Source organism: Neomonachus schauinslandi, chromosome 7 (assembly GCF_002201575.2).
Source record: "Neomonachus schauinslandi chromosome 7, ASM220157v2, whole genome shotgun sequence".
NCBI classification, from domain to species: domain Eukaryota; kingdom Metazoa; phylum Chordata; class Mammalia; order Carnivora; family Phocidae; genus Neomonachus; species Neomonachus schauinslandi.
In genome coordinates, this window is record NC_058409.1 from 122,420,807 (window position 1) to 122,564,985 (window position 144,179).

Below are 144,179 nucleotides of genomic sequence, written 5' to 3' on the forward strand. Positions count from 1 at the left end.
CCTTGAAAAAAAGGATGTACTGATCAAAGAGCGATTTGTAAATTTTTTGGCCAAAAGATCCTTCAGACTACCCTGACTTTTGTGTTAACTTTCCTCTTCCTAGCTGTTTTCCTTTTGCGTGTTTCTCTGAACAATATTTTGGGAATCTGAAAAGTATATAAGTGAATCTAAAGATCAGTTTTGTGAGCATTAACTTCATCATGATATTAAATCTTTCTATCCAGGAATATTGCGTATCTGTCCATTCATTGAGGTCTCTCACAGTCTTGCAATAAAGTTTTATATTTTTTCTCAGTAAAAAAAAAAATCCTTCAGAGAAACAGATGGAAATTAAACGTCAACCCCAGAAAAAAACCAAACACACAAAACCTTCCCCACAATTTCAAGGCAAACTCATTCAAGTCTTCACAAGGATGACGTAAGGGTTTACAGACCCTACTTAAGAACCTCTCCTCTGTTACCTACAGGTAGAGAGAGGGTCAGATTAAAGAGTCTCCAGACACAACTTCAACCTGGGCATTCCATATTATCGTCTGCCAATTCTTTATTAAAAGCCTGAGGGGAAAAGCAGTAGTCCAAAAGTTGTTATGAATAGAAGGCGTTCCCGAGCACAGGGGCTGCTTCTGAAACATCCCTTGAGATCTTATTTGGCTCTTTTCACAAATGGCAGCACAAATCACATAGATAAATCTACCTAATTTGAAGGCCAGGCAGGAAATTACTTTTTTGGAAGAGCCAATGGTGGTGTTACCCTTTTCTAATCCTCACATGGACATGATTCAATTTATCTGAGAAATTTATGTGGACAAGTAAGTGCAGGCCGACACAGCCAAGTGCTTCCTTCACCAACTCTCCTTTCTGGCTCCGGTTCTAGGAGTTGGGCAGGGAGAGAGCATGTGTCCTCACTTATTTTCTGGTGACTGGTTCCCCCAGCTCGTCCTTCCACTATGTTACCTAGTATTGTCTAGAAAAATCTGCGTGGTATTCTTTCCCAGCGTTGCCCTGAGCTCACTACAATACTTCCAGGGATGGAACATGGATTTTCCTTCAGGGAGAAGAATAACAACAAAATACACAATTATAATGTAAAACTAATTTTTTTCTTTATTGAAAATACATCTACAAAGTAATGCTTCTCAGTCCCCACTGGGCGCATGCAGATGCAGAGCCTGTGATGGGCTGGCAAGAGGATCATCCTAGAGGATTTGTTTTCCATAAGAAATGGTTAGTATAAAAAAAGATCACACTGTGTAACAGAATTAATTTGACACGATTAATTTTTTGCTCTACTGGTGTCACGAGATGCCAGCCATGGATATTAACTCTTGTAGTGTATTTCCCAAATAGAGCCTTGGCATTAAATGGTTACTCCACCACAGCCTAACGTTAACTTTTGTACACACATAATGCTCACGATCTATAGAAAAAAATATCTCTAACTGTATATTGGAGGGTGGATGTCTAGATTTTCAGTCTGTTAGCATAATTAAGTCCACTCTTTACCATTTTCGGTTGGAAACTCAAACACAGCTGATATTGTCTGATAGCTCTACTCCAGGTCTTTGAATGAATACTCCTCAGGAGGTAAAAAATGAATCTCCTCTAAACGTGGGAGCTGTCTCGCCTGCAACTGATGCCCCTTCTGGTTTTTTTCTTAGAACCACAGTGGCAGTGTCTTTATACTGATTCATCTTCTACCATTTCTCTCAGGGACACAAAATAAAACCAAGCCCCACTCCTGCTGAAGGGTTTGAATGATTTGGTAAGTGGAATTCCAACACAAAGAGATATCTTGTTTCTCTCATTCTGAGAACTTTTGATTATAGTCAAAAACCTTTTCAAATCAGAGACCACCTACCCAGCTCACGGACCCTCTATTAGAGAGAGAGCTCATTCATTTGACTTCTTTTAAAAATATATGAGAAGTGACCTTCTATGTTGATAGGCAGACTTCCTTGGGGGATGATTTTGAACTGAAGAGAAAAAGCACTTCAGGTTAAAAAAAAAAAAAATGAGTCTCTTTGTTTTAAATTCTTCCTTAAAGATGATCTACAATCTTGGTGTTTTAAAATCCTCTCTATAATGTCAACCATGCTCCATTCTTTCCTACCTGCCTCTTTAGTGTTCCATAGTAAGACTGTGGGCACCCTTCCTAGTTGCTAGTCTTACATCAAGTCTATAGTCAGTTGAGGAGTGGTGGGAGACATCCTTCCCAGAGCAGTCCCTTCCATTTGGGAAGAGTAGGAAAGAAGGGAATATTTCCCCTGTTGGGAAGAACTGAGCAGAGTTTCATGGATTATTCCACTCCTGGAATGGCCTCCAGCCTGGTGACTTGCATAACTGACATTTTGGACACAGGACCTGGTAAACCATACAGCCATCCCTCCCCTACTTAGAAAGGTTCATTCCCAGTTAAGTGTCCTTTCTGAAAGTCCCATGCTCCATGGGATGATACTTGCTATGGGATGTTCCAAGGGGGAATAGAGGGCAGTCTCTTCCATGATGTCACAGGATGTCTGGGCTAGAACAGACCGTAAAGGCGTCCAGGGAACTCACTCATTTTATAGATGAGAACACTGAGGCCTGGAGATGAGATGTAACTTGCCCATGGCCACATGGAAATTTCACTTTATGTGACTCCTCACAGCTGTGCTGGCTGTGTATTCATGCTGCCCTGCTATTAATAAAATCAGGACGCAAATCAGAAGAGAAAGGGGGGAAAAAAAAAACCCTTCTACTCTCCCATTGATAACCGATTGTAGTTTATCAAGTTGTTTTGATACTAAAACTGAATTGTATTCTGAAGGATTTTTAACTTTTGAAAGTTGATTTAAAAGCATGTTTTAGCCCACTATTTGTTTGACTCTTCAGCTTATAAAAAATCACATTTACAGTTTTGTGTGCCACATAAACTTGTAAGATCTGATCTGACTCACAAAATCCTCCCTTGCTTTTGGATGAATACTTCCCAATCCTATCAGAGTACACAGAAAAAGGGAGGTAAGGGGCTTCCTGGACAGAATGAGTTGTAACAGATGGAAACATTTTACAATGGTTTGCAAATCACCCGCTGCTCAAGAAAACATTTTTTGTGTGTGTTAGTCTACATCTTGGTTTCACTGTCAATGTGTTTCTCAGTCTCGCTTTCCTGGGCAATCAGCTGATACGGTTTCTTCATTTCATTCTCTTCGATCACGGAATTACCCATTTCCATGTCTCGGTTCTTCAGTTCGTGTCGCGACAAGTACTCCACAATGCCGGCTCCGAGGGAGTCTCCCAGCACGTTGGTGGTGGTGCGGAGGCGGTCCCTGGGGTGGGGGTGGGGGGGCAGAAAAAACGGGGCTTCTGTGAACATCACGTGATTTCAGCTCATACTTTGAACCAGCTCCTAAATCTTTAGAGGCATCTTTTAAAATTCGGCCTGGTGTATCCACCAACTGCAACATTACATAGTAGACACATAATGTTTATAACAGTAGTTACTGAAAGTCATAAGGACACATAGATGACCAATGTTCAGCTACTATGTATGTATGTCATGTTAGAGCACCAACAGTGGGGCGTGAGCCCTCCCTTTCTCCTTCTATTTAAAATTTCTCTCTGCCTCTCTTTCCTACAATTCACTTTCCTTTATACCAGTCATTCTCAAAGTGTGATCCAGAGACCCCCGAGGGCCCCTGAGGTCAAAACTATTTTCATAATAATGCAAAGATGGTTTTGGCCATTTCATTCTCCTTTTCTGATGAATGCCTAGGTGGGGTTTTGCAAAGACTACAACACAAGAGATGCCACAACAGACTGAATGCAGAATAGTTAACCAGCTGTCTTGAATTAAGCCAGACACTAATGAGATTTCCAAAAATGTAAAATGGTATCGTTCTTGTCCCTAAATTTTTGGTTTGGCAAATGATATCTTTTTCACAAAAAAATGCCATCTATGTTAAGATGTAATGAGTTTATTATTGTAACCTCTAAGTGAATTTAACATTTAAAAAATTTCTGTTTTCCTAATATGATAACTATTGATAGCTATAACCCACATAGATAAAAGCTTTTTGGGTCCTCGATAATTTTTAAGTGTAGAGGGGCCCTGAGGCTAAAAGCTTGGAGAACCACAGCTTTGTACTATAACAGTCCTCATGGCAGGTGAGTGCTGACTGTGGCCCAACAGTGGGCTGAATGCCAGGCATCGCTGCACGTAATCCTCAAGCAGCACGGGGAGGTGGATGGCATTATCATTTCCATGCTACAGAGCAGGAAACTAGGATGGCTGGGGAACCTGCCCAACGTCACACAGGGCTGGGACGCAAACACAGATCCAAGTGACTGTGGGACTCATGCTCTCAACTGATTACCCTCCTCCCACTTATCGTTCCCCGAGCACACCCGTCAACTCTTCATAATCCTTCCAGTGAAGGCAACATACAGTTGACTGCAGCACCTATTGGAGCCTTCTAGGCATTCACTTTGGGCATCACTTTGCAAGTGAAAGGGAATTTATGAGAGAAAAGATGTCAGCTAGAAGGGTGAGGAGCACATGGAAGAGGGATGGGCCCCCGAGACTAGGGTCTGAGGGGATGCAGGGTGCCTTTCTTGGAACATTCCCCAGAGCCCAAAGTCGATTCTACTTAATGACGCGAGTGCTCTTCCCACCGCATGACTGTCCCTCTCCCTGCCGGGTTCAGATGGGAACATCTGTGCTGCATTTACGCCATTGGAACGGGAGGCCCAAGGAGGAGGGCCTGAGCCAGCGTGTGAGGCCTGTCGTTCTGCTCTGGCCACCGTGGGGATGTGTTGTGCAATTCAGAAAACGCTGGCTGATTTATGTTGGCGTTGCAGACGGCCCGTTTCCCAGTCGCTGAATGGCTCTGTGCAGTGAGAAGGGTAGTTGCCAGACGTGCCCCACGGGCTGCTGCGCCTCGTCTCTAGACAAGGGCAGGCACTAGGTGGCGAAGACAATTTAATCACAAGCCACGCTGCCCCTCTTGGTGGGGCCTTCTGGGCAGGTGGGCCGAGCTGCCTGGCACCCTGGAATACCGGGGGGGGGGGGACGCTTGGGACAGCAAGCCGGAAGGCAGTCCGAGCTGACTCACAGGAACCAGTCCACGGCGATGATGAGCGTGATGTCGTCGGTGGGCAGGCCCACAGACGTCAGCACGATGACCATGGTGACCAGGCCCGCCTGAGGGATCCCTGCTGCCCCAATACTGGCAGCTGTGGCTGTGATGCTGTTAAAAGAAGTTCCAAAACATAAAACATTCGTACACGCGCCCCCGACAGAGAGTACGCCGGCGAAGCACGACGGCGGCGCCGGGGTCCGACTTGCCGAGGTAACGGAAGACGATACGCTTCAGAAAAATTTCAAGGAGACTGTGGAAAAACCCCACTGAGCTAACACTAATATGTATCAAGGGCTTATTAGGTGCCATCTGATATGCTAAGCCTGCCTTACCTCCTCTGATCCTCACAACAACCCTTAGGAAGTCGGTCCTATTATTATAGCCATTTTTAAATGAAGACATTGGGGCTAACAGACTTTTTCACATACCTGAAAATATTTTATAGGGTCTAAAATACTGTATTGCTACAATAACAATTTGTTTCCTATAATTCCTCTATGCAAGGAGAGGATTGTAAAGATACTGAACTTGTATGATTAATGTGGTCAGGAAAAAAATTAAATATATTAATTCTAAAGCAAAATGATTTATGAACAGAGTTCTGTACCACTATAAATATTTTTTATGGAGGTAGTGTAGACCCGGTTTGTAAGGCGCACAACCTTGTCTGGGACTCTGTTAAATACCTATTTGATATAGTCTGATGTGAGAATGTGAAAATGTTTTATAAAGAGTAAAATATTACCTAGGTATAAAGTAGAATTAATAAAAGTCTGTAGAAGAGACTATTATGGTTCCCTTATATTGTTCCTCTTCTATGGTACTAGAATGTTTAGCTGGTCCATGGCTGCCCAGAATGAAGACTACATTTCCCAGCCTCCCTTGGAGCTTAGACTAAATTCTGGCCAATGAGATATGGATGAAGGTGATCAAGTGCCTTGCAGACTGTGCCCTCTTCCGCTTCTCAGTGGCTAGGATTTGAAGGTGGTGATAAGCCATCTGGACCTTTTGGATGAGGGTAATACCTCAGGAATATTGGAATCAAAGCCTGGGTCCCTTACACTGTATAAAACACCTACCAGCCTTGAGAGCTTTGAGAAAGAAAGTCACTCTTATTGTTATTATAATATTTTGCTCTGTCACATGCAACTGAGCCTTTTTTATAACTCAGGGCTTTTTAACCCAGTACACCAAGATATGCCCAAGAATAGGTTATGGTCAGCTGAGATATTGATCTCCCAGCCCCAGTGTAGCTAGACTGTGCTCAGGGCTCCCAGAACCCTCAGACCAGTCACGTCTGGCCGTGATCAGCCTCATTTTTTAATATCATAATGCATCCTACAGCTATTATTATTTTCTAATAACTCAAAACATATATACAGAGTCTAACATAACTTATTTCTACATAAACATATAGGTACACATACACACACACACACACACAAAGTGGGGGGATTGACAGAGCTTAAAACTAGACTAAAGTGGCATGAAAACCAAATGCAAGCCAAAAATCTGGATTTTATCTTGGTCTAGAGGAAAGAGTTGTAAAAGGCAATTTTGGGGCAACTGGGGAAATTTGGATATAGATTGGATATTCTGGAAGTATTTTAAAGAATCTTACTATTGTGGTTTTGTAAAAAATGATTCTTATTCTCAGGAGATGCATGTTGGACTATATACACGTAAAATGTAATGAAGGGAGAGAAAGAAAAAAGCAAAAATGGTAAAATGTTATCAATTGTTGGATCTAGGTAGATGTTTGTTGTAATAGTATTTCAACTTTCCCATTTGTAAGATAATTTTTATAATAAAGAGTTGTGAAAAAACCTGACTTATTTTGATATCCAAAATAAATTGGTAATAATAATTAAACACACACACACACACACACACACAGAAGAACAAAGTCTGATCTGGCTTGTGAGGCTTAAAGTCTCCCTTACACTTACTTATTGGCCTATTGTGCATAACTGACTTTCAGTAAGCAAAAACAGGGGATTATAATCGCATATACACATGCATATGCACAGGCTATCTCCAGAAGAATATAAAGGAAATTAGCAAGCAACAGTGGCTGCCTCTGGAGAAGGAAACTAAAAAATTAGGGGAAAGTATGGAAAGGAAAATTACCTTTCACTAGACACCTTTCACTAGACACCTCAAATATAATAGTTAAAAAAGTAGTCCACAGAAATAAAATTCTCAACTTGTTTGTCAATGGGGTCTCTTATCTATTTTATACTGCCTCAAAAATTAACCTAAGAGAAAATGTTAATCCAGTTTTTCAAGTGTATTTTAATTTTTTTTGAAAGATTTTATTTATTTATTTGACAGAGAGCACAAGTAGGGGGAGCAGCAGAGGGAGAGGGAGAAGCAGGCTATCTGCTGAGTGGGGAGCCCCATGTGGGGCTTGAACCCAGGACCCTGGGATCATGACCTGAGCTGAAGGCAGACGCTTAACCAACTGAGCCGCCCAGGCACCCTGTATCTTAATTTTTTAATACTGGCAATAAAAGCTAACATATCTTAATACCTTTTAAAACTGAAGTATAATCTAACATTTTTTTAGAAAGAAATATCCATACTATGTATTCTGTAGATTCTAAAAGGAAAGAGCTAGATGTTTTATCGATGGTATATTGATAAGTCAATCCAGCAACAAGCAGTGCGTATGGCATGATTACATTAATTATACAAAGAGAGTGTGTGTGTCTAGGTGTAGGAAAAGTTCTTTATACCCCAAACATTAACAGTGGTGACCTACAGAAAGATGGGGGGTGATGGTGGCAGGGAAGCACATTTTTTTAACTTCTACATTTCTATATTATTAGAATTTCATTATTAATAAATATATATATCTGTAATTTAAAAAAATGAATAAAAATATCTAAATATCAAAAATAAATCTACTGCCACAAACCCCCAACCTCCTGTTTAGGTTTGATCCCCTTTCCAAACAGTTTCTTCATCCAATCCCCGATCACCATCTCATTTAAAGTCATTCTTAAGAATATGTGTAGAACTTTCTTCATACCTGATTGTAATGATCTGTCCAAAGTTCAGCTCAAAGTTGTTAACTTGAGCAATGAAAATGGCAGCCAAAGCCTCGTAGAGGGCGGTCCCATCCATGTTAATGGTGGCCCCCACTGGGAGCACGAATCTGGTGACACGTTTGTCCACGCCATTGTTTTCCTCCAAGCACTTGAAGGTGATGGGTAGGGTAGCAGAACTGAGAATGGTTAAAAAAGGGCGTGTCAGCTGACTGTCCAGATCTTTCAGACCATGACTACGTGTTTGGTATTTCGGACAGAGTTCCTTCCTCTCCCATGTCCTAATTTAAAGGGAACTAAGTCAGCACTTGTATAAATAGAGGAACAGGGTTAGGAGTGCGTGGGTTGCCTCCCTGGGTTATTTGGCAGCTCTCCTGCTCCTGGGTTCTTCTGTGAGGCATCGTTTGTGATTATTCCCCTCTCCCCACACCTGCGCCGAGGGACTCTGTCATCTTTCCCTCAGGCACAGGTCAGCTGGAAGAGAGAGATGACAGTGGGCAGGAAAGGAATAGCTGATTTCCATTTGTCTCCCCAAAGGGTATACAGCCAACCATTCCCTGAATCCCAACTAGGTCTGATGAGCACCTGCGTGAAAATACCAATTCATATGCAGTGAAGTTTGAAACCCAGAACCATTCCCTCCCCCCAACCCCCGCCCCGCCCCTCACCACCACTACAGGATTCTGGATCAAAGTTAAGTTTGAGATACATTTTCTGATAGGGGTAAACCACACATATGTACATCCCTACCTGGAGGAGGTTCCAAGAGCTGTGATGAGTGCTTGCAGCAACCCTCCGATAAAAACCCAAGGGTTCTTCCGCGTTACCAAGAAGTAGAGGAGGGGCAAGACAATGACGGCGTGAATGAGCAAGCCAACGATGACGGTCACCGTGTACATGGCAAGCTGCCCCCCAATCACTCCCATGTCTTCCATCTCAACAATTTTCCCTGCAATCAGGAAGAGGATGCCCAGAGGGGCGTACCTATGTAGAAGCAACACACGCACGGTTGGAAGTCTGATTTCCAACGAGCTATTCCACAGAAACTACCAAGTGGCAAGAAAACATGAGAGAGAGTTGATTGCCAAACTTTTTGTACCCAGGATGCTATCAGAACTTGCAGAAACTGTGAAGTTCTTTTAAAAATATAAATAGCACATAATAAGGCTTTCCTCTCACTCAGAATTTCTCTAGGTCACAATTTTTTTTTTTTCTCCTGAGCTTAATGAAAAAAGACTGGTACAGACGTTTTTAAACTCACCTCTTTTTCTAGATCACTCTCCTTTCACCCCACCTGGGTCACTTTTGTGGTCCTCAGATGCCACCCAACTCCCCCTGCCTTTTGTTCTCCTTCTAAGTACCCAGAACAGCCAGAATCCACCGAACCAATATCCAGACTTTTAGAAGCATTTCCCACATCAGAGATGATTTTCAAGTTAAAGCAAGATGCACACAATGCCATTTCAGTGTTTTAGATTTGTAGTCATCGTTCTTAATCAAAGTCTGCTTTTATTATTTTTTTCCCACATTACACACCACTTATAATATTACTTAGCATCAGTCTTCAAATCAACTCTTAAATAAATTTACTCTAAGAATAAATTTTATGGGGGGAGCTTGGTGGCTCAATTGGTTAAGCGTCTGCCTTTGGCTCAGGTCATGATCTCAGGGTCCTGTGATCGAGCCCTGAGTTGGGCTCCCTGCTCAAGGGGGAGCCTGCTTCTTTCTCTCCCTCTGCCCTTCTCCCCTGCTCCTTCTCTTTCACTCTCTCTCGCTCACTTAAGAAAAAAAAAAGAATAAATTTTATGATATGGTGCAAATGGAAAACTAGTACCATTTGCCATAGATCGAAGGCAACTGTATAATAAATTCAAAGCTACTAAAATTAATAATGTGCATGTACATACTACCACGATCAGGTTACGGGTGTTCTAATTAAGTAATTATCACCCACAGGCTGCTACTGACATTTGTGATCTTCCACCCCGCAGACTGGCAAGAAGGAACAACTGAGACACAAAATAACTCGTAGGTATGACAACCTTTGTTGCATAAAGGTCCCTCTGCCCTGCTTTCAACTCCCTTTGTCTGACGTGCGCAATAAAGCACAACCAAACTCACGTTACCAAAAACAGAGGGGCCAATCACCCTTAAGGAGAAGGGTCTGCTGCGAACTGTGGAGGTCTTATTTCAAGTTGAAAACACAATGCTTCTTTTTAAAAGTCCTTTCAAAACACAGGCCAGGAAATTATAAGACTACCTGTTTTCAGAAAAGTAATAACTCAATGTTGAATGTGCAGGCGAATGTACAGCTTGAAAAGCTACATGTGAGGTTCATTCAGCAGCCTTGAATGGGTTTCTTTCATAAAAGAGGTGAAAGGTGGAGGCATTTTAATAATATGAAGATAAATGTCCACTTTCAGCTCTGCCAGGATTTCAAAGGAGGGGTCCCAGGATTTCAACCGAGGGCTCCTGTGGAGATCACATTCTGATCAGCCTTCGTGCCCAAGTTCATATCCACCTCGTACAAGCTCCTGAAAAATGGATTTCTCTGGGCTTTGGTGGCCACAAAGACAAAGGATATTTTTAATCATGTTGGTGAGTGCTTTTCCTAGAAATGGATGCCTTCCTCCTTCCAGTGCCAAGAAGGAGTCTGGATTAGAAATAAAGGATAAAGGGAAAGCAACCCCCACATGAGGCCTAAACCAATCAAAGGGTTCTCTCCCAGCTGGCGAGAATTTACTTTCCAAGGTCAATGTTCCTCTGTGAATTTAGTCTTTTCCTTTGTGCTCTCCTCTCAACTTTATTTGAAGGAAGTTTTTTTATGACTTGTGGATTGGCATTCTATAACACTTCCCATGAGTCCCTCAGGCAGGCAGCAGGACTGCCATGATTTTACATTTCTTTCTCAGGGCTAAAAACGGAGGAGAGGAGATCTTTTTCTGATGGTCAAGGGGGCCTCTAGGTCTGCTTTGCCCTCTACTGCGAATGCTCTTCTCTTGGCTCTTTGTGTGGCTAGTTTCTCCTAGTCATTTCAGATCTTAGCAAAAAAAATCACCTCCTCAGAGGCCAAAATCCAAGCAAATTTTGTCCTTCCTCCCTAGTCACTTTTTATCACATCACATAAAATAAAATCTGCTGTTTTATTTATTTTTTTCACAGCACTTGTTACTAAAGCATTTGGTTGATTTGTTTATTTTTCTATATCCCTTAAAAGACTATAAGTTCCAGGACATCCTTGTCTGTTTTCTTCATTGCTATGTCCAGAGGGCATGGCATTGTACTCCTCGTATAGAGTAGACACTTATAACTAAACAGATATAGAATGAAGGAATGAGGAATGGTATCCCACCAGCCCTGGAGTAAAGGAGTAGACACCTTGTAAGAAAAAGGACGCAAACTTACTAAGAACGGCTTGCAGATGGGATCCAAGGCTACTACAGGCCCTGAAAATCATTGATTTTCTTGTGCTTACCCAAGTGAGATTGTTGCCATTGGCTATCCTGCCTGGTGGCATCTTCCTCAGTACGGAACCCATGTTGATGGCAATAAGCGTCTGTATACAGTGTATATAGGCAATGGAAATACGTACCACATTATTACCGCTACCAATCTCATGATGGCTTCGTTAAGAGAATCAAAGAACTCTCTCAGGGCTTGCCCCTGCTCTTTCATGTTGCCAATCACAAATCCAAAGCACATGGAGAAGACAACTAGTCCCAGGGCATTGACCCCATTCACAGACCCTGGAACTGGGACCAACTCCTCTGTGATCCTTGTAAGAGTCTCCATGGCCTCTGACACATTGTTTATCATGGCGCCCACGAGCGTTTCATTGGACTGGATGGGCACTTTAAAGCTCCTCTTCTCATAGTTGGTTTTAAACTTAAAAAAGAAAAGGCACAACAGGGATTAGAGGTGATTTTTGTTTTCTTCTTTTTACTTGCCTGTTGTCCAAATTTTCTCTAATGATATACATTACCTTGCATTCAGAGAATAGTGTTATAGAAGGTATCTAGCATCTATCTAATCTGTGACAAACCTCTACTACTTCCTCAGCACAGACAGACAGACACACACTCAAATACAAGACAAATCATACATAACAGGAAAGAGGTATCTGGTTGAAGAGTCTGCACTAAGAAGAGTCTGAACTAAACATACACATGTGCTTTTGCTTTCTTCTGAAATCCTAATAAAATGGCTAAAATGGGCTTTTAAAAAACTGTAAATCCAAATATTCACATAGTCCCTTTACTATCTATAGGATCATGCTATGGGATCATGGACAAATCACCAAACACCATTTTGGTCTTACATCTGTGAAACAGAAATAACCACAGTCGTTCTACCTCATAGGGTTGTTGTAATGATTAAATTAAGCATAATATATGAGAATACCTTGTAAATTTTAAAGTACTACACTAAGGTTGGTTAATGGTGCTCAGTGACAAAGCCCTTCGGGGACTAGACTTAGCTGGAGATTTCAGTGCATATTAAAAATTTAAAACCCCCCTATGCACCCCTATGTTTATAACAGCATTATCTACAATAGCCAAATTATGGAAGCAACCCAAGTGTCCATCAATAGATGAATGGATAAAGAAGATTCCACACAATGGAATATTATTCAGCCATAAAAAGAATGAAATCTTGCCATTTGCAATAACATGGATGGATCTAGAGAGTATAATGCTAAGCAAAATAAGTCAGAGAAAGACAGATACCATATAATTTCACTCATATGTGGAATTTAAGAAACAAAGGAAAAAAAAAAAGAGACAGAGACAAACCAAGAAACAGACTCTTAGCTATAGAGAACAAACAGATGGTTATCAGAGGAGGGGGTGGGAGGGGATAAGAGATGGGGGCAATAGGTGATGGGAATTAAAGAGTACACTTATCATGATGAGCACTGAATAATGTATAGAACTGTTGAATCACTATATGGTATACCTGAAATTAATATAACACTGTTAACTAGATTTAGTTATTTATATATATATACACATACATATTTATTGTATATGTTATACATATACTAATTCTAGTATATTAGTATTAAAAAAATAGTGAAATTAAAAAAAATTAAAATCCAAAAACAATGGTCTTCAAGGCATTTCTGACAATATCAAGGCATTTCTGATAATATCAATAGATGCTTGATTAATAGTTGAGGACAACAACCCAATTCTCAAGTCTATAAAGGAATTTCTCTTCTTAACTCAAGTTAGTCCTTTCCCAACAGCTTCTGCATAGATGTCCCAGACAGAAGACGCAGAGTATATAACTGTGACCATATAAAACAATTAAGCCCATCCATTTATGATTTTAATGAGAGTAGAATTCCTAGCCTTTATGTTGATAGTAGTAAAGGATCAGAGAGTAATGATGTACGGATGTTGACTGGATCTACAGTCTACGGGAAGAACGCGCAGCTGTACATGAAGTGCTGGGCCATTTCTCTACCAAGAGTGAATGGGAGACCTTTTTGTCCAGTGGGAAACAACCACTCTCAAACAAGGACGTGGCCAGCTGTCAATACTATGGACACATCCCTGAACAATCACTGATACTGCTGGTAATTCTAAATAACAAAGAAACTGGCCCGTTTTGGTCTCCTGTTCCAGTCAACTCTCAAATCTCTATTTCATTGGGATGCTTTAGGCATTTTATGGATTGTCTAGGGTAGATTTCCCATCCTGATTAGCCTTTCCTATGGCTCTAACTCTTTCCCCTTAGACACAGTTTGTAGCCTACAGAAATTGCAACCTCATTTGCATTCTGGTCTAAGACAAATAGATCTGGGAGGATACATTTGCTTCCCTTTCAAAATCCTGTAAATGCAGTCCAAAACCAAATACAATAAATCTGCTCGAGTCAGCACTTTCCCCAGTGCTGCTAGAAATCAGCATTTTTGATGTTGCCCAGTGCCAACTGACTAAGTAGAATAGTCAGCCCCATGGTGCTGGGGTTGGCTGGTTGGATTGAAAGGGGTTTATTATTTATGGTTATTGCAGGTTTTGAATAAAGAAAGTTTGATTTTGGCTTCTTAGACTTTTTTTTTTTTTTAAAGAAAGGATTCTGTTTGAATTTTGCAGTGTGTGCACGGATTACCTATTAAAAATAGTCAATAACATTGGGGAGGGTATGTGCTATGGTGAGCGCTGTGAATTGTGTAAGACTGTTGAATCACAGACCTGTACCTCTGAAACAAATAATACATTATATGTTAAAAAAAAAAAAAGAAGAAGAAGAAGAAGATAGTAGGAAGGGAAAAATGAAGGGGGGGAATCGGAGGGGGAGACGAACCATGAGAGACGATGGACTCTGAGAAACAAACGGAGGGTTCTAGAGGGGAGGGGGGTGGGGGGATGGGTTAGCCTGGTGATGGGTATTAAAGAGGGCACGTTCTGCCTGGAGCACTGGGTGTTATACGCAAACAATGAATCATGGAACACTACATCAAAAACTAACGATGTAATGTATGGTGATTAACATAACATAATAAAAAAATAAAAAACAAAAAACAAAACAAAAAAAATAAAAATAGTCAATAAAAGTTAAAAAAAAAGGTGGGGGAACCATAGGGGTACCTTGAATGTATAAAAGTTAGTCCTCCATGGGGTTGGAGTTTTATTTGGTTTGCTTTAGAGATCTTAAGCAGAAGGGTTAGGGAATTACAACTAGGGCGAAGTGACACCATCTGGAGAAATGTCCGGGAACTATTATTTAACCCAGAATGTCTAATTATTTTCCTTTTAATATTTTGGGCAACAAAGCTTTTTTATTCAGGTGAAGTTAGAATGAACTTTACCCCCTAACAGTAAAGTTGTATCCATAACACAGAGAGCCAAGCATTGCATGTATATGGGCTAAGAGGAACTGGACCTCACTATAGCTTCCAGGCGAGTGTTTCATCCCTTTCCAGGAAGCAGAATGTAGGAGCAGAAAAAGATAGAATTTGGAGTCAACACAATGGTTCTGAATTCTGGATCTACCATTTATTACTTGTGAGATCTTGTGCCTATTAAATACTCCTTCTGAATTATCATAGATGAGTTGCCTCATCAATGAAATGAAGACAATGATACCCATCTCATTCATGCGAGGACCAAATGTAACATTAGTGCTTGGCACACAGCAGGCATTCGAGAAATGATGATGCCATTTCTGATATGGTTCCTCCTTTAGAATCCATAAGGCCCTTAATAGATTTTTAAAAAACAACCCGTTGATTTTTTAAATTAAACCCAGAAACTTGAATAATCTCCGTCATCTTTAAAAGCAAGTTGAAAATGTGTCTTATACTGGAGTTTGTTTACTTGGTGGGCTTTTGTGTGTGGAATGCGGGGGGCGTAGAGAGGGAGGGAGTGTCCTGACTGGCCTTCTTAATAATTAACAGAGACTCAATGAGTTATTTGTATGCAAGACTTAGAGTATCTGGCAACTAATTAGCCTTCAAAACAAGGTAAGACCTCTCCACCCCCGGCAAGTTCCTCAGAAAACCCTAGCGCTTTCCATCTCGTTGGCAAAAGAGTGTTTCTTATTGCAGAGAAATGGAAAAAAAAATAAACAAGAGGGTCCCACTCTGTGTGGTAGGCCAAAGAGGAATTTCAGAAGTGATTTAGTGGCTATAGTGTGTTTACCTGTTTAAAGCAGGCTTCCACCAGATTTGGAGGGAACATATTCCTGCAAAGAAAATAATTGTCATTTGAAAAATTTCTCAAATAATAAGTTTGCTTCTTAAATACTTTTTCATGGTGTCCAAGGTAAAGATTGTATTGAACTAAGCAGCAAATGGATAAAAAGAAAGGTTTTGGTGGATTTTATGACTTGAAGTGGGACATATGGTTATCCCTATGTGGGGCCCCTGTTGTTCATATTTTTCAGGGAAGTCGCAAATTCAACTCATCTGTCCTTTTGTCAGACAATGGGATTTTTTTTTTTAAAAGATTTTATTTATTTATTTGAGAGAGAGAGAGAGCACATGAGAGGGGGGGAGGGTCAGAGGGAGAAGCAGACTCCCTGCCGAGCAGGGAGCCCGATGCGGTACTCGATCCCGGGACTCGATCCCGGGACTCCAGGATCATGACCTGAGCCGAAGGCAGTCGCTTAACCAACTGAGCCACCCAGGCGCCCCAGACAATGGGATTTTTAAATTTGGTCATTATCTCATCAAATCCTGCTCCCGGGAAGAACCAAAGTGAGAATGGAAACACCCTTGGTTATAAACATTCTGGTTAACTGAAGTATTATTTAATAGTGGCCCTTTTGATATTGTGCCATGTGTCCAGGGACCAGATGTTCTGAATCAAATGTCATGGTCAGACTGTGGAATTTTGTTCTCCATAAAGTCCTCCCAAAGGCCAGCTGGGGGATGGGATATCGACTCGGAATTGCTGGAGCTTTTGAGGCTCTTTGGTGACCAATGGAAATATGGTTCACAAAATTTGAACTTGTGGTCCATGTGGCAAGGTTTGTCACTTTCTCAGAGCAGTGTTTTGAGTTCATGGTGGAGTTCAAGGGGCCACAGTCTAGCTGCAGAGTCTCTAACCAGCTGTGTGAACTTGGCCAAGTCACTACACCCATTTAGGTCTCTGCTGATTTCTGTTGAAGAGAAGATTGGAATAAACTATCATTAGGGCTCCAAGGTTGAAGACTTTGGGCCAAGGAGACATGGCCCAGGAAGTTGCAGAGCCTGAGATTCCAGCAGTTGTGGGCTATCAAAGTCATGTTTTAACGTCATCAACTCTTGTCCCTTTTCTTCTTATTGCCTAGACAATCCTGTTTCCTTTTCCTTCCTATCTGTGCTCTCTGGGTCTGTTTATATAAATCTTGATAGAAATGTGAGTTCGGGAGATGTCAGGAAAAATACTCGAGCCAAGTGACTGGTGGGGATAGGCTACTCATACACCTACCACTGGGGCAAGGAGAGGCAGAAACACACAGCACTCTGATGGATCAACCAGACTTGGGATGACAAGATCCCAATTCTTCAAACAAGGAGTAGAAATTATACAGAAAGAGAATATAATAAAATACTCCTAACCTAACCTACCTGATGGTAAAGTTCATGGAAAAAATGGTGAAAAGCCTTAAAGCTTCCTATTGCTGGTGGTGCTTTACCATCCCTTGTAGGTTCCCTTAACCCTGCCTGTACCTTTCCAAACCCCTTTCGCTGATTCTTTTGAATATGCAATATGCTTCCTGCCAGGATCTGACTGACGCAAGGGCAGGTGTGTAGAGAGGGCGAGCAGGAAGGTGCCAGGATCAACCTCTGGTTTACTTCACAGTTCTGTGTGAGATGACTCTACCATCAAGTCTGTTTCAAGTATTAGATAAGACTCATTTGCAATCGGTGTCTGGTTTGTACACAAAACAATGCTAAAGAAGCCATCCTTTAATCCTTTATTGCTGGTCTGCCAAATCCTTTCTTCGTGACTAGTATAAAAGGAAGACCTTAGAATGGGTATGACCAGATGATCCTTAAGGTCCTTTCTGGACAGAAACTGTTGTGCATAATGGATGATGATACAGATGACAAGTTCCGCATTAGAAGAGTCCAATCAACAGGCTATAGTTGAATAAAAACTAGCCTTAAACAGCAAGACAGTAGGGTAAGACTTATTAATATTCCAAGGTAAGCTGCATAGCGGAGAGGAGAACTGAGTGATCAGATTCTGAATCCTAAAAGCAAGGCACTCAAAATCAATATCCCCTCTCTGCCCTTCTCACCTCTTTCCCATTAGATCAGAAAACAAAACCTGTAACTTCTGTTAGAAAGAAGTAAAAATGTGACCTTCATTTCAAGCCCCGCAAGGCTGGTTCAGTTAGACAACTATTCTGCAGTCTGACTAGCTCCCCAAAAAGAGGGGCTGGGTGTCAAAATATATCCAAAGGGGTGGGCTTGCAAGGACATACCTGATCAAGTCCAGGAAGGCGTCTGCAGCAGTCACTTGAACAATTTTGCCTTCTCTGTGCATGTTTTCCTTTGTGCCCTTCCCGGGATGGATGATGATGACAATGATTATGCCAATCACCACAGCAATGATGGTTGTAGTCATGTAATAGACTACCGCTCGCATTCCCATCTTCCCTGATGCCTTACTATCTAGGGCCGCCATTCCTGGTGAAGGCAAACAGAAGGAGATTTTCAGGAAGTCAGTCCAAAGAAGTCTCCAGAGGAAGGTAATGGGGACAGTAATTCCTTCTACACCCCCTTACCCTCATTCCACCCAGCAATGGGATTTTACACAAGTTATGAGAACTTGGCATCAGATTTCATCAGGGCATCATAAAAGGTGAAGGAAAAAAGCCAAAGAATGGCCAGTCATCAGCCGTGGCAGCAAACATCTGATCACCTGTTTCCTGCGTCAAGAGTTGATTTCACGGGGCTCTCTAATGATTTAAAAGGGCAATCAAATCCTTTCCTAGGTTATTACTGGTTGGGGAAGCTATGAGTGTAAATAGTGAGTAGTGTGTGTGTGTGTATCTGTAGATGAAGAGATGCTCAAAAAAAATTTCTGGCAGGATAACCTGAGCATATCTCAATTCACTGTGGTGACTCAGATGGATAAACCGGCATTAAATTATTTTAAAAGACTTATTATTTTATATGTGTACTTGGGAGTCTTTTCTTTGATGTTTTTATGCAAAATATAAGCCTTATTCTGACCACCTAACAACTTATCGTCAATTTGCATTTAAATTAGACATTGGGTTATAAAACCAAAGTTCTCAAATAGTTTCTCTGTGGTTTCCATTTCATCTCATCTCATCAAAATTTAAAAAAAAATTCTCTTTTTTGGTGGGGTTCTTCTCATGTTTCCACCTTCTCCCCTGGGCATGGAGTACCTCATCTCATGTTAAACATCTTCGCCCTCTCGTTTTCAGGACATCTTCAAAGTCTACCTCAGGCGAGGTGTTATATCCTAGGTAAAAAAGGAGGTGTGACTTTCAAGATTTCCCTTCCTGCTCTAGCAAATGGAACATATCTTAATGTCTCTTGGGGTGGTAAAAAATTGGAAATGACACAAACCCCTCAAAAGATTAGATTATACACAGACCTGTACCCCTGAAACAAATAATACATTATATGTTAATTAAAAAAAGATTAGATTATAATAATATGGGCTCTTCTGTTTCATTAGCTATTTCTTCACTTTTCTTCTTTCTTTCCCTTCCCTAATCTCATGGAAACACTAAAATCCAAGTATAGTATAATCCAATCATAACGAAGGGACTATTTTCTTTACTATTTAAAAATTGCATTTTTATAAATGTATTAAAAGGTTATACTGTACTCCAATGATCAGTATCAGATTCTAATAGTGATTTAATCTTTAGGTAGTGACTGTTCATACCAACATATTTAGAGTAAGGTAAAATATTGAAAAAAAAATAGTACCCATGATAGGGCTGGGTTTGCCCCCAAAATGTGATATAATGTTAATTCCCATGAGAATTGAAGCCAGGGCTTTCAGTTTATAATTTCATTTATATTTGAATCATATCATTCATAATTTTCATAATAAGCACTTACTTAGTACCTGATACGTTCTTATTTTTAACAACCCATAGCACAGGTTAAAAACCACTTAAGTGATTAAGGTCTTAGTCAACACCAAGTAAAATGGAGTGGGTACTTGAACTTTGCTCTTATGTCACTAATTTTCATATACTTTCTGCCCTTGAGGAGACCAACTGCAGCTCCCACAAAGGAGGCCAACTTTGGCTTTAATGCATGAACTTAGCTTCTCTTACCCTTGCCCTAGGTTTCTTGAAGCCCAGGGCTAAATATCCATTTACTGGGATGGTGCCACTTCAACACTTTGCCAGCCTTAAAAATGGGCTAATCTGTTCTCAGTCAAATGTCCCATCCCCCCATTTTCATCCCCAGGTCTTAATCACATCTCAAATATCTTGGCTTCCTGCGCTTGCAATAATTTCTCTCAGAAGGGGCCCACTCTTTTTCCCATTATTGCCTGAGCTTGTCACCACTGAAGCCTGAAATTCTTCAGCGGCGAGTGGTGTGGGCACAATAGACCGGATATCTCTGCTAGGGGGTACGAGGCAGCAGTATTTTCTTCCTCCGAGATGCTTTCTTTCCCTCTCGCCTTCTATTCTGTGGTGCTGTTCCGTTCTCACGCCAAGTCTTCTCTGACGCTCCTGCCCACTACTCCCGACCTATAGCTATTCAGAGAGAGCGCTAAGTGGTCAAGGCAGAGCACTGGAAACCAAAGTGGCAAACAAAGGAGGAGGCCTAAATCTCCCTCCCTCCCACTGCGGGGGTAGGGATGGGGGCAGTTATCCCAGAGTCCACAGCTACAAGGCTATCAACTCGAAGAAACAAAGATTCTTACTTACAGGATTTTTTTTTAAATTAAAAAAATGAAAACCAGTATGAAAGTATTTTCTCCACACCTTTAAATTCTGAAATAGCTGAAGACAACCACCAAGGCATTGTTTTTAGCAGTGATCCCAGAAGGAGAACTGATAGTCAAATGAGAGGCCTCACCAACCTCTACATATTGACCCTTTTCCTTTGCAAGAGAATAAAGCAACAGCTGCTATTATTTCAGCCAAGGAAGGAGGGGTGTGTTTGGGGTGGGGTGGAGTATCTTCATGAACCAATTCTCCATGTAGGTCTGTTCCCAAGAGGGGGCCCTGGTGTCCCACACGGACTGCTTGCCTACCTCCGTCCCTGGTCCTCCATCCCCTCTCCCCACCTGCCAACTCTGACCACTCCCCTCTTCTCTGACACAGGCTCGTAAAACTAAAGGACCACCACGAACAAGGTCACACACTGTCGTGAGGGCAAGAGCAGGACGGATGCGGACAATCTGCCAGACACAGGGCCTGAAAGAGAATGGTCCTGATAATGGTGGAACCAGGAAAATGGAGGACGAGCTCCGGAAGACAAAACCTAAGGTGAACAATGTCTCTCTTCCTCTCCCTTACTTCCCTTCCTCTCTTGCTCTCCCTTACTCAAACTCAGTGAGCATCTCTGTGCCCTAGCCTTGAGAAATCCGAGACAAAGCTCTACACCAGAGACTACACACAAATGTCAGAGTGTCTGGGGGCAAGGGCAAAGTACTGAATCACTTTGTTGAAAAGGGAACTTTGGCAGGAAGTGCCCTAAATATTTAGGAAGGGAAGATTTTAATTGAGCCTTGTCACTTTAAAATGGAAGAAAAGGGCACCGGGGCAGGGGAGACAGGTGGTCACTTGGGTGTGTAGGTACTGACGGGAGTGTGTTACAACAACTATGCGTTTGTCTAAACATACATTGGAGAAACACATTCCAGAGCAAGTAGTAAAGATAATGATCTCGGCTGGTCTTTTTTTCTTCATTTGATCTGGGTTTAGCTAAACCAGACCCATTCAAGGCAACCTGACATCTTTATTATGAAAACAATCTGCCATCAGAATTGAGACCCTCTTGAAACCCAAGAAATACTATATGGCAGCATTGCTACAAGTGCTGGGACCGGTCTTCCAATTATAATGACATGTTTGTTCTGTTCATATGTTTGATATATTTTGAGTTAACTTTTGTGCTAGTCCCCTAATTCGCTCACAAAATCCCACCCCCAATCAATGGCACATATTCATCTAATTTCATGACGACTGGAGGTTGTAGATGTCATTGATATCATTTTAAAGGTGAAGATACACAAGAGCAGAGAAGTTAAGTAACTTGCCCAGTGTCGCACAGCTAGCAAATGGCAGTGGCAGAATTCGAACCTGCACTCCCAAGGGATCACCCTTTCCCCTATACCTCTCTTTTAATGGACAGGCTGGAGGAAAATTCCATGGCAGTAGATCACTGAAGAAACTCTAGCACATTACTCAGCATTCCCTACCTTCAGAGGAAGTGCATTACACTGGTCACCCGAAGGCCTAGCTAGAGAACTAATCAATTAGTACAAATTTCTCATTGTTTCTAGAAAAACAGCCAAGAGCATATTCTAATGGAGCATGGAGGATCACGGATACTTGCTGGCTGTGGGTACATGAATCTTATTTTCCTTTCTAAAAACCAACCCATCAAGATCCAGTCATCAAGGAAGCAATCCATCGATCATTTCTGCAAACCTATTACATGTTCACCAATGAGTTAAGCATCTAAAAGGGATTCAACAGACATTTTTTAGAATGTAAAAGATGAAGACTTTGCTTCAGAAACCTGGGTATTTTAGGCAGCAGTCACTTTGAAGAGAGAGGAAGGAAGAGAAGAGAGTTTCTTAATGCAAATAGGTAAATACGCATTTACTTCTTTATTTATAAAAAGTCTTTTGGTAATCAGTTTGGCATTAACAAATATGCACCACATTTGTGGGTTTTTGCTGGGATGGAGTAGGGAGGGAGGGTCTCATAAATACGCAAGTGGAACTCTGTAAGTCTGTATTGTAAATTAGATTTCTTTTGGTATAATATTTGGTATGACTTCTTGGATAAATGAAATATGCATTCAGAGAAGTATAAAAGGATAACATATAAATAATGTCAAGTTCTCTCTTATTTGCATGGATTTTATTCTGCCATCTGCTAAAAATCCATGTCTTATCCATTCATGTGTTTTACTCCACTTCCCCCAATAATTCCTGTCTCTGGTTTTGAAAATTGAAATTTAAGGATGAAGCCTTCTGTGATGAGTTGTCTTTCTACTCATTCTCATGGTGTTTCATTGTTCTTCCAGGGACTGGACCAGGCCCAGAAAGAACAGAAAATCAGCAACTGCTGATTCAAGAATATTGTCTGTTTTGGTTTTTGTTTTATTTTAGAGGCACTCCTTCTCCACAATGGGCTTCTCAAATGCTCATGTAATGAAAGCCGCCTGTTCTCCATCCTCCTAGAATTTCAGGATGGGCAAACTTACAACAAGGAAGTCAAGGAAGAGCTCCAGCATGTCATTTGACTGTAAGGTGCTGATTTTTTTTAAGGAAAGTTAAATTCTAAAAATACAATATACTTCCTATTTACAGATTGAAAAATGAACTCTTGTATCCTAAAGCAACTGCCCACTGCTGGAGGAAAAAGGGCACACTGGAACCCTCAGAAAGGAGAGTGAGCAAGAGGGTCAAAAAGCTCAGAGGAGAGGGAGGGAAGGGGCCGCGGTGGGGGGGGGAGTGGCGGAGGGAGCGAGCATAAAATAAATCATTTTAAATCTGTCTAAAACTATATTACGTTTTTCTTCACTAAACTATTTTCTTCTGGCCCCTTTATAGACTCGATCGTAAAACAAGTAAAGTTCTATGATTCTGTGGCTTGTGGAACAGAAGAATCTTTCAAAGTTAGGTTTGCTAATGATTGTACAACAATTTTGAATCACAATTAATAAGCAAGATGCAGCCTCAGAACTTAATCTCAAAGACAACAGTTAAACTACTTAAGGCCAACCTCAGGCATTTTGTAAGTGTATTCTTTTTTTTTTGCTCAGCGATTAAGAGTTTAGGCTCTGAGGGGCGCCTGGGTGGCTCAGTCGTTAGCGTCTGCCTTTGGCTCGGGTCATGATCTCAGGGTCCTGGGATCGAACCCCGCATTGGGCTCCCTGCTTGGCGGGAAGCCTGCTTCTCCCTCTCCCGCTCCCCCTGCTTATGTTCCCTCTCTCACTGTATCTCTCTCTGTCAAATAAATAAATAAAATCTTCAAAAAAAAAAAAGAGTTTAGGCTCTGAGGTAAGAATACCTGGATTGCACTTTTGGCTCTGGTAGCTTATGACCTCTGTAAGCCTCCGTTTGCTCATCTGCAGTATGGGAATCCTGACAGCCCTCTCACTGGCATTAAAGGGACTTTCGTTCCAAAAGCACTTAGCATAGAGCTTGGCACAGAGTAAGGATTCAACAAATGTTAGCTGTTATTATTAAGTAAGCAGAACAGTAATAAACAAGCTATTCACTAAGTATTATTTGCCTTCTCTAAGCCTCCATTTCGTCTAGACAAGAAGCTAATAATATTTATACTGCAAGCTTAGGGAAAACTTACATGAAGAATCCAGACAAAGCAGGTTCTTGATAAATGCTACTTACTGTATGTCTCTCTCTACTAAAATTTTAGTGCCAAGGGAGCAGAGCCATGTGTTTTATTCACTAATGTAGCCTCAGTGGCCATGGAACGGCGCCTGCACAAGAAGTATTTGTTGAATAGTCATTCTTATCACCGCTGTTGTTGTTACGCTGGGGAGAGGCCACACACACTCTTTTTTTTTTTTAACATTTAGGTTAGGTTACTGTGAATTACAAGTACTAAAGTTGCTTTTGTTTAAAATACTCTGAAATTTGGATTTGTCAGTTTTAGTTGCTCTTCCCCCAATTAATCCCAAATCGGTTCATTCTATCTTGGAGAATGAGAGACAGCCCTGGTGGGGAAAGAGTGACTCAGCATCACCTGGAGCTTCATTTCCAGAGCTGGGGGTGAGGGGTGGGGTGGGGAGGAGGTGTCACTGGCAGCAAGGTGTCCGGGGATGGTCAGGAAGGCAGAAGGCTGGCACACCTCTACCAGTCACCACCAGGAGCACCCTCCCTCTTTCCCTTCCTTCTCTCTCTCCCACTCTGTATTATTTTCCCTCTTTTACTACCATGAGGCAGTCTCGCAGATGAGCCTATAGAAGTAAATGCTGAAGTCCTATCCGTCCACATGTTAACAGAACATTGAGTGAATAAGTGAAAAACACACCGAAGGGAATGGAAGAGCGGGATAGGGGTCTAACACGTGCTTATGATGCAGCTCATGGGTTATGACTAGTATTGTTTTCCATTAGTGAAAGAGAACAGAATAGGAAATACTAAAGGGTATCACCTGTGGTAAAGGTAAGTATCAGTTTGTGAAACTTTTTTCAGCTGTCTGTATGTATTGTGCGTGGCTGGGTCACAATGTAAATACATTTGTGTTTTTTTCCCCCTTTTTTGGAGGGACACCCAGATATGAATACATTTGTATTTTATCTGTAGGTTCTAGTAAAAAAAAGGAGTTTGCAAACACTGGTAGATACCTAGTTAATAGGAGAGGCTTTACAAAGGAACCATGAGCTATGGTCTCTCCTTCCTGTCATCCTCGCTTCTTATGACTTTGGACTATCCCCAGCACCCAAGCATTTATTTCACCAAGCTAGTGGAGACCAAGGAAATAAGGGGGCTGATGTCTAATATCTGGTCAGTTGAGTTGAACAGAAATTCTGTAGACGTTGTAACGAGGGGAGAAGTTTGAGAATAGATTCGCTTCACGCAATTTTGAGCAAAGAGGCATTTACTTTAATCAGTGATTCTTAGTGAAGAAGAGTTAAACCATCTCCATAAGCAGATGAGAAAAATTTTGTGGAATTCACAGTCAATTAAATCACAAGTATCTTCACAGGGGTTTTTGCCCTGGCCAAAATTTCCTTCCCATATAGCTGTTTATAATGTCACAAAACTTGATATTTCATTTGCCTATAATATCACTTAGTTTTATGAGGTTATATTGCATAAGAATGACAAGGAATCTTCTTTACGAATTTATTGCTTGTGATAGCATATAATTTGTCAGGCAAATTGATTTTTTAATTTGACCCTTAAAACTGTCAACAAAAGTCTCCCTTTGAGTTCCACTGTTCACTAGTAAAACGAACTGTGGAAAGGCAAAAGGGAAACATTCTATTTTGAAAGACTGTTAAATAGAAAAATCCCAGGGGAGCAGACAATATTATTAGTGGCATAAAAAGTCACATAAATCACCCTTTATCCTCAGCCTGGTAGGACCAAGCACACAATCCCTTTTCTCTGGTTATTGCTGTCCTCTGAAAATGAACCTTCATATGGGGAAGCAGTGAGGGGAAACCGAGGCCCAACTTTAACTGCTGCTACCTCCAATATCAAAGAGCATCCAGTGGCCTCCTTGACCTTTGGGGTGGAGAATGTTTCTCCTGGGTTACCAGTTGGTGAGGTCCTCTGAGTGGTCAAGTTTGCTTTTCTCTACACTAGTCTTAACCACCCAACAGACTCTCATTACAGCCTCCCACAGCCCTGCAGTCACTCCAGTGATGCGATCTGCCAGAAAACCCACCACGGGGACTTCCTCTCTCTCTCAGCCAAGGTCTCAAGAAAACCTCGGAAGAGCCAGCTCTGAGAGTCACTTCTCAGGCACACAGTTGCCAGCATAAGACCCACCGAGAGGTGATTTAGATACCCATTTACCCTTCACATTAGCCCATCCTTTGCTCACGGTATTGGAATGTGCTGCACAATATGCTTTTCTGAAGAGGAACCAGGGAGTAATTCATCTTCTTTATGTGTGCTAAGCAGAGCAAGAGGGAGAGGAGAGCGGGACCCATGATGGGCTGGGGAGTAGTGATTAGTAACAGCTGACAGCCTCAGACCAAGACCCTTTCTTTGGTTACCTCATTGTAATAGCCGAGCACAAAGGAATGACTGTCCTCTCGCCAAGATTTAGAAACCCAGGACTGCAGAAAATAGCAGCTAAAAGAAAAAGCGTGGGTTGGGCCATGGAGACGAGGGGCTGATCAGACCAACTCTTGGTTTTACCTGTGAAGCCTGGCTTTGAAAAGAGACCTCTATCATGGGCAAAGATGTGCCAACACGCAGTTGGCCATCAACCAGCACCCGCCAGGACCACCGATGTGACTGGGGAAAGTAGGTGACTTCACTCACAGTAGAAAGACCGTGTAGAGAGCAGCAAATTGCTTCAGTTTAAAGAGAGGAAGTTCTTTGAGGGCCGGAGCTCCAGCCCCCTCTGCCCTTTTCCCCAAAGAATCATGATTTACAACCAACCACTGGATGAGTAGTTTGCAGTTTCCAAAGCAGCTCTCTTTACTTTGGATTGAATTACTTGCTGTGGAAAAGACCTCTACGTGCTGGGTCCCATGCGACTTTCTTAGGAAGATGATGGTCAAGACAGCATGTTTCCCGGCTGACAGAATGCTGAGTGGGACTGAATTCCACAACTGGGCCAGACTTGTCCAAAGTTAATCAAAAGGCATCTCAAGCTGACTGCAGAACATGTCAGACTCAAGGGGTTCCCTTTTTTCCCACGGAAGGCCTGTCCCTCACAGGAGAAAAGGAATTGAAAGCCTCATAGACATTGAAAGCAACACATGGACATTAAAAACCAATTCAACCTGGCCCTGACTCCCAGAACAGCTGAGACAGGAGTGTGTCTCCATGTCCTGAAATGAGGCTGGGAAGCAGCAGAGATTCCTGGGGCCAAAGGAGCCTTCCCCGCGGTTGCAACCCAACATCCACTCCATTCCTTGCCATCAAATGATTCTGGAACCATAAGCCAATCTGAGAACTTGGAAATGGACTGAGGTTAAGTCTGTGGCTTGAAACTGAAATTAACATACTTTAAAAAGATATATTTCTTATATAAAAAAAGAAATGATTGAGAATAAAATGCGTTCCCTTCGGCTATTCTCTAAATTAAATCCAGGATATGGGATCTTATATACAATATACAAGAACAATTTTTAAAAAATTTTACTCCATGTTCTGGCCAGTGAAGAGAGCATGCCAATGGAGTCTTTAGGGGACAGAGCTGGGGTTGAGAGAATGACAGAAGGAGAGAGAAGAGGGAAAGCATGGAATGGAGAAAAAGTTCAGTGGGTGCTTTTATCTCAGTCAGCATATTTCTTGGGCTGTGGCCAACACACCCCTTTTCAGTTCTGATTAATTTTCTCAGCATTTAAAACTTCCCATCAGTTGTTCTTATCTAATCTATAAAGGAATAGTCGCACCCAGGGAGTGGGTGATTATGCTCCCAGCTACCTGACCCGAACAATAAAGCAGTATCACTTCACTAAGTGAAAAAGACTGTCGCAAACTCTAGACGTGGTTGGCTTCCCTTACCTCTGCCTGAAGTGTAGTAAGAGAACATTTTCTCCCTGAAACAGGAAAAGCTGCGTTTTTTGCCCCCTGGGCCAAGGGCGACAATGGAACGGAGTTATTCCTGATATAGTCCACCAGGAATGGTGCAAGACTGTTGCAGCTTTTCCCTTCCCCTGAAGGGAGTTGTTTCTGCCTATTCTACCTCAGTTTTGTAACCCCTATGTATGTAGTTTCTATGTGCTTCTCAGTTTCATATTTTGATGCTTTTTTCAAGGGGTATTAGAAATTCCTGTAAGTTCTCCAAAGAAAACTACGGGCAGCCCCTTCTCTCCAACTCCACTTATCCTGAATAGACTTCAGGGATCCAGGAAGGTGGCAGAGACAGAAAGTGAAATGGTGTTTGGTTGAATTGAGACTGATGTTGCATAGGTTGGATTGTAAAAATTATTCTTTAACTTGGAAAATGGGGATAGGGTGGATAACAATGTAATCACCAGTGCTTGGGAAAAAAACAACTACTGGATGGGTCTTGAGTAAAATCTGGTAACATTAGATGGCAAAAAACTCCCCCCAAAACCAAAAAAAAACCCCACAACAACCCCAAAAATCCACCACCAAAAAAACCATCAAAAAACAAAAGAGAGAGAGAGAGGGGAGTGAACTGGGGACATTGTTGTTAAAAAGGGATAGGAGATAAAAGATTTATAAATAAGGTAAATGAAAATAGGGTGCAAAACTGAACTCAAATGAATGATCTTTTTTTAAAAAAAGATTTATTTGTTTGACAGACAGAGAGCACAAGCAGGGAGAATGGGAGAGGGAGAAGCAGACTCCCCACTAAGCAGGGAGCCCAATGCAGGGCTTGATCCCAGGACTCTGGGATCATGACCTGAACCAAAGGCAGATGCTTAACTGACTGAGCCACCCAGGTGCCCCTCAAATGAATGATTTTAAACAGCCAGGGGAACACGACTGTAAAATGTGAGAACTCAGTCCGTAAACTCTACCTCGCTAGGCACACGCTAAGGACTTCATCTCATTAAATCCTCCCAGACAACCTGCAAGGCTGGGATAACAATGGCCAATCCCCATTTACAGATCAGGAAACAGCGAGGTTAAATCACTTGCTCGGGATCACACAGCTAGTAAGTGGCATTGCCGGCATGTGAACTCAAGTCCTTCTGCCCCCAGAACCCCTGTTTAATCCCTACATCGATAGGTCTGGTGATTCTTTGTAAAATAAAGTCTCCTTTGCACTGGACTTAAATCAATTGTTGACTTGCATTTGATTCACCTAATGGGGACTTCTGACAAAAATCTGTCAAATTCATATTTGAAGGGATGGTATACATCCCAGCCAAAAACGATGGTGCAAATATTGAAAAGTAAAACACTGATGATGAGTGGCTACTGTCAAAGCACTGAGTAGCCTGCACTAGAATTAGTCTGACATCTTACTGAACTGCGGAGTTCTAACATGCCGGCTTTATTCAGAAGTTGAATCAAAGAAGAAAGAAAGAACACTCAACCATTGGTAATTCCGCACTGCAAAGGCCTTGGGGTAATTCCTAGAACTCCCATGTCTCTTGGTGAAGCTGCAGATTCCCCCACCCCCACCCCCATTTCCTTCAGAGTATCTGTTATTAAACTTTCTCTGAGCCTAACCACAATGGCGCTCACCATCTCCTCAGAGCCAGCTCTTCACTGTTGGGTAGCTTTGAATTTTAAAACAGAAAGAAGCTCAGAAAGAAGCAAAATCTGGTTCCTTATAAACCCTTTTCTCCTGAGATAAAATCTGGAAGAACAAAAGTGAGTCTGGTTCACATTTACCAGAGGGACCTTGGTCTTCTTTTCTCCAGACTAAAGACTCAACATTTCTCCAACTGATCCTTATGTATCATGACTTCCAGACATTCGCCAACCTGTAATACCTCCCACTGCCTACCAGTCAGTGCCCTCATGCTCTGGTCCAAACCTTCTTTGCCCAGTTTTATTACCTGCTAAGACCTACCCCATTCTTCCAGGCAACTTAGTATACTCATCATTCCCTAGCCGAGCCTTGAGTTTTCCTGTCTCTACATCTTTGCTTTAAGGCTTCCTCTGTCCTCGTCCTCATTTCCTGTGGAAATCCCACCCTTGGTCCAGCCCCTGAATTCCCACAGCCCTTTCCTTGTGCTTCTTGGCTTCCTAGTCTGCTTTGTTTTACAGTCATGTGCGTACCTGTCCGGCTCTCCATTTACATTTTCAACTCCTTGAGGCTATAGACTGGAACATCTCTTCATATCTTTATTCCCCACATCGGTCAGCATGTTGCCTGCCCCAAACAGAAGCCCAATAAACATGTCTTAGATTGGATTCGACACCCTCTCAGTAGCTACTTTGCTTTGTCAAAGTCACTCTTGAATGTGCTCGGAATTAACAAATCACTCCCGATGTAGTGTGTACCAGTGCAGAGGACGGTGAACTATTAATAATTATAACTGACTAGATTCATTCTTTGTTAGCCACGACATCCTATTGTTGGGTCATATTAAGCTTTTAGTCACGTGAACTGGTGCCAAGCTCAGTCTTTCCCCATCCTGTAATGGCACAAGTGCCTTTTGAATCTGAAAGCAGAAATACACATTTACCCCCCGCGCAACTTTATTGTCTTGGTCTCCCCACCCAGCACTGCAGCCAACTGAAGTCATTTTGAATTATGATCTTAGGCATATGCGGTAGGAGCCATTCTTTTGGGGCTTGTATCATCTGAAAACCCAGTGTAGGTGCCTCCTAGGTCTTTAAGTTTTTGGTAAAAATATGAACGGGACAGAGCTTTTAAAGAGTACAACAGTGCCCTTCACTAGGTGTCCTTCCAGCTTGATACGGGGCCTTAAATTTCTTCAGGTGTAAATGTTCAGCCATTTTAAAATTGACTTTGCTATTTTATTAAGTCTTATTTTACTTTCAAAAGTATCATAGGAGACTCAAAACTTTTGAGAATGACCCAAACAAACAGTAACAGGAATTCCACAGCTAAATGTTATAGGAAGGGAGTATTTTCACAATATAAAGATTCCTCATAGTGCCTGGAACAAGCTGTTTTGTGGGAATAAAGTAAGCCCGACTTTGTAACTTTAGGAAACAACTCTCTTTTCCTAAAAGAATCAGTGGTATCAATCTAGAAAGGTATATACTGATAAATATCTTTTTCTGTGAAATGGGAATGTAGTATCATTTGAGTAAAGATATAAACACATCAAGAATTAATGCAAACATAAGTTATTCATATTAGAAAGAAATAACATAATAATTATTTTAAGCTTCACGAAAGTTTATTGGATAGTTCACTGGAAAAAAATTCTGGATGTGCTCTCCTGAGCATCGAAAAGTTCCTTATTTGATTATATGCCTTTAATTCATCTTTGCTTTTACTCCTTCCATGGTAACACGTCAGCTTGTGATTTTCCAGGTTATAGCCCTTCCATTATAAATATACACGAAGGCCCATATTTATTGTTACACTCCCAGTGGCTATCACAGTAGGGATTCAATAGGTATTTGTTGAATGAATGATGACTGACATAGTCTGCAAATTCAGCAGGTAAGACTAAGCAAGTGTAGTCAAACCACAAATCAATGAGTTATTGAAGTAACATCTACTACAACACAAGCTCATCGCTGCAGCCAGCGCTGGGATGCAGGTGTACAAACAGTAGCCCCTATTGCTAATGGAGCAGACAAGCCAGAGTCTCACCAAATAATCCAATGTTCAATCACACATGATGTAAAAAGTTAAGTGCACAAGAAAGGGAAAACTGTGGAAAATATTTAGTTCATGTGGAGAGAAGACTTTACCATAAGCTGTAAAATTAAGGCAATAGACGCACTTTAGTATTATAAATTGATCCAGTACAATCTAGAAGCCACATTACATTAGGGGCTGCGTGGCACTACAGAGAGGGGGTTTGAATGACAAACGGGTGTGAGTTTGAACACAGATTCAGCTCCTTGCTAGCAGGGAAATCTTGGGGATGTTTCCTTGTCTGTAAAATGGAGACAGTAATATTACGATTTTGCAGAAGGGATAACAAATATGTGTGTTCAATGCCTGGCATGTCTTTTATACTCAATAATTGTTAGCCATTATTATGGCAGGTAAAATAAAAAAATGTCGCTGACCAATCAAAGAATAAATAAATCTGCAATCCAGATGATCATTTTATGACTTCAAGGTGAGAGTAAACATGATTTGAATGATGATGCCAATGATCTCATACATTTTCAGCTTCAGATATAAGCTACACATCATGTGGCTAATTATTGAGAAGTTACCATGTGCCAGGCTCTGTCCCAAGCTCAGTAAACCATGGAGCATTGCCTCTAATTTGCACACATCTTAATGCTATGGAAACTTGATTGTAGAGAACACAATCCCACAGGGAATCTGCAAACCACCTTGGAAACCAAGTCTTTTATCAAAAAGCCAAAATTAAATGCCTAAAACTGGGGCTAAGTCATGGCTGAGGACCTCTGGGTTTGGAGAGTGAGGCCAAGAAACCAAGATTTGTCCATGTGATGTATAAAATGACACCTCTGGTTAGTGGTGAGGCTAAAGCAGAATGAAAGCTTCACCAGGCCTTCTCTTAATGCGACACAGTTTAAAGCTTTGCTCTAGCACACCAACACGAAACTAAGTTCATAACAAGCCACATTTTCCCAATCTTGAAGGTTGGGAACTTCTTGGCAAGTGGGTTTTTTATTCTAACGTAGAAAATATAGTGACTTCAGTTGCTTACTCAGGCTCACCCACAAAGCAGTTTTCTCATTCAGAAACGCAGATAAGTGGCAGTGGGCATGATGTAGGAAGCAGCAAGTCTGCTGAAAGGAGATGAGGTTACATGCGACAGGAGCTCTGAAACTGGCTACCACTCAGTGCCGAAGGCGAGGTGGGGTCGATGAGGATGCCTAAGATGGCCTGGGCCACCACTAGGGAAATGATCCTCTCTGGGCAGACCCGCCATGCACAAGCAAGGAAGGGCCTTGAACCTGACACTCACCAGCAAGGAAGCCGAAAGGGCCTTACAAGTTGACGTTCATAGTATGGATGCAGAACCTGAGCGGCGGGATTCGCTCACATTAGCCGAGCGCCTACAATTCACGTGCAGCATGCTTACAGCCACCATCTCAACCGAGCTCTCCTCGGGGTCCCCCGTGTGGCACGGATAGCCAATATTTCGCTTACTATCACCACTACTATTTCCACTCCATAAATGAGTCCTGAGTGCCGAGGTGGCTCCCTCCCCACCCCAGCTCATCAGTACCAGCGCCGTGTACAGAAACTAGTCCTAAGAACCAAATAGAGATCAGCACAAATAAACAGAGCCAGAGCGAGCCTCCTCTTCAACTTTTCAGTGTAAACTTCGCGTCTTTGCGGAGGAGGGGATCCAGGCTCCGGAGGCCGCGTGGGACGGCTCGGTGACTTCCTTCCTCGGCACCTAGCACAGCCCACGGAGGGAGCTCGGCCCTGAGCGAGTTATCAACCTCAACCAGACAAGAGCGGCTGTGCACCCAGGCAGAGCACGGACGCCGGCGGGACCAGGAAGGGAATGAAGCCTGAGAACAGCCGGCAGATGCTGTGAGGACTGCTTTGTGCGGATGCGGCATGACCACGGGAATGAAGGACATGGGTAGTGCGTGCCCCCCCCCCGCGCCGAGGTGTATCAATGGGCTCACGGAGGCGGCCGCACAGGTTCATGCCTCCTGAACACTTGCGGAGTAACTCTCCAATGAGTAAAAAAGTAAAATATTTCAAGTAGGGAGATAAACTCTGCAAAGATGCGAGGAACGTGGGATAAACGGCCCACGGGGAGATCAGTAACCAAGAGAGCCAGACACCCCCTTCAGCCACCACTGAGTGTTCTGAAGCCCGAGGACATTTCCACCGGCTCCTGCGACCCACTGTGGATTTTCTGTACGCACAATTTTCTGTATGCTCCCTAGCGGCCCCTGCAGGGGCACCCGAACCCCCTCAGAGGTGGAGGCTGACCTTAAAGCAGACTGATAAGAAAATATGAACATTTGCCTTTCTCTTGGCTCGCTTGAGAGAAATTTATTGAACCCTTATTGTATGCCAGGCACAGAACTACAGATGGAAACACAACCTCGTGCTTGCTCTCAGCGCTCACAGGGCAGGCAGGGCAGGGGTGCAGGGGGTGGGGAGAGCCTCAGACGGGGTAGGGGGGTGCTGAAAGAAGGGACGGGTGTGTGTGGGGGGAGCCTCAGACGGGGGGGGGGGCTGCTGCAAGAAGGGACGGGTGTGTGGCAGAAGAAGAGAAGGGCCTGGAGAAGGGGATTTAGGGAGTGGTAATGACCTATCACCCGGGGTTCTGGTAACGCTTAACTTTGCTGTCAGGGACAACTTGAAAAACACGTTTAGAGAGAAGCAGCAGTTTCAGTGCCAAATCAGATCTGCCTGTGCACATTTACCAGACTGGACTTTGAGAGCCAAGGATTTAGTAGTGATGTTGTCAGAACCCATAAACGGGTCAGGAGAACTGGTGAGGGGTAAACGTGGAGTCAGAGGTTAGGTATTTATGTGAACACTGGAACACATCTAAGGCATACAGGCTGTTGAAATTCTAATTATGAGACATGAAATAACCCGAATTTTGAAAGCTAGGACCCCTCACAACGCTGCCAAACACCTAGCATCTGTTCAACTCTATTAGGAACCATTTCCTCCGGGAGGGAACGTGAAAGAATTGCAAGCAGCTGCCAAGAAGTGTGCTTGCAGGGGATGCCACGTTCATGCTGTAAATTTACGTGTGACCTTATTCATTAAGTAATACCACTGACCATGGACACGCCGCAAAATGGACGACGCCTTCGTCCCAAACCCATGAGAGGTCAAGGCTTCCAAGAGTTCATAAAACAATTTAAGAAGTACCTCTTAGAAAACGCACTAAAGAGCAAACTAGCACACCAGTCTGACTCGTCACATTTGGTTTCTGAAGCTGAACCTGTATGCTCTGCAGTGGACGCATTACAATTTTCAGGACCCTCACCCTATCCATTTCCAAGCCTGCAATTTACAGTAGCTGTGTCAGTTTCTCTAATTCAGCCTTTAGCGGGTTTAAGTATTTTGGTGGGTTCCTAAGAATTGTTTTTGGTGACATTTTCTTCCACCATGCGTTTCCTCACAGAGTCACTTTGGAAGGAGAATAATCAAGCCATGTAACACAGCTGTGTTAATAACACGTAGCTATATTGGGTTGCTTTCTTTTTACTGAACATTTCAGGCCCAGTTTTGCTCCCTGGGTAACTCTGGGAATTCTCCAGAGGCGGGCAGGAGACGTGAATCTAGCTCTTTGTTATTTGTAACTGTACACCTGTTATTGATGCAGAGGATGAAAAGAAAACACCAAACACACATTGTTCTATTTTTAAGCCGTTGTACTCTGTTCCAGGGGAGGGAAAGATGATGCCCTTTCTCCCCTTGAAAGTTACCAAGAGCCAGCTATTCTGTTGTAGTGAAACTTAATTTCCCAACTTTCAAGATAGATGATCTTAAGGACTGAGGGAGAGAATATGCAGTGTGTGTGTGTGTGTGTGTGTGTGTGTGCGTGCTCGCGTGTGTGTATGTGTGTGAGCATGCGTGTGCATACCAGTTGGAGTTAGGGGTGCCAAAATAAATCTTTCCTCACATCCGGAAATGCCTATCAGGGAAGCGAACTAGCTGGCAACCAGAAACCTCTCATGTAATGCTCCCTGTTTTTTTTTTTTTAAAGATTTTATTTATTTATTTGACAGAGAGAGAGACAGCTAGAGAGGGAACACAAGCAGGGGGAGTGGGAGAGGGAGAAGCAGGCTCCCGCCGAGCAGGGAGCCCGATGCAGGGCTCGATCCCAGGACCCTGGAATCACGACCTGAGCTGAAGGCAGGCGCTTAACGACTGAGCCACCCAGGTGCCCCGTAATGCTCCCTGTTTTAACCGGCACACGCTCTCATGTCCTGGGGCAGAATTGCTTGCATGTCATGCCTTTAGCAGGCACTCCACTAAATGTGAACTGAAAGACTGAATCAGTGAATCTTTCCAGGAATAGCATGGCAAAGCACTCTGCCTGTTTCAAAAGCAAGCAAGCAAGAAAAAAGCCAACCACATAAATTGGCAGTAGGGTGCAATAGTTCTCTGTCAAGAGTCCAAATGTTGGCTTTACTGTTCAGACACTGCTCAAGGAAGCCATGTAATAAGTTTCAGGAACAGCGAGGTCACCTTGGAATTTTGACTCTTCTTCCCCTCCTATGTGCACATCTCCAAAAAACGTTATGTACTGTGTAACCCTGTTTTACACGAAAATGGAGGCTTCCCGGAGACTTTCTAAAGTAACTGAAAACACTCTGGTATCTCAGAAAATGATTGTTGCCAGCCTCTGGGGTTGGAGAACCAAACAAAATGGTTCCTTGCTTTCATCAAACTTACAGTTGGGTGGAGGAAGTGGGGAATGACAATGGGGCCACCTGGTTATACTTCAAGGGTAGGAAAGGTTTCCTGGAGGAAGTGACATCCCAGGGAGGACCTGAGGGTAAGGGGGGTGGGGGTGAAGAGCCTGGAGAAGAGTCAATGCAGGCACAGGCCGTGGAAAATGGATAAGCAGGAGCCATACAGGACACACTCACAAATTTGACCTTCATCCCAAAAGCAATGTGAGGGGTAAGCTCAGAGTTGAGTTTTAGTTAGACTGTACAGTCTTCATGTAAAAAAGCAGGCAGGGGCACTAAGCGGGGGAATTGTTACAAATTAGGATTGAGACTGTTGGACTAGGGTAGGGACGGAGGTCTTGGTCAGAAGTCAGAGTTGAGGGAGTAGAATTGACAAGCCGGGGGGGGGGGGGGGGGGGAGGAGCCGGAGGAGGAGACTAAGCTTCTGGCTTAGCTTCTGGTTTCTACATTTCATTTTGATACAACAACAACAACAACAACAACCCTTTTTAATAGTTTTCCTGCTCTTTCTTTCTAAATTGAAAATTGCTTAATTCCCCCCTCCGTATTTATATTCTTACACCAGGAATAAATTTATTCTATATGAACTCACTATCTTCATAATAATGAATCAGCTCTTTAGAATCTTAGTAACTTGGGATGCTTGGGTGGCTCAGTCGGTTGAATATCTAACTCTTGATTTCCGCTTAGGTCATGATTCCAGGGCTGGGGAATCAAGCCCCACGTTGGGCTCTGTGTTGGGCATGGAACCTGCTTGGGATTCTCTCTCTCCCTCTCCCTCCCCCCGGCCCCACCATGCTTGCTCTCTCTTTCTCTCTCACACACACACAAAAAAATCTTAGTAACTTGGAAGGGACCAGTGGGCCCTTTCAAAGCCAGGAGGAGAGCTTAGAATTATGAAGTCTTTACTGGGCCTTTAAGCTTACTTTGCATACAGTTCTAGTTATGCATATAACTGTTGACTCATTCTGTAACTCTTGTCCATTCTGAGAGGAATGAAAGAATCCCATCCTCAAAGGGTAGCCCTGCCTAACTTGATATTCTCTGGCCAATTGAGTTTTATCAGCTCCTAAAAGCTGTGGTCACTGAGATCCCTTCAAGGCCTCTTTCTGCTACAGACTTTTAGAGCTGGTATCTCTTTGTGAATCTCTGGACCTGAAACCATGGTCTGAGGGACAGAGAAAGATGTCACACAACACTAGAGAGATATTATCAGCAAAATTCAGATTGTGGAAAGTTAATTTTACATGACAAACAATCTGATCTCTTCAACAAACAAATTGCAAAAGAAAAGGATGGGACAGAGAGAGAGAGAGAGAGAGAACCTATAGGTTAAGAGATTTAAAAATACAAAACAAATGCAACCTAAGATGTAGCTTGGTTCAAACCAACACATTGTAAAAAGAGAGGAAGAAAAGAAGGGGGGCAGTATTTGAAAACCCACTGGTTGATATTATTAAGAGATTACTGTTAATTTTTAAACTAATGATAATGGGCAGTATGGCTATGTTTAGGGAAAAGAATTCTCTTTTTAGACATAAATGACTTCAACGGAAACCAGGCTTTCCCTCAAACTACAGAAAGTCCTGAACCTGTATCAAGGAGAGAAAGCTTTCACTCTCATCCCAGAGCTAGCGGTCAAGGTAGAAAGAGTGAACAACTTCACTTCACATTTAATCTTATTTCCCCACCTGCCTCTACACTAAGAGTTGCATTGCCCCAGACAAAAACAGAAAGGTAGACTGATATTCCCAGACTCGACTTTCACGTTTGTCTAGCAGTTTATTCCTGAAGAAACTGAAAGCGAAATCAGTGATCCTAAAAGTTTGAGTTAAATTTTAAATGCACTAAAGCAATCCACGGTGGAGCATTTTATAATTCATTAGTTTTGGAAAATGCACAGTTATTCTCAATTGGGAAGGCACATCTTTCTCAAGGGTTGGGATCGGGGAGGGGAAAATGAGTATCAGGGTATCAGAAAAATCTTTAAGGTCCTTTTAAACTACAAAAGCTTACATAGCTCCTTCTGCTCTCCCCACACCAAAAAAACAAAAACCCAAACCCCGCCAAAACCAGAGAGATTATATTAGTTACTATTAATTATTAAGAAGAGTGATTTTTATCCCTCAGGTATGTTGGAACTGGAAAAGTTTTGAGAACCTTTCATCTGGACTTTCCTTTAGGGTATTTTCTCAAGGTGAACTATACCTTGATCTTTCAACAGTCAGAAATTGTTTTAGAACAAATCTGTTGGAATGAAGTTCTTGAAAGAGATAGGAATATCTTTCTTTTTAACAAATAACGAGAGAGAGCCCTGCTCTTTATGTCACTTTTCAATCTTGGTATTATGAACCAACAAAAGAGATAGGATTGTTTTTTTTTTTTTTTCTTTGAGAATCTCCCAAATAGGAATTTAAGCCAATTGCCCATTTTTTCATGATAGAGATAACAAAATACAGAGCATCCTTTACCCATGAGCTAATCAGATAAACTCATTCAGTTAGGATTGACTTGGTGACTTTTATAATTAAACATACATAAAGACTATAATAACTGAACTGTACAATTAGGGCTGTTCATTATACGTAGCAGAAAAGTATGTATTTGCGGTGCTTCTTTTGAATGGTTTTTGTTTTCATATTTTTTTCTTCTACTGAAATTTTAGTAACCTTTGAGCCACAGGTCATTTATGCAGTTGGAGTCTTGAGAGATCAAATCCGCACTTTTGACATTGAGTCTTTCAACAATGTATGAGGTTGAAAGGAATAAGAGACAGAATCGCCATCTGTAAAGACCAGTAACACGCTGGGCCTGCTCATGCTTCAAGAAGTTCTTTTCAAGTCCCTTTCCCGATGAGGCTGCACTTTTTGAATATGGATTTCAACTATCTGTACATGTGGGAAGCTGGAATCAATAGCTCCGTGTCACAAGGAGAAGGGGCTTATCCTATAAGAACACCGTGATTGTGAACAAAGCCCATAGAAACCATAAATACCCTCCAAGGGTAACCAAAGGTTCTAAAAGCCAAACTTTCAGACTGCACAGAGGGGGAGACAGTATGAAATATGGTACAGAGTACATTTGGAGGGTGTTCAAAGATCTGATTAATTATGGGGACAAAAATGGTAGATTTTGCAGGCTCAAATTAATTTAAGAACCGTGTTCCAAGTTATATTAGTCATCACTAAAAATATCTTATTGACACAAACCTCAAATTCTTTGGAAAGTTTCTAAGTTAAAATTTTGAAACTTAAATTTGTTGCTCAGAGTGGCCTAGTCCTACGTGTAGGTAAAAAAATCAAACATAGAAATCTTTTGAATTTTCATCTCAACATGGAGACAATGCAATAATTTTTAAAAGCTTAGTAATGGGAAGGTATTTAGAAGAATAAAGTACTATTTCTTGCACATCTATGTGCAAAAAAAGGACAAATACAAACCAAATGGTAAGTTTGAAGTTGATTAATGCCTGATTAAAAGAAAATTCTAAGTGATCACACAGAAATGCAGAATAGTTTACATTAATCCTAATTCTATAATGCTGTAAAAAATAATAGTGATTCAGATAACAGGACTCTAAATGCTCACTACTAACTCATAGCTCTCAGAGCCCAGTTTAGCCTCCTCTGTGTAAGGGTTGGGATAAATTAAAAACAAGAAATGAAAAAGCCATGAAAAGAAACTCCTCTCTTTTAAAACATAGAAATGGTTGTCACTGCTGCCTTTTCTCAAAAACTGATTTTAGATGTAAAAATAAAATAAAATGGATGATTGGAATCTGGATGTTTGTTAAGAAAATAGTCTTTCAGGGCACCTGGGTGGCTCAGATGGTTAAGCGTCTGCCTTCGGCTCAGGTCATGATCTCAGGGTCCTGGGATCGAGTTCCGCATCAGGCTCCCTGCTCCTTAGGAGCCTGCTTCTCCCTCTGCCTTTCTCTCTCGCTCTGTCTCTCATGAATTAAAAAAAAAAAAAAAAAGAAAATAGTCTTTCAGTCAAAATTTGACCACAATCTCTGCCTTTTTCTGGTGCTGACAAAAATCTCTTTCCATGAAAGAATTGTTGATTTAACCTTAACTTTTATATGTACTCTTCCATGTTAAGTAGACCAATGGGTAGATTGGCAGGAATAATGTTCCAAAGTAAAATTGATTAAATTCACTCCAATATATTTGATCTCTGTTCCTCTCTCTCACCTTTTCTGAGCAAAGCTGGGAATTTTGAATGCCAAAGAAAATGTTTACTTAACAAAGATACTTTGAATTTGAGTGTATCTTGATTGAATGTCCAGAATGAAAACATTTATTTGGAAGGATCGAGTATGCTCTGCTCCAGAGAAATTCATGGCAGCTAATTTTGCCTTTTGTACATTAAAAATAATTAAATTATTTCATTCAAGTCCTCTTAATAAGTTGCATTATGACCGGCATGTGGCTACAAATAGAAATTGGTTAACAGTGAGTGTTTGTTGAGTACTCACAGGACTCATAAAGTATTTTAAGAGGAAATGATCAACTTAGATTCTTACTTGAAACAACCAAGGAAGAACTACACATTTCCAATAGGGTAATCGAAGAAGACGAATGAAAATTAAAGCTTAGCTGTGCCGAACCATGAAGCTTCCTTTGCATCTCCCATGTGAGTCTGATGTAGGCAGAGTCTAATTCTATTACAACTCTCACAAATATGTATTCTATAACGTGGTGTCATGTGGGATATATATTTTATTAGAATAGATACATTTTGGGCTGTGGACAGAGATGATTTCAGTGAGAAACATCCCACGGGACCAATTCTATCCCTAACTCTTAGATCCCAAAAGCACAATGAACATGGGGTCTCTGCTTCCCCCACAGACACTGTTTGTACTCCACCAAGGCAGGAATTACTTGTACCTGCGGAGTTTCAAGAATCTTTCTTTCCTTCCTCAAAAATTCCTCTCCGAGCATTATTTGTGAGTAATGTAATTTCGATTTCTCGCAATAAGAAATATTGAAATACAAAGTTTTCAAAGACTTAGGAACCACTCAATGGAATTTTCTCCTTAAAGAGACCACAAATATGATGCCACAAATTGTTTTCCTTCTAACATCCAATTCCCTTGTCCCAACAGGAAGGTTAAATTGTCATTGTCAACATGGGCAAACTGCAGCACAGCACGACGCTGGGGGCACCTACTGAGGAGCTTGGCCACAAAGCTTAATCAGAGTGGAGACACGCCGTCTGCCTTCATGCAGCTTGCATTTGGGGAGGACACTCTGGCCCTGAGCCACCAAAAGCAAATCACAGGGCTGAAGAATAAAGCCGACACACATACCAGAGTGTGGTTTTGTCCAACCACAGGGGGCAGACATTACTGAACCATGTCTAACATTTAGATTTCCAAAAAGCTTGGGATGTTTTGTTTATTTTTTTGAGGGCTTTAATCTTATGCCCTTTGTGTGGATTTCAACACAGAAAGGATAATCTGAAACAGCAAAATAAACAGAGGAAACCAATTGTTAGTGAAAAAAATCCAGCCCTTGCTATCAAGGATAGTTCATGTAATACTCTACTGGTGTTCTTTAAAATTCCAGAGTTCCCTTGGTTAGAACAAAAATCCATCCTGTGTCTGGCAGCAGCGCCAACGCTGCCCTCCTGGATAGTGGCTTCAAAAGACCCAACCAGCTTTAGTTTTCCCTTAATAATATACCTTTTTTTTTTTTTTTTTAAGAAGTGTTCAGTGGCTTAAATTTAGCTTATATCAAAGAGTTTTGGGGGGCTTTCTTTAATGGACACAAAGGAATGACTTATAATTAGTCTGTACATTACGTCTACCTCCATAAAAGGATGTCAACATCAACCCAAGAAGTTGCTTGGGCCGGAGTCCTATTGAGGCATAAAAATTAGCAATAATCAGGGGCGCCTGAGTGGCTCAGTCGTTAAGTGTCTGCCTTCGGCTCAGGTCATGATCCCAGGGTCCTGGGATCAAGCCCTGCATGGGGCTCCCTGCTCTGCGGGAAGCCTGCTTCTCCCTCTCCCACTCCCCCTGCTTGTGTTCCCTCTCTCGCTGTGTCTCTCTCTGTCAAATAAAAACAAAATCTTAAAAAAAAAAATTAGCAATAATCAGGATCATGACAAATTAGCTCATCAAGTAAAAGTAAAACTTGCTGCTGGGAATTCAAGAAATGTGATGGAAGCTGAGTGAAACAATCCTCTAACTGAGAACGGTCAGTTCGCAAACATCACTTTGGCTCTCACTGATGGTCAAAGGGCTGTAGAAGTTACTCTTCAAAGATGCAGAGTTAAGGTTTGGATTTGAGGTCTTACTAGTGCTTTAAAAAAGGGAGTGTCTTAAAAACCTAACTTGAGGGGCTCTTGTAATCACCCAAATGCAGACACCTAAGGAAAGCAAACATTTACTTTCTGAATTGAACATAAATGACCCTGGGATTATAGCTCATCATAAAAAGAATGGTAAGAAATATGTAATCCAACAGTATTGTAAAAGATCTGAACGGAATTTTCACCACTGGGGCACGGGACCATTCCATAAATCGAGATGTACCGGGCCACTGAGGCAGCTTATAAAATCTACCCCCACTCCAGTATCAGCACTGCAGTCTTGGCAACCACATTCCTTGAGTTGGGGGGGCTTGACCATGTCATCCAGAGGTTCTTTTGCTTCAGTCTGTGTCTTCCCCAACCTTACCCCCAACCACCTCTTCAAGGCAACCACAGGGGCAGCCGAGGAATATGTCAAGTTAGAGAGATGATCTGATCATGGCCCTCAAGAACGTACATTCTGGCTAACCCAAGTATCTATACTACACATTTCCAAAAGTGAAATCCAGGCATAGGGAGAAAGCTCTATGACTCAAGCAGTGTATGATGTCCATTGAAAAGCTTTGCGTAACCGTGGTAGTTTAGAATGTTGAGCCAACAACCATTTAGAGTGTGCCTTCCAAAAGAATTGACATTAAAATGTTACACCTCCCTTATTAAAAAAATGTTTTTAATTGTGTTAAAAATCATATGACATAAAATTTATTATCTGAACTCTTTTAAAATGTACAATTCAGTAATGTTAAGTATATTCACATTGTTGTGTCACGTGGCTTATTTTTAAAATTAGCTTTATTTTTATTCACTGTAACTCAAGAAATTAACACATTATATTTTAATGTAGCAAAAAGTTATGATTAGTCTACATATATTCTAAAGGATTTCAATAATATTTTAATATAGCTAAAGACTTAACATTTGAATTTTACTCTTTTTGGAATGAAAATGCACAATTATAATGCCCAGACTACCTATCTTATGACTTCAAAAGTTTTAACTAAAACATAGATTTTTACAGGTAAAAGCAAAAGCAAAAAAAAAAAAAAAGCAAGTGCTGACAAGAATGTAGAGTAATTTGAAGCCTCATATACTGCTGGCAGGGATGTAAAATAGTGCAACTACTTTGGGAAAGAGTCTGGTAGTTCTTCAAAAGATTAAGCAGAGTTACCATATGATTCAGCAATTCTGCTTCAAGGCATATACCCAAGAGAAATAAAAACATATGCCCATAAATGTTCATAGCAAAATTATTCATTATAGCCAAAAAAAAAAAGGTGAACAACCCAAATGTCCACCAACTAATAAATGGATAAATACAATGTGGTACATCCATACAATGGAATATTATGTGGCCATAAAAGGGAATGAAATACTAAGACATGTGACAACATGGGTGAACCTTGAAAACATGCCAAATGAGAGAAGCCCATCACAAACGACCATATATTGTAAAATTCCAGGCATATGAAATATCTTGAATAGACAGATCTATAGAGAAAGAAAATAGATTGGTGTTTTCTGGGGCCAGGGAAATGGGGTATTTAGGGAATGATGGCTAAGGAGTGTGGGGTTTCTTTCTGGGGTGATGAAATGTTCTAAAATGGATTGTGGTGATGGTTGCCCAACTCTGAATGCACTAAAAGCCTTTGAATTATGCACATAATTTGGATAAATTGCATGCATGTGAATTATATCTCAATAAAACTATTAAAAAATAAGTGCCTTCTTGAAGGGGGTGCCTGGCTGGCTCAGTTGGTAGAGACTGCGATTCTTGATTTTGGACTCATGAGTTCAACCCCACGTTGGGTATAGAGTTTACTTAAAAACAAAAACAAAAACAAACCAGTAAATCAAAACAAACCATATTTATGGTGCGGCTGGCTGGCTCAGTCAGTAAAGCATGCAACTGTTGATCTTGGGATTGTGAGTTTGAGCCCCACATTGTGTGTACAAATTACTTAAAAATAAAATCTTAAAAAAAAAGTGCTATCTTGAAATAAGATAAGCCTAAATCTATCAATACCAATGAATAATTTTAGAGGCTTCATAGAACTAAAAGAACCTCCCCCTCTATGGTAAAAGGGCTTATAACATTTTGCCTATCTATCTATCTAATCTATCTATCTATCTATCTATCTATCTATCTATCTATCTATCTATCATCTATCATCTATCATACTACATCCAACGTGGGGCTCAAATTCATGACCCCAAGATCAAGAGTCTCACACTCCTCCAACTGAGCCAGCCAGGCACCCCTGGCTTCTATCATTCTAAGGAGCAAGGGGAGGTTAGTGGTGGATGGCAAAGTTTTGCAGCAAGAGTCTCTAGCAGTTGAAAGTCTGATACATGTTGTTATGTAACACTCTTTCACATAAGGAAAGCATGCTTATGTGATGTATGCAGCACTTTTCAGGCACTTGACCTCACTTGGTAGTTGTTAAGTTACTGTTCAGATATTTATTTAATAGGAAGTTATATAGAGACTTCAAGCCATGTTCCCATTGAACATCTGTGTTGTGTTAAGCTAAACCCAAATGTTTTCTGCTAAAAGCAAATGATACTGGGTGCTTAATTCAGAGGGAAAAGTGATGAATAAAGTCGATAGATTGAATTCTCTCCGTTTAAAATTTTTCCACCATAAATTTTTTTTCTTTCTTTCCTTCCTTTTTTTTTTTTTAGAAAGAGAGAGTGCACGCAGGGTCGGGGGAAGGGGAGAAGGAGAGAAAATCTTAAGCAAGCTCCATGCTCGGCATGGAGCCCCACGTGGGGCTTGAACTCATGACCATGAGATCACGGCCTGAGCGGAAATCAAGAGCTGGATGCTTAACTAAGGCACCCAGGTGCCCCCACCATAAATTTTTCTTAAGACTTTCTTAGCTTCTAGTGTTCTGAATGCTAGCAGATAAAAGGGCTTAAAAACTATGAAATACTATGCCTAAACTTAAAATTGCCAATCATGCTTAGGTTAATAGCTTATACATGGAAATGTGTTTATAGCTTGCCCTTATACTGCACGAGAGCCATATTGTCTTATAGTAAATATGCTCCTATATCATACAGAATTTAATATGTAAACATTTTTTAATGTACCCATAAAAGTGTTATGAATTTTCATTTTGTTATTTCTAGATATGATTAAGAACTACTACACTGCCTGGCTCTAAAATTGTGTTTGGGATCCTTGCCAAATAGGAATGCTTGCAGATAGGTCATTAAGTATACGTCCCAAGATACGACTCCCAAACTCAATTCTTTTTTTTTTTTTTTTTTTTATTTATTTATTTGACAGAGAGAGACACAGTGAGAGAGGGAACACAAGCAGGGGGAGTGGTAGAGGGAGAAGCAGACTCCTCCCTGAGTGGTGAGCCTGACACGGGGCTCGATCCCAGGACCCTGGGATCATGACCTGAGCCGAAGGCAGACGCTTAACGACTGAGCCACCCAGGCGCCCCTCCCAAACTCAATTCTAAAATAAAAAAAAACATGGCAAGATTCCAGGATAGAGAAACAATGGGATTATCAGATTCTGATGGTTCAGATTTGCCAAACTCTCCGGGATATTTGTAGATTGCAATAAATCGATAAAAAGAGGTCTTTTTGACAATGCTTATTCTGAAAAGATCTATCAAAGGATGCACAATTTGGGGAACAGAAGTGTGATCACAGAACTGATTTTCTTTTATAATGCTTCCAAATGTAGATCTTCAAGTATATCTTGGAAACAATGATGTATGTAGTCACAAGTCCTTAGAGATCACTAAGATAGTGAATTGGGCAGAGTTACTCTATTTTAGCTACCTGAGTGGGCCCCAGATTTGGGAAAATGCATCTTTAGAAACTCTTGGATTCCTCTTGAAGCCCTTTCATGAGTGAATCATGTCTCATTCCAGGGAGATGGAAGACCACAGAGATCTGGGCTTCTCACATTCTTACAATTTATTGGGCTCAGACCCAAAGAGTGTCAACTAATATCTAGAATCCCAGATAAGCTCCACCTAGTGTGAACCATCTGATTGCCTTAAATTAGGTAAGAAAGTAGATTAAATGCCATATACTGTGTATCCACTATGTATCAGGCACTCTCCATACTTCATCTGTAGAAGACATTTTGTTTTATGGCGACTATAACTGATAATAGTATATGTATAATTGAAATTGTGAAGAGAGTAGAACTTCAGTGTTCTCACTGAAGGAAAAAGGGAAAAAAAAGTAAATATGTAAGGTGGATGGATGTGTTAATTAACTCAGGTGTGGGAATTCTTTCACAATGTATATGTATATCATATCACATTGTACACTTTAAATATATTACAATGCTATTTGTCAATCAGACCTCAATAAAGCTGGGAAAAAAAAAAAAAAGATTCCAGGATAGAAGCACTAATGTTTCCAACTTTTCTTAAATACTTAGTGTGTAGGTTAGGTGTGCTGATATTAAGGATTTTTTTTTCTTGTATGTATCCCTATATTATAATTTGGGAAACTTTTGTGACATACTTTTTGGTAGATAGCTTTAAAATAATGAAACTTTACCTCCTAGCACAAACACCCTTGAAAACATTGCATTCGTATTATAGCTTACCTGGAAATAATCTAATATAGAAACAAATTTTGGAAAAGTTGTAAATGAAAAGAGTTACCAACAGTTGAGGCACCGACAGGCTTTTTTGAGTCAGAAGGACCTTGGAAAAAAGAACAAACATACAAAGCTATGTGTGCACATGCACACACTCATATTATGCTATAATGAAGATTGTGTCCCCAAGTTTCATAGTATAAACATCTATTGCATCATCCCCTTCTAAAGACATATCATGCTCTGGTTGCAGAAGAGTTTGGTAATCGATGTAAAGCACTGGTAGCGGAGTTTGTAAGGTGGAAAGAAAGTAAAGCGCTTGGTTGACAAAACTTTCTTCAAGTGATTGACAGCTCTTGGAGTATGTGTGTATGTGTTGGCGGGGGCATAGGACATTAAAGAAATAGAAAATACGTTAAAATCATCTTAAAATATTATACCTAGCTTATGTTTCCTTTGCTTTTAGAAACGTAATGAAATATCTGGCATTTGCTTCAAAATAATCCGGTAGTGGGACAGAGCGTAGGTCGGGGAGGCAGCCCAGGGATACTACAGGTGAAACAAGACTGTGTGTGTATACATACAGATATTTTTGCTGGAAAGTACTGATAAGTTCTAGCAATATGGATGTTGTCTTAGCAGGTTGGATCTAGGAGACCTATAGTCATCTTGATCTTATGGAATATTTTCTGAAACCTTAGCCAACAGCTCCTTCTGACTTGTTTGCTCGTCTCCAGAAACTCAGACACTGGCCACCTTGCCTCCAACACCCCGTGAAAGGAAACCCCCTTAGTAATTTAGGGGAATTTCCTTCCCTCTGAAGAAAACTTGGATGGAGACTCAAGCAATTGTTGAAAATAAATAAATAAATAAATATACAGATGGCAAAACCTCTTTCCCCACATGAGGAAGTTCAGGAAATGGACATTTGAAGACAGTGTGACACTGGTATTGTAGATATCGATGGGTTCATAAAGCAAGTGTGATCATGGGTCGTGCACTGGCTTGTAGCCTGGGGATCTGACATTATGAGGCAAACACTGTCTTCATGAGGAAACTAAAAAGAAGTTTAAAACCTAAAAACCTAGATTCTGCCCAGATTCAAAACTGGCTGGATTATTCCAGCAGATCAATCCTCCAGCAGAAAGTAATACTACCCCAAAACCTTCTTTCTGCTTATCATGACACGCTCTCTAAACATGAAACAGAGGGATGACGGGGTACTTAGCATGCCTGGAGACATACAATCCATGACGCTGTCACAGAAAGCCTGTCTGGCCCTAGAAACTCTCTCTCTGTGTACATGTATGTGAATGTGCATGCATATGTGTCTTTCTGTTGGTAGACACTCCAGCATCTTTTTTCTTGGCTTTCTGGGACACAGACAAGACTTTTATTGATTGATTGATTTGTTTGTTTATTTAAAATTTTTATTTATTTATTTGAGAGAGAGACAGAGAGAGGAGCAGAGGGAGAGGGACAAGCAGACTCCACGCCCACCGTGGAGCTCCACACAGGGCTCGATTTCACAACCCTGGGATCATGACCTGAGCTGAAATCAAGAGTTGGAAGCTTAACCAACTAAGCCACCCAGGCGTCCCCAGACAAGTGTTTTATAATGGACACAGGTTCCCAAACATTTTCAGGGGAAGTGGTTCTCCTAGAAGAAGTCCATTCAGATCAGAATCAATAGACTGGGTGTCTCTGTGTGCTTGGGAGTACTTTCATGGTTTGCTCTATATATTTCTATATGGGTTTGCTCATACAAATGGTAAGCATTCATTTTACTTAAATGATTTTAACTAAAATCATATGGAATAAATCATGCTATGCCTTTGGGAACATGCATTAGTAGGGGCGAGGGAAAAGCCAGAACGCTTCCTGGAAGACGGGGTATCTGAACTCATAAGGACCTGACATAAGTAGTCATACCCCCAAAGAACGATGCTAGAAAAACTGCAAAGTGGTGGTCCTTAACCCTGGTGCATAGTAAAATCCTCTGGAGAGCTATAGAGAAACATCAATTCCCAAGCCCCATTTCAGACCAATTAATTGAAGAATTTGGGGGTTGGGAGAGGGCAGGTGATGCCTGGGCACTAGGTCCCATGTAGTGCAATTAACCTGAACGGGACAGAACATACTCTCAGACTGTGACCTCCAGAAGTGAGCGGTGCATCAGATGCTGTCTCACTGTAGAAGCATCCCCTGCCCCCAGCCCCGACCCACCACTTCCAGTCCTTGAGCATAAATCTCCAGTCAGAATTCATCAGGTAACTTACTCTCCTGGAAGCCATTATGGCATCAACAGAAGAAAAACATCTATTCCCAACACCACCCCCCGCCCCCAGACCTATAGTTCCAGAGTGGTTTGAAGGAAATTATCAAATTGGTAATATAAGGGGGAAAATTTATTTTTCTTAGAGAGTGATTTAATTTTACAAGAAGCTTTTAAAATTTCTTTCTTTTTAATTTTTTTGAGGAAGCTTTCAAAAATTTCCTACAAACCAGAACTGATAGAAACCACAGACTAACTTGAAGCTTCTGCAATTTACAGATAAGAGTTCCCAACTAATGCAGGCCCAAGCCTTCTGGAAGGTTGCATCTGACAGAGAGCCTTGAGCCTGTGGCCTCTGATCTTTCAACTCAAGAGCTGTTCCATTTTACACCACAAACAAGTTTCCACAAACACTCAGTTCTTAGGTGAGCGCAGGCTGAACTCCTCTGAGCTACACAACAGCTGGCCCAAACCCAGCCAGTGTGAGCAGAGGGTTGGGTCCAGGTCGGTGTCCCTACCCCGACATGTGACATCTGGAGCACTGGGTTCAGTTCTGGGAGTGGGCTACAAGGGAGGGCAGCCAGGGTGGTGAAGGGCTCGGAAGACCTGGGACACTTAGCTTGTGTTTAGGTGTCCTTTGGATCGTTGGAAAAACTGTCATCTTCCACTGCTCCATATAGCACAATTAGGACCACTGCAAGAACCTTACAGGAGACAGACTTCTCAACAGTTTGGACCATCTGAGAGTGGAATGTTCAGGTGGCAGCTGACAGCCCCCTTCCAGGGGTGTGGAGGGGGCGGTTCTCGCTGTGGGTGCCAGGCTGCCCCCTATCACCTCTGTGTGCCTTCCAGCTAGAAGAGCCTCAAGTCTCCAAGCCTCCCTCCTGAAAGGGACAGTTTCTGTGGTCAACACCCTGTCAGGAGACTCTTCTCTCAGACTTCACATCCTTGAGGCCACATTCCCGGGGCGGGGGAGGGGGGGGTGATTTTTGCTGGGAAACTCGCAGGGCCCCACCCCTGGCTCTTACTGCATTTAATGGGGAAAGAGTCAGGTATGAGGAAAACAATGAGGAACAACCACAACAGATGCTGCTTCTCTCCTGCTAACAGAGTTGTGTCCTGCTAGGGAGCACTAGTGTCCTGAACCCTGGAGAGTCCGGAAGAGGGATGGTTGCATTGCTCCTTGTGTCCTTTGTTTCCACTGGGCTCATCCTGCCTAGGTCACCTCTACCCTGTCACACTGCAGTCCCAGGCCTCTCCCCCAACCAGACTTGAAGTCCTTAAGGTCAGGGGCCTTGTCTTCCTCGTTGTGGTATCCTCAGGTCCTAGAAAAGTGGCTGGCACGTGAAAAGTCTCTACAAATGTTTACTGAAAGAAGTTGTCTGTAACAGAAACGTGGACTTTTTCTGAGATAGCTAGACTTACGTGATTTTGTCTACATTCCAACAAAACCCCAAATCCACTAAAATTTTTTAAAATAAAATGTAAAAAATAATTACCCAGATTTCCTTTCAATATGATGCAAAAAAGAAAAGAAAAACAAAAAGCCAGGCGATCTCTACCCCACAGATGGGTCTTCCCATTATATCCTACTCCCTCCTTCTCTAGATGGACATTCCTTGCCTTCCTTTCCATGTTTCTGAGCAGCTCTAGAGAGAAAATAAAGCAGGACCAGCCTATTGGCCTCAAATGAGCTGGGCTGGGGCTTCTTTGGCTTGTTTCCAGGCCACCACGAAGACTGTGTGGGTGCTGGGACAGGACTCAGTTTGTCTCAAGTTTTGGTTTGCGGGAAAGGCTCTGCTCACAGCGTGTGGAACCCGGGGCCCTGTGGATTCCGGGGTACCACACACCGGGCCTGAGTTTCTCAGGAAAGACTGTGGAGTTGTATAACCAATGAAACTATTTGGAATTGTGCAGCTGGGGTAAGGGGATCACATCCCATGCTGGAGGGCAGAAACCAATCCCCTCCAGTGGTGAGGAAAGAATTCTCTCTGGCTCCCATGTTGTTACTTGATTAACTTCACGGTTTCTTAAGTTTACCTTTAATGGGAAAATGATCGTGGCGAGGATCACACACAGGAGACAGTCTGGAGGCTTCGTGCCACGCCTCTGAATGGAAACTGGGTCCTCCTGCTCTAGAACTTGCATTTACACAAAGCGGACCACCAGGACAGCTCTTACTGATGTTACTATGATGGCCAAAAGTTACTGCTAACTGAGCACACGTTTGTGCCAGGCATAAATCCTCACAACGTAGGTATCCACGACATAGTGCTGTTATCACCTTCGTTTTACAGAGAATGAAAGGGAGGCCCAAAGAATCTCCTCCCCACTTATGATAGACACTTTTTTTCTTCTATAAAATGTATGCATGGGGAGAAGTCTACAGTCCCTTTTCTCATACATAAAGCCTGGAGTATTTCAAATAGGCCTTAGCTATAGCCCAGGCCTGTGACAATCAATAGTTTAAAATATTAAATTTTTCTTACGTGATTTTAGCTTTCATTTTTGCAAGCCCTTAATAAGCCCTTCACATGTCCAGGTAATCGATTAGGAATTGTCTAGTTCTTTTTTTTTTTTTTTTTTGCCTTCTCATGTTAAAAGAAATGACAAACCTTTAGATTATTCTTATTGTAACTGCCATTTTTTCTGAAGCCAGAGAGATATACTCTGAGGTACAACACTTATTGTTCTTTTATTTTCTCAGGCAAAAGAGCCCTTGTTGGTGATGGCAGCTTGTTGGCCTTAATGATGGTTAAGTGCTACATTCCACCAACTACACTGGTCAATAGACTGGGGAGGAAGCTGCCTACGGAATACGTGACATGTCTCAGAGCTTGTCACATGGGGGAGGAAGTACAGGCAGGCAGGTAATGTTCTGTTTTTCTGGATTTAAAAATACTTGTTTGTTTGATTTTGGATATAAACAGAATTGTTAGTTTTCCAAGGACAAATGGGTTCCAAAGATCTTTTGTCCTTGGGAATGTTTAGGCAGAAGCTGGACAATGACTTGGAGGAGATACTCCAAGGCTGGTTGGACCAGAGTAGTGTTTCCAAAGTAGAGTAAATACAGTGGTATTTATTTATTCTGGTGGGACAGAAACCTCTCTGTAATTAACATTAAATCACATAGTGAGAAAGTCATTCTTTTCAATTGTCTTTCAGTCCTTGTATTACAGGAAAGGTAAGTCTTATTGTGGTACTCAAATGCATTTAACACCTCATTAACACCACCCTGGCCCTCCCCCACCGCCCCCACCAGGCACCTTTTTAAACAATGAGAGCCCAGGTCTCGGGCTCTCAAAACCTCTGGCAGGCAATAGTAGCAATCCAGAATTTTGTTAGATTGTAATTTATTATCTCCACAAGACAAGTAACAGGAACTTTCTGTAATGATTTAAAGCATTGGAAGAAAAGTATGTTGATTTCAAGAACATTTTAAGGAAATGAGAATAGGGGTGGTAGCCATATACCTTTGGGATGGAGATGCCATGACTCAGAAAGTCAGATTTGGGATCATGTTCCTAAAATCAATCAAATATCTTTCTTGTTGCCCTGGTTGCCCCCCCCTTGTACCCCACTCCCAGAATTTAACCCAGTGCTCCAGATGTCACATGTCGGGGTAGGGACACCGACCTGGACCCAACCCTCTGCTCACACTGGCTGGGTTTGGGCCAGCTGTTGTGTAGCTCAGAGGAGTTCAGCCTGTGCTCACCTAACAAGAGGTCACCTAAAAGAGAGTGAGCCTTACTCCCTCATAGTTGGAATTAGGATTTGCTTAAAATATTGTGTGATTTCAGAGATGCAGGGAAGCTCTCCCTCTTCACCCAACATACATCCTCTTGGGGATCGTATCTTCGTGTTCATGTCTCTCTTGTGCCTAGCTCAGTGTCTGACATAGTAAGAGCTCAAAAAATAGCTGTTAATGAATGAATGAATGTTAAAAGATACACTTCATCCATCTTATAGCCTCAACTCCAGAGTGCCCTACATGGGCCCCAGACACTGCCCTCACTCTATTGCTGTTGGCCTTCCCCTACTACTCCCCTTTTACTTACACTATACCCAACGCCACAGAGATCATTGGTCAAGTGATGCTCCCCGCTTCCAGAAAGCTGGAGATACAGTGTGAGTTAAGTAATTGAGGAGGAATACACATTTAGATGAGAAAAGAAGAAAGTACTAGTTTTCTGAAAAGATGAAGGAGGAGGTGATAGTTGTGTCTACAAAGCACAACCCGAAATGGAGTTTAATTATTATCCAGTAAATTTTATCAGGCTAAACCAGCCAAACCAACTCATATTTCTGGCATGAAATATCTAGTTTGGCTGCCTATGCTGACCAAATCAATAGAAACTGGCGCCAAACCTCTATTTTATTGTGTGGTTTGTTGGCACAGACTTACTCTTCTTGTTCAAAAACACAGGTACTTGAGTACAAATCCAGCCATTAGGCTTGCTCCCAGCTTCTCTCTGGCAGCTCCGGAATGCTAACACACACCAAGGGTATTTGGAAAGATTAGAATTTCGAATTTGGGAAGAGGAGGACATGGCTTATTGGAGCTTTAGAGCTCCAATTCACAAACGTGGATGTTTCAAATACAAAAACCTAACTTAGATTTCTGAGTTTAAATAGGACTTTAATATAATTAAATGTACAGAATCTTTTAAAACAAAATACCTAATCCAACAAATGCAATAAGGGCTTCGTGCATTTCAATTTCTGTCTGTAGAAACTCTGCAAGTTTCGACTTAAAGGCAGTGAGTCTGTCAAATATTTTCCCACCGGGAACTATTTCTAGGGGAGCATGAGCCCTGAGTTCTGATTCTGGTGTTCCCGTCAGGTGCAGGAAAGATCAGCACAGCTCTGACACAATGAGGTTATGCCCAGAAGATGGAGAGAAGTTTTCTAATCGCTCTTTGTTTAGGTGGGAATAAATGTGGTGTTTAGGAATATCATGTCGAGTGGAGCTTTGGCAAGGAACTGTGAATAGTTGAAGAAGGCCATAAGGGAAACCCAGTGATCTATGGGTGCACCCGGGTAGCAGTGCATCTCTTACAATGAGTAGCACCGACATTCAAACCTGAGTTCGTATATTGGTAGCCCAAGAGTTGGTTTGGGTCTGCAAATGAGCTTTGTTTGGCTTGCAGTGTTTTGTTCTGTTAATTGTAACAACACTGAAAAATCTGGAGGTTCTTAAAAATTTTTTAATTTCTGGACTCTCTTGAAAAATCAGCAGATTTGACAGATGGCAAAAATTATGTCCCTTGTCTACACTATTCTGTAGCTGGATCACTTTCCGCTTATCATCACGCTTGTCCCTGTTACTTCTCCTGTCAAAGAAACCTATTTTTCTGTATCCATGCCTCTACCAAAGTAAGAAAACAAAAAGTAGCCTGAAAGGGCAGCTTCATATATAATCATCACCTGCTTGGCCGTGGGAGGCATTTGAGTTTGCTTTTCCATTCTAAAATAACGGCCCTGACTTTGTTCCCTTCCTAGGCAAACACATTGTCCGACACTTTCTCCACATTCTCTAGCATCGCCCAACACACACAGGGGGCCTCCAGGGATGCATGCAATCTGCAGAAGTCCCCCCATTCCGCTCCTCATTCCCATTGGGTCATACCCTCTTGCCCCCCTTTTGGTTTGGAATCACTGTATTTAAAACCCTGAAGGAAAGTCTTATTGAATCAATCATTCATCGTAATTGAGCATAAGTATCCAAAATACCATGTTGCTTGGAAATTACTGCTTTGAGGTTAACACTTTAAAAAGATCTTTGGCAAACTAAATTATGTCCCTTGTCTTAACACAGTCCCGGAAAAGGGCTGAGACTCTTTTCATGGTCCCAAGTGGCAGCGTCCCCAACTTGCAATTAGGTTACATTTTAAAAGAGCATTTAGTATTGGTTGCTTGCAGCTTATAATTCCTTTCAATATTATAAATGTTGCTAGTTTTTCCACGGCTTACCCACAAATTTCTTTTCAACCATGCAAAGGGACTGACTGCATCATAGTGTTTTTTTCCTGCAAAACCATTCAATGAAAATTTGCATTCCTTCAATAAAGTTGGTGTACTAAGTATTAGAAAACATCAGGAAAATCCACTTTGAGGTAACTGTCAAGTAAGATTGCTACTAAGGGGAAGTAATATTTTCTCTAATTATACCAAATGAGGGCTTCCTCTTAGAATGAGTGACACAGTGGGTTTTTAGCACAATTACCAGAAAGCAGAAGCCTCTAAACCCTGGTCCCACCCTCGAAGAGACAGTATAAAGGAATCCAGAACCCCTCAAGTTTGTGTCTAGGAAGACCGCAGTGACTCAAGTCAGATGCCAGCCAGTAGGACTGAGCAAGAGGGATGCCCTGCTCCACTAAATAAAATGGCACATGTGAGTGTGTTCTGTCCTCTTGGTGCTACTGCAAGAACTTGCTTCCCAGAAAAATGTCAATACGTGGATAAGAAAATGAGAATGTAAGCTCACGTCAGCATTTAATCTAGCTTCTGTGATAAGAGCTGGGGCTGCTACGGTTACCCCTGGTCAGCAATGGGCCAGGTCACTTCGGTAACAAGCACCCCCATCATTCTGCCTACATGATTATTTTATGGGCACTTTCTCCTCCAATGGGAGACTTGTGTACAGGCAATCACTTGTTTAAAGACCTGAACAAGTGGAAGCCAGTAGAGATCCGCGAGGCACTGGGGAAAAGCTGACATAGTTCCTGTCCAAGGAAGGCTAGCCCTCCCAGGCATGTAGTAGTCAGAATCTTGCCCCATGACTTTTAAGTTGTGCTATGAAGTTCTTACTACACAGAGATCTTGAAAAGAGATTATAAATATCCTTGAGAACTCCCTGGGAGGGGAAAAGATGCTCAGAGCCAGCTCACATAGAGGGGGAGTGATGTGCCCAAGGAGGGACAGTGAGCCAAGGCTGGAAAAGAGAACAGGGTCAGTAGTACCTGAGTTCTGGGCTTTAGCTACAAACCCAGAAACCATCCTGCTGGGACAGTGTCTATGGACATTCTTTCTTCATGTCAGAGATGTGCTGTGGGGAAAGAGAAGAGTGGGCAGGAAGGACTGTATAGTAACTTTTTTTTGCAACTTCTTGGCTCCGTTGGTATTCACCAGTCACACGTACAAATGACTCCTGAAGCATTTCCCACGCAGGAGTCAACTGCTAGCTCACTGTCACAGAAAATAGCTCCTACCCTGCAGAGCGTCCACTCATTGAAAATCCAAGTGTCAACGGACAAAATATCCAGATGGGGAAATCTCCCGCCCCCTCCCCATTCTCCCAGCAGTGTAAAAGGTAACGGGGGTGGGGGACAACTGGAGAAGGAAATGAAATCATGCGGGTTCACCAGGAAAAGATAAAGTGTTGGTGGCAGCAGAGTTGGTGAGTGTGTTGTGGGTATTACCTCTTGATGAGGCTTCCAAGAAGGCTCCCGCTCAAGTCCTGGTGGCTCTGAGAACAAGCATTCTTGCATCAATAGCTAATAGGCTGTCCAACCAGATGTTATCTGGGTGGGATAAGAGGGTGAGAAAACAGACCTGTTGTACGCTGTTGTCAACTGTATTGCTGTGGTCAGAGAAGGCTGGTGTGTAGTGTTTAGCAAGATGCCTCTTTCGTAGTGAGGCAGACCAGATTACGTGGTTGTTCAAATCCGTTTCCTCTTGTGATTGGTAAAATACGAGAGTTACAATCATTCATGCATTACTAAAGCCTCTTCTCCATCATTTTGAAGGGACTTTTTTTTTTGTTTTTCTAGAACAGAGCATGCATCCAGCAGAAACCTAAAGCATTTGCTTTTCTAAGTGATCTTTTGCAATAAGCACACTTAAAAAAAAAAGGAAAAAAAACCCAAACCACATATGGTACCTGTGACAAGACTGGAGATGATAAGCGGTAACACCAGCATCTGTAACATCCTCATCAGAAGTTCCCCAGGAAAGGAGAAGTACTTGACTTCCCGGTAGCTCATTTTGTAGGGTCGGAGGGTAAATCCAAGGATTGTACCTGAAGGGGGGAAAAACGGAGAAAAATTGAGTCTTTTTTAAAACCGAAGTCATAGTCCTAGGGAAATGAGGAACTATTTGGCTGGTGGTCACTGCTGTCAGACAAGAGTACATTTATTTAAGCAGCAAATATTTGTGCTGCTTTAGGAGCAAGGGGTATTCCTGTCTCTTCGGTTGTAGTCTGGAAGGGTCTGGCTGAATCCAGGGCTTTCAGCAGAACTTAGAGAAAAAATGTTACTGGCTCCAGCAAATGAAAAATTTCTTTGTCTAACTTGAATGCAGTAGAACCCATTTTGACATGGCTCAGTACAGCGTTACAAAGATAGGGCATAACTAGGAGACAAATCATGTATCCATGAACAAGGCAATATAGGGGGAAAAAAAAACCATAATGAATTTCCTTTGTAACAACAGATGTTAGGACTGCCAACATAACCACTTATAAAGGGTAGTGTAATTTTATTTTTTTTCCAATTAAAAAAATTCCTCTTGTTCACATTGTTAATCCATTTTCATCATCTCCCTGTCTGCACACCATGCTTTCTGTCTACATGGTCTTGATATTACCTTGGCAACTGTATTGTACAGACTTGTTAGTTGCTGGCAAAAGAAGACTCCAAAATGAGCAGAGACTTTTTTCCAAAAATTTTCCCTGAAAACTTAGGGGGGAGTAAGAGAAAGAGAAGGCAATTTTCCCCTTAATTTTCCTTCTGCTCCTGGAACTTTAAAATATATTAAAAGAAATAACTTTATCTGTAAATTAAATTATGCACGATAGCTTTTGAAGTGTTCAGAAATCAACAAACACATTGGATAAATTTACTCCCTCCCCCCTTCCCTAATTTACTTTCATTGCCCAAGAAAATGTATTTATTCCAGTATTGTAAATATTTTCAAAATTTCTGTCCTGCTATTACTAAAACATGTGAGCTATAGAGAAATATTGAGTTATCTAGAAGCTAGAGGTTGGGGAAGGGGGAGAGAATACTGGGTAGACATAAGTTTTTCCAAGGGAAGCAAGCAGTTCTTTAAGGAAACTGAATCATCCTAACTTCTTATTAAATGGGCTTCTTCTCTTAGGAAATGAGGCACAAAGTTCATTTCAGCTGTCACAGCAACTCCAATTTCATTTCTTGGGTCTCAGCAACCATGAAGTATCCATTCTTTGATTATATAATGTGATATTCCAAGTAAGAGTCTGAGTCTATGTGGCTAGAAAATCTGGCTGATCCAGTTTTCAGGGCCTTTGGGAAAATATTTATCGCGTTTTCCCAATGCAACAAGAATACGTTCAAGAGAGAAAAGGGGATTTGGAAAACACAGAAAAGAGAGGCAAAAGCCTGCCTCTCTTGGTTCGACCACTTAAACAGCAAATAGCAATGCTCACTGAGCTCCTGCCATACGCCAAGCACTGTCAGTGTTTTACTTGTGTTGGTCTGGATACTTAATCCTCACAAAAACCCTCCGGAGGTAGGTACTATTTTATCACCAAAGCACTGATGGAGAAATCTAATCACAGTGAACTTCGAACTTGCCAGATTCCAATAGCTACTCAATACCAAAGTCAAAAAGCCACTCAAGTGACAGAGCTGGGATTTAAACCCAGGCATTTGGACTCGGAGCTCACATTCTTGACCACCTCCCAGACTGCCTACCTCTCCCGTACAGCTAAACAACCACTGTTAGGGCTTCTGTGAGTTTCTTTTCAGAATGTTCTCATACAGAGCTAAATATACGGAAATCACACGGAATATACTTTTCCATATATGGTCACCATTAAGCATCGCTTTTAGCCTCATGATATCAGATCCAATGACTGTACCAAATTTACTTAATACTTCCTTTGTCGTTGAGCAGTTAGGTTGGTTAGCATTTTTTCCACTTTTATGAAGAACACCATGATGAATGTATGAAGGCTGTTTTAGAACTAGAAATATTTTTTTACGGCAGTTTAGAGAAAGGAAACCTGTGCATTGAAGACTATGATGACCTTGACTGATGTTATCAAATTGTTTTCCCAGTGGGGTGGCCGCTCAGTTCAATGCTTCCTTAGTGAATGACAGGCCTGTAGTATTATCTCTATTGCTAGGAGCTGGGAGAATTATCATAAAAACCTGTTAAACAAAATTTGTGAATGTGATGAGTAAATAGTACATGTTTCTTATTTCCTTTCAATTTACTTAACGTCTAACGAGGTCAACCATTTCTCCTAATTGTATATTCTCCAAGCATTTATTAAATCCTAATAGTTGAAGAGTTTATATGTGTATATGTGTGTATTTGTTTATAAATTCTTTGCATAATAAAGATAACTACCCTTTGCCTATGTGTAAAATATTTGCTCTATTCTTCTAATTGCTGGCCATATACTATTACTCTAAAATACACAGGTATTTTGCATTTTTATAAAATAAAGTCTGCACATCTTTTTTTATTAGGTGATTTCTTCAAGAGTTATACACTTTAATTTCCTTCCTTCCTCCCAAGTTAGATAAATCTTTAATTCATTTTTCCTTCTTTGATTGTTTGCTTGCTTTGTTTTAAAATATTGAAGCTTTAATCTTCCTGGAACTTGGTTTGGGGTAAGGCATTTAATTCTAATTTTCAGTGTGCATTATTCCACACCGCATCATCAACAGCACATAGGAATTCTAAAAGGCGCTGGTAATATCTAGTTTTTTCCTGCCTGTTTAAATAAAGACCAAGTCACACCGAAATAACTGCTTCATCTTATAAGTAAGTAAATAAATAAGTATTCATAAACCTTACTTTACTTCCAATTAAATATAATTTTACTGGAATTGATTGTTTTCTGATCTTTATTTAAATGCATTTAAACACTTGTCATTCAATTATAACATTAAATGTGCACAATAAACACAAGAAGCTCATCTTGGTCACCTAGGATTTGACCATATCAAAGTATTAGGAATTTTAGATATCTGCCAAATAACAATTTAAGACCAGGCTTGGTTTTACAAGTTCATTTCTAAGTTGGCCGTTTCATTAGAAATGTATTTACTCAAATATAACACTGTTTCCGAGGAGGGGTAGGATCCTGGCTAGTCCAGAAGGTATTTATTAGTTAGGTTATTTAAGTTGTTTAAGAAATTTAAATTATTTAAGTTATCATTTAGAATGGGACAGGTTCTAGGAGGAAGAGACAAGCCAATATCGATGAAGGAAGGGGATTAATCTTTCTAAATACTAGGTGCATTAGATCCCGTTTCCCAAAGTCTAACCTTCGCCAACACTGATTGTATTCTTCTCTCTACAGCCATAGCAGCCGTAGCCAGACTCTCTCTCTCTGGGAGCTCTATGTACTTTCTCTCTTCTCCCCCCATCAAATCCCACATTTATCCAGTGCCACCAATTTTCATCTAGGTGCTAGGAGGGGAAGTAGGCCAGCTCAGTGAGTGAGTCCTGGGCAGTGGTGAATGATGTCTCTTAACTCCAGTCCACCAGGTAGATGTCTACCAGAGCAGCAGAAAAACAGCCAGGGGGCAGAGTCTCAAGAGGTGATGATATTTTTCTTCTGTTTTTCCAGTCAACAAGCTTCTTGCTTGGAAGCGTAGTGCTGGCATCAGCTACTCTAGAATGTCTCAGTTTCTTTACATTCTCCAATGTGGAACCCCCGCTTTCTTAAAGCTCTTCTTTATAGTTGGGACAGCAGATAGAAGTCACCATCTATTTCTTCATAAGGGATAGTTTCAGGTCGAAAGCTTTGAAGAGAAGAGTTGTTTAGAGGGATAGCACATGGCAAATACTCTTTGAATCAGTTTTGCCCCTGACTAAGCTTTGATCTGTTTGCTCTCTCTGGGTTTACCAAGTGAGCCATTTCTACTCCTAGGAAAGAGGAGATTTTCTTGGAAAGGGGAATATTTATTGAGCCCTTAATAGGCTCAATGGTGGCCTGATCCTCATCACAACTTTATGAGGTAGATATTATCATGCTTATTTTAAAAAATGAATACACTGATTGATGCTCAGAAGCTAGTTAACTTGCTACAGAATTATTAAGGGCTTGACTTGGGAATTTTAAAGAAAACCCAGAGCTCTTTCTACTACACTCTAATGCCTCTCAAACACAGACCTATCCTTGTAGCCAGGGCCTGAGGACAGGTCTCAAATCAACCCGGCTCCTGGGTCTTTAGCATTTCTAACTCCTGAACTCTGGAAGCACTTGAGTAATAATCTTGGACCTGCTAGCGATGTCCCAGAGGCACGCAGTCCATGCTGAAACCCATCATAGGTCCCGATACGGTTATCATAGTACTAGATCACTGTTTAAAATGATTCCACCAAATCCCTTTTGATGGAATGATTTAACTCAACTTACAAAAAACTTATTAATTAAAATAGCTTGCCTCTTCACCGCACTTCACGCATCGTAATCCTTGGAAACCATCAGTAACAAAGCTGGAAAGGACATGAAGTGAAAACATGCTTCAGGCTCCCATGTTTAATGACAATAGCTTGCAGGCATCGAGTACATGCAAGATGCTGAGCCCTCACGAGCACATTGGAGAACCACAGAGGTCAGGACCAGTATTACCTACACCTCACAGATGAAGAACTGGAGTCATTGAGAGGGTAGGTAAATTGCCAAAACCTCACAGCCAGTGCAGGTTGGGGCCACTGTCAATGCAGAGAGGGGTCAAGCTGCTTCCCCAATGCCAGGTGAATGGCTGAGGTGGGCTTCACACCCAGGCTCCCCAGCTCCAGAGCCTGGACTCTCACCTACTCTGCTGTACTCCTGGCCTCTCAACAGTCATGGTACTAATTTAACGAGCCTAAGTTTAGGACGCAAGTTTATTTCGCCTACCTTTTCGTTCCATTTCAAATTAGTTCAACTAATATAGAGCCTGAGGTGGGCAAAGGTTTTGTTGGTGTTACTTAATGAAGTCAACATCCAGCTTTTTTCACTTCATTTGTTGAATGAATAAACAAAAGATATATATTTTTTTTTTCGGCTTTTGCTCTGCCAGGCAGCATTAGAGGTGAGGCCAGGGTGGTAAGGTCAGGCAGCTGTCAGCGACCAATCAAGAGGAGCAAGTGCTCTGAATGCGAAGACTGCTTTTTTGGGGTAAGCAGTTCAGGTTTCTGATTATGCAGCCCAGCGATGAAACGAGTCTTCCCTGAAACATCCTCACATCCTGATGCACAGATTTCTCAGAGCCCTCTACTCTCTGCCCTTCCGACCAGTTAGAGGCAGCAGGGCGGGGGGTGGCCTTCTTCACTGTGCTAAAGCTGCTCACTCATGGCCTCTGCACGTCCTTGAAGTGCATTGACTGAGGTTCCCAGAGCTAATAAAAACCTTGATGGCCACCAGATCTTTAATGCAAAAGAACAGATCCTTTATTATTGATTACTCTGCAAAAACAACGATAAAAATCAGAATAACCTCCCCGCGGGATTTGTTACAGCTGAAGTACACTTTGTAGTTTGCATCTTGGCGACATTATATAATACACGGATGTTACAGTTCAGTTCGGATTGCTCATTCTCAGTCAACAGTCTTCTATCATTCCTGTTTTGGTATTTTACCGGATTTTTGGAATCTAGGAAATATCTTAACTGGAACGTTGGAGGTGATCGAAATGAACTGTGCTGGCTGAATTCGATAAACAAAGATGCATTTTTGTTTAAAGATGTTCTCCTAATATAAAGAGCTCAAGAAGTGAGTCCTTCAGGGGTTTGCTGTTTCCCCTAGAGAGTCTCTACCACAAACACTTCTTTGGAAGATTAAATATCACTTCGCTTTTCTAAACTAAGATGCAATGTGCACACTAGAGCCTCAGAAAGAACACACCACCACAGGCTTCCTTTTGAAAGCCAGACATGCACAGCAAGTTAAAAGCTAAAGACATCTTTTAAGAATTTGGCCCATATTTAATCTGATGAAATTAATGAAAATATTAAGAAGCCAGAAAATATGTAAGAGTAGAAAAATGAGGCACAATTTGAAGTAAAATTTGGACCGATTCAACTTTTAACTTTTGATAAACATTGGAGTTTGAAATAGTAAAATTTTACCCAAGTTCCCCCGCCCTATCTCCAAACTGTCACGAACAGATTGGCAGACCAAAGCTTTCTAGATTTACTGCTCACCATACAAAATTCTCCAGGAAAAAGACAGGTTGCTCCCAAAGAGCTCAAACACCAAAAGGGAATCTAAAAGTAATAGTGGCACTGACCTTGAGAGGAAGATTTTCCATTTTGAGGCCACCCTATGAAAACTACCAAAATGTCCACCCAGGATGAGCCAATGAGCTCTTCTAACGTCGACCCTGCAAACCAGTCAGCGGACATTCAAACTCCTACCCAGAATAAGCTTGGCCTGCAGATCTTTAGCCAGAAAGAGTACCATGCTGTCCGCTCATATGCAAGATGGCACGAGGAAAATAATGATTTCAAAATTTCTGTTGATAGCACACACTGGTTTTATGTGATAAAACACTACTATTTCCCAGGTAGGATCTTTTCATTTATGTAGCAACAATAACAACAACAAAAGACCAGCACTACTTTGTCTCAAGGCTACAATGATCAATGTATGCAGCAACAAAAGCACAGGAATGAATCCACCACTTTTGCCACGTTCTATTGGTTGGAAGCAAGTCATGGGTCCCACCCCCCCCCACACACACACACAACAAGTGAGCTGCCCTGGGCGGTCAGGGGCTGTCCAGTGCAAAGGTCGTTCGGCCTCTTTATCAAGTGCTTCTCGTGTGGTGTAGACACATGCATAGAGAAGATGCTCTATAGATGTTTGGTGAATGAATGATGTTGCGATTGTAGTCCTAGCCCTGCCTTTAACTCTTAATGTGATCTTTCTTAGGCCTCATTTTTTTTTTTTTCCTAATTTATAAAGGAAGAATGCTCCAAGATTCATACATCACCCTCCTTCTTGCCTGGGCCTATGGCATAGCCTTCCAAATGGTCTCCCTGCTTCTGCTTTGCCGTCCTACAGCCTCCCCCTGACATACTACCCAGAGGTGTTTCAAAACCCAAGCCAGAGCGTTGTTCCTCTCTGACCCTCATGGCTCCCCACATCACGTGGGGTAAAAGCCCAAAGCCTTGTGATGGCTGCACCTGGCCTGCTTCCCCAGCTTCACCATATTCAGAACTCACCCCCCACCCCACCACCCGCCCTGTTTCACCATTTGCCGCCTCGCCGTTGCTCCACCATCAGACAGGATCCCACTTTATGGGCCTGGTGCGGGCTCTGCTTCCTGCCTGGGACACTCTTCGCAGGAGTTCCCATGTTTACTTCCAGACTTCGTTCCAATGTCACCTTCTTATTGCAGCCTACCCTGAACTTTCTTCTCCCTCGGCTGCCTTTGTTTCAGGAGTTCTTATCACCTTCCAAAACGCGATATAATTTTCTAATTTCGTGTGCTTGCTGTTTATTGTTGTCTCTGCCTCCTCAAGTATAAGCTCCAAGAGATCCAGATTTTTCTTTCCTGAGGCATTTGTTTTTGTTCACTGATACATATTAAGCCCCTGAAACAGTGCCTGACACATAGTAGGTGCTCAGTATATTGCTGAATGAATGAACAAGCAGCATGGCTTAGTTCTCTTTCAGATGATCCACACCCAGCATGTCCTGGCCACCTCCCCTCTCCGCCGTGCTGCACACATTTACCAAATGGAGGAATTTGGAGGAATCGCTTTGCTCTGTGCTTCATAGTAAATCCCGTTTCCCACTGTGTTCTGTGAGCTCAGTGACTAACCCTCAGGAACACTCCTTCTTCCAAACTGTGATTTCTCTCTCGTGATCTGTGAAACTGGGTCTCAGCTGAACCTCGATTTCTCATACGGCTTAGGTTTTTAGATTCACAAACCAGGAGTGATAGCTCCTGATTCCTGGTTCTTCCACAAGGCTTGATTTTTTTTGAATATGAAGGAGAGCAGGTGTGAGGCTCTAGAAAGATCATGGACTGAGATTTCAGAGATGAGGTTCTGGGTCTGACGTTGCCAGCAAATGATGCTGGTGGGTACTTGACTTAAAAGATTGAATCTTCATATCAAACGTGCAGGATTTAATATCGCCCTCTTACAGAGGAGGAGACTGAACCCTTGAAAGAAGAAGCCTCTTGTTCTAGGAGACAGGGCCAGTGACTGATGTTGGCAGAATGGGGTTGCAAACTGAGGTCTGCCCATTTCCACAGTTTAGTCTTCAAATCATGTCATCTCTTTGGACCTTTTTTTTTTTTTTTTTTTTTTTTTTTTTTGTGGTCCACAAAATGGGAGGGATAGATCAGAGCAGGCAGTATCTAAAATCTTCTTGAACTTTAATATTCTCGGCAAAAGGTTCTGAGTTTAAAAGAACCATGTAAACCAAAAGCATTATAAATCTTAGCTGCTATATTATGAATGTATCTTGTTTCTTCTCATGAATTCTAAAGTCCTTGATAAGGCGTAGGAAAGCATTTTTTAATAGGTCAAAAAAATGCTTTGTCAACTTGGCCATTATAGTTATTATGGCAGGTAGGCAATAAATAATTATTTGAGAGATCAAATAGAAGTTTCTATTTTAGAACTGGGCTAGCGTGTAGCCCAAGCTGGAGAAGTCATAAGTCTGTCTCAAGCAAGCCTGATGAAGCCGGTGGGCATAAAGTTCCACTGGTTTATTTTTACAAGAAGGGCAAGGGTGTAATGGTGAATTTACCTGCTCCAGGGGTCTGCTGCTCCCTGTCTTTGGTTTCACCCCAAACTTCCAGGCATTTCCTGGAGAGAAGCTACTCTGTGGGAGGCAACCTTTCAACCCTCCCCCACTCCTCTGTTCCCACATCCTACAGAGATTTGGGCCCTGGCTTGGCTCATTCTTTTTGTCTTTCGGTATTTCCTGTTGCTGGAGGTGGGAAATACCTGCTCCAGCCTTGTTCTACCAGTGGTGCCCAGGGGAAACCAGCCCTGGGTAACTGATGCAGACAAATCCACATGGCAAGCAACTCAGAGAAGACAACTCTATCAGAAGAACCCTAGGAGGGGCGCCTGGGTGGCTCAGTCGTTAAGCGTCTGCCTTCGGCTCAGGTTATGATCCCAGGGTCCTGGGATCGAGCCCCGCGTTGGGCTCCCTACTCAACGGGAAGCCTGCTTCTCCCTCTCCCACTCCTCCTGCTTGTGTTCCCTCTCTCACTGTGTCCCTGTCAAATAAATAAATAAAATCTTAAAAAAAAAAAAAAAGAACCCTAGGAGTTCTGAAAAGCCTGTGCTTTCTGCCTAAAACTGCACTAACATAGCCTATGTGAAGTGGCAATTAAATTTGCAAATAATCCTATAGGTCTTTCAAATGTCCCATCCATGGTCATTTAAAAAATATTCTACTAAAATCATTGGCACCTGTTGCATTCCTTTCTGGTAAAAAATAAAATGGTGTTATGACTGAGTAGAAACTGTAAGTGCAGTTTCAATTCTGGGGATGTTTCCCACAGATACACTTTACCTGGGGGAAATAACTTTGGTATAGGATTATTCATTGTACCATTTAACAAATATATCTAAAAGTTGGAAACCATGTAAGTGCCCATTCATCGGGAATTGCTTAAATAGATGATGGTACACCCATCTAATGCACCCCCAAGAGAGAAGGAGGAGGCTTTTTATGTGCGAATAAGGCCCGATATCCAAGGTATATAGTACAGTTAAAAAAGTAAGATGTAAGGCAGGCTATATATATTATGCCAGCATTTGCATACAAAAGGCAAAAAAGGGATAGATACGTACTTATTTTTATACTCATAAAATAATTCTCAAGGCACACAAGAAACTGATAACAAGGGATTTATATCTTTTTGTACTTTTTTATTTTGGGCAGTGTAAATGTATTTCATAAATAAAATAACAAAATAAATAAGCAAAAAAAATTGGCTCACTTTTTTTTTTTTTTTTTTTAATCTGACTGAATTCAGCGCGCCTGGCTGGCTTAGTCCGAGAAGCACATGACTCTTGATCTCTGGGTCATGAGTTTGAGCCCCATGTTGGGTGTAGAGATTAGTTAAATAAATAAAAACGAAACTTAAAAAAAAAAATCTGACTGAATTCCGATCTACGGTATATCTGCTAGATGCTTGGATCTTTCTAAAAAGTCACTTTGGGACTGGGTTAGTTTCTCCTCCATCTTGCTTTAATTTGCTTTAGCAATGGGTTGACTTAATTTGGGCCAGGGAGAGGAAAGTGACTATTTGTGCTCAGATTTCTAGTGAGTGGATCACTTTCTGACCTAATAGTTCTCTTTTTTTCTGGAGACAAGGAAGTGAATCTGAAAAAACTTTGAACTCAATCATTATAGGATCACGTCCGCTTAGCCCTTGGAGTAACGAGTAACGAGTGCACCAAAGCTGCAAAGTCACCCTGTGAACCACTAGGCAAAGGTAACACACTCTTTCATCATCCATCATACTGTGCAAAGCAATGCAATGGCAGAACTGACAAAGCCCTGGGAAGTCTATGGAATCTCAGCTTCTTTTTTTTTTAAAGATTTTATTTATTTATTTGAGAGAGAGAGAATGAGAGAGAGCACATGAGAGGGGGGAGGGTCAGAGGGAGAAGCAGACTCCCTGCTGAGCAGGGAGCCCGATGTGGGACTCGATCCAGGGTCTCCAGGATCATGACCTGAGCCGAAGGCAGTAGCTTAACCAACTGAGCCACCCAGGCGCCCGGAATCTCAGCTTCTTTATATGACTATTTCATTCGCCTTAAAAAAGCAAATGGAAGTCTACGGAATCTCAGCTTCTTTTTTTTTTTTTTTTTTTAAGATTTTACTTATTTATTTGTCAGCAAGAGAGAGAATGAAAGAGAGAGCGAGCACAAGCAGGGGGAGTGGCAGGCAGAGGGAGAAGCAGACCCTGCTGAGCAGGGAACCCGATGCGGGACTTGATCCCGGGACCCTGGGATCCTGACCTGAGTCGAAGGCAGATCCTTACCTGACTGAGCCACCGAGGCGTCCCTGGAATCTCAGCTTTTTTATATGTCTATTTCATTTGCCTTAAAAAAGCAAATCCAAGAGGACAAAAGTAAATAAATAAAAAAAGAAGATGGCTCTGGTCATCGGCAGTCTGTTAAAAGACTCAGAATTTCCTTCTCGATTCATCATTCACATTCAACAAGTTGAAGGCAGCAGCAAGCACACGGATCCCTGGGGTTTTGCCTTACTTGCTTTAAAGATGAAATTTCCAGGGATGCAATGTGTCTAAAAGGATGAGAAGGGCAGCAATTGTCCATCTCTCATTAGGGACAGATGGGCTTCATCTTACAAGATTCTGAATAGAAAGTCTCTTGCTAATAGCCTATTGTTTTCTCTCTGGGAAGCAGAAGCGGGCTGTGGCCTGGAATCATTGTTGGAGAACTGGAGAGTCTCTTTGGGTACAAGAAGAATGGAGGTGCCCTTTCTGGAGACAGAGACTCAGTCTTGAAATTCAAAACTTAAGGGTGCCTTTTAACTCGCTGCTCCTATATTTACCTTTGAATCTTTGAGACGATACACAGCGTGAAAAAAAGAGTGCCTTTCCCCCTCTTGTCTTAATTCATCCAGGGCATATCTTCCTTATCTAGTATGGGGGCTTTTATTCTTCTCTTTTTGGTTTCAAAACCACTCGAGGACCTCTCTTGACTGGGCATAGTGATGGAAATATTCTTGGGTTAGGGAGTAAGCGCTGGGCAACTTTGATAGCCCTGAAGCTTGACCTAAAACTCTTCATTTTTATACTCGGCGCACCCAATGGCTACACTTCGTGCCCTCAAGTGCTCTGTGTGTTTCCTCACCTCACAGCAATGATACAGCTCACCCAGCTGCCAGACCAAATAGTTGATGAATGATAGCACCCCAGTGTTCCATAAATATCAAGCTCTCTAACACCTGGAATGCACAACTTGGACAAGACAGGGCTTAAATTCCAGTTGCCTTTTCCAGAAAATGTAGGCTCTTCCCTGCCTTGTTGGCTCTACAGCAAAAACAGAGACTCGCCACCTTTCTCCTCTGATTTATGAAAGATGGGCAGAAGACTGCAGGGCAGAGGCCTGCCTCATCTGTGGGCTCCAACCTGGTTATGCCACCCAGAGTGCAGGAACATGATGGCCCTCAAGAATTTAGTGGGACAGAAGGGGGCTGCTTATGGATGGGAGAGACTGGCTAGAAGCGGTCGGGAGATCAACGGTATGGAATAGAGGTCCTTGCAATTGTACAGCGTCAAGGAGTGGAATGAAAACACTGGCGTGTTTTACTCCATACATTCTGCTTTAGAGGAAGGCAAAGCAGACGTTAAATGATAGAATTTTGAGGTCGGAAGCAGACATTAGTCGAAACGTGATTTGCTGACGAGGAAATCTGAGGCCCAGAGATTTGTCCTGAATCATAAAGTGAGTGAGTTGATGGTGGAGCTGGGTCTGTAACCAGGACCTTTAGACTCTCAGGGATTTCTCAGCTGCATTCCGGACATGTGCAGATACTGCTCAGGAGGAGGATTGACTGGGCCCTGGACTCGCATTGCAAGAGAGTGCACTGGGCAAACACTTTGTAAACTGGAGCACCGCAACAATGGAAGGTATTATTACTGCAGGTAATGGTTCTGGACACACCTGCTTATTTGATAACCTACTTAAAAGAGAAACAAATTTGAAGTTGCCTGCTCAGTTTTCTCATTACCTGAACGAACAGGAAGAAAACAGCAAAGTAAAATCCAGAGATAATCTTCGAACGACATCAAGCCCTCTACCCCCTACCAACTCTCTTAGGAACCAGCAACACTCCTCCCAGGTTTCCAGAACCCCTCAACTAGCCTGTCCCAACTCTGATAGGGATGGCAGGTAATGGGCAGTAGATCCCAACACGCTGGAGAAAAGGAAGAAGCCAGGGAGGTGGTGAACTAGCAGATTGGTCCCAAGTGGTATGAACAAAAATGCACGATTGAGTAGGTTAAAACATTTATTGAAAACATTTTCTCAGCAGCTCTCCTTGCCTGAGACATCTACTATCAGGCACGCCCTCCATTGAGCAGTCTGTATTGTGATAAGGGCTGGGCCCGGGGATTCCTTTCTGCTTGGGCTCAGGAGGCCAGGTGGGTGAGGGACAGATAATGATAGTATCACTTACTCTAAGCCTTTCATCTCTGCCTCTCAAAGCCCTTTATAACCACTAAATCTCTTCCTACAAGTCTTCTTGGCTCTCTTCTCTAGCCAAGGAAATAGAAGCCACTTATCCTAGACCTCAACCGGGTGGTCATCTTCTCCCCTTCCTGGCCTGTCCTCCCCGCACCCCAGGCTCTCAGGTCTCTAGCAGATAGCGTCATCAAATCAGTGTGTATTTTCACTTGGTGCCCCAGCGAAGACACAAGCAAAAGATGAGGGGTGTACAGTTTCTATGGATATTCTACCTGCCAAGCCCTTAAGGAAATTATTAAAGTTTACATGGTTGTATGTAGCGGAACTGGGATATAAATCTTGGCAGAGAGGTGTTACAATTATTCTATTTTACACATGAAGGAACAGAGGCTCAGTTCCAGAACTGGGGACAGAAACCTAAAAGTGTCGGAATCCAGACTCTATAGCCCTGATCCACTCCCCTCTCCCCTGTACGGTCCTGGACTACATCCCCACGATAGGAGGCAGCTCCCTGGAATGCTTTTCGAGAAAAATTGAGGGCCAGGATCCAAGTGGGCCGTGAGCACATGTCAGGTAGTTATTATTGCTGTCCCTGACAATTTTTCTGTATTTCTGCTCCCTGGGGGTGAAGACAAAGCAGAAGAAAATCACGAGTCCCTACACCCTACCTTTGTGTCCCTTCTCCCGAGCAGGGCATGGTGAATCCACGGCTTCTGAGCTCATGAGGTCTAGCCCCTTTCCTCCCAGCCCTCTGTCCCCAGGAGCCTCTGTGAGGAGCGGAGCTCCACAGCACCAGGGGAGGACCTACCCCAGAAGCCCCCTTTTCTCATAGCTTCCTGAAGCTCCCTCTCCCTCTTCTCGTTTCTAGGAAGTGTTGAAGAAACCATAAATCCCAGCCCGGAAATCTTTCACCATTCTTTGGATTCCTGTTGTTCAACTGTGTGGAGATGCCTGTCTCCTGGTAGGCAGAGAGGCTACCCACATGGTGCCCACGCCGCTAACTCCAGCCGTTGGCCCCTTTGGTCCCATTACCAGTCACTTCAGTGTGGCAGCTGCTGGCTAACCACATCACTAAACATGTTTGACTGAACTAACTGACTCAGCTAGAGACTGTGTATGTGTGCAAGGCACAGAATACCACTACGGCCTTTCTGGGAGATACTCGCTTTATTCATAGAGAAGGGCCCAGGAGTTAACAGTGTTCTGAGAAGAGTCTCACTTACACAATAGCTTATGCAGGAGGACAGCCCGCTTCAGTGATCATTATTCATTTAACCCTCAAAGACAGAACCTGCCCTGGTTCAGTCTCAACATCAAAATACCTTCAGAATCTCCCTGCAGAGTGAGCTTCTTGCACTGTATCTCTGTTGTGGCATTTGCATCTCAAAATCAACACGTCCCAAAAACCGAAGTCCCCCCTCCCATTCCTGCCCCAATCTTCTTCCTGTATTCTACCCTCACTGATAGCACCAGCACCCGCAGTTACCCAAGTCAGAAACCGGAGCGATGGCCTGCAGTCCGGCTCTTCCGCTAATGCTCCCAGGCAAGCAGCTGTCGGGACGCAGGACTGCCTCGGGTACTGGGGTCTCAATTTCACCCCTCCTTTCTGTCACTCCTGTCTTTGGGTCAGTGCACACCCTTAGCTAATTGATGTCATAAAACAAGAAGGGACATGTCCCGAGGGCAGGGACCAGCACTCAGAAGAGTGGATGAGTCTAAACATAAGGCCAGATTGGTGGATTTGAATCCCGGTCAATATGCATCAGCTCTGGGAGAAGTCTCTGAGCTGTTTCCTTATTTGTGAAATGAGAATAAGGATACCTCCCTCCCTGGCTTGTTTTGAGAATTAAATAAAGCTAATGTGTTAACAACATTTACAACAGTGCTTGGCACACAGTGTAAGTGTTTGCAATGTATATAATACGTGTAATGGTAGATGAGGGGACCGAGGCTCAGAGCAGTTAAAAGCATCCTCTAGGATCATACAGCTATTAAATCATACAGTTGGCATATAAATCCATGTCTATCCTTCATCAAAAGCCACACTCTTTCTAGGACCCACATTGTTTTTTTAAAGATTTTATTCATTTATTTGAACTAGAGAGAGGGTGAGAGAGAGCGCATGAGTTGGGGGACAGAGGGAGATGGAGAAGCAGGCTCTCTGCTGAGCAAGGAACCCAACGAAGGGCTCGATCCCAGGACGCTGGGACCAGGACCCAAGCAGAAGGCAGACGCTTAACCGACTGAGCTATCCAGGCGACACCCCCCACCCCCGACAACCCCCACGGGTGTTCATAAGAAAGTAGAACCTCTAAAGTATCAACACAAAAATCATATATAGAACAGCATGGATAATACGATCTCACTTAAAAAATGTTTAGAGATAATTTAAAAACTCCCTGTTACTGCCTCTGAACCTTGTCTATTCCTTTGTCATCTCATTTTATCCATCTCTCCTACCAAATGACCTGAGGGCAGAGACTCCGCATTGCATAGCACAGGCCAGATACCCAACATTCAGTATTTGTTAAATTGCTGAATAGCACTGAATCTTTAAACAAAACCACACATTTATTTAGCAAACAATAGATAATAGTGGATAATATATGAATGTGCATTCAAACCATACAAAAACTTATTTAAAGAAAAGTAATATTCCTTCTATTCTATTATCAGACACCCAGCTCCCATCCCAGAGGCAGCCACAATGACCAGTTTCTTGTATATCCTTCAGAAATACTGCTGAATTGCATTGAATTATAGTGCAGTTTACATTCATTGCTGAAGAGTATTAGGGAATGATGGGAAATGCTTTATACACATTTAGTCAGTACGTTTTCTTTTCTGAAAAGTCACCAATTTTTCTCAAACCCATATAAAGGACAGCCCAAACATAAAAGGGGTGTGTGTATGTGTGTGTGTGTGTGTGTGTGTGTGTGTGTGTAGACAAACAGCAGAGAAAGGTGCTGGTTGCTGTGTTCAGGAATTCCCTCAAGTAAAATCACCCTCCAAGTCTACGCAATGCTACTTAGTTGGCTTCCCCTTGCAGCTGATCTTATGACCCATTTCTTCAAAAATTTTTAGCCTGAGATTTCATTTTTATTGTGCTATTCGTTTCCTGGACACAGAAAGATGGGCATTCTGTGACTTGAACGCAACAAAGGACTTTCCCTTTCTTTCAGCGAGGTGTCTGAGGTCACTCTCATCCCACTTACCACAGTCTGAAACAACAAAGTGCCTCCTGGAGGGAGAAAGATAGTAACCACTCTCCTCAATGTGGTTTTTGTCAGACAGATGTCTGCAACAGCCCTGGGAGACACTTTATCTCATGCTTTAATAATGAACCCTCTTAAAGGGACTTAACACTTGGCAATGCATTCTCTTAGGTTGCTAATTTGCACCCATTACGTCGCTTTGTCAGAGCATGGCACATTCAGACTTTGACATGGCTTAGAAATGACATTAGACATTAGGTTTTTATTAAAAGTGATTAAAACCTAAGAATTTGGTTCTTCTCACCTCCTCTTTGGAGAAAATAACTTCTCTTCTTCCTTACTAGCATCTTCCCAGTTTTTTTCCTATGCCGCAGCAAACGGATTAGAGAGCTGAAGTCCAGACATGTTCTTATTATTCTTTCAGGGCTGATGTAGACATGGTACCCAGTGACAAGCTCAATGGCGCCTTTGTTTCCACTGGGCCCTCAATGGAAGACACACCAAGAGATAACTGAAGGATTCTTCCTTCTTTCCTTAGTCTGTTTGCTACTAAGTTGTCTATTTGCCTTTCCAAGTCTTTGGTGTAGACTCAGCGGTCTGACTGTCAATGAGCTCTTTTTATGTGTTTCTTTGTTAGGGCCTTCTTCTTGTTACTTCTACCTCTTCAGTTTCCATTAGTAAAGCCAACCATGAGGACACCCTGCCAAGTTATCTACCCCAGCTCAGCCAACTCATTGCAGTTCTCACAAATGTTAGGAAAGTCCTCACTGGTCTAGGAAATGATCCCAGAACTCATAGAGAAAATGGACTATTAAATCCTGGCATTATCTTCCTTCTATTGGAGATTTGTCTTTGTAATCACTTAGGAACTTGCTTCTCCATCAGTCTGCCTCCCATGTGCAGGTTTTATTACTTTCCATTCCTCTCTTCTTTAACTGAAACATTTCTGTTCTAGAAATCGAACTCTTCTTGTGTTTAGAACACCGTTTTGATTAAGTGTTTCTGCATCTTTTCCAAACATACTCCAGTATCACTGAGCTCTATTATTAAGGGTGTAAGACTGCTGAATAAATGAGTATTTGTTAAATGAATGAGAGGGATGTGGCTTAATCATTTGTAGGAGAATTGTAAGTTTTCTGCTGATTTAACTGGGTAAGTCATATAGTAAAATGACAATGCGATGTGAATGCATCTAGCATTGTTTGCTACTCGGCCTCTACCAAGTCATAGCGGCATTTCTCTTCCTGGCATTTCTCACAAGACACCAACTAGTTCACAGAGCAGGAAGGCGGGATGGCAAAGTGGTTAAGAGAATGGCCTCTGGCCTGGATAGCCTCAGTCTGACTTTCAGCTCTAGCATTTACTATCTGCATGACTTTGGGCAAGTTGCTTGATCTCTTCATGCTCAATATTTCCATCTATAAAATAAAGCTCATACTAATCATACCTACCCACTCACTCATAGGCTTGTTTGAGGATTAAGTAAGCTAATATAGGCAAAACACCTAGAAAGTAGTTGGAATAGTACTATATAAATGTTCACTATTATTATCTGGCAGCTACTGTTTGGCTTGATGACTATCATTCAGGCATTTTACATCAACTTCTAAGACAATGACACATCACTGAAATACTTCTCCCAGGAATGTATTTAAATCTGGGAATCTGGGGTGCCTGAGTGGCTCAGTCAGTTAAGCATCTGCCTTTGGCTTAGGTCATGATCCCAGGGTCTTGGGATCGAGCCCCTCATCAGGCTCCCTGCTCTGTGGGGAGCCTGCTTCTCCCTCTCCCACTCCCCCTGCTTGTGCTCTCTCTCTCAAATAAGTAAATAAAATCTTTTAAAAGCACAAAACACAAAACCACAACAAACCTGGGAACCTACTAAAGAAAGCCATTGCTTCCCTGAGTCTGTCAGGACCTTTTCTCTTTGAACATCTCTAAAATTAGTTGAACAGTCATTAATCACCAACAATTACTAACAGGAGCAAAAGATGTTGAAATGGAATATATCTAAAGTCTTGTGACAAACTATTCTCCTGCTGTATTCCTATTTGTCTACAATTTAAGACTCCTATTTTTTTAGATTAAGTTCTAATTATATTTCCAAGCTACAAAACTTTCTTGGTTTTTAGTGTCATTATGTAACTCTTTATATTTGACGGAGATCTTGGCAAACTCCAAGGTAGAGATTAAACCTGTACATAAATGCCCCCTCCCCCTTTTGGGCCACATAGTAGAAATTTGAGTTAGACAGTTTTTACAACATGGCCTTGGCTTATATTTTACCAGCCTAAGGATTTCTACACTGGTTCAGTCAAAGATTCCAAGTAAGTAGTTCCTTCAGCTCTATTTTAAAGTAGGATCAATGCCACCCATAAGTAATAAGCGATAATTTCAGATATCAATAAATCAAACAAAAACAATGTTTTATTAGTACAGATTGCTGTTAACAATGCTACATTTGTAAGAGGCTGAAAAGCTACAGGAAAGGGACAGCTATTTATGGGAAGGAATGAATGAAAAAGATCCGTGTCAACACTTTTCTCAATTTACTCTTTCTAGTCACTGGATGGGGGAGTGCAAACACATAAAAGATTCAGCCTCTCCCTCTAGGCATGATACTCAGCTTCAAGTCAGCACCAGTTAGAAGATAATTACTATTAGGAACCTGTACCTCATTTTGGGTGTACTAATTGTATAAATTAGTTTTAAGTGAAAGTGACATCCTATAATGATTACATTTTGGCCAAATCTAGCAGGCATGCTTGTTTTTATTGTTATTTAACTGCTCAGGCCTAATGATTAAATTATCACTCTTTCATCCTTACACGAGATGGGAAAACATTTGATTTGTTTCTCTTCTCCGCACAATCAATTGATTTGCATAATGCCTAATGATGCTTTTTTCAGATTCCCATGTGTTTACCATATATTGCTCCAAACATGCCAACAGACTGTCATTTAATGGGAGAAAAAAAAATCTTCCAGTTCAGACGAAAGCCTGGACGATTATTTTGAATACCTACAATCAGTCCATCTGATAATATGCTCAGGCAGCCAGATGCCCCAGAGAAACAAGATCCTTTTTTTTTTTTTTTTGGTTGTTATCAAATGACTTACCCACAATGACTGCAGTGACAGTGAGCAGCACAAAAGCATTCCGAAATAGGTAACTTTTAACATCCTCCTTTGTGATGTTCTGCACTTTCCTCTTGGCCAAGAGTGTGCGCTTACGAACTCCTCGCTGGAACCTCTCCATCCTGCCCCCCATCCTGGGCTCTTCTTCATTGCTTTTAGTCATATTTTACTTCTCTAGGAGAGGGAGAGTCTCTTCTTTGCACTTCAGTGTCTCGGAATCACCCCCGGAAAGCCAGACCTCTTTGGTGTTAGAGAACACAACTAGAATGAGGAGAGAAGAGACGAGAGTTACAGCCTGCAGGGGTGAGAAATGAGAGCTGCCCCACAGCAGGGCAAGCAGTTGGCACACTGCATAATCTCAGCAGGAATCAAGGGCTAGAGAGCCATGACACCAGTTTTCAAGGCGGGGTGTGCATATTTTACTGGACCACATGTGAGAGATGTGCCTAAATTCAGACTATCTGAGCAATAAATAAATAAAAGAATATACCAGCAGAATTGTGTGTTCTATTTTAAAAAATCTGCCCTTCCCATTCCAAGGAGGCTATAAAAGGGTTCATCAGAGCCCTGAGTGTGACTGAGCAGCCCCCACCCCCACCTCTCTCCCGAACCTAGCCAAGTGCTTTTTGCACAATGTTCACCCTCAATAAATGTCTAATTGAATTGAATGCACAGGAAGCGCTCAATAATTACTTGATGGCTTATGTCGCGTACATGGTGAAGGCATAACCAGGTCAATAAAATGAATTAAGATATTGATATTTCACCGTCAGAGCTTTCTGTTATATATAATAAAGTAACGATTTTCTTCATTTAGGAAAAAACATGATAATATCAGTTAATAAATATGGTCATGAAAAGAATGCAATGAAAAGAATATATGCACAGGACTTCGGAAATATATTTGACTATTTTACAGGGTCACTTTTAATTTTTTTTCCCTGAAATAAGCAAAGATTTCCAAGCCCATCTATACATTATCTGAAATCGTAATTCATTTCCATTTTTATTACAAGTAGAATGTAGTATCTGTCCTTGTGGCAATCATATCGGAGTCTCCTGAGGAAACCATCAGCGACTTCTGGGTATTTCAAAATTTGGGATTTCTAGAACAGAGGAGATGAATCCAATTTTCATTCCAAACATTACAATGTGTGGTTTCTAGTTTCTTTAAAGTGCTCCTAGGTTATTCAAATATATCTAAGTCAATCTCTCCTGGGTGGAAATCAGTTGTCTTGAAGAAATCAAAGGATTCGTCCTGTTTTATAAGATTTGTGATCCATAATCTTTCCCGTGATCAATCCAAGTAGAAATCAGTGGTGCCTGTGGACGTGTGTATATGGCAGCGCAAGCAGCCAGCGTGGGCGGCTGTGGGGGAGGTCACTAGGAAGCAAAAGACTCCTCCGAGGCTTTTGGCAAATCCAAGTGTGGAAAAAAAGACTCATCTGAACAGTTTTGACTTTTAAATAAAATTGCAGGTTGGGGTCAGTGACAATACGACCCACAACTTGCTTAAGACTTCACAACAGATTACAAGTTTAGGGAGAAGGGAAGGAGGGGTGACACGAGAGACCAGATTTTTTTTTTTTTTCTTTTCACTAATCTCTGGTTCCCTTTCCAGCCACTTTTTAAAACAGACCAGCTCAGCCTTGATTCTTTTCTGGCTCTGGAACCACAATCTACCCCCAATCCAGCCCGAATGACTCAAATCCAAGTGAAGAGCGGACACGGCATAAATACCACGCGCTGGTTACATGAAATTACTAACGTGGACTTTATCTACCAAAATGGCTAGCTTTTTACCCTCGCTACTCCTCCGCTAGGCGAAACAAAATACACTGGTGGAGAAGGGCAAGGGGGAGTGAAGCCCAGCAGGAATCCAGGACGTCAGACTTACCTTTTCTGATTTTGTAACGGGTGGCCGGGACCGCAGGCGATGACAAGGTGAATTCCGCCGCAGGTACCGCAGACTAACAAACGCCCGTGAGCGAGGCATACACGCGCTCTCTGAAACTGCAAGTTACTATCAGGGCAACTTAAGAAAAGGGGAGGAGTCTGCGCCCGGGAAACGGGGAGTGGGGAAAAATGAAAACACCGCAGGGAAAGAGGGGGCAAACCCGAGGTTTCTGGAATATTGATTAATCTTGGCTCACCAGAAGCATGCTTGCTGGCTTTGTTTTGCTCCTTAGACCACTTTCACGCTTTGTCAGTTCACTTTCATTAGGAATGCAAAACCGGGACCAGGAAGAATTGCAAAATAAAGCTCACACACACACTCAGAAAGCTGGAAGTCTTGATTAGAACGTTTCAAAGAAGACTTTGCTAAGACTAAATTTAATTATCTCACACTATTGCAGGTTTCCTCCCCTGAAGGAAACTCGAGAGTGTGCTCTTTTGCCTGGTTGTACAACTGTTAAAAAGAGTCCCTCTTTTTAGAATTGGGGGAAATAACTGACATTTCTTGGGAAGACCCAGAATGCAGCAAGTATGGAGAAAAAGAAATGCCCACTACAATTCTGCAAACTTGCCTAAAGTTACTCAAAACACAAGATGAGGCATGCCTCTGTGTTAGCAGTTTAAACTCTTCTTATAACAAATCTAATTTAGCTCAAACTGCCTGCATTACAAAGACTAAAAAGGTAAGAAACACACAGAGACCAGGATCTTTGCTGAGCTATGAAGTAAAAAGTATTTTAAGACCCACGAGTGTAAATGCACACTTGAAGGTTTGTGATTTCAAAAGATAAGTTGCTGTACAGGTAGATGCTTCAATTTTAAAGGATGCTAAATATTTCCCGCCCCCCACAGCCCTCGCGCCATTGTTTTTAGGAATTAGAAAATTCTCATTGCACTTTTAGCCCACTTTTCTTTGAAAGGAAAATAGATAGTGGAAATAGATTTTTAAAAATGAAAAAAAATTTTTTTTTTAAGCCTGACTCAGCTCCGAAACTTAGAACTTGTTTAGCATGAAGAACAAAGTTTGAAACAAAAACCCATACCAAAAATTATAGCCAGAGTTCTGTGTTCCCGTTCATTAAATCTCGTATTCTCCATGCAAAATCTGCTTAGTTCTTGGGTCTGTCATCCGACAGGAAGGTGTGTTTTTTTCCCTCATTAACAAACCGAGGGAAAGTCTAAAGACATGTCTCCTGCCTTGTTCAACCATTTCGTTGTGTGCCCTTCCCAACTGGTTGGAAAGCAATGGTGAATCATGTAAATGATTTAAAATGACAAACGAGCAGCATTTGTTTAACAAATGATAACAACTTTTAAATTTGGCGTAATTTTAAGAGTTTATTGAAAATATATACTCTTGACAGCCCCAGCCCTCAGGAATCTTTTCTCTTCCTGTGATCTCCTAGGTCACTTAGCATCTGGGCCACATTGGTTAACACTTAATTACACGCTGTCTTCCGCTAATCCTGTCTTTTTAAAATCATGTTAAGCTTTGGCTTCTCAAGTGAATTACAAGTTCTTTGAGGGCAAGAACCAGTCCTATGCTTGATATGTAGTAAACATTAAATAGCCCTTATTAATGGATGGCGTAATGTAAAAGTATGAAACAAAATGCTTTTCAACCTTCTGTGTTAAAAGAAAATTCTTTCTTTTTATGTTGGTGTTTCTGGCCTAGGTGCGTGGAGCAGATACCATTTCTTAACGCCGTGAGTACATTTGAAAGCATTTATTTACTGCCCTAAGTCCTATCTGAGCCATGTGTTTAAGACTAATTTGTCCATATTTCTTGTGGAAGTGACTTGTATTTTAAGAGAGCTTAAGAAAGAAATCTTTAAGTGATTTTAAATGGAGTTTCAAGCCAAGTGGCGTTTCCGTTTTTAAATTCTGTTTTTTCATAGGCAAGAAAAAGGACTAGAAAAACCACACTTTGGTTAGCATAGAGATGAGAAGGCCCTATTGCCCTTTCTTTTTGCCTTTTTTCTAATCCCTAAGGCTTGGTTAAAAACCATTTCATTATTTTAGTTTGCGCAGACATTCTGGGAGTCTGGTGTACCCTTGAGAAGGGAAGTAATTCACCACTGAAAGTTTTGTTGGCTGTAATAAAACCTAATGAGAAAATGAGAGGCAAAGAGTCTCAGTTCAGAGTTCATCTGAATTACAAGGTTTTAGTCTGGGGGGAAAGATTGGGAATTACTTCTTTTAAGCACCACTTTCTCTTTGGGAAAGCTATAACAATAATGCCCTTGGGGCAACCTAGGTTTACTCAACACACATCTCTACCTTTTCCCTTACTTCATAAGTAAGACCCTTAAGCGTTAAAACATTTTTTCCTTCATAGAAATACGAAATAAGTGCAAGATCAAGAAATTATGAACAAGCCTCTATAGGCCGATTTCATTTGAAGCTACTCTAGGTAGGAGACACAGAGCCAGGGAATCATATTAATTTTGGTATTCGAGAGTGGGAAAAAAAAAAAATCACATGGGGCAAACACTGCTACTTTTGAAAAATCTTCCAAGAATCCTCTGTGAACATACTATTATAAAGTATGCCGTACGTACATTCTTGTTTATTTTTTGAGAAAAAAAGTCACTGTAACAACCACCAAATCTAATGTATTCTTAAAGGGACTGTTTCCATTCATTAGTCTGAAGTATGAAGGATCATGATTAACGAGTAAGTGCTGTTAACAGAGTATAGAACAATTAAATTTCAGCATTCAAGATAAGGGCATTCTGGAATTAGAAGAAGAAAATGGATTAGAAAATATTTTAACCTTTACCAAATGTTTTCTACTTTTATTTTTAATTTCATGTTTCATGAGAGATTTTGTCATTCTTTATTCAAATAGCTTACATTTTAGGATCATCATACGGAGTGTCAACTCTCCTATAGTTTAGAAATTATACAATGTGAAGACATGAACGGGAACTGATTTAACCTGAATGGAAATGTTAGAGTTGTAGTTACAGTAGAAGTAGAACTTGTGGTAGTTGGTCTTTCATTTTGTCTTGAATTTTTTCTTTCTTAGGCTTGAATGTAAAAAGCAAAACAACAAAAAAATCTGTGGTGAATTCTGGTTAGTTGGATTTTTTAGCTGACTGGGTTTATTTTAAACCCAGATGAAGCCTGAAAAACCCACCTCTAGGGGTGGGTTATGATTAACCTTTATCATATTCATTCATTCATTCATTCATTCAACAAACCTTGAGCAAATATTGTGCTCCAAACGCCAGTCCCTTTCCTCAAGGAGCCCACAAACACACATCTGTAATTATTAGGCAGTGGGCAAGGGGAGAACCCCACAGGGAGTTATGGGAACTCTGTGTTGGGGCCTGTTTACCAGGTCTCTCTACGAGGCTGAAAGCTCCCCGAAGGAGAGCTGGTTTCACATTGTATGTACAGAGGATCCAAAACACTAAATTAAAGAACTTGAACTCTACTCCCAGGCAAGACGGAGGCACAGGATTTAAGCACAGGAGTGATTTTAAATTTGGGGGTGTTGCAAATCCTTTAAGTGAAGAAGACTTGAGTTAGGAAGTGGAGGGGAGGAGAAGCATTTACCAATAGGGAGAGTTCACACCCACATTAAAAGGAATAGTTTCAGTTGAAAAATACAGACAATCTCACAAAATTGAGGCCCTTCCAGGGATAGGTGGTCATTGACTGAGACCTCTTACCTTAGGTGAGGTGTGTACTTCCCACGTCACTGGTCTGCCCGCTTTAGTTTTCGTTTCCTTGAACATACTTGAATGTTTGGACCTTTGAAAGTGGTTTGAGCGGGTGCCTGGGTGGCTCAGTTGGTTAAGCGACTGCCTTCGGCTCAGGTCATGGTCCTGGAGTCCCGGGATCGAGTCCCGCATCGGGCTCCCTGCTCGGCAGGGAGTCTGCTTCTCCCTCTGACCCTCCTCCCTCTCATGCTCTCTGTATCTCATTCTCTCTATCTCAAATAAATAAATAAAATCTTTAAAAAAAAGAAAAAAGAAAGTGGTTTGAGCAAGGGCAGAGGCCTAGAGGATCCCAACATAAGGGGGAAGAAGAACAAGAGGAGCCCTCTAAATAGACTCACTCATGGTGAGAAATTACACCACCCATTTGATCACAAGTTAGCTAAGAACTGGATATAATGGTGGTTTAAAAATTGAACACATTTCTTCATTCTGAAACTAAGATGATCCACTTTTTAGTGAAGATTTCACAATTGCTGTTGCTATTAATCGTGACATATTGTGAAATGACTTTTTTCCCAGTTGCTCCCAGTTGCCAAACCTCTGAAGGACCAGAATCTTGGTTTAGTTGAGAAAAATCATGTAAGTTAATTGGAATTAAAGTCTTTGGCTGAGTGCTAGCAATAATAATAGTGAACATTTATATAGTGCTTCATAGTTTTATAAGGACCCTTATGCATGTTATCTAATTTAATCTTTGTGACAGTGCTTTAAGATACATCCTATTATTACTAGTCCTGTATGTCCAGATGTTGATATGGAGTTTCATAGGGATTAAGCAGTATGCCCAGGATTACAGTCAGCGAGGGACAAGAGCTCACAATTCTGAAAATTTAGTTTCTTGGGGTGCCTAGCTCACTCAGTTGGTAGAGCATGCAACTGTCGATCTTGGAGTTGTGAGTTTGAGCCCCATGTTGGGTGTGGAGCCAACTTTAAAAAAAATAATAAACTATTTTAAAAAAGAAAAAAGAAAGAACTTTAGTTTCTCATCTTTTTCCAAAAGAAGTTCCTTGTAGGTTTTATTAAAGATAAATAGATAAATAGAAAAGGAAGTAAAGACCATTAAAAGGAAGGCCCACCATCTGTTATTTCTTCTGGAAAGTCAATCCTAAACTTCTCCTCACCCTCCTCCCCACCCTCCTCGTCATCCTCCAATCCTTGAAAAGTTGATTGCCTCCTATGTGTTCCCAGGGCTCCCTAGGCTTAACTCTCTAGAGTGATCACCACTCTGTTCCGCAACTTTCCCTTTCTAGACTGTGGGCTCTTTGAGAGCAGAGCCTGTGTATACAACCACTGCATACTCAGTACAGAAGGTCCTCAGTGAAGAGTTGCTGCATGAATAAATGACAACACGGCCACACATATAAGAGATTACATCGATCCATCTCTAATCCTAAAACTTGGAGAAAGGACATCAATTAACATCAAACTTTAAAAGGTAGGGAAAAAAGCCAATGAATTTCTTTTTCAGTCATTACAATGTAAAATAGATCCAAGTGGGGCAACTCTAATTGAATGAGTGGGAGGTGGGTGTCATGGTCTATTTCAGTGTCCCCCTTTTCTCTTCCTCAGGTAGGCCCTGAGGCACGTCATCAATCCATGGATTCCATCCATCGTCCTTGAAAACAAGGATGAATGATGAAGTCAGGTTGACCTCTGCCATTGTTCCTTAGGGCCAGGTCCAGGTTTAGAACTTGGGTCCCCCATTCTTGCTCCCATGTGTTTTCAGTCACTAAGCCACATGTTTCTCCCCTCCCAATTTTGAATGTCATCTGTAGGATGAGGTTGGACTACATTATTTTTCTCAGGTTGCTTTCCCTATTAACATTCTATGATTCTAGATCGTGTCATCCTGAAAATGGGCTTGCCTTATCCACTTCTGCCTATTTAGTTAAAGACACAAATTTTTATATGCTCTCAATGATTAATGGCTTCTCATTAGATTTCTCTGCCACAAATTAAACACAAACACATAAACAGTCACCAAAGGAAGCTCATTGAAGGGCACGGGTTTTATGAAGCACAGCGATGACATGAATCTTTTATAACTGTTTGCTGGTATAGAATCATAATTACAGCAATCAAGAGAGATACACATCTTTTGTAAGGAAAAGAAAGTAATTATAATTTAAAAGCACAGAGCTCAAAGTTGCCATCACAAAAACGACTATTATAGCAACTATTTCGCGTTTGGACATTTTTTTGGCAGGAAGTCTGGGCATTGTTTATTGTGAGTCAGAAACAGGCACTGAGAAAATATGCAAATTTCTTAAGCAAGAGAAAATGCAGCTTTGAGTTGAGAAAACAGGGTGAATGGTGGAAACTGTCTGGGCCTTGAACACAAATCAACCTTAGCTGCTGAAATCACTTTTGGTCATTGGATTCTGTTATAGCAATCTGGGGTAAGGTCAAAATAAAGTTATTTTATGCTTTAAAACATACATTCAAGATTAGTGCTGTGCGCCTGAGTCAAAGTCTATCTTCTGCTAATGCTGTGTCTATGGATTGATTCTGAGTAGAATGACCAGGGAAGAAAGCCACTGGAATGCTCATGGATGCCATTTTCCTCGGCCAGGCAGGGGAACTGTTGTCACCTGGTGAGACAGTTCACCTATGGGTCACAGAAGAGGCGAAGGCAAGCCTCCTTCCTCACCCAGCTGCTTCCTCACACAAGATCACACCTGCTGAAGTGAAATGAACTCAGGGTGACCAGTTCATTCCTGTCAGCTGGTCTCAGTTGTGAAAAGGTGTTTCTATTAGAACTGCATTAAGTCCAGTCAGTTCTTAAAAAAAAAAACAACTCTTAATATCAACAGGTGAAATGAAGGGAGATAATATGGCATTGGAGAAAAATACATTAAAACTGGGTTCGGGGTGTGTAAACCTTGGCAAATATTGTGGCCCTCCCCTCCAAATGAAAGGTGAGACAAGCACTGTGTTTCAAAAATATTTTTAACCCTTTGTTCAAATAAAATCTCTGTGATGAAACCAACAGCAATGTGGCACATCAAGGGTGAGCCATTAGGTTTGCCCTTCCTCTGGCTTCCCCTTCCCCTTCCTTTTCTCCCCTCCACTGCCAGCATCTGGGCCCCGAGTGGGTTCCCAGGGTCAGATATGCAAATGACTGAATCGGGTACCTCAAAGTACTCAAATTCTAAGAATAACGCTCTCATAAGCTGGAATAACCTCCGAGGAAAAAACAAAAGACGTAAACTCTAAGAACCCAAGTTTTAGTGATGCCTCAATTAATAAATCTTAAAGAGGCTGACTCATTCTAGTAAATTCCACGATACGTAAGATGTGTGGGCTTATGTGTTTCAGGTCTCAGGCTTAGGTCGAGGGGGTTGAGTGGTGATGAGACAAACTGGACTAAGGGGCTGGTCACATTTTTTATGGCCTTGTGACCTAGCTAAGCCCCGGGACAGATGTGAGAAATGAAGCACAGCAAAACAAATGGTTTGCCCCAAAACAACCAAGTGAAAATCAGAGTCAAGACTAGAACCCAGTGTTCACTCTCAGTTCCAGTCATTTTCAGAGAAACATGTTGTCCTATAATCCCAATTACATTCAGTGAAAGCTTTGTGTGATTTGATTCATTCATGAGGCCAATGTTGTAAAACCCAATATTATAAATCTGTGTTTTCCAATATGGAAGCCACCAGCTACATATAGCTATTGAGCACTTGAATGCAGCTAGTGCAAACTGAGATGTGCTGTAAGGGTAAACTATACACTGAGTTTTGAAAACTTGATCCAAAAAATAGTAAAGTATCTCATTAATAATTATATCAATTACACACTGTAATGATAATATTTTAGGTATTGGGTTAAATAAAATATATTAAACATACTAAAATCAATTTATCTGTTCTTTTTGTTTCTTTTAATGTGGCTAGTAGAAAATTTTAAGTTACATATGTGACTCACATTCTATTTATATTGGGCAGCACTGTTATAAAATGGTTATTCTTTATAGAGGAGTTTTTGTTCTTTATAGAGGAGTCCTTGGAATTGGCAGAGCTGGCAAAATCTCTTCTCTAGCCCATTATCTCCCAATTTATTTAAATAGATTAATGTAAGGTGAGAATATTCGGTCTCTGCTAGTGGTAATACTACTACTAATAAAAATAGCTACCATTAGTTGAGTCTTTTCTACATGCCAGGCACTGTGCCAAGTGCTTTACATTTGCTTCATTTACTTGTCACAACAACCCTATTGTCGCTAAGTTTTATTATTCCCACTTTACCAATGAAGGAATTGAGGTTCAGAGAGAATTAGCAACTAGCCAAGGTCATAAGCTGGTTAAATGGTTGTACTGGGTTTCCACCCCAGGCCACTCACATCCAAAGCTCGCGCACTTGAAGGCCACACAATTCCTCTTTGCTGGAACTAACATTCCCAATGAAAATACTGCCTTCAGAGTTCTACAAATTCCCACCATGTTTAAAGGCACTAGAGGGAAGGTGGGACACACAGAGAGGGCCAAAATGGTTGCAGTCCTCAAGGTTATTACAATACAGTAGGGGAAAGCGAACGGGCAATGAAATATATGACAAAATAAAACCTGATGAGAGATTTAAAATGAATTTCTTTAGACAGGATGGGGATTAATTCCAGTTGTAGGGAAAAAGAGTTTCATGGAAGAGACAGCATTTCAGAAGGAACTCTGAAGATGAGGTTTCTCCCACAGTTAGGAATAGCTTGGGAGAGTCATTCCAGGTGGAACAAAGACACAGAGTGGTATGAGGGGACCAGCAAGGACTCCAGATGGGCTCTTAACACATGGCTAAAGGGTATAGAAAAGACCAAAGAGATAGAGTATACCATGTTTTGGACAGGCAGAAAGGTGGGATGAAAGAAGAAATAACTTGCATACCTGGAGTTCTTTTTTTTTTTTTTTTTATTTTTTTTTAAAGATTTTATTTATTTATTTGAGAGAGAGAGAATGAGAGACAGAGAGCACGAGAGGGAGGAAGGTCAGAGGGAGAAGCAGGCTCCCCGCCGAGCAGGGAGCCCGATGCGGGACTCGATCCCGGGACTCCAGGATCATGACCTGAGCCGAAGGCAGTCGCTTAACCAACTGAGCCACCCAGGCGCCCCATACCTGGAGTTCTTGACAACGCGGTCGGAGCATTTCTTAGGTTGAAAAAAAGTCTAGGTGTGACTTTCAAAATCAAAGAGAGTTTTACACTAATGCATTTTGTAGAATGCTAAAGTCTTTTTTTCTAGAATCTGGTATAACAAGCAATACCATTACCACCAACAAAATCAGTCCCTAAGACCTTCCAAGAACTACCCAATCTTCACGAGCCAAAAGGAATATATCCATATGTAACAAAGACACCATAGGAGTGACCCCCTGGTGGCCAACACTCTTCCATATTCCAGGATCTCCATCAGCAGAGACAGAATGCCTTCTCATTCCCCAATCTCACCCCAATCCACACTCTGGTCAAAATCTTGGTTCTCTATTCCATTAGTGGAAGATGTGTCTTGGTGGCAACAGATTCACCCAGGAATAAACATTGCTAACATTTACGAAGCAGACAGAAAAGATTAGAAAAATGCAGCTTTCACCAGATGTAGAAGAGAGTGAATAATTTTATCAGGTAATTTGTTGGAGTCCCTTTTTAGATGTCTGCTATGTTTTTCAAATGTAATATATAAGATAGAATTCACTCCTCATGCCCTTGACATAGTGGCTGACGTTTCCCCTTCCTCTAGGGCTGCTTATGCTTGTGTCTTTCCTCCACTAAATCTGACAGGACTCAGAATTTTTTCTGTTGGTTCTGTGTTCAAATTCTTCTGGACAATGGAGCCACCAGGTGAAACCTGTTGTTCTGGAGTAATTTAGTGATTAAAATGTGGTCCCAATCTAATTCCAGCCTTGTGGGTTAAAATGTATGGGGATGGGATTAGAGAAAGGAGGCATGCTGAGGGGTAAATTTACCCCGGGTTAACTACCCTTTGCACTTTTTACTTCGGACTCATCACCATTAGCCCAGCACTGGCAAATCTTACTCTTCCTGGGACTGGCCCTATTCCAGAAGGCATTTATTGTCAATCCTGGAGCTACCCTTCTGACATTCCTTTTATCCACCAGAAATATCTGGTTTTCCCAACTTCTTATCATAGAGAATTCATTGCTTCCTTGCTGGCCTTTTGGAACTGCTGGCCTTTTGGGTCTTCTTGATGAGATTGCAGTCTTTGAGATATTGGGCTTTATGGAAGAAGCTCCTTCCTACAGGCTTGTCTTGAGCTGCTGAGAGCTGTCTAGAGATTTTATTTTTATTTTTTAAGATTTTATTTATTTATTTGACAGAGAGAGAGAGACAGTGAGAAAGGGAACACAAGCAAGGGGAGTGGGAGAAGGAGAAGCAGGCTTCCTGCTGAGCAGGGAGACTGATTTGGGGCTCTATCCCAGGACCCTGTGATCAGGACCTGAGCCGAAGGCAGACGCTTAAGGACTGAGCCACCCAGGTGCCCCTGTCTAGAGATTTTAAAATTCACATTGACTGCCTGATGTGATTTGTGTGATTAGGGTGAGAAAGAGGAAAAGAACAAATGAGAGAGTGGACAAGGGCACAGATAATCTTCAAAAGGGTAGAGACAGGCTATGGCCAAAGCTGGGATTTTGTTTCTCATTACAAAGACTGTGTAGACTGGAAGAAGGCTCCTTCCTGATCTTTCTCTTGAGGTTGATGTAACATTTTCAGATTCCTCGGCTCCACCAGCATGGGCCCTACAGATTTTTTCTCTTATTCTAGTGCCCCTTCAGTCTTGTATTGTGCTTGCTCTTGTTGACACATTTAAATAAATTCTTTTTCTCTTTAAAATGTTTAAAGACTTGGGTCCTCAAAATATCTTCTCTTCACAAAAGAGTAAAATAAATAAAGTTCTTAGTGTTGCCTTTCTACACTGCCTCACATTCTCAGCCTTCTCTCCCATTCAGATGCTTGTTCACTCTTCATGCAACAAACATTAATTGAGTCCCTACTCGGTGTCCAGCACTATAAAGTTGTGAAAAAAGGAGAAGAGTTTTGGCTCTCATGGAGCTTACGTTCTGGTTGGGAGGAGACAGACCCTGTACAAATAATTGCTCATTGCTTCTGGAAAGGGCTTTGGACCTCACGCTGAGTGGGATAGGAAGCCATTATAGGGCTTAGCTCCATGCAGAGGAGTGGAATGCCTTTAAAAAGGCTGACTCTGGCTGCTACATGGAGAGTGGTTAGCAGTATGGAGACTAGTTAGAAAGCTATTGGAAGAGCCCAATGAGAGATGATGGTGGCTTAGATTAAGGTCACTGACCAGAGAGGTGGTGAGACGTGGTCCCATTTGGGGATGTATCTTGAAAGAAGAACTGTCAGGATTTAATGACAAATTGGACAAAGGGTATGAAAGAAAGAGAGTAGTGAAGGATGGAACTAAGGTTTTAGGCTTGAGTAAGCAGGTAATTAGGGTTTAACTGAAACAGGGTGGAGAGCCTAAGGTTCAGGGTAGGTGTAAGTGAACGAAGAGTCCTATTTTGGATCCTCTCAGATCTCCAAATGGAGCTGTCCAGGCGGCAATGGCATCTGAGAGAGAAAGAGAGAGAAAGATGGAACTCCACATTTGGAACTTGTCACACACATGGAATTAAGAGCTTCAGTTCTGTATAAACGTGCCAAGAGAGTGCGTGAGAGTGCATGAAGACAGAGAAGATTCATAACTGAAATGGAATGGAATAACTAAGAATTGAATAGTTGAGGTTATTTTGTTTAACATTATATGTGCTAGTACACCAAACACTACTACAAAGGCTAGAATTATATGTAATGGAATCTCTATTATTCTGCCTCATATGGTTAGCCAAATTTTTACAAGCATTTAGTGCTTCAAAAAGGATGACACCAAGGTTTTTGGCCTGAGAAACTGGAAGACTGTAGTCGTAATTGACTGATTCGGGGAAGATCCAGAATAGATTTCTGTGGGGTGTGGTCAGGGCAAGAAATCAAAACTTGAGATAATCAAATGGAGATGTTGAATAGGCTGTTAGATATAAAAGAAGGAATTCAGGGGAAAGGTCTGGCTTGAGATTAAATTTGGTATAATCAACATCTAGATAGGGCTTAAAGCTATTGTACATTTCAGCAGATGTCATCTCCAGGAGTGTGAATGTAGCTAGAGAAAAGATAATCAAGGACTGGCCCTGTGGGCTCTCCAGTATCTAGAAATGGAAAACATATGGAGAAATCGGAAGAGAGACAGTGAGGTAAGGGAGGAAAAAACAGAAGTGTTGTCTAATATACTAAATTACCTTAAACATTACAAATACTTACAATATCATATAGTCACAAATTTTTTCCAAACTTAACACAAGTAGGGGCACCTGGGTGGCTCAGTCATTTAAGCACCTGCCTTGGGCTCAGGTCATGATCCCAGGGTGGGATCGAGTCCCATATAGGTCTCCCTGCTTCTCCCTCTGCCTGCTCTGCCTGCCTCTCTCCCTGCTTGTGCTCTCTCTCTGACAAATAAAAATCTTTTAAAAAAACCAAAAACTTAACACAGGTATATCAGGGCTCCTGGGTGGCTCAGTCGGTTAAGTGTGCGAATCTTGATTTCAGCTCAGGTCAAGATCTCGGGGTGGTGAGATAGAGCCCCGCATCCAGCCTCTGTGCTGGGTATGGAGTCTGCTTGGGATTCTGTCTCCCTCTCCCGCTGCCCCTCACCCTCCCTCTCTAAAACAACAACAACAACAACAAACCAACTTAACACAAGTGTAGAGTCCAAATAATTTGTCATCCAAATAAGTTCAAGGTTGCTTTCCCAAAGGAATATTTTGGAATTATGTTTGCAGCTATACATTTCAAGCTAATCAGTGTTGCACACTGACCAGAAATCTTGGCAGGGTATGATATTGAAACTGCAGACATCACGGCGTAGTTCTCAACCCTCGACTGCCATGCTGAGGTGCTCTTTAGAGTCTCTCCCTCATGAGTTTAGAGGGTAGAGGGTAGGGTGGTCACATAACTCAACTCCCAGGGGCTGAGTTTCTTTATCTAACACTCAAGTCAGGCTGGAGTCTTTAAGCTACCATAGGGGAGCTAGAGCACTTGATTGGACTCTGCATTTCTTTATCTTTTACAGTTATGTCAAGGTCTTTTCGCTGGAATTCTGAACCTAGGGTTTGAAGAGCCTTCCAAAGGGTCTTCTGGGGATAGAACCCAGGGATCTGTGAACTTGGATGGGAAAAAAAAAATCACATCTTTATTTTCATTAACTTTGAATTGAAATTCAGCAGTTTCTTCAATTATGAACGTAGGCAAGAGATCACATTCGTATCAGTTGTACCCTGACTTTCATACCAAAAGTAAACACAGATATTATCACATTGCCCTACAATGATTTCAGATATCTTAAAATGTTATCTATGCTCCTCACGATTTCAAAATTGCATAGTTATTAGACCAGACACTATGTCTTCTTTTTGTTGGTAAAGAAGCACAAATACATATAATTGTATTTCAATATAATTGGTTCCCTTTGTAATCTTTTGCAGTTTATTTATGTACTTACAATTTTTATTTTATTTTGAGGAGGGACTTTATTATACCACCAATGGGGACAATGGTGCAGAGAGGTGGAGAAACTCTGGTGTCTCTGAATCTGTGTCTTAGCAGTCTTTCCATATACTTCTCACTTCTTGGCATCACATGACTTAGAGATAGTATAATCATCTTCTACTGGGTACCTTGGGAATTTGGTCAATGACATTATCTTTGTTCATAGTATCTTTTCTCCTCTGAGGTTTTAAATTTTAGGTAGTACAGTCTACTATTTTTACTTTTTTCTCTATGGCTTCCAGGTTTTGAGTATTTCTTGGAAAGATCTTCCCCACTCCAAAGTTATAAAAGTACTGTACTATATTCTCCAATGTTTTCTTCCAACATTTTAATATGGTTTTTGTTTTGTTTTTTATCTAGCACTTTAATCCCACTGGAATTTGTTTTTATGTCTGGTATGATGTGTGAAACAGAATAAAGGAAACCTCACTGAAAACGGAGTTGGGAGGCCCAGAGAGCGAGCTCTCATGCCCTACCACTTGTTGTCAGTTGCAGACCCCAACAGGAAGAGGCCTCCTTTCTTTCCAACTCCAGCAGAAGGAAAAAAAATTTCTCTTCACCCAGCAACAAGCTCAGCCAATGAGAAACTGTCGCCACCCTGGACTTTGGCTTTCCTCTAATGGACTTCCATTCAAAACAGCACCTCCCAACCTTCGCTTTTTCTCTGTAAAGTAACTTTCTTCTCCTTTTACCTCGGACTTGCCTATGGTTTGCCATGGCTTACATGTTCTTCCCAAATAAATCCATTTTGGTGGTAAAATAACTGGCTGTTTTACCTTTAAGGTCAATAACTCTAATTTGTTCTCCTAAAATGATAACGAATATTCCAAAACCATTTATTGAATAGTCAATCTTGTCCTCATGTACCATTTTTTAGAAGCTTTGCTGAATTACAATTGATACACAATAAACTCTACATATTAAAAAGATACAATTGGATACATTTTGACATATGTATACACCCATGAAACCATTACCACAACCAAGATAGTGAACTACTCTTATTTCTTAATATCTTCAATTTTACTTATTTATCTTTTGAATAGTCAACATATTCACATGGTTGAAAATGTAAAGACATAAAATGTTTTATTATAAAATGTTTCATTACTCATACCCAATCCCAGCCTTGATTGTTCATTTCCTTCTCTAGAGGCAATCAATGTCTTTAGTTTCCTTTATATCCTTATAGAGATGTTTATTTATACACATATTTATTTTTTAAATTAAATTAAATAAATTTTTTGGGTAAACCCAACATGGGGCTTAAACTCACCACCCTGAGATCAAGAGAGGCCTGCTCTACTGATTGAGCAATTATATATATAGCAATTATACCTCAGAAAAGTTGCTGAAAATATGGTAAATGAGGAAAAGATTGACTACCCAAAAATAGAAATATTTGTGCACATATAAGCAAATACATATACTATACACACACAAAATAGTGTATAATACACATTGTTTCTCTCCTTCCTATTTTTCCCTGACTAATATATTTTGGACATCACTCCATACCTATATTTAAAAAAATTCTTCATTCTCTTTTACTTCTTAGAATTCTATTCTTTATATATATATACATATATGTATATACTCAACAAATATTTATTGAAAACATACTGTATGTGAAGCACTTTTCTAAGCTCTGATATATTAATGAACAAAACAAATTCTTTCCCTCATAGAGGTTATATTCTAATGAGATCTATCATAATTTATATAATCAGTTCCCTGATAATGAATATTTAGATGGTTTTCAATCTTTTGCTCCTATAAACAGTGCTGCTGTGAATACCTTGTATATGTCATTTTACACATGTGCAATATATTGAAAGAATACAATTCTAGAAGAGGAATTTCTGGGTAAAAGTGTATGTACATTTGTAATTGATATGATCAAAGTACTCTTGGTAGAGGATTATCAGTTCATAACTCCTGCCAACGTTGTATCGATGGTGCTGGTTCTCCATGTACTGTTCTATGTAGATTTTTATTTTTGCCAATTTAACAGGCAAAAAAATGACAAGTCATTGTAGAGTTATTATATGTTTCTTCTGATTAACGATACTGGGTGTTTTTTCATATATTTAAGAATCATTTCATATTTTTTTTCCTTTTTACCTAATTAGTTGTTAGTCTTTTCTTGCCGATTTATAGAATGCATGTATTAGGAAATTTTGGCTTTTCTTCTGTGATTTAAATTTCTAATATTTTGACCAGTTTGTCATTTATCTTTTGATTATGGTTATTATGGATTTTGCTATACATAAATTCTGATTTTTATAAAATTGAAATGATCAGTCTTTCCCTTTGTGGCTTATGGGAGGTTTTTATGGTACTTAGAAAAATTTTCCCCACTGAAGGATTATAAAAAACTGCAATGATTTCTTCTTGAATTTTTATTATTTTGTTCTTTGAATTTATTTAATCTACCTGAAATTATTTTTTTTCCATATGGCTGTCCCAACTTATTAAATAATCTTTCTTTTCTCCATTGATTTAAAATGCCATCCTTATAACTACTAAATTTCCACATATATTTCCTGCCTTTCTGCTCTGATCCATTGATCTGTCTGCATATTCAATGTGACAATACCACAGTTTTAATTACTGTAGCTTTATAATATAAAACCCTTTTCTTTTTTACTACTCTTGTTTTTCACAATTGTCTCAGCTATTCTTGCTTATTTCCATGTATACTTTAAAATCAGCTTACATATTCCAATATCTAATTATTTTATCGGGATTTCCCAGGAGCTCAAAATATAGCATTTCTCTTCTCTGTCCATGTTTTGAATAAATTGAGAAAAAAGGTAAAGAGTTAGGCAGATGGGAAATAAAAATACAACCTTTATTAGAGACCAAGGCTGAGCTGGATAGCTAAGTATACTTCTAAACAGGCTTGTGAGCTGAACCTCAGAGCTAGGCAGATACTTTGAGTCAGAGGTAACCTTCTTAGGTAGGAGCTGTCCAGGCAAGACTTTGGAACCAATGCTCCTTGTAGTCTGCTCACTTCCAAAAAAAAAAAAGAAGGAATGAATCAAGAAGGTCGATTTTATTCTTCCCAAATTTGTCAGAAGACAAGAAGGAGGAGTGAGTAAAGGGTTGGAAAGACGCCTTAAAATTTACACACAGCCCCCCCACCCCCCCACCATGGGAAAGGAAACTGAAGTTTCCCTTCTAATAATTTGATGCTGGTAGGAGTAAATTATTACCCCCCTTTTTAAGATGAGAGACATAATACACAGAGATGTTAAGAAGTGATGCAGACACCTTCATCTTCTAGCTCGGTTCATTCCATAGGCAAAGACTTTCTTACCTTTGACAAATCCCCTACACTATTTTGAAATATTCTCTCACCCCAACATAAACATGAGAGAAATGATAAAGATAAATTTCTCCCTTGATTTTTTTTAAATTCATTAAAATGATTTGAAATGATCTTTAATATCATCTCACAGACAAATTATACTCAATTCAAACTTCAATGGCTTCCAGCTGCCATTTCACACCGAGCTCAACTTTCCCCAGTGGGACTTGTTCTAGGACAGCATCACCTACCTTTCTTGGCACCCGGTTTGGCTCTGTCTGACTCTCTCATCTCTGATTAAGTAACCCCAAAGTGATGCCAACCTGCGTGCCTAGTTCCCTCTGCATGAGGTGTTTTCTAGACTTGACGGTGTCTACGGGATTACTGCTATGGATCTAAAACTGGGAGAGGAAGACCCAGCACCTTTTCTGATTTGCTAAACTTGAAGCTAGAATGATCCAGGGCTAATTATCTACCCTACACCTGTTCTACTACCCCATGAGATCTGGCTGCACTAAAACGGACCTGTCTTTTGGAGGAACGTATCCCTTCAAGGATCCCCGAGCTCCTCCTAATCTACACGTTCCTCTAGGTGTAGATCCCCCTTAGCCCTCCAACTCTTGCGCTCCACCCTATGACACGTGACTCTGTGGAATTCCAGGGCAGGGAGCTTTATTCCCAGACATATGCTCTGAAACAAAATAACGCTTTTATATCGCTGTTAATATGGCAGGTGCCCACAGGAAGAGAAAGAATAATCTTAACTGTATGTCATTACTGGAATCAAAAGAGTGAATTTATTTTTGAATGTGCTGATGGAAAGGAATTCAGCTTTATTGCATAACCTCCTAAAGAACTAATGCAAGTCATGATTACATCAGGCTTTTACGGTCTCTTTGTGTGTGTGTGTGGTTTTCTTTCCGTGTCTTTCTTTCTTTCTTTTTAGTTTTAAAAATCATTCTCTATCTTTGTGCTACCAAATTCAAACACACTCCACTTAAGAGCTTGTTAATGTTCATCACAGCATCTGTGTTGTATTTTGGGCGGTCCATGGAACTTAATTAGAAAGAAAGTTGGCTCTAATTTCGTCTTTTAGTACCCCCCACTTGAAAAAATAAAGACTGGTTGTTTGAAGATCCTTTAAAAAATTATTCTTTAGTTTCCTCTTGATTTGTGTTTATTGCTCAAAGTCTTCCCAGGGGAGGACTGGAAGCAACTGTAGGACAGTTCAGGCGTTCTGTTCTATTCCTTTTCTACCGAAGGGCTCCAGATAACAGCCTTGAAGAAGGGAACACATTCAGGCCTCACAGCAGGATGTCAGTACTTTATAATAACCTCTCCCACAGCCTGAAGCTCCCAGCACTATTCACTTTGTACGAGTACCCTTAACCCAGCACAAAGGAAGACTTTGAAAGTCCCTGGACCCCACATCCCTGCTGAGAGCCTAGGATGCAGGATACTGCACAGCAGTCTTCAAAAAGCCCCCTAATTTTATTTCCATCTCTGATTTCTGGGCCAGAGTCTTCTGCTTGAATGAGGGGGAGGACAGCTGTGTAAATAAATACAGATGACTGCAACAAGCCGAATGCTTCCCCCAGCTGCCTGCTATACTCATATAGGCTCTCCCCTGACTGTGTAGGATGGGTAAAGCCATGGACCAAAAGTGCCGTAGTATATGGTATTCTTCAGGGAGGAAACTGGTGTTAAGCACCCGGGAGAGTGTTCTGTATGAAATAGGGATGCTGGGCTGCCAGGTAAGCAGAAACAGTTAACTGAATCCTATTATTGTACTTAGGAACTTTCAAAAAGCCTGAAAACCAATCAATCATTCAACCAGCAAACATTTGTTGAGTATCTACTACACGCAAAGCATGTTTCTAAGTGTTTATGGGGACACTTGGCAAACCTCAGTGAGGTCTGTCTGTGCCCTTAAGCCTGTGGGTCAAAGCCAAGGGATAGTAGTGATTAAAAGTATAGTTTCTGAAGTCAACTGCCTGAGGCTTGAGTTCTAACTCCATTGTCTCCTCACCCTGTGGCCTTGGGCAACTGGCAAACCCTTTCGGAGCTACAGTTTCTTTATCTCTAATACTATTTTCCATATAATATCATTGTGAGGATTAAATGATATAATGCACAGGGTCTGCCCTGCAATAAACTTTCAATATAAAGATTAGCTATCCTATTAGATAGGGCATAGACTAAGCGACTATAGACAAAAAAAACCCCACCCCAAGTTCAGCAGCAGAGCAAAATAGAGGTTTATTTCTCTGTCTAGAGTCAGGCGGTCTGGGGCTCTAGGGGTATCTCTGTCATTTTCAACATGTGGCTTCATCTCTAAGGCCAAGATGGTGGCTCCAGCCCTTACCACATCCCTGCCAGCAAGAAAAGGAGGGTGCCAGGGGAGAGCATGCTTATTCCTTTTAAAGGTACCACCCAGACGTGGCACATGCTGTTTCTTGTTACATTCTGTTTGCCAGGACTTAGTCATGTGATTGTGTCAAGCTGCATTAGAAGGGTGGGAATGGCAGTGTCTAGCTAGCCTTGTGTTCAGCTACAACTCTTCACTGCGGGTGTGTGAGACGGGGGGCCGCGAACCATCCTAGCCACCGCCATCTCTGTTAGCTGGCCATAGGGCTAGTGACAGTTGTTGCCGGAGGAGCCTGGGAAGATCGTAGGAGGTAGACCCTTGGACACGTGGGTTAGGAAAAAAAAAAAAATCCAGTGGAGGGATAGAGAGCTCAGAGACATCAAAGAGGGGATTTGTTTAGAGTATATTGAGAAGTCTAGATTATCTGGAGTGTAGCATGCAATAACAGAAGTGTGTGGGAAGCCAAGCCAGAGCATAGGTTAGCAGCGGCTCATGAAGGGCCCGAGAAGTCATTCTAGTAAACCAGGGATAAGATTTTGAGGGCCTGCCCTGGGCTCTGGTGGTGGTGAGATTGTGAAGACAGAGCCAGCTGGGAGGCACTTTTGGAAATAGAAGCAACAGGATATGAGAAATGACTGAGTAAGGGTGTGAAGAAATTGGGTCAGGACAGCCCCCAGATTTTCAGCTTTGGTTTTCATCAGGACAGTGATGTCATTAAGAAGGACAGGGAAGCCAGGAAGAGGGGCAGAGAAGAGCTAGGGTAGGGTAAGATTTTGTAAGCAAGTGAAAGAGAGTTTCATGGTACTCTTATAATTATTTATTTTTTTGATAATTGTTTAATGTCTGTTCATTCCTTCACTAGTCTGTAAACTCACCTATAGCCGCAAAACAAATCATCTCAAACTTTGTGGCATGAAACTAGCAAGAAAGGTCATTTATTATTATTCTTTCATGGTTCTGAGGGTTGACTAGACTCAGCTGGGTGATTATCACTGAGTCTCTTATTCGGTTATAGGCAGACAAGGATGGGAGTTGGACTCATCTCAAAACCTCCAGTGTCTGGTAGTTGATAGTGACTATCAGCTGAAACCTCAGCTGGGACTGTTGGCCAGAACATCTATATGTGACCTCTCTGTGTGGCCTGGGTTTCCTCATAGCACGATGACTGGGGTCCAAGAACGTGCGTCCCAGAGAAAGCCATGGAGGAGTTGTATTGCCGTTTATCACTGTGTCACTCAGGGGCATTTCTACTGCATTCAGTTAATTCGAAGTGAGTTACTAAGGCCACTCATATTCTAGGGATTGATGGGGAGAATGTGAAAAATCTGTGGACTTGTTTTAAGCTCCCACAGTCTGTGAGGCCAGGGCCCGGACCCTGCCAGTTTTTTAAACCACTATATTGTCAATGCTTAGGAAAAAGTAGTATGTGGTGTGGTCAATGAAAGTTTGTTGAACAAGTGAATGAAGAGAAAAATCAAAGGGTTTCAGTGCCACAGATTATTCACGACAAAGACTAGGGAATACTGGCTCTTACTGTTTATTATTAGTGGGCCAGCTGTATGGCAACCATGTCTATGTGGGGGACTTGATTTTCGTCAGCAATCACTAACACCACTGGGGGAGCGAGAATATTATACTTAGGGGGCCGTTGGCTCCTGAGTATGGCAAAAGTGGCTCTGAAAGGTTAAAAGATAAACTGAGGCATATTAAAAATTTTAAGAGTTTGAGAAAAAATCTGCTCAAATGGGCAGCATTCAATCTAGCAGACAGAAAGGAGCTCCAAGGAGCTGTACAAAATGAAAGACTTTTAGGGGCAGAAGGGAGCAGGAACAAAGAAGTTCTGTGAAGCCAGAAAGCAGGTTGGTTATTGCAAAGTTTCTTTCCTTTAGGGAGCGGCCAGGTTCTGTCAGGTGGATTACCCAACTAATGCCGATCAGGTGATTCCTGATGGACTGAGTTAAGATTCCACTTTTCAGAGAGCACAAACTAGAATGCTCAGTTTGGTGGCATGGGGCATAGCATAAGTTTCTCCAGTCTGGTTTCTAAGTCAGACCTGGTCTCACCCTGAACCCAGTCCAGTTCCTAGTTGGACCCAGCTCCACCCGGACCAGTTTCTAAGTTGGAGCCAGTCTGACTCTGGCCGGTTTCCCAGCCAGCCCACCTCCAGACGCAGGGAAGCAGCCAGCTCAAGGGACTCCACAGGTACCTATGTTTGGTTGCTCTGTTGCTCCTGGGGACCTTTGGGGTCTCCTCGGTTCCCTCTTCTGATACTAAAACTGTTGAAAGATAAACCAAGGCATAGTAAACATTCTAAGAGTTTGAGCAAAAATTGATTTAAATTGGGCAGCATGGGGTCCAGGAGATAGAAAAGAGTTTGGAGGAGCAGTACAAAATGAGAGACTTTTATAGGCAGAAGGGAGCAGGAACAAGGGAGTTATATGTAGCAAAAAAAGCGGGTTGGTTATTGCAAAGTTACTTTCCTTTAGGGAGTGGCAGGGTTCTGGCAGGCAGATTACCTAACTAGTGCTCATCAGGTGATTCCTGACTGACTGAGTTAGATTGCATTTCTGGGAGAGCCCAAACTATAATAAAGTGAAGTCTCAGTTTGGTGACCTGGGGCTTAGCACAATTATTCCGCTTTGGGCCTGTTGTCTTGTTTTTAACAGAGGCAACACCTGAACCGAATGCCTACACCTACTGATGTAGCAGTTTTTGTTTTTTTTTTCTGATGCATAACAAATTACCACAAATTTAGTGGCTTAAAACAACACTCATTTATTAGCTCATATTTCTGTAAGTGAGAAGCCTTGGGTTCTCTGCTTAGGGTCTTCTAAAACTCAAATCAAGGTGTTGGTCAGACTTCATTCTCCTCTAAAACTTAGGGCCCTCCTCCAAACTCATGAGGTTGTAGAAAAATCTAGTTCCCTGTAGTTGTAATACTGAGGTCTCTGTTCCTTGCTGTCAGCTAAGGGTCACTCTCAGGGATAAGAGACTGCCTGCATTCCTTGCTGTGTGACACCCCCCCCATCCATCTTCAAAGCCAGCAATGGAGAATTTCTCTCTCATTGAATCCCTCTCTTTATGCTTCAAATCTCTCTGACATTCTGTCTCTGATCTCTAGACCCAGATTTAAAGGGCTAGTGTAATTAGGTCAGACTCACCTGGATGATCTCCCTGTTTTTTTTTAATGATTTTTTTTAAAGATTTTATTTATTTATTTATTTGACAGAGAGAGACACAGCAAGAGAGGGAACACAAGCAGGGGGAGTGGGAGAGGGAGAAGCAGGCTTCCTGTGGAGCAGGGAGCCCGATGCGGGGCTCGATCCCAGGACCCTGTGATCATGACCTGAGCCGAAGGCAGACGCTTAACGACTGAGCCACCCAGGCGCCCCCGATCTCCCTGTTTTAAGGTCAACTGATTTGAGGACTTAATTACACCTGAAATCAGTATTCGAATAACTAGGAGTTTGCAGGGTTAGTGTCTGAATAACTGGGAGGTACGTGTACACCAGGGGCTAGGAATCTTGGAGGCTATTTTAGAAGTCTGTTACCACAATGGGAAATTCCCCAAACATAGGAAGGTGTATAGATGGTTCCAATATTAGGAAAAAGAAAAAAACAACTTTACAAATGTCTACCACAGGAAGAAAGAGGACAAATGAAGACATAGGAAAACTAAAAGGTAAGCATCTGAGATTGAAGTTATGAATTCTACTAAGAAACTACAGATGGACAAAGGAGTGAGGAGCAGTGTTGAAAGCCAAGCTAAAGTAGGATGTAGAAAATGGCACTAGAAGCCCTTGATGTTCTTAATGAATTTCTTAAGCAATTAGCTGCAGCAATGAGTAAAAAAAAGATGAAGCTAGAGAAATTGAACACAGGTGTTCACATAGTATGAGGATTGGCACAGCAAACAGCGTCGGTCATGGAAATAGAGGATCATGGTAAGAGCACTATTGCAGGAAAATAAGCTGGAGGTCTGAATTCTCCTTATCTATAAGGGTTTTGCTCTACACCTCAGCAATTGCACTACTTATCCAAAGGGTACAAAAATAATGATTTGAAGGGGCACCTGCAACCCAATGTTTATAGCAGCAATGTCCATAATAGCCAAACCGTGGAAAGAGCCCAGATGTCCACTGACAGATGAATGGATAAGGAAGGTGTGTTTTTTACACACACACACACACACACACACACACACACACACACACAAATGGAATATTACTCAGCCATCAAAAAAATGAAATCTTGCCATTTGCAGCAATGTGGATGGAACTAGAGGGTACTATGCTAAGTAAAATAGGTCAATCAGAGAAAGACAAATACTGTATAATTTCACTCATATGTTGAGCTTAAGAAACAAAAGAGATGATCATAGGGGAAAGGAAGGAAAAAATAAAATAAAACAGAGAAGGAGGGAAACCATAAGAGACTCTTAACTCTAAGAAACAAACTGAGGGTTGCTAGAGGGGAGGTGGGTGGGGGATGGGGTAGCTGGGTGATGGGCATTAAGGAGGGCACGTGATGTAATGAGCACTGGGTGTTACGCAACTGATGAATCACTGAATTCTACCTCTGAAACTAATAATACACTATATGTTAACTAAAGTGAATTTAAATAAAAAAATACAAGTAATTCAACTAGAAAAAAAGGAAGAGGTGAGGGTTTTGCAATGGATAATGTTCTACCCCTGGCAATGTAACATCTGTGACTCTATGGTGTGGCCACAGGGTCCTGCTGAGTGGGAAAGCAAGGAAATAATGCTAGTACAGATAAAGAATAGGGATTGGAAGTCATGATGAGGACAAAAGTTAAGGTCATTAGGATTTGATGGAATAAGAAAGTGTAAGGGTAAGAGAGTGAGGTAGAAGTTGATTTTATGCTACTTCCCATAAACTTCTAAAAGTTTATGGTAATATATGTCCTTTCCCCCATACCTTTCTTTGGTCTATTATTATGGTAGATTTTACTTCTCTGTATGGTATAATCCTCACAGTACTTTTTTGTTTGTGTGTTTAAAGGTCAATTATCATTTAAAGACTTTAGCAAGTGAAAATAAATGTCTTTTATATTTATCTGTATATTTACCACTTATCGCACTATTCATTATTTTGTGTAGGTTTGAATTTCCATCTGATATTATTGTCCTTCAGCCTGAAGCACTTTTAAACATTTCTTTTCTTTCTTTATTTATTTGACAGAGAGAAACACAGAGAGAGAGGAACATAAGCAGGGGGGAGTGGGAGAGGGAGAAGCAGGCTTCCCTCGGAGCAGGGAGCCTGATGCGGGGCTGATGACCTGAGCCGAAGGCAGATGCTTAACAACTGAATCGCCCAGGCGTCCCCACTTTTCAACATTTCTTGAAGTGCATATTTTCTGGCAATGAATTCTCTCAGCTTTTGTTGTTTGTCGGAAGATATTTTTATTTCAACTTCATTTTTGAAGATTTTTTTTTTTAATATAGAATTCTAGGCTTGTTCCCCCTTGGCCCCCAGGCCCTCTTTAAACCTTCAGAGATGTTGGCCCATTTTGTTCTAGCTTGCTTTGTTCATGATGAGACATAACTGATAATTTTTATTTTCTTGTGTATAATGGGCATTTTTCTCTTTTTTTGCTGCTTTTATAATCTTTCTCTTCACTGGGTTTTGGCAATTTTATTATGATGTGCCTTGGCATGGTTTTCTTTTTGTTTATTCTGTTGGGATTTGTTGGGTTTCTTGGATTTGTGAGTTTATATTTTCCATCAAAATTGGAAATATCTTGATCATTATTTCTTTAAAATTCCTTCCATACTCCAGGACTCCAATTACACATATATTAGACCACTTGATATTGTCCCATGTATCACTGATGCTCTAATAATTTTTTTAAGCCCCCTTTAACTTGTGCTTTATTTTAGGTAGTTTCTATTGCTCTTTTTTTAAAGTTTACTGGGCTTTTTTTTTTTTTTTAAAGATTTCTTTCTTTATTTGACAGAGAGAGACACAGCAAGAGAGGGAACACAAGCAGGGGGAGTGGGAGAGGGAGAAACATGTTTCCTGGGAGCAGGGAGCCTGATGTGGGGCTTGATCCCAGGACCCTAGGATCATAACCTGAGCTGAAGGCAGACGCTTAATGACTGAGCCACCCAGGGGCCCCTACTGGCCTTTTCTTCTGTAGTGTTCATCAGCTGTTAATCTCATTCAGTAAATTTTTCATTTTGGATATTGCATTTTTCATTTCTAGAAGTGCCATTTGGTTCTTTTCTGATATATTCTGTTTTTCTAATCATTATGTTTATGCTTTTCTTTAGATCCTTGAGCATATTTGTGATATTTTAAACAGTTGTTTTAAATCCATCATCCACTAATTCCATAATTTCTGTCATTTTTGGAGTATATTTCTATGATTAATTTTTCTCCTAATTATGGGTCATATTTCCTTGTTTCTCTGAATATTTAGTGGTTTTTGTTTGGATGCTAGACAGTGCATTTAAGTGTCTGGATCTCTTTATCTTCCTTAAATGGAAGAGCGGATAGATTTGTTCTGTCATGTAATTAATTTACTTGAGGATCAACTTCATCATTTTGAGGCTTGTTTTTAAGGTTTTGTTAAGGCAAATATAGAGCACCTTTACTCTAGGATTAGTCTGGCCCTAACTCTATGGCCTGCCTTTTATGGGGTCTTCAGTGAAAAAAAAAATCTTGTTAATCAGTGAAGTTTCTATTTTTCTTTGATTGGTCTCATGTAGTATTACCCTGTGCATGCACAAAGTTAGTATTCAGTCAAATACTCAAAGAGACCCCTGTGCAGAGTTCTAAAGCTATATCTCTGTCTTCAATGCCCTGCAAATTTCAGCCACCTCATCTTACATAAACTTCACAGAAAAGATCTCTTCCACTCAGTAAGAACACTGTGCTCTGCTTGTTTTCCACTTCCATGACCTGGAGTCTGGTAAATGCCTTCAAAGAAAAATATCATAGAAGTCATCATCAGAATCATTTTATTTGTTTACCTTCTCTCGGGGGTTACAGTTCTCTGATGCTGGTTTCCCACTGTCTCAAAATAGTTGTTTCACACATATTTCCCAGTGAAGAAAATAGGCAAGGGACTCTTGTGTCTACCTCTGACCTTCATACCCCTTGTGCAATATGTGAAATTCTGTGTACAGGGGTTGAATGAGTTCTTGGAGTTAAGAGATCTGAGGTGGTGCTGGTTTCTTACTCTCCAATTAAAAATGCAGCATAGAAGAGGAGACTTCAGCATTTCTCATTCAGAGTGCTTCTGGGGAAATTATGAACTGGCTAAGGTAGGTGTTTGGGTGGTTGGTAATATGAGGCAAGCAGCAGCTATCTCCCTCCTCTAGGTCCTTCCTGAGTTGGGAAGACTCTCATTGATAAAGGCAGGACCTGAGCTAGAGCTTGGGGAGTGGGCTTGGAGGAGGTGGGAGCAGGGTGTAGGCAGCAAAGGGGCAAGTCCCTTGGGGGCTCAAACTCTCTGACTTTCCCCCTTGCTTTTTTTAAGGGATCCCCCTTCTTTTTCTCTCCCCCAAATTCTGATTATGTATTGCCATTTCCCTGAGAGCAAAACCAAAAAAACCCCCAAAAAACAAAAAACCCCAACTTTTATTGTGCCTTAAAATACATGAAGAAGACAAGTAAGAGAAATATTTACTCATTGTAGAACACGTGAAAAATACTGAGCATCCTCAGAAAACTGCCTTAGATGGTGTTTCCTTTTAATAAAGTAGTTGGTTGGAATAATATGATGCATGAAGTTGTACATCCAATCTTTAAAACCTATCATTCTAATCATTTTTTCTAAAATTTCTAGCTCTGCTTTTAGTTGTTGTGTTGGCATGGATGAGTTACTTAACCTCTGTGAACCTCAGTATGCTCATTTGTAAAATGGAGATAACAGTTGTACCTCCTTCAGAGATTGCTATCAGGACTGAATTAGAGAGTATATGTCAAACTCTTAGCTAGTACTTGATTTATGGTAAGCACTCATTAACTGTTAGCTAATACTTTTTCATGTCATGCAGGAATTCATTATATTTTCAAAGTATGACTTTTCAATGAGTCTGTATTATGTCATTGTATAACGGCATCATGACTTATTTAACTGTTGCCCTATTTTGGACATTTACTTGGGGTCGAATTTTTGCTATTTCAATAATTTTGTGATGAAAGGCCCTTGGATATACAACTGTCTACCGTTCGTGTGAAGGTAAATCCCTGGAAATGGGAGGAATAGTTGGGGGAAGAGGAAACAACATCAGTGGAGGTAGTTTCCTTCATCCATCTCAGCTCAGACTCCTCACATAAAGCCTCAAAGGACAGCAGCTTGGGAATGGCTTCTAGAGGAGCCTGGGCTGAAGGAGAAAGGAAGGTCCTTTGGAAGATTTCTGTCTTTGCTCCTTTTTGTTTCAAATTCTCAGAGGGTTGGGACTCACTGAACTGGGGAGACCTGAAGTCTATCTCCAGCTCACTGGCCAAGTATGTGACTTTGGGCATCACTCAATTTTCCTGGGCTGCTTCTTGGGTAAAATGGAGGAGTTGGGCTTCACTTCTAAAGTTCCTTTAAATGCTGGCATCCTACAGATCTAGACTCTGATGACCTCATATCCAAGATCAACTTACCCCACTTCCTATTTCTTTTTTTTTTTTTTTTTAAAGATTTTATTTATTTATTTGAGAGAGAGAATGAGAGAGAGAGAGCACATGAGAGGGGGGAGGGTCAGAGGGAGAAGCGGACTCCCTGCTGAGCAGAGAGCCCGATGCGGGACTCGATCCCGGGACTCCAGGATCATGACCTGAGCCGAAGGCAGTCGCTTAACCAACTGAGCCACCCAGGCACCCACCCCACTTCCTATTTCAAGTGGAGAATTTAGTTCGTGCAATCTTCAGTTCATTCATTGATTCAGGAAGCATTTATCCAGCTCCTACCATTCATCCATCACAGAGGTGAATTACATGGTCTCCAGTCCTTGAGGAACTCCCACTCTAGTAGGGAAATAGGACAAGGAAAAAATTATATTGACACACTGTGATAATCGCTATAATAAACGCTATTACTGAATCCCATGGGAGGACAAAAGAGGAGATACGTGTTTTGTTTTTAATAGTGCTGATTGGGTGGGTCAGATGAGGAGTGGATCACCTAGGAAAACAGGTGAGTGGATAACCTATGAGCCTGATTCTGAGTTTTAATGAAAGCTTTCCTGATATGAGACCATTGTCTGTCTTAAAACATCTCCATAAGGCAAATATTGTTGAGAAACTCCAAGATGAGAGAAAGAAAGTTGACTATAGAGATGAGCAAGACATTGTCTTTACCTCCTAAATAGTGATGAGAAAAGGCAGCCATGGAAGTAATCAGTATGGAAAGTAAGTGTGAAAGTAATAAAAATCAGCTATGGATGGAGCGATTTTATTCCTGAGAGATCTGGGGTAACTGTTCTTTCTGGTTTGGTGGAAAGAATGCTGGCTTTGGAGTTGGAGTGGCCAAGTAGCTCCAGGGTCTAGGACAAGTTGCCTGATAGCGGTGAGCATCAGTAAACAGAGCCGGGAACACTTACCTGGAGATAATGCATGTAGATCTGGGGTGTATATCAGACACTGAAGAAGATGGTCCTTTCTTCCTGCCTCTGGTTACTAATCTTTTAGAGTCTTTGTTTACACATCCTAACGGTGTGAATAGTATTTTTCCCTGAAGGAGTATAGATGAAGTAATGAGTACAGGGGCATTTGGCACATGCCAGAGCATTACTGTGGTTCTATAAGAAGGATGTGAACTGGAATCTTAAGGAACAGACTTACCCAGTAGACTTTTTAAGGAAGATTTTGGCATTCACCAGGGAGTCGTGCTCACTGGCAGAAGGGCACCGTCCAGGTGCAGTTGTTGGAACAGGGCCTGATGCTGCGTGCTAGTGGCGAAAGCTCTCACAGGAGAGGAAAATGGAGCAAAGGCGAAGGGGGACAGGGCCAGCTGACTACATCTCAGTCTGACTTGGCCCAAATGCCTGTAGGGAAGGGGCACTTAGGCAGGGTGGCATCTGGGGGTGGGTGGCTGCTCATGAAGTGCTGGTCACCCAGCACCATGGAGAATGTGATGAATAGTGGTTATCACTCCTCCACCTCTGTCCCTCCTTGTATTCCAAAGGGAAAAGCTACGATGGAAGGGTTAAAAAAAAAAAAAAAGTAGGGCAAGGGAAAGATAAACCAAGCAGGGGTTGCCAGGACAATAGTGAACAGATAGGTTGGGTTGGGTGTTTGGGGCTGTGCAGTGAGGGAGAAATGCCCTGAGAAGAGCTGTGCTTTGTTCAGAATTCAGGCATAATGTGCAAGGTCCAATGTGACCCTCCCCACCACCCCTCCATCCCGCCACCCCCCCCAAAGTCCACCCAGACAGAGACGGACGGAGATAGAGAGGGGAAAAATTTATTTTGGTGTAGGGTGCTTTGAAAGCAACACAGAAGAGAGAGAAAGTGAGCTCGGAGAGAGGGAAAATGCAGGATACCCTAGGGCACCTTCACAAGGCACCAGGACAGGAGAGGGCATCACAAACAAAGCTGTGCACTGACCGTTACCTTCCCATGTGTGGAATGCCCACTCTGTGTGTGGGGTTGAAATAGGCAGCTTTTTTGAACAGAAGAGCATTTGGTTCATTTGCTGCATTTGGGATGTGTTACCTTAGAATGTGTCTCCTATGCTCACTCTCTGTGGCAGCAGATTTCTCTCCCAATAGGTTCCCTCCAGGGTCGTGGAGATACCTGGTTAGATCACTGCATGAGTCATGTAGTATCTCGTGCAAGCTGAGTTGCAGCATAGCTAGTGGTTAAAAACATGGACTGTGGTGCCATACTCTCTGGTTTTGTGATCCAGTTCTACCACTTGGGCAAGAACTTAACGTTCCTGGGACTCAGTTTCCTCATTTGTAAAATGAGATAATAGTAGTATCAACTATGGATGGGATTAGATGGGCTTCTACATGTGGGACACTGAGGACCTGCCTGGCACATGGTAAGAACGTGAAGTATTGGCTATCATTATTAATTATCTGGTGCTTTGAAGGTATTCAATAAATGTTTGCTGCTGTCAGAAAAATCATCATATCAAATACTTCCTGAATCCCCATGTGTCCACGATGCTCTCCTCTATGCTTATTTATGGTGCTCAATTGAAGACATGTTTTCTGCCTGGTAACTTACTTTCTGGGATGGAGACACTGATTTGGACATACACAAAGAATTGAAAAATAAGATGGGAATAAGGCACAAAAAATAATGCACCAAAAAAATAAAGATGGTGAGCATAAAAAACCAGCCAAAATTTGTGTTTACTGTCTTAACAAAGTAATCTCATTTTTTATTGGTAGGGATTTAAAATTGGTTGTTGATAGGTCAATTTGCAGCTGTTAAATAGTCATATGCCTACATAGAGGGAGGTCTCTATTGGGATATCACAGAGATCATTCTTATCCTGGTGAATCATTTTCCATAAGAATATTTTATTATTATAACAAATGATAAACATATTTAATGTTAATGTTATAATAACTATCATAGCAATATTTTATTTTACAATAAAATATTAAGAGATATACCAGCTATTGTGTCATTTAGTCATCTCAAGATCCTGTGATACCAAATATTTATTATTATTCCCATTTGACAGATGAGAAAGTGGAGACTTAGTTTGAAATTGCCCAAGTCCACATAATTAATGAAAGGTAGAGCTGGTATTTAAACCTAGAACTATTTGAATCCAAACCTATATTCTTAATGACAAAGAATCCAAAGCTAATAATTTAGATGATCAGAAAGATCTCAAAAGACATAGAGCTATGGACTGAAACTAACAAGACTAGATAAAATGGAGGCACCTGGGTGGCTGAGTCGTTAAGCATCTGACTTTGGCTCAGGTCACGATCCCAGGGATCGAGCCCCGCATCGCATCGGGCTCCCTGCTCTGCAGGAAGCCTGCTTCTCCCTCTCCCACTCCGCCTGCTTGTGTTCCCTCTCTTGCTGTGTCTCTCTCTGTCAAATAAATAAATAAATAAAATCTTTAAAAAAAAAAAGACTAGATAAAATGGGGATAGACGGGAAAATCTGAATGTACTTCATAAAACCAGCTGTTTGAGTTTGAAATGGAGAAACTATGGCTTAATAACAGTTTGTGAAATACACTTGGGTTTTCTTTCTTTCTTTTTATTTTTAGATTTAAGTTTAATATGAACCAACAAATATATAACATGGCTGCCCATAAAAGCCAATTGCTGTGGTTGCAGCAGTAGATGTATTATCTGCAGAAACACAACCATACAGGGACAGGAACTGGCAAATAGAACACTAAGAGAGCATTCATGTCAGTGAAGGATCTGGAAAATACGCTCGTTTCTAACAATTTCAACAACAAGGAATTACTGAAGGAATCATAGTGGTGGTGGTTTTTTTTTTTTTTTTCTTCCTAGAAAGCAGTAGTAATTATAATAGTAACACTTAATTCTGATAAAACAGTCTCCTTGACCCAGGCATATTTATATGTATTAACTCTTTTATATCTTACAGCAACTTCATGAGTAGATCTATTATTATTTTTGTTTTGTGGATGAGGAAAATTTGTTATGCAGCATAGAAAACTAATGGAGTAGCTCTCCACCTTGTGCTTCCTCCCTGCCCCCCCCCACCTCTTGCTTTTAGCTTCTGCCATGATCACATGTAAGATCCAAGTGCAGTGAACAGTTTTTGCTTTAACATGTGGTTAATCTGAAAGAGAACTAATGAAAACTCATATCTCTTTTCCCAACTCTTTCCAGATGTAATGTAGTTAACCCCTCCTTTTCAAGAATAGCATGCAAGGGGGTAGCTGTTAAAAGGAAATGCTTTCACACATGAGCTAACTCCTTTTACTCTTTGACAAGAGGCTGCCTCTGTTGGTCACTGTCTACCAGCCAGGTGTGCTCAGGTATGTGCCATGAGATTGTCCATCAGCAGGAAACACAGGATATTACAAGTTAGGTTTATGCAAGATGTGTGCTGGATGTAAAGGCTGAACAGCCCCGACACAGACAGATATACAGAAAATAGTGTACACGCTCTTGCTATCATGGTTTTGACATTTGTTACTTGGTAACTCTATTTAAAAATTTTGCAATAAGTACTTTCAGCAGCAACAAGCTAAAAACCAAAAGTAACAACAAAACAAATAAAACCCAAGAGGCTGAAAGAGTATATTTCATGAAAAATAAGGTCCTGAATGTTCATTTCTCAAGTTTGTTGATGATGAATATAAAACTTGCACAAAATGTTTGTTGACATCAGGGGTTCAATGACATCATTAAACACATGAAAAGCAGAGACACACATCTGCTGAAGAAACAATAGCAGCTACTTCAGAGTTAGAAGTTGTTTTAAGAGGATTGTGTCCAAAGAAAATAATTTAACATGTGCAGTTGCAGAAAAGTATGTTTACATATCACTCTTTTGAAGTGTGGCTTTTCGTTTAGATCAAATATCTGTTCTTCTAAATTAATTTCAATCATTTCAATCATTTTCAATTTCAGGATTTCTTGTGCATTTACAAAGCAATGTTAAAGTGTTGGCTCTCTTAGCAATAGAATAGTATTATGAACAGTTAAATAATGCCAGTTTTTTGTCAGGGTCATCAGATACGTCAAATAGGAAATCAGTCAAGTTAATTCCAGCTAATGACTCAATTCTTTTTCCATCTGACAACTCGTGAAATCAAAGTAAAGCTTTCAGAAGTTTATCTGTGGAAGGCAAAACATCTGATATAATGGGGAATACTGTGATAAATTTAGTAAAAAATTTAACATTGAAGATGAAATTATTTGTTGCTGTGGTGATATTATGAATATATGTTTTGGCAGAGCATAGCACCATGATAAAAACTGTGTTCTCATTATGACATCTGTGGAGCAGAAATATAATGGGAATTGATTTTTGTGCATACACAACTCCTAATTGCATTCAAACAAATTTCAATATTTTACCAATTGAAGTAGAAACTGACAATGGTTAAATTTTACAAATATTTTTATATATACATAGAGGGACTGAATTAAAATTTTCTATGTGCAGTGAAACTGACATTAAAAAACAGAAACTTCAGCTTAGCAGTATGTATTTTCTCTTAGTCATGCATCATCAGTTGAGTCTTATAAATGTTTGAGTTTTTAAAGAATTACTTGGAAAATCAACTTAAATGTCAACCATGGGAAGAATTTCTCTAAATTTTGTTTGCATTTTATCCAAAATCAGCTGGAAATATTTAATCAAATTATTCAATAAGGGAACAACCAAGATCTTCAGCTTTTCAAGTTTATAGCAAACTAATTATTAAAATCAAAGCTTGCAAACAGGGTGATATTGATATTTATCCGTACAAAAACAAGGGAAGAAGAAAACACCTTAATTAATGAGAACTCCAATGGTGGAATAGCTCAATGTGTGAATAGAAAAGATTTGAATTTTGATTTGGTAAGTGTATATTGAATTGGATTGAAATTGAGAAGACCTGTGATTTTATATAATCTCAGTTTGATGAACTGTTTAGAAAAATCATTAGAAAACACCTTTTAAAATGAATTTTATCTTATAAAAAATGTTCGTTGAAGAAGATACTCTGGGGTAAAAAAAAAAAAAAAAGGACCTCTAAAAATATGTGGGTTGAAATATGAACAGATCTTAATTTTAAAAATTAAAATCTGAGAATAGACTCTGTTTAGCAGCCTTCGCTCAGAGCTGCCTGGAGAGTGCACAGCCCCTGTAGAGAGGAGTTTCTTGGATAAAAATATGGTCAGAAGAAAGGGGTCAGTGGAAGCTGTCATGAATTTCAAATTTATTAATCATAAAATTCAACTATGAATAACACTGAAGGCAAATTTATGAGAAAATTAAAAATAATAGTTGCATAGTTGAAAAAATTCTTCACAAAAATACCAGTGACAGGGTCTTATAGGCAGATAAAGCTAAAAATTGATTAAAAATATGTGTACTAAGGATAATTATTTCACTTTTATTATTTTTAATGTTCAGATACTTAACATAAAGACTTAAAGTTTGTCCTGATATACTCAGATACATTAATTTTAGCTTTTTAAGAAAGAATTTCATTTATTTTCTTAAAAGATATATTCATTTATTTGAGAGACAGAGCGCGCATGCGCACACACAAGACGAGGAGAAGGGGAGAGGGAGAGGGAGAGGAAGAGAGAATCCTTAACCGTTCTGAGCATGGTGCCTGACCTGGGGCTCCATCCCAGGACGCTGAGATCTGACCTGAGCCAAAACCAAGAACCGGCCACTCAACTGACTGAGCCACCCAGGCACCCCGAAAGAATTTTATTTTTGAAAATAGTTTTTAATAAGATAATTTACAAGTTCTCTAATAAAAGAACACTAGTTTGTTGGTCACTTAATATTTCAAAATAGTTACATAATTTTAATGATTTGTCTTAGGTTTTTATTTGGATGCAATTTCGAACTTAGAGAAAAGTTGCAAGAATATTACAAGGAGCTCCAGTATTCCTTCACATTTCCATTTTGCGCCACTGACTTTAACATTTCCCTTTTCTCTTTCTTGCTCCCATATCAATGTGTGTATGTACATAAAATCTTTTTTTTCTGACACATTTGAGTGTAAGCTTAAGACACCATGCCCTTTTACTACGAAATCATTTCATGTGGTTTTTCTGAAAATAAGGATATTGAATTCAGGAAGCGTAACATATGTATAACACTATAAGCTATAATTCATATCCAAAGTCCATCTCTTGTCTCAAGAATGTCCTTTGCCCTATTTTCTTCCTGTCCAGGATCCAATCCAGTTATCACATAGAGCAGAAGTTGTCAGGTCTCTTTGGTATCCTTCAATCTGAAATAGTTCCTCAGGTTTTCTTTGTCTTACTTAACCTTGACATTTTTTCAGAGAACAAGCTAGCTGTTTTGTAGAATGTCCCTCAGTTTGGGTAGGATTAATTTCAGGCCATGCATTTTTGGCAGGGATAACATGGTAAGTCCTTCTCAGTGCATCACACCTGAAGGCACATGGTGTCAATTTGTCCCAATATTAGTGATACTGACTAAGATCATTTGGATAAGTCGGTGTCCGCCAGATCTCTCCCCTGAAGGCATAGATATATTTTGTAAGAATTAATTGGAAGTCATACAAATCAAATTTTTACCCACTGTATTTAAATAACATCAGTTGATTTTATCAATGATCCTAGATTTGACCAATGGGGCTCCTCCAAGCTAGCTGGCTCCTTGTTCTTTTGGTATGATCTCTTATTCTTTAAGCATTTCTTAATTTTCAGCATGAGGTATTACAGGATCATCCTGTACTCTTATTGCTTCAAGCCTGGAATCAGACTTTTTTCCAAGTATCCCTGGGTTTTTAGTAAAGAGTGGTATTTATAAACCAAGATCTGACAACTAGGTATGCTTCTTGTTACATTTGAGTCATTGCTTATAAGCCCTCTCGGTGGTAGTGCTGATACACACATACACGCACGCGTGTACATCCACACACATGCATATACAAGCATGTACATATATGAATTCCTCTCTCTCTCTGTATGGGTATAGAGCCATAAATTTATGCTGATACTTCCAATTCCATCCAACACCGCAGGACACATTCTAGTCTTCTTCCTCTCTGTATCTATAATATATAATTACTCATTTGTTCATGCCTAGGTTATACAGAAAATAGCTTCAGAATTGCTCAACCATAATGCTGTGAAAAGCAAACTTATTAGCCAGAATTTAATATACATTTATAATTTTATTAGGTAAATATTACATATATTGAAGTGTAGAATCTCAAGTGTACAATGTGATGGGATTTTCAAATGGATATACATGTGTAACACAATCCTTACCAAGATAAAGAGTATTTCTATCACTCCAGTGAGTTTCTTCTTGCCCCTTCACAGCACATAAGTCCCTCCTGCAATACACATACTCAAAGGTGTTTTTTTTCTTTCCAATTTTTAAAAACCACCTTAATTTAGTTTTTACCTGCTGTAGAACCTCATACGCAGGGTCATGAAGATACTCTCCTAGATCTTCCTAGAAGCTTTACAGGTTTAGTTTTTATTGTCAGGTCTATGATCTATATCAAATTAATTTTTGTGAATGATAAGATAGGAGTTAAGGGTCACTTCTCCTTCATACATATACCTAATTGTTTTAGTACATGTATTGAAAAGGCTTTCCTTTGTTCTCATTGCATTGCTTTGGTGTCCATGCTGAAAGAAAATAAATTGTGTAAGTATAGTTCTGGACTCTGTTGTCCCATTGACAATTATTTATCATTATGCTATTATATTGTCTTGATTATTGTAGCTTTATAGTAAGTCTTAAAATGAGGTAGTATAAGTCTTCCAACTTTGTGCTTTTTTTTTTAAAGATTATTTTGATTACACTAGTTTTTTTTTTCATTTTCCATATACATTTAGAATTATCTTGTCAGTATCTATAAAAATACCTGCAGGAATTGTAACTGGGATTGCTGTGAATCTATAGATCAATTTGTGGAGAATTGACATTTTTTTTTAAAGATTATTTATTTATTTATTTATTTGAGAGAGAGAGAATGAGAGACAGAGAGCATGAGAGGAAAGAGGATCAGAAGGAGAAGCAGACCCCTTGCTGAGCAGGGAGCCTGATGTGGGACTTGGTCCCGGGACTCCAGGATCATGACCTGAGCTGAAGGCAGTTGCTTAACCAACTGAGCCACCCAGGCGCCCGAGAATTGACATTTTAACAATACTGAGTTTTTCAATCCATGAACATGGCATATCTCTCCATTTATTTAGGTCTTTAATTTTTATCTCAGCGTATTTTATGCTTTTGAGTACAGAGGTTTTGCACATTTTTGCTAAAGGTATTCCTAAGTATTTTATAGTTTTTGATGCAATTATAAATTGAATTTTCTTAAATTTTGTTTTTCAATTGTTTGCTGCTAGTAATAGAACATAATAATAGTCATTTCAATAAAAAAAAATCCTACACAGTAGATTTTTAAATATTGACTTTTTATCCTGTGATTTTGATAAAATCACTTATTAGTTTTACAGTTTTGTAGCTTCCTAACAACTTCCAGCTTAACATTTATGATGTCTGTGATTGGGGATTGTTTCATTTCTTCTTTTTAAATCTTTTTGCCCCCTTTTACTGGCCTTATTGCAGTGGCTAGATGATTACATAGTTTTTTTATTGAATCTGTGTAAGATTCTTATTATTACCTCCTTTGTTTCTGATGAGTAGTCTACCATCATCCATACCATTGTTCTTCTTTTAGCAGTATGTTTCTTTTCTCTAAATGCTTTCAAGATTTTCTTTTTATCTTTGGTTTTCACTTGTTTGATTAGGATATACCTAGTGTGCTTGTATTTATTGTTGGGGGTTTGCTGATCTTTTTGGATCTGTATGCTGTTTTTCACAAAAATTTAGGAAACCTTTGGCTATTATTTCTTCAAAAGTTTTTCTTCCTTATTTGTTCTTTTCTTCTGGGGAGCTTTAATTACATTAGTCTTGTTGACATTGTCTTCTAGGTCCCTGAAGTTTTGTTTATCTTCTTTCAATCTTTTTTTGCTCTTTTTATATTGGATAATTTCTATTGACCCCCTTATTTAATTCATTAACCCTTTTTTCAAATTCCATACTCTGATTCCTCAAACCAGTAAGACTGGGACTTTTTGCTTATGCTGTGGTGGCTTTAGGCTTGTGTGGACTGGGGAGTATTCTCAGGCAAAAACCTATATAAACACAAATTTTATTGAATTCAGTTCTCTTTCAAAGATTGACTCCAATCCAGTTTCTACTGCTTTTGATTGCTCTCCAGAGCCTTCAAATGGTTGTTTTTAAATAACTTTTTTTTCTGAATTATCTGCAGAAAACACAAACTGCCTTGCCAATATCAGATATGGAAGCAGTAATACAAATATTATTCCCTAATTTACCTAATAAAGGAAAAATATATGTAATAATTGAAATAGAACAATAAGTTATGAAAATAAAAATTTTAAAAGATTTTAAAAGACTCATATAAATATGTGGGTTACACTTGGCAAACTTAACCTTAAAATATCTCATGTGTCAACCTGAGCCTATTTCATCACTAGAATGTAGCTCATGCAGTTCACCCAAATCAACAGCCCCTGAACTGCTCCATTTGCTGTTTAATGAGCTGAGTCTACAGTTATGTACTTGAGTATTATGGCTGCATCAAATTGCTATCAAGGTGTCTAAATGCATACTCCAATGTGTACGTGTCTCATGGTGGTTCAGCCACAAACATTTCCCAGATTGGCACAAGTCTGCAAAATGCATGATGAGGAGTGCTGATAGACATGACATTCTCCTTGGCACTGTGGACAAACCTCTGAAAAAGAGCAGTGTATGACTATTTAGAATGAGCCAGGTAACTAGTAAGTGTACCCTTATTGTATAGTGAGTACTGCTGACCTTAACCCATCTTTCTACTCTTTTGTAGTCCACCTTGGCAGAATTCCTGCCAGACTCATGGCATAGCTGTTCATTAGTATCAAGGTCTCTTTCCTCAGAGGATTGGTGGCCAACACAGATATTCTAAGTCACCATTGTTGCAGCAATAACCAAGTATCGCATCTCACTATCAAACCGCCTGCTTTCCACAGACACTCCATCAGCAGCAACTGCTACAGATCCTGGCACCCATCAGTGGATGGACTCCTCATGGTTTCCAGTTTCTTCCATCATGAAGACAGTAATGACTCCTTGGATTTTTTTTCCCTTGGCATGGGAGGTGAGACTACAGGAAGAGGTAGGCATACTTTTTCACAATACAGGAGTGGGATGCACAATTATTTAATTTGAATATTAAAAAAGACAGCCCTCTTTTATACCCCATTTTGGTAAAGAAGGACATATCAGTCACAAAAAGAGATCTATCTAAAACTACGAGCAGCAGAGTCAACAGTAACGCCAGAACTATAGTTTGTATTATGATCTTTATAAATATTTATGCTTTTAGGGCAGAAAGTTTGGTTGAGAATGCATTGACTAAGTGGATAAAATCCTAATTTTATTTGTATAAGTCTCTTTCTTAAAGAAGTAGAATTTTATTATGTTCTATTTTTTATGGTATAAACTTGGGCTTCATTACATGTTGAGACCAATGATGAGGATGTTTGTGTGGAGAGAGGAACATGGAGACCTAAATTTAACTGGTTTAGTTTACCAAGCATTATTGTTTTTGTGATCTGTTCTTACTCTGTTTGGGCCAGTGTGTTGATTTTGAAATGTTTAGCTGCCCCTGGAGATTTCAGTGATGAGAACATTTTAAGAACTCAAAAAAAATGCTGTAGTTCTTTAAATGCAATCACCTGTTGGCATGTGGTCAAGACATAATTCACAGTAAAACATTCGTATTGTGGGATTAGTCCATTTCCATCAGGCAAAAGCTTGTCTGGTCAGTTGCCTTTCCCAAAGGTCCTGATGGGGAGTCTTGCTGTCTGTTTTGTTTTAAGATGACTCATATGAAGGGTTAAATTCCTTGATCCTTGCCGGGGTCATGTGGTCAAGCTTATGCTGGGTATGGTATTTTACTTTTTTTTATCCAACAACAGAGGCCAAGGCTCTCTTCTTTTCTCCCTTCAAAGTCAGGACTAACCTCTTCTTCATTCCTCCGTTCCCATTCCTGTTCTTGTCTACTTTTTAACGTTCCACTCATGGGCTGCCTGCCTGGATGAGGAGGCAATGAGATTTCCACTTTAATATCTTCATGTAAAAATTTTAGGTGACAAGCAAAGAATGTACAGTCTGGCAGGGAAGATACCTAATGAGAGACAGGTGCTCTAATTAAAGTGTGCACACACTGTTATGGTGCATATAGGAGGAAGCTCACCTTGAGAAAGTCTGAGAAGGTTTTCTCTCTTAGAAGATATGTAAAGGAGCACAGAAGTATAATTTGAAAGATAAATAGGGGCTAAATCATAAAAAAATTTGAATGACATATTAAGGAATTCCATCTTTAATCTGAATTATGAGGAGCCATAGAATATTTTCAAGTGGCACATAAGGTTAATATCTCTGAAAGCTCTCTCTAGTAGCATTATAGAGGATGAATTGTAGACAGAAGATCTAATTAGGGACACAATTGAAGCAGAGCAGGCAACAAATTGTAAGGGCCCGAAAGTAGGGGCAATGAATTTGTATAAGAGGAGAGAAAGAACACAAACTATTTTAGGACAGACTCCATAGGACTTGGATTGGCTTAGATGAAGGGTGGGCAGATGAAATAGGGCTAGAAAGGAGTTAGGATGAGTCTCCCAGGCTTGAGAGACTGATGGAGAGTAGTGGTACTGGCCAAGAGGAGGAATATAAAAATAGAAACAAGTTAGTTTGGGGGTGTTTGGAAAAGAGATTCTGAGTTCAGTTTTGAGCACACTAGATTTGAGGTATCTATGGGGAGATTATAATAGGTGTCTAAACATGGAATAAAGGAGAAGAGCTTTTGTTTTTTCTTCTGACAATTGGTAACATTCAGTAACTTCTCAGTCCAGTGTATTTTTTCCATCATACTTGTATTGTCACAATTTTCTTGATCTATTTAGTCACTCATAGATATATTTCAGTCTCCTTTGAATTCATATTCTGTGATTTATTTTTGTATCATGACTTTTCGATTAGAAATACATTTTACTGTAAAATATGCACTTAAGAATTTCTTTTGTTTGCATTATTGTTTGATATTTGAGTTCAAAACACTTTTTACATATACATTTTTTTTTTCCTCCATGCAGCAGTGCTACAAGCAGGTTGATCAGATAAGGAAACTGAGACTCAGAGGTGGCAGGCAAGCACTTGGCTTGTGCAGAGAGAGTTCACAAAAATAAAGCTGGAGAAGTGGGTCGGCTGTAGGTCTGCAGAGGAAACGTAACCAGAAGCGAGTGTCAGAGCTGCGATAAGAAGAAATAGTTTGCTGATATGGCAGAGCTGGAGGGGTCACTAGCCAGCATCAGAAACAGCAGAATATTGCCCTGGGCTGGGCTTCTCCCCGTGGGGGACAGTATAGCACCTGGGTCCATTTCAAGGACCTCCAGGCATTCACATTTAATCCCACATGTTAATGGAACATCTATGTGATTGGCATAAGGTTAGGAACTGGGGATATAATAATTAAATAAATCAGTTCTTCCCCTCCAGGGGCTGGGAATTAAATCTGTATAAATAGTTTACTATATACAACTGTTAAGTTCTAAAATAGAGTGAAGAATCATATACCTTGGGAATAAGGGAAGAGAGAGTAATTCATATTGTCCAGAAGTTCAGTAAATGGAAAGTGAAGGAAGGAGTTACATTTGAACCAACTTGAGAAGGCTGGGGAGATGTCTACCAGATTGGAAAGGAAGGCAAGGGTGTTCTAAGTATCAGGAGAACAAGGGCAAAAGTTGGGAAGTAGAAGAGTGTACGGGGGTGGGTATATGTTGGGTCAAAGGGACTACCAAAGGTAGAAGCCCTCATGGAAGAGACCCACAAGGAAAGCTGGACATATTATCACCATTTTGTGGAAACTTTTCAAAGGCAGGGCCAGGGAAGATAGGTGAGGGAGGAACTCACAGACCACCTGTTTTGGTGGTAGAATCAGCAATTTGCTAGATTGCTGACACCTATGATCTAGATTGTTTAATGTTCTCTTAGGTCCACAGGTTCTAGGAGGTGTGAGAAGACTAGCCATGAGTGAAAAGTTTGGTAGAGAATACCCTCCCTTTCTCTTTACCTTGGAGCAAAGGGAAGGTTTCAAGCAAATAGTTTTCTACAGGTTGTTAGATCAGACACCACAAACCTGGTGTCATTTGGGACTCCCTGCAGCAAAGAGATCTATGAAAAATGGGGTAGAAATCAAATGTTTATCAACTGTGGGAGAGAGGGCTGCCTGAAAAAGACAGCACTCAAGTTCACCTTGAGGTGTAAGTAGGATGAGCAGGTCCACCCAGCAGAGTAGATAGTCTGTGGAGGTCAATAAGATACGTGTTGAAGGAGCGTGTGAAGCTGGCCTCCAGTGAACAGAGCACTATGTCCAGACAAGGCTCATGTCAGCAAGGCTATTTATAAAGTATTTATATCTGATGTGTGGGTGGGGGAGGCTTCTGAGCATTGGGTAGTAAATGAGACCTTTTAGGGAGATTATTTGGATGGACGGAGAGCTGGGAGTCTTTGATTATATGTACATTTTCAACACCTGGGTTCTTATGAAGTAGGAGTCTTCATTTTCATGATAAGCAGACCCATTTGATACACATCAGACTTTTCTTCACAATGGAAGGTTCTGGTAAGCATAGGAATGAGTTGAGGAGAAATGGCACGAAGCCTGCAGTCAGTAGCTGAAACCAGCAGGCATTTTATCATCCCTGCGCCATGTGCAATGGCTTTTCCCAAGTGTTTTTTTATCTGTGTTTGCTTCAACCTCAGAGGACAATCTGTTCAGTCACCAGAAGGGATACCTTCAAAGAGTTTTCTTGGATAAAGTCCACCCATGTGGTCAGCTGTGACCTCATCTTACTGCTCCAGGGGCCCTGGTTTGGGACTTGATATCTCAAGTTCCTGCTTGAATGGGAAGCAGAGAGGCCTTTCTTTTTAATACCTCTCATTTTGGAACACATCAGAAACCACCAGTTAGCTTGTTAAATGTTTTTCCAGATTTTTTTTTTCACTCTTAAATAATTTAGCCCATTGCCCTGCTTATTGTCAAGAGTCATTAAAGACAGCCAGCCAACTGCTTATATTCTTTTCACAAGCAAACACAAACTGGGAGGTTTGGGGAAGTGCAGGGTGGAGAGAGGGGGGCTTTTCACTTTGCTGGCACAAAATTTGGAACTGTAGAGAAAGAAGAATAGAAAATACTGGTTCAGATTTTCCTAAACTAAATCGCGAACTTGATGTTTCTACCAGCGGCCATAATGCCCATCTCCTGGAAATAGTCACCTTTCTCTTTCTTAGCTGTCTCTTCAAATTTGACACTGTTCTGAGAGGGCTCCACATCCCCCCATGTTATTTATTCTCGAAAGCAAGGTTCCCAGGCTGACTCCTACAACTCCCTGGAGAAGAAGCCATGGCCAGGGCATCTTTCTCCTGCCAGCTGTGGATGCCAATCCCAAGCCCTCCTCTACTCACATCCTTCCCCAGTAACTCAATGGCTTGTGCAGATTGTTTGAATAGCAGCTGAGGTGATAGACGGGAAGGGTGTGAAGGGGTTGGGGGCAGGTCTCTTGTTAGGGCCCCAGAGAATGAGGCTGTGTATGGGACCAGACCTCCTTCCAGAACAGGCCGCTGCTGCCAGAAACAACTCATTCCCTCAAGAGCCTCTGACTCATGTCTCTAATAGGACTATTATGGTTTCCTGGCTGCAAAGTGGTCCTTTCGAAATGCAGGGGTTTTTTTTCTTTTTGAAATTTGAATTCTGAGTTATGTGTGTAGATTAATTCCCCTCTTTCATGCTCTCACAGTGCTTTTTGAAGCTCTCTTCACAATATTCCTTTGCCTGACTAGATTTTAAACTTTACGTATGCAAGGACTGGTGTCTACTCTATACGCTACTGTATGTCCAGTAGCTGGGATAGTAAATGGAGCATTGAGGCACATGATAATTGTTTGTTGAATGAGTGAATGAAAAAATATGTTTTGCCTATGCAGCCATACCAAGGAAGAAAAGATTTTAAGAAGCATCAGACCCCCCCACCCCCAAAGCAATAGCAGGGGGACAACTGAGAAACATGTCCCAGAATTTCACTAGGCTTTTCTTTGGGACACAATTCACAAAGTATGGTCATCTGGTTTCTATGCTATAGTAGAATAGGAGTAGATTGGAGTAGGGAGGTAAGGTACTGCTAGAGAGAGGTGACTCTAACAGAAGAAGAGGGAACAGACTATAAGAGACAGGCCAAATTTTAGCAAAGTGGAGGAGTGTGAGGCTACTGATTGAAGGGGCCTCTCACCCTACAAACATCACAGGCACTGAGATCATCTCTCTATTTCACTAAAATGTAATAATTGTACTGGCAGTGGCGATGCTCAGTTACTGGGAAGCTTACTTATGTCAGCTGGTTTATTTCCAAATGGTGCTGGGCCCCTTAGGTATTAGCATGTTTTGGAATGCTGATTTTATTTCTTCAAATCCTTTAGAAAATCTACCACTTTTCTTTGACAAGGGTAATAATAATTGTATCCTATTCAGTTTCTACTTCACAAAATATAGGACAGGATGTTCCTCAATGGCCATAGGTTGGCCAGCCTTGTGAGGAAGAAAATCTTCTAACTCATAGAGTCTTTATGCACAGCTATATTGGAAATTTCCTTCCATCAGAAACAAAAAAGAAAAAGTTGAGAGAAGAGAACAATGAAAAGAAGCTATGCTCAGGGTACAGAGATGCTAAGAATTACAGTTCCTTTGTGATGTCTTCTTTGATCCACTGGTTGTTTAAGAGAGTGCTCTTTAATTTCCAGAAATTTGTGAATTTGCCAGTTTTCCTTCTGTTATTCATTTACTTCTAAATTTGTCCTGTTGTGGTCAGAGGAGATACCTTGTATGATATCTATCTTTGTATTTACTTACTTAGTACTGAGATATATTTGAGGTATAGTGTTTTATTAGTTTCAAGTGCACAACATGATGATTTGATATTTGTGTATATTGAGGAATGATCACCACAATAAATCTAGTTATGAATTTTTTCTCTTGTGATGAGAACTTTTAAGATTGACTCTTTCAAATATATAGTACAGCATAGCCAATTTCAAATATACAATACAATACTATTAACTATAGACATCATGCTGTACATTATATCCTCAGGACTTATTTATTTTGTAACTGGAAATTTGTAGCTTTTGACCACCTTCAACCATTTTGTCCACCCCTCTACCCTCTGCCTCTGGCAACCACCTATCAGTTCTCTGTGTCTATGAGTAGTGTTGTTTTGTTTTGTTTTGTTTCCACATATAAAGATCATATAGTATTTGTTTTTCTCTTATGACTTATTTCACTTAGCATAACACCCTCAGGATACACCCATGTTGTCACAAATGAAAAGATTCCCTTCTTTTTTATGGCTGAATAATATTCCATGATATATATACGTTTTATTTATCTATTTATCCACTGCTGGACACTTAGGTTGCTTCCATGTCTTGGCTTTTATAAATGATGCAATAAACATGGGGGTGAAGACATCTATTCCAGCTGGTGTTTTTATTTCCTTCAGATAAATACCCAGAAGTGGAATTGCTGTACTGTATGGTAGTTCTATTTTTAATTTTTTGAGGAACCTCCATACTATTTTCCAAAGTGGCTGCACTTATTTATATTCCTATCCTTTGTCCTAAATTTTAGTAATCTGTGTATTTCAATGAATTTTTCATTTCATCTGTTTTGTCAAATTTATGGGATCCAAATTGTTTGTAATATTTCCTTATTAGCTTTTTAATGGCTGTAATGTCTCTAACTAGAGATTTATCCATTTTACTCTTTCAAAGAGACAGACTTTAGGGCCACCTGGGTGGCTCAGTCAGAGGTGTCTGACTCTTGATTTCAGCTCGGGTCACAATCTCAGGGTGTTGAGATTGAGTCCCGCCTTGGACTCTGCCCTGAGCGTGGAACCTGCTTAGGATTCTTTCTCTGCCCTTCCACCTGCTTCTCTCTCCCAAACAAACAAGCAAACAAACAAAAAATAAAGAAACAGACTTTGTTTTTATTGATTTCTCCCTGTTATTTTTCTATTGGCAGTATCACTAATTTCTGCTTTTAACTTTAATATTTCTTTCCTTATACTTTGGATTGAATTTGTTCTTTTTCTTGGCTTAAAGTTAAAGCTTTGCTCATCAACTTTACAGGTTTCTTAAAAAAGTAATTATTTAAACAATTAATATTGTTTGAATTATCTTGTAAGACTGTTTTATCTTCAACAAATTCTGGTATTATTTTTTCATTTTCATTCAGTTAAAAATATTTTCTAGTTTCTTTTGAGATTTATTCTTTTATCCATGGGTTTAGAAATGTACTGTTAATTCCAAACATTTGGGTATTTTTCATATATCTTTGTTTATTGGCTTCTAATTATTTCCCTTATGGTCACAGATATTACTCTGTATGATCTTAGTACTTTTCATTTTATTGAGATTTATTGTATAGCATAGTATATGGTGTTTCTTTATAAACATTCCACATGGTCTGAAAAGAGTACATATTCTGAAATTGTTGGGTATAGTGTTCTATAAATATTAGGTCAAGTTGGTTTGTAGTGTTTTAAGCTCTGGTATATCCTTAATGACTTTCGCTTAATTGTTCAATCAATATTTATGTTTTTATCTGAAACAACAACAAAAAAGCATTTATCTGGTTGCTTAGAGCACTCTAAATAGATTTGGAGCACATCACTAATCCTTTTTACATTGATTTTTACCATTTCAGATTCCTGAACTCTGAACTGTTTTGATCCCTTGCTTACTGGGCTAGATTTCATCATTATGTAGGGTTTTGGAAGATATATTTTTTTAATTTAATTCTTTCTTTAAATTCAATTTAGTTAACATATAGTGTATTATTAGTTTCAGGGGTAGAATTTCGTGATTCATCAGTATAACACCCAGTGCTCATTACATTAAGTGCCCTCCTTAGTGTCCATCACCCAGTTACCTCATCCCCCCACCCACCACCCATCCAGCAACCCTCAGTTTGTTTCCTAGAGTTCAGCATTTTAAAGAAGCCTAAGATTTTACATGGTTGAAAATTTCTATCTTTGTTTATGCTTGTCTGAGTATATCTGTGGACTTACTGTTCAGAACTTGGTACACATTATTCCAATGTCTTCTGGAATTAAATTTTCTAGGTACAAGTCTTGGGTCATCCTGAATTTTTGCCCTTATTTATGACATTTTTTCCTGTCCAGAAGTCTTCCTTTATTTATTTTTTAATTTACATGGTTTATTATGAAATGTGGTACACACATACCTTTATTCCTAAAGTTTAGTAGTTGAACCAAACTATGTCATGATGTCATGTATCAATTTTACCTGGTATGTAGTGTGCCCTTTCAAGTTGACAGATTCTGATCTTTCTTCATTTGAGGGGAATTTTATATGATTCTACATCTCTGAATACATTTTCCCCACTATTGTTTTTTTTTTCTTCAAGGACACAAATATATTTAGGATGAATTGTCTTTGTCCTCTCTGTCTAGCATATTGTCTTCATTCATTTCATTTCTTTTGTTTTTCTTATATATTCACTCTTTTTCTCTTAAGACGTTCCTTCATACCATTAATGTAAAATTCAGGCATATCTATTTCATCCTTTGCTGGACCTTGGTTACTTATCTGATATAAATGGGGAGGGTTTTGGGGTCCTTTTAATATGCTTTTATCATTCTGCATCCCCTTTTCCATGCCATGTTGTTATAGCATCTTGTCTTTGTACTCTTATTTTACTGAAGTGATATTCTTGTTAAATTCTTCTATAGTACACACTCTAAGAGAATCTGCTTCTGTTTCTTTTTTTTTTTTTTTTAAAGATTTTATTTATTTATTTGAGACAGAGAGAATGAGAGAGAGAGAGAGAGCACATGAGAAGGGGGAGGGTCAGAGGGAGAAGCAGGCTCCCTGCCGAGCTGGGAGCCCGATGCGGGACTCGATCCAGGGACTCCAGGATCATGACCTGAGCCAAAGGCAGTCGCTTAACCAACTGAGCCACCCAGGCGCCCTGCTTCTGTTTCTTGAGTTCTATTCCACTTTTAGTAATTCACTTGTCTTTTGCATATATTCCTTTATCTTCTTTTTGTTGTATCTCTATACAGCTTCTATTTAATTTCTTTTAATCTTGCTTATGCCTGGGAAGCTTTTGTCCAAACCTCTATTTTCTGTATTATAGCATGTGACTTGACACATATTCTCTTTATAGCAGATGCTTTTAATACCCCACCCCATATCACCTTCGCTCACCTGAGTATACCTGTAGCTGCAGACAGTTCCTGGCATGCTGACAGCTTCCGTTCTCAAGCACCTGCATTTCTCTTTACTGCCGAAGGCCTTCTTTGATAATATGGGAGTTTGCTTGATTGTATACAAGCACACTTCAGAAGTGTGGGTGGAATTTTGCTTCTGGGGGAAACTTTTAACTGATAGGGGATAGGAGTCAGTGGATAAATGGTCATCGGAGAGTATCCACCACAGAAAATACACTGAACAAGTGGACACGATAACTCAGCCATTAGAGATCAGCCAGTCTGTCCTCAGCCACCATACTGCTTACACAGTGGGCCCATGAAAAGTGTGGCAGTGGTGTCATGCATAGATACTCTGTATGGGTCCAACTGTTGTTGCGCTCTCTCTCACTTAGGCTGATCTAGTAATTGCCATTGCTCAATGTCCAACATGTTAGCATAGGAAATATTGTTGAGCACTTGATCTGACACTACCATTCAAGGATACTAACCAGCTCATTGGTGGCAAGTTGATTCCACTGGACCCCTTCTACCATAGGGGGAAAGTAATTCTTTCTACTTGAGATTGATAAGTTTGCCATCTCTGTCCACAATGTCTTGGCTAGCACCTAACTGAAAATAGAATTTCTGGATTACTGATGTAAGATCCTGCCTAATGTTGCCTTGGATCAAACATTTACTTTACCATAAGAAAGTGTGACAGTGGGCAATGACCGTGGAATCCATTTGTCCTACCATATATTACATCTCCTAGAAGCTACCAGCATGATAAAAAGTTGGAATGTCCTCTTAAAAGACACAGACAAGGCTCCAGCTTGGAGAATAATACTTTTAAGGGTCAAAGTATGTTACATGGTGCTTTGTTCCCAGTAGACTATCATGTGGTGCTTTGTCTTTGGTAGCTAAAATACAAGGGTGGAACCGAGGGGTGGAAGTTGAACCGACTGCCCTCACTCTCTCCATCACTGTCCCAATTAGGGAGTTTTTATTTCCTATTCCTACAACTTTAGGGTCTACAGAGTTAAAGGTCCTGGTTTCCAAGGAGGTAACACTTCTACCAGGGGACACAATTAGGGTTCCACTGAATCTAAAGTCATGACTGTTGCTCTCATGTCAATAGACTATATAAGGCTAAAAAAAGAGTTAGTATACTGGTGGTGGTAGTCAATACTGACAATCATGAGACTCTAATGTTTTTGTTGTAACAGTGGGCGTGACCTGAAATCAGTAGATCTATCAAGGAGCCTCTGAACATTCTGTGCCTGAAGGAAGGGCAGTTTCAGCAACTAAGGATTGGACAAGGTCAAGGATATCAGGGATTCAAACATCTCAAAGATCTGCATTTGTCTCAAGGAAAAGCAACCTAAGATGGCAAAAGTTCTGACTGAGTGTGAGATCCAACTAGAATGGATGCAAGGAGAAGGAGAAAATAAAATAAGTTGCTTTGGGTCTAGCTGAGGCCAAAGGGACTTCAGGTTTCCCCATTAACTGTCTTAGCTGCAGTAGCAGGGACTCCAGCTTTTACCCTTAAGCATCATTAAGAGAGTAGAATTGGGTGGGGGCCATGAGCAGATCTGGGAACTACTAAGAGTGACTATGGCAGATGCTGCTAATAGCATTTCCTATATCCCTTTGACCCACCAGAGTTCACCTGCTACCGTGAGGGGGCAGTGGATAACCTCAATGCCCTAGTCTTCTTGTCCTTCAGTGGGACAATTCTGAGGTGCATTCAACAGGATTTCTCAGGAGGTCCCAAAATATTAAGCCTCAGTTACCTATAGCAGTAACCTATCAATACCATTGCTCCTCCAGACTGGCTACCTGAAGATGGGGAAGCTGGAGCATTCATCCACCCCACTGTACCTTGTGCTAAATTGGCTGAAGGTTGCCCTTGGGGGCATGAAAGTCCTGCTCCCACAGACTGCACTAGCCTGTCCTACAAAGGCCCTGGGCAGAATGCAGAAAGACTCAAATGCAGGAAGACTATGTAGTAGGCATGAGGAGGGGTACCACCAGGGCAAGGCGAGTCTGAGCCCTTCAGAGCTGTCTGCAGCTACAGGTGAAATCAGAGGTGGGCCAAGGGTGGGATTCTCACATCAGAGCCATCTGCTACACATGCCTCCTTCCTGCCTCCTGCCTGTCACTACTTCCAATCTCTCTTCTTACTTCACATCTCAGTGTAATCTGTTCAGAAGAATAGCCCTCATCATCAAGCATATATGTTGGTGGGAGTGTAAGTTGGTATAGCCACTATGGAAAATGGGATGGAGGTTCCTAAAAAAAATTAAAAATAGAACTACCATATGATCCAGCAATCCTACTTCTGGGTATATATCTGAAGGAAACAAAATCACTATTCTGAAAAGGTATCTGCACCCCCATGTTCATTGCAGCATTATTTACAATAGTGAAGACATGGAAACAACCTAAGTGTCTACTGAAAGATGACTAGATAAAGAAAATGTGGTATATTATGCAATGAAATATTTTTCAGCCATAAAAAAAAATCCCAGGATATTCTGCCATTTGTGACAACATGGATGGACCCTGAGGGTTTTCAGGCACAGGGCCAGGGAAACGTTTTTCTTGTGAAATAATTTCTGCCCTTACAATTTTGGCTCCTTGTAGCTCTGATGCTGAGTGAAATAAGCCAGACAAAGACAAATACTAGATTCACTTACATGTGGAATCTGCAAAAAACCGGACTCAGAGATACAGAGAGCAAATTGATGGTTGTCAGAGGTGGGGAGTTGGGGGTAGGAGAACGGAGCAAAGGCGGTCAAAAGGTACAAACTTCCAGTCGTAAGATTAATTAATTCTGGGGATGTAAGGTATGGCATGCTGACTATAGTTAATAATGCTGTATTGTTTATTTGAACATGGCTGAGAAAGTACATCTTAAAAGTTCCCCTCACAAGAGAAAAAAATTGGAACCATGTGAGGTGATAGATTTTAACTAAGCTTATTGTGATAATCATTTTACTGCATACACATGTATCGAATCATTATGTTACACATCTTAAACTTAGAGATAATGTTATATGTCAATTACATCTCAATAAAACTGGGAAAACATAGAAAAGAAGGGAAAGGTCATCTGATGCTCCACTGACTCAGTTTACCCAGGTAGCAGCAGCAGGTACTGTAATTTGGATTATGTCCCTGATTACAAGGTCACAGGTGAAAAACCCCTCCCACACTGATATCCTGAAAGAAAGACATTTATCTCCAGCTCAAAGAAGCTGGAGTTGGTTCCATGGTGTGGAATGAAAAACATTGACCAATAGAAAGAACTCCATGATGATGGACAAATGACATTTTGCTGTAGGATATTTGGTTGAATGTTATTACAAGAAATTCAGACCAGATAAACTGAAACAATAACTATGAACTTCAAGATAATCAGTGTAGAGCCAAGTACTGAGTTCTACATGAAACATTCAAAATAGGAATTTTGTGTCTTTCTACTAAGAGTCTAAAAACTCAAAGGTGGCATGATCACTGTATGCAGAAAGGAGGTTTTCAGGCACAGGGCCAGGGAAACGTTTTTCTTGTGAAATAATTTCTGCCCTTACAATTTTGGCTCCTTGTAGCTCTGATCAATTGTTTCATTTATCAGTATGTGCCAGGTATACCACACAAAAAATAAAATGCAACAAAACAAATCAAAGTAGAATGGCTCTCCTTTGTGCACAACTCTTACTTTCTGGGGCATTATGACTGGTTGCCTATGAGCTCAGGGTTCCAGAGAGCAACAAAAAGTGGATTTTATTAACGCTGCTTATAAATCTGTTAAAAAAATAAAATTCAACCAAGTAAATCTGACAATCTAATTGGTTTTATTAAGTGATTCACGCACCAGGGCAGCATCCCATCTAGCCAGTAGAGGGGAGCTAAATGAAAGAAAGGTTTTTAAAGGCAGAGAGGGGGCATAACAAAAAGAAGAAAGAAATTTCTTAGCAAGGAATGCAGTGTTTAGGCAAGGTTGCCCTCCTACGGGGAATGGAAGGGGTCTATCAGTACATTGTCTAGTATTGACCAGGAAATTCCATGCTGACTGGTTAAAGGTTACATTCCTAGGGGATTGAAACTGGAGATGAGTTAGGTATTAAGTCTTGGTTTACTGACTTGTGGGCCTTAAGCTAAGTGACATCATTTTGGGTGTGAGGTTTTCTTTTTAACAATTCCCTCTTTTTTTTTTTTTTTTTTTAGAACAGTTCCTTCCTTTTGATCTGACCCTTAGCTTAACTCAGAGATGTGATCAAAATTTAAGACTTTGGCACCACTCTCAGCTACCACTCTGTGGTTCTGGAAGCCTTCGCTGATCCTTTGCATGGCATTCACAAGTCATGAGGTTTTTGCTTTACCTCTGTAATATTCATAGGTTACGACTTTAGGTTCACATTCTTTAAGTTGGTCATCCTGTGTTCCTTTTCTTTTTTTTTTTTTTTAAAGATTTTATTCATTTATTTGACAGAGAGATAGCGAGAGCAGGAACACAAGCAGGGGGAGTGGGAGAGGGAGAAGCGGGCTTCCTGCCGAGCAGGGAGCCCGATGTGGGACTCGATCCCAGGACCCTGGGATCATGACCTGAGCCGAAGGCAGACGCTCAACGACTGAGCCACTCAGGCGCCCGTCTGTGTTCCTTTTCTGATGTTCCAGTTGTCATTTGCTTGGTGGTTAGCAGCTGGGAACTTGTATTTAAAGCTTTTGCCATGGAGATTATTTATAATGACTATAAGGAAGAGAACTCTCCATGTTTGGAGTACACTTTGAAACTGTGGTTCCCAACACCCAAACCAAACAAAATCACATAAGAGTCACCTTTTTAAGCCAAATGACTTGTTTTGCACTTTTATGGAATTGAGTTTGAATTTCTCGACAGGCGTTAATCCAGGTACAGCAGGTGGTTTTGGCCACAGCACGACACCTCCTTGCTCAGCTCACAGATAACGAAGAGCTGTTTATTATCAAGAACAACTTTGGCCAGAGAGGCTATTCCTGTTGTGCAACTATTCCTTTAGCAGCAGGTTCTGTAATAACTTTAAGAATTAAGGAGAGGTTCTTGATCACAGCCTTATTTACATTTACCCCTAGCCAGGGAAGTTAGGGATCTGCCAAAAGGAATAAATCCTGAATCATGAAGGCTTCCTGGAACATCCTTTTTAACCTGACGATGTGAATTCAGAGGAGTCAACCAATGAGATGTGTTATTTTGCTTGTGAAAAGTTAGGGGCACAGTTAGATTTTTTTTCCCCTGGGCTGAAATAAAATGTTCTAAATTCCAGAGGTTACTCCCCCACATACCCTTAGCAATGGCTTGGGAGATGAAGATGAGGCATTATCTTTCTAGGCCAATGCCAGAGTAAAGAAAAGGAGAAGAAAGAGAAAGCGTTTCATGTTCAGTTAAACTATGAAATCTTGATCTGTCGCCTTGGGCAGAAATAGTCTGCCTCAATTTCAGCTACTTCTCTTCCTCATCAGTTTGATTCAGAGGTCTCTGTATAGGATCAGGTGCTACGTGGAGCCTTCTTTAGCTATGTGATGTGAAGCCAGGGCTTGATACCTTCTAGCTCTGTAGCAGTGTCAGTGATCGGCAGAACTTGGTAAATTCCTTTTCAATGGGGCTTGAGAGCTGGTTTTCTCTGATGACGTTTCTGAAATACCTAAATCACCAGGCTCTAAACTGTTGATCAACAGAATCCTTTGAATTGGAACCCAGGAAGACTTGTTTCACCTTCTGATCACAGGCTTGAGCAGAAGGCATTAGAGACTGAGAGTAGGTGGCCACACCAGCATGAGACAACAAGGGATCAAGGAGTTCACAAGATTTCATTAAGACTTGTATGGTTTACTCAGTGAAGTGGGTGCCTTGGTCACTGGAGATTACAGAAGATATATCCCAAGTGGGAAATGCATTTAAAAAAAAAAAAAGATTTATTTATTTGAGAGAGAAAGAGTGTGAGCAGGGGGAGGGACAGAGGGAGAAAGAATCCTCAAGCATACTCCCTGACTCATTGAGCCTGACTCGGAGCTTGATCCCTGGACCCCGAGATCATGACCTGGGTGGCTCAGTCAGTTGAGCATCTCAGGTGTCCCTGGGAAACACATTTTTTAACAGTTTTCTTTTCTTTTTTCCTTTTTTCTTTTTTCCCACTGTGAGAGCAACAGGAAAGGCTTCAACCCATCCAGAAAATACACACGCAGTAACAAGAACATATCGATTAACACATCCGAAGTGGCAGATATAAGAATGAAGTTCAGTGGTAGGTGTTCAGGTGTTCAAAGGGTCCAGAGGGAGAAGGTCTGAGGCCTCTGGAGACCAAAACAGTTTTTCCAGGATGATGGACCTGACAAATTAGACATTGCTGGTAGACGGTTTTAGCAATTTTATAGAATTTTCCCCACTAATGTCTACTTATAATTTGAGTCATCTGAACTGCAGTGTGGTGGGTAAGGAATGCAAAAACCAAAAAATGGGGTTTGTCAGGGAACTGGGGAGAACAAAGCGGCTGTCCTGGTTTTCTCATAGCCCTGACTTTTCATTTAACTTACAGCCAGTTTACCACCTTAATTTTCCTGACTTAGGAGCAGACTATTGCCATGTTATAAGGACATGAAGAGAGCAATAGTCTGGCAATGTGGGGCCATGTTTTGCAGAAGCAGAATGGACTTCATCTGCATGAGTCACAATCTTTATATAATCTGTTGTTGCTACCTTGTGCAGAAGTCAGGTGGATCACGTATTAAAAGTTTTCAAGGACTTTTTTTTCCCACAAACCTATAACTTTCTTTTTAAAGTTAGATTTTGTCTTAAGTTTTCCTTTTTTATTTTATTTTATTTGTTTTTAAAATTTTTATTTATAAGTAATTTCTACGCCCCATGTGGGGCTCAAACTTACAACCCAGAGATCATGAGTCCCATGTTCCACTGACTGAGCCAGCCAAGCGCCCCTTAAGTTTTCTCTTTTTAAATAACCAGTCTTACTTTAAGACAAAGTTACTTTCTTTTTCCTCAACAAAAATGTTTTCTCTTTTCATGCTTTTCCTTACCAAAACATACATCCTACTTTCCTGGCATATAAAATTATTTCCCTTATTATTTCCAGTAGTCTTAATTATATTAATTAGAAGTTGTAACTCTCAGACCTTTAATTTCCAGTGAACGCTTTTTAGTAAGCCATTGTGAACTTTACACCAGTATTCTTTAGATTTGCAAATTTATGAATATATTTCATAATTTTTAGAAGCATATGCTTTTTTCAGTTTTCCAGTGTAGCATAGCACATCGAAATATCTTTTAGTTTCTTTGTAATAAGAAGCCAAAAGTTGATAAACCTAAATGCACTAATTAATGTTTTAGTATTTTTATCTTATTTGGAAATCATCTAGATATTTAAAGAATTTAACCTATCATTTAACCTCATTCAGTAAAACTTTAAGGTCTTAGGTTACCCAAAAAGATTTGGGAAAGTTACTTAAGTAGACATTGCTGAAAAGTTCATTTATAAACTTATCTTGCTTTTATTTAATTCACTTGTTTTCAGTAATTATGTTTAGATTACCTACAAAACTTCATTAAACATTGGACAACTTATTGCAAGCTATTATTTTTTCGGTGGTAAATCTTATAAGAGATCACATGAACTTATTTGGTTAGGAAATTCAGGTAGAATAAAAGTTTTATATTTAATACTGATAACCCTAAAGACATGTCTGTTTTAATTAAACCATAAACCTTAAACTAGCTTTTATATCGAATATTTTCCCAGATCACATGAACTTGAAAAAAATTTGGGTTAGTTTCTATCTTTTTGAGGATTTTATTTTCTTAAAGATTTTATTTACTTGCAAGAGAGAGGAGAGAGAGAGAGAGGGTGCGAGAACAAGGCACGCTCCTGCAAGTGGGGGGTAAGGGCAGAGGAAGAAGCAGACTCCCCACTGAGCAGGGAGCCCAACCGGGTTCTTGATCCCAGGACCCTGAGGTCATGACCTGAGCCTAAGGCAGATGCTCAACCTACTGAGCCACCCAGGCACCCCTTTTCAAGTACTTTTTTTTTTTTTTTAAATTAACATATAATGTACTATTTGTTTCAGGGGTCAAGTACTTTAAATTGCCCGGTCCTTACAAATGCTTGTCTTTAAACCCACTAAATAGAGAGCTCTTTCACAAATTAATTTTAGCAATACCCTCCAGAGGTAGAGCAGTAACTCACATTTATAACATATACACAAACACACAGATGCAAAAATCTTACAGTTACTAATATTTGTGGAGAAGATTCTTAAGGGAACTGTGCTCAAGTTTGGGAACAAGTGCCCCTTTAGCAGTTTCTATTTGAAAAAGACCTCTTTCACTTTTTTCTTTTGGTCTCAGGTGATTGTGGGCTGTGTTTACATTTCAAAGACGTGATAAGAGGTTTAGCTTTAAGGAACAATGAGAGAGTATAAGTTTCTGTAAGAAGGTTTCCTAAGGCCAATAATTTACTAACCTTTTGAGAGGAACTAGGGAAGTTTGGGGATTGGCAAGAAATAGATGAATTTTGAATTGCCACTAGAACTGATTTTTGTTTTACAAAAGATTTGTAAGATAAGGATAGTTGCTCTCATTTCCTCCAAGAATTGGGTTGTAACTTAAATGACATCAAAGGTTGATCTACCTATCCTACTGCATCATCCTCAATTTGTTTCTTTCCCTCTGGGGACATAGTTTTAATTTTAAATATTTTTGGCAGTCTCGAATAACCTCCCTCCACCCCTTTGGGTGTTAAGACAGGTCCCCAAAGAGGGTGCAGAGGATATTACCTTCCCCAAATCCAGAGTCACTCCCAAAGACAGCCAAAAGAGAGAACCAACAACGAGGGTTGTCCCTGGCAGGCAGAAAGCCAAGCCCAGTTATGCAAAATGAGACAAGCAAGAAAGCGTGGCTGTCTCTGGGAGAGAAAGTGATGCAGGCTGGCTGGGTCTGAGGACCCAGAAGGGGTTCTGCAGGACCAGTCAAAAGGGTCCTTGGTTTTGAGAGGGATAGAAATCAAACTCAGGCAGAGAGGAAGCGAAGCAGGGTTTACTGAATAGTGTAAGTGATAGAGCATAGCAGACGGAACGTCTGGGAGACTCACAAAGGGAAGGAGAGAGAGTCTTGTTTTTGCTTGGGGTCTGGGGGTTTATTGAGGATGGTGGTCTGGTATATGTATCCTCTCAGGCATCAAGGAACTGGTGAAAAAAGAACAAGTGCTCAGGTGTCCTTCACACGTCACTTACGCCCTGGAGCCAGGGGTCTTGGTGTCAGTGGTCTTGGGAAAGGGTACAAGATGCCTCTGCCTGGTCATTCCTTAGATGTTATCTATTGTCCTGGAAGACTCCAAAGAAATCATGAACTCCTTTACAAAGGAGTTACAAAGAAGACATATATTATCTGAACTATTAGCATGTGAAAAGCAAGGGTGCCCATCTGGGAGCCCCTCCTATGAAGGTAGATATGGGGTTGTCTGTAAGGCCATTGACTTGGAGGAATTTTGTTTACAGTTGTGTAGTCTCTTCAGAGTGGAAAAATAATTTAGATTAGATTAAGTACTCAGAGGAGGAAAGAGGGGAGCAGTAGGTGTTATGTCACTTTTACGTTCCTCCCATGTCTTTAATTTTTCATTAGTCTTTTGCAATGAAGCTTTCAATGAAACTCTTTTGGAATCTTGAAACCTTTTGGAGGCGCTTGCTTGCCAATTAAAATAGGTATCCCATTCAGTTTAATTTGGGAACCCTTTCTTTCAAGTGCAATTCTTAACTGAATGATTTTATCTAATTGGAATATTTCCCATAATGGTCATTGTAATTTTAGCTTGTTTTTAGGAAAATTTTACCATTTTTATAGATAGTCACAGCTCCCTGCATCGGTTTTTAGACATGAGATAAGCAGGTGTTCCGGAAGGTTTCTTTAGAATTTAAGGATCCCATTAGCTAAGGCTTTATTTACACAAAACGAGTCAAGACAAACATGTGTACCCTCACACACCAGCAGTAACCAAAAGATGTCATTGTGGACAGGCCAAGAGAAGGCCGTGTGCACCCCCAGCAATTCCCAGCATAGACGAAGTCAGCAGACTCCATAAACAGAGACTGTGGATCGGAAGTGGGGAAAGGACGAAAGCAGCAAATGCCAGGAAATGCGGAATACAGCTGGGAACTGGGGGAGGGATTCCAGTGTGGGATTGTGGACTGAACCAAGGGCTAGGGACAGGTGCTCCGTGAGAGCCTCCTGTCAGTCTACATTGACCGATTAACCCTGGCCTGGGAAGCCAATTAGGTTGGTAGCTTGAATGCAAAAAGAGCAGAGCTCAAACCAAGAGTCACTGACAGCCCGCAGAGATGGTGCAAAAGTGAACTCAAAAGGGTTTGCAAGGCATTATGTTTGTTTCTTATTGTCCCTGAGTGCTGGCAAAAGTTCACTTTGGATCCCATTGCTGCCACCAAATCTGTTAAAAACCAAAATTCAATCAAGTAAATCTGAGGCTCTAGTTGGCTTTATTAAATGATTCATGAATTAGGCAGCATCCCATCTAGCAAGTAGAGGGAGCTCCATTGAACTAAGCAAAAGAAAGGTCTTTAGAGGCAGCGAGAGGACATAAGGAAGAGAAGGAACGAGTGTATTAACAAGGAATGCATTGCTTTGGCAAGGTTGCCCTCATAAGGGGAGTCAAAGGGGTCTATTAGTAAATTTTCTAATATTCACCAGGAAATTCCATGCTGATTGGTTAAAGCTAACATTCCTAGGAGGTTGAAACTGGAGTTAGGTTAGGTATGAAGTCTTGGTTTACTGACTTGGGGTCTTAACCTAAGTGACACCATTTTGGGCCTGTGGTTTCCTTTTTAATACAACCTTAAAGCTGGAAAACTAGAGTGTAATCTCATTTTACAGATGGAGAAATAGAGTCCTAGGGAGGTAAAGTGAGTTGCATAAGTCAATGCCACCCCCAGACAGAGTTAGTCACAAACTGTCCTACCTTCCCTTATATTCTTCTAAGGGCCCATTCATCTTTCCCCCAAATCATTTACTCTCTCCTAAGAGGCCTGCATCCCTCCCTCCTCTTTCCCTATTAAGATGGTATTTAATCCTGAATTCTAAAGCCACCTCTGGGATTTACTCATTTTCCTTGCCTATCTCCTGTGACTACATAAGGAGTAGATGCTAATAATCTGTTTTTCTCCTGTTGATCTCTCTTTCATCACAGGCGTCTCAGCTGAGAACTCAGAAGGGTAGAAGGAAAATGATGTTTTTCTCTCCTGAAAGGCAGATCTAGATTAAAAAAAAACCCTGGGAGACCTCTACCCATCGTAGGTCTTTGTGCCTGTAGCTCCCACTTGAGGGGTTGTACTGATGAGCAGGTTGACAAAGGGATGGAATTTAAAATAGCCCTTTGTCTCCGGAGGGAGGGACATGTACTGTACTGTGCGGCAGGTTGTTTGCCTGGAAGTGACTTCCCTTTTGCAGGAAGTTTCTTTCCCTTGCTCCCTTCTTTCCTGAACTCCGGATTCTGTCACATTAGTTTTCCTCAGGGTCCTTTCAGTTTCTGCCTAATGAGACCGGTGGTAGCTGAGTGTGTGATTGACACTCGGTATGTACAGCTTGTATTCATCTTCCTGAGAAAGGGCATTGCACAATAAAGGATTGCCAAGGGCAACTGTGTTGGCATTTCTGGGAGCCCCACAGCATTCCCAGCAGCTCCGTTCCCTCCCCAGGGGAAGGAAACACCGCTGGTGACCAGTGGGTGGAGGGAGGCGGGGCTTGGAAAGTAATTAAAATATTCATATGCAGAGAGACCTTGAGTTCTTTGCTCATTGCCCATTAGACCTCTTTACTTTTCACCCACATACGGTTCTCCTGATTTCCAGGACACAAAGCCAAGTTTACGCTGGAGGGAAATACTTTTGGAGTACAATCAAATCAGTTGCAAATGAGTTACAACATCTCAATTGCTTTAATAGATCAAACAAAACTTCACTGTGTACTCCAGGCACCAGAACTGATCCCCCTCAGTGGAGTTCCCCAGCTCAAAAACATGCAAATCTTTGGCCTGCCTATAGCGAGGTCCTAAGCAATGCCCTTGAGGGCTTAACCAGGACACAGTACCTTGGAAGAGAGCTCGCTGAGCATGCGGCTTGCCAGGATGGTGTAACTAGCAAGCTAGCTGGAACAGGCTCTCTTGCTTCAGGCCAGTGAATACTTATGTCGGGCCAGAAGTAAGGAAAATTGATTTTACTTACTTTGTACCCTGTGTATTGCCTGCGGAGAGGGTGGGTAAGTGAAGCAGTTTTGTGTGTGTGTGTGTGTGTGTTGGTAGCTCAGTTGGTAGTTCCAGCAAGGCTTGCTGCCCATACCCTCCCTCTTCCTCTGTTCCAGCTTCTCTCCCTGTTCTGTCTTCAGAACAGAATTCTGTGTGCTGCACATAAATGTGCATAGGATAGGCACACGCCTCCGTGTCTCAACTGGGTCCCTTTTAATTTAGCTGGGTGGTCCTTCAAATTCAAACTTCAAAAGCAGGTGGAGTGAATAGAGATTTATAGGATGATCTTTCAAATTGAAAAAAACAAACTCCATTTGATTGATAAAAGTGGTTTACTGATTGATACAAAATAAACTGTACACACTTAAAGTATGCAATGTGATAAGTCTAGACATATGTATATACCCGTGAACTCATCAGCATAATCAAGATAATGGGCATATTCATCACCTCCAAGAATTTCCTCTTGCCCCTTTGTAACCCACCCTTCTCCTCTCTTCCTGGCCCCCGCTCACACCGTTCCCACACACTAGGCAACCACAGATCTGCTTTCTTTCATATTAGATTTGTCTTCATCTTCTAGAAATTTATATAAATGGAATCACACATGTATACTCTTTTTTGTCTGGCTCCTTTTACTCTAATTATTTTGAGATTTATCAATGTTGACTGAATTTTTTTTTTTTTATGTCTGATCTTACATATTGGTTACTCTTAGAAAATCTCATTTTTAAAAAAATTTTATTATTATTATTTTTTAAGATTTTATTTATTTATTTGACAGAGAGAGACACAGCGAGACACAAGCAGGGGGAGTGGGAGAGGGAGAAGCAGGCTTCCCGCCGAGCAGGGAGCCCGATGCAGGGCTCGATCCCAGGACCCTGGGATCATGACCTGAGCCGAAGGCAGACGCTTAACGACTGAGCCACCCAGGCGTCCCAGAAAATCTCATTTTTGACTGGACTCAGACTTAGAGGTAGAAGCTCCCAGAGTGGACAGCCTCCATCTCTTGGCAATCTGTTCCTGGTGTCTTTCTTTGGCTTTCTTCATTCTCTTGGCCAAAAGTTTAGCATATTTTGCAGCCTCTTATTTTTCTTAATATGTTATTTCTTCAGAGCAATATGCTGACGTTTGTGTCACATGATCGGTGAGTAACAAGATGTTGTATCTTGTGCACTTTGGTTCTAGGTTTCTTACTGTCTTTGTTCAGGGGCAAGAACCACATACTGGCGGGCATAATCTTCTTTAGAGAGATCGAAAAGTTTGCGGATTCTGCTAGCTCTTTTGGGTCCCAAGCGACAGGGCATGGTAATATCAGTGAGTCCAGGAATATTCTTCTCCTCCCCCCCCCCCTGTTTTTTTTTTTTTTTTTTTTTTTTTTACAATAACCAAGTTGAGAACACTAAGATAGACATCCACAGTGCAACCTGGAACAGATTTGTGATTTCTTTCTTCAGTCTTCCTTGGTCTGTAACAGGAATGCCGTGTAGCAGGCAGACATGGCCATGGGTCAAGACACCCTGCTTCATGGGGAAGCCTTCTTTGTCATTCCCACTACTGACTGGGACCACACTACCCTTCCATTCTTCACCCAGAGCATCAGTAGCAACTTCTGTGGTCATATGCTTCTCATAAATTTGCATTTATTGTCCCCTTCAACGAGTTTCTGGCAGCCAGTGGCTAGGAAAGAGATGTTCAGCTTCACCTTGAAGCAGCTGACCACCTCTGAGGTGCCATGAAAAAGAGTTATGTTGAGTGAACTTTGTTAGTTTGTAACTTTCAAAGAATTGGTCAATTTAAAAATTGTTAAATTTATTGACATAAAGTTGATCATACTAGTTCCTTATAATTCTTTTAATATTTGTAGAATTTAAGGTATAGTCACCTCTGTCATTTCTAATACTATTAATTTTTGTTTTCTCTGGTTTTTCCCCCTGATAATTCTGCTTAGAAGTTCTTCAATTTTATTGATATTCTCAAACAAGCAGCTTTTGGTTTCTTTGGTTTCTCTATTGTTTTTCTGGTTTCTGTTCATTGATTTTTGCTCGATATTTATTCCTTCCTTCCACTTTACTTTTTAAAAAAAAAACTTTATTTATTTATTTATTTGAGAGAGAGAGAATGAGAAAGAAAGATAGAGCACATGAGAGGGGGGAGGGTCAGAGGGAGAAGCAGACTCCCTGCTGAGCAGGGAGCCCGATGCGGGATTCGATCCTGGGACTCCAGGATCATGACCTGAGCCTAAGGCAGTCACCCAACCAACTGAGCCACCCCGGTGCCCCTCCTTCTGCTTTACTTTTAACTCCTTGGTTTAATTTGCTTTTCTTTTTTAAAGTTCGTAAAGTGGAAGCTGAAGTCATTGATTTGAGAACTTTTTTCTTTCTAGTATAGGTAGTTAATACCGTATATTTATCTCTAAGGACTGCTGTAGCTGCATCCCACATGTTTTGATACTGTTTTTCTTCTTTTTCACTTTAAAATACTTCCTAATTTCTCTTTGATTTCTTTTTTGACCCGTAAGTTATTTAGAAGTTTATTACTCATACACCTTAAATATATATAATCTTGTGTCAATTATACCTAAATAAAACTGTCAAAAATGTGTATTACTTAGTTTCCAAATATTTGGGGATTTTCCAGGTATCTTGCTGTTACTGGTTTCAAATTTAATTCCATTGTGGCTAGAGAAGTTCTTTGTATGACATGAATCCTCTTAAATTGACACAGATTTGTTGTATTGCTCAGGATGTGGTTTATGTTCTGTGCGCAATTGAAAGGAATATGTATTCTGTTGTGTGGAATGTTCTAGAAATATCAGTTAGGTCAAGCTGATAGTGTTGTTCAAGATGTCTGTATCTTAACTGATTTTCTGTCTACTTTTCCTAGTGGAATTATTGAGAGATAGATATTATTGAGAGACAGAGATTGAAATCTGCAATTATAATTATAGATTTGAAAAATTTGTTCTAAAGTTCTGTCAAATTTTTGTTTCATGCATTTTTGAAGCTCTGTTATTAGATATATACATTTTTGGAATTGTTATGTCCTCCAGAAGAATTGACGGACTCCTTTATCATTATGTAATGAGCTTCTTTATCCCTGGCGAAATTCTTTATTCTAAAATCTGTGTGATATTAAAATAGTCACACTAGCTTTATTTTGATTAGTGTTAATATGGTATATCTTTCCCCATCTGTATTAGTTTCCTATTGCTGCTATAACAAATGACTACAAACTTAGTGACTTTAAACAACAAAAATTTGTTATTTTATAGTTCTGGAGGTCAGAAGTCCAAAATTGGTCTCCTTGGGCTAAAGTCAAGGTGTCATCAGGGTTGGTTCCTTCTGGAGGCTCTAGAAAAGCATCTGTTTCCTTTCCTTTTCTAGTTTCTAGATGCCTTGGCTCTTGGCTTCTTCCTCCATCTTTATAGCCAACAGCATAGTGTCATTACATCCTCTTAATTATCTGTTTCTATTGTCACATGGCTTTCTCTGGTTCTGACCCTCCTGCTTCTCTCTTATAAGGACTCTCATGATTACAATAGGTCCATTTGAATAATTTCCTCATCTCAAGATCCTTAATGACATCCTTTTGCCATGTAAGGTAATGTGTTCAGAGGTTCTAGGGATTAGGATGTGGATATCTTTCAGGGGACCATTATTTAGCCTACCATACCATTCTTTTCCTTTTAACCTGTTAGTTTCTTATATTTAAAGTAGGTTTATGGTAGGAAGCAAGTTCTTCTTTTAAAATCCTTTTAATTACATTGTTTAGGCTATTTATGTTTAATGTGACTATTGATAAAGGTGAATTTAAATCTTCCCTTTGCTTTGTGTTTGCTATTTGCCTCATCTGTTCTTTGTTCTCTTTTTCTTCTTTTGTGCCCTTAGTCTGCCATAATAAAATGCCACAGACTGGGTAGCTTAAAAACAATGGAAATTTACTTCCAATGGTTCCAGAGACTAGAAGTCTGAAATAGGGTACCTGCATGATTGGGTGAAAACACTCTTCTCAGTTGCAGACTTCTTGTCCTGTCCTGACCTGATAGAAGTAGATAGGGATATCTCAAAAGTCTCTTTTCTAAGGGCATCAGTCCCATTCATGAAGGCTCTGCCCTCATGATCTAATCACATCTCAAAGGCCCCAACTTCCAATACCATCATCTTCGATATTAGGATTTTGACATACGAATTTTGGAGGAATACATTCAGACCATAGAATGCCCTTCTTTTGGATTAAGTATTTTTTTTTTAAAGATTTTATTTATTTATTTGAGACAGAGAGAGCACATGAGAGGGGGGAGGGTCAGAGGGAGAAGCAGACTCCCCGCTGAGCAGGGAGCCCGATGCAGGACTCGATCCCGGGACTCCAGGATCATGACCTGAGCCGAAGGCAGTCGCTTAACCGACTGAGCCACCCAGGCGCCCTGGATTAAGTATTTTTGATGATTCCATTTCATCTCTGTTTTTGGATTGCTGTAACTCTGTTGTATTTTTTAGTGTTTGCTTTGTGGTTTATAGTAAACATCTTTAACTTATCACAATATATGCTCATGTGATATACCATTTCAAATACAATATTAGAACCTTATTATGGTATACTTTTATTTCTTCCTCTTGACCTCTGTGCTATATTATTTACATTCTATTTTTACATACATTATAAGCCTCAAAACGTTTTTTCTTTAAAGTCAATTATCATTCCAAGAGATTTAAAAAATAAGGAAAAACATCTGACTTTCATCTACATAGTTATACTTTCTGGTGCTCTTTATCTCCGTATGAATATCCAGATTTCTAGCTGATAAAATTTTCTATC

At 40.8% G+C, this 144,179-nt stretch overlaps 1 protein-coding gene across 3 annotated transcripts; it reads right to left on the minus strand.

The window, feature by feature from the left end:
* Nucleotides 1-1,084: 1,084 nt before the first annotated feature.
* On the minus strand, nucleotides 1,085-79,109 carry SLC1A3 (solute carrier family 1 member 3). 3 transcript variants are annotated; one of them, XM_021696247.2, is made up of 10 exons: nucleotides 79,023-79,109; nucleotides 77,108-77,386; nucleotides 57,532-57,669; nucleotides 18,095-18,299; nucleotides 15,820-15,862; nucleotides 11,763-12,055; nucleotides 8,921-9,154; nucleotides 8,155-8,349; nucleotides 5,094-5,228; nucleotides 1,085-3,308 (listed from the first exon to the last, which is right to left on the minus strand). In XM_021696247.2, exons 2-10 carry the CDS (start codon nucleotides 77,286-77,288, stop codon nucleotides 3,104-3,106), a joined length of 1,629 nt encoding a protein of 542 aa, XP_021551922.1. In that variant the 5' UTR covers nucleotides 77,289-77,386; nucleotides 79,023-79,109; the 3' UTR covers nucleotides 1,085-3,103. The 3 variants fall into 3 exon arrangements, with proteins under 3 accessions (XP_021551922.1, XP_044772886.1, XP_044772887.1); XM_044916951.1 differs by lacking the exons at nucleotides 57,532-57,669; nucleotides 79,023-79,109 and having other exon boundaries at nucleotides 3,104-3,308; nucleotides 77,108-77,288; XM_044916952.1 differs by lacking the exons at nucleotides 11,763-12,055; nucleotides 15,820-15,862; nucleotides 79,023-79,109 and having other exon boundaries at nucleotides 3,104-3,308; nucleotides 77,108-77,288.
* Nucleotides 79,110-144,179: the final 65,070 nt, after the last annotated feature.

Excerpts from the sequence above, each read along its gene's own strand:
- SLC1A3 (XM_021696247.2), bottom strand. The coding sequence starts at position 77,288 with ATGACTAAAAGCAATGAAGAAGAGCCCAGGATGGGGGGCAGGATGGAG. Across the intron at positions 5,229-8,154 it reads GGACAGATCATTACAATCAG|CATCACAGCCACAGCTGCCA; the intron begins GTATGAAGAAAG and ends TTCTTTTAACAG. Across the intron at positions 3,309-5,093 it reads ATCGCCGTGGACTGGTTCCT|GGACCGCCTCCGCACCACCA; the intron begins GTGAGTCAGCTC and ends CCCCCACCCCAG.